This window comes from Antedon bifida, chromosome 2 (genome assembly GCF_963402885.1).
Source record: "Antedon bifida chromosome 2, ecAntBifi1.1, whole genome shotgun sequence".
NCBI classification, from domain to species: Eukaryota; Metazoa; Echinodermata; class Crinoidea; order Comatulida; family Antedonidae; genus Antedon; species Antedon bifida.
This window is the reverse complement of record NC_136227.1, coordinates 9,671,610-9,792,887: the sequence shown is the minus strand read 5'-3', so window position 1 is coordinate 9,792,887 and position 121,278 is coordinate 9,671,610. Positions and strand designations below refer to the sequence as shown.

The 121,278-nt window shown below is 33.5% G+C and overlaps 5 protein-coding genes and 1 pseudogene across 6 annotated transcripts; 4 read left to right on the top strand and 2 right to left on the bottom strand.

The window, feature by feature from the left end:
• Nucleotides 1-7,770: 7,770 nt before the first annotated feature.
• On the top strand, nucleotides 7,771-19,155 carry LOC144836244 (uncharacterized). Of its 2 annotated transcripts, XM_078691494.1 has the most exons (6): nucleotides 7,819-7,868; nucleotides 12,431-12,999; nucleotides 13,142-13,201; nucleotides 13,414-13,473; nucleotides 14,829-16,661; nucleotides 16,839-19,155. In XM_078691494.1, exons 2-6 carry the CDS (start codon nucleotides 12,447-12,449, stop codon nucleotides 17,732-17,734), a joined length of 3,402 nt encoding a protein of 1,133 aa, XP_078547620.1. In that variant the 5' UTR covers nucleotides 7,819-7,868; nucleotides 12,431-12,446; the 3' UTR covers nucleotides 17,735-19,155. The 2 variants fall into 2 exon arrangements, with proteins under 2 accessions (XP_078547621.1, XP_078547620.1); XM_078691495.1 differs by lacking the exons at nucleotides 12,431-12,999; nucleotides 13,142-13,201; nucleotides 13,414-13,473 and having other exon boundaries at nucleotides 7,771-7,868.
• Nucleotides 19,156-21,864: 2,709 nt separating this feature from the next.
• LOC144835258 (histone lysine acetyltransferase CREBBP-like) lies at nucleotides 21,865-25,827 on the top strand. Its single transcript, XM_078690321.1, has 5 exons — nucleotides 21,865-21,905; nucleotides 22,766-23,153; nucleotides 23,342-23,455; nucleotides 25,461-25,514; nucleotides 25,740-25,827. Coding segments are annotated over exons 2-5 (555 nt in total). The 5' UTR covers nucleotides 21,865-21,905; nucleotides 22,766-22,768; the 3' UTR covers nucleotides 25,742-25,827.
• On the top strand, nucleotides 25,769-27,482 carry LOC144835257 (uncharacterized). The gene is made up of 2 exons (XM_078690320.1): nucleotides 25,769-25,854; nucleotides 26,027-27,482. The coding sequence occupies exons 1-2, from the start codon at nucleotides 25,852-25,854 to the stop codon at nucleotides 26,711-26,713; spliced, it is 690 nt and encodes a 229-aa protein (XP_078546446.1). The 5' UTR covers nucleotides 25,769-25,851; the 3' UTR covers nucleotides 26,714-27,482.
• A 3,562-nt stretch (nucleotides 27,483-31,044) lies between these two features.
• LOC144836245 (uncharacterized) lies at nucleotides 31,045-81,546 on the top strand. The gene is made up of 23 exons (XM_078691496.1): nucleotides 31,045-31,534; nucleotides 33,664-33,721; nucleotides 33,955-34,184; nucleotides 37,710-37,794; nucleotides 38,270-38,387; nucleotides 41,920-42,094; nucleotides 42,519-42,681; nucleotides 43,352-43,458; nucleotides 64,194-64,406; nucleotides 70,403-70,554; nucleotides 71,354-71,443; nucleotides 74,439-74,615; nucleotides 75,291-75,536; nucleotides 76,532-76,720; nucleotides 76,956-77,120; nucleotides 77,232-77,334; nucleotides 78,265-78,470; nucleotides 78,644-78,742; nucleotides 78,908-79,121; nucleotides 79,433-79,507; nucleotides 79,678-79,728; nucleotides 80,457-80,981; nucleotides 81,289-81,546. Exons 3-23 carry the CDS (start codon nucleotides 34,046-34,048, stop codon nucleotides 81,300-81,302), a joined length of 3,306 nt encoding a protein of 1,101 aa, XP_078547622.1. The 5' UTR covers nucleotides 31,045-31,534; nucleotides 33,664-33,721; nucleotides 33,955-34,045; the 3' UTR covers nucleotides 81,303-81,546.
• Nucleotides 47,319-48,822, bottom strand: LOC144858720 (uncharacterized; annotated as a pseudogene).
• Nucleotides 81,547-113,505: 31,959 nt separating the features above from the next.
• Nucleotides 113,506-117,725, bottom strand: LOC144836246 (patched domain-containing protein 3-like). The gene is made up of 3 exons (XM_078691498.1): nucleotides 117,568-117,725; nucleotides 116,320-117,303; nucleotides 113,506-115,838 (listed from the first exon to the last, which is right to left on the bottom strand). Exons 1-3 carry the CDS (start codon nucleotides 117,608-117,610, stop codon nucleotides 115,180-115,182), a joined length of 1,686 nt encoding a protein of 561 aa, XP_078547624.1. The 5' UTR covers nucleotides 117,611-117,725; the 3' UTR covers nucleotides 113,506-115,179.
• Between the last annotated feature and the right edge of the window lie 3,553 nt (nucleotides 117,726-121,278).

Sequence of the window (121,278 nt, the reverse complement as noted above, 5' to 3'; positions counted from 1 at the left end):
TGTAGTTTAATTTATTAATTAGATGTTTGCCCTACTCTGACGTAATTTGTGTACTTTATACCAAGTACATTTGAGAATACTTGCGAACAAATTCGCAAGTAGTTCTCGGGTGGGACTCGAACCCACGACCTCCAGATCACTAGCCTGGCGTTCATACCTCTAGACCACCGAGCTTGCGCAGATTCGAGCCCAAGTAAGCAGCGGGTACTGCACCAACAGGATTGTAATTATAGTTTTGCGTCAGGGAGTAAAAAGTATAAAGTACACAAATTACGTCAGAGTAGGGCAAAACATGTAATTACTCAACTCCCTGACGCAGAACTATAATTACAATCCTGTTGGTGCAGTACCCGCTGCTTACTTGGGCTCGAATCTAACCACTAGCCACCAGCGCAAGCTCGGTGGTCTAGAGGTATGAACGCCAGGCTAGTGATCTGGAGGTCGTGGGTTCGAGGCCCACCCGAGAACTACTTGCGAATTTGTTCGCAAGTATTCTCAAATGTACTTAGTATAAAGTACACAAATTACGTCAGAGTAGGGCAAAACATCTAATTACTCAACTCCCTGACGCAAAACTATAATTACAATCTAGTTTAATTTAATTATACTATATATTTAAACATCTCAGCCTATTTATAAAACATAGATATTGTTAGCATTAAAGAAGCAAGTGTGTAAATTCCTTATGTAGATTCTTACACAACATAAGCAATATTCTATTTAACATTGAATGTGAAATGTATAACACAAAGAAAAAAATAATTATAAGAAAATTGGAAAGATAAGAAAAGGTATTAGTATAGAAAATATAATGGAGTATGGAAAATATAAATGAACTATGAAAATGTTGAAGTTACAAAATTAAAAATTGTAATATTACTGAAGAACTCTTTTTTATTAAAAGTTAGAATTGACACAGAAAACAATAGAAAAAAACATTAAACGAGATAACAATTATACATAATATAAATATGTTATGGTTATGATATTATTATTTTATGACATCAAATATTGAATAAAAGTGGTGTTCACAAAAGAAAAACAAGTATTCTTCTACTCTTAATATTAATTTGAACAGTGATTAGCACGTAAATAATTTAATTAGAATAAAATGGTGGAAATAGATTATTTGTAACAATCTATTTTAACACAAACATTGTAAAGTGTCACCAGCCCAGGTGAGCAGTCGTGTACCTTACACTTCATCTATAATACTTTTGTGTGTCTTCAATTTCGAAAGTAATTGGAGCCTAAAGAAATAATTATACAAAATAATGTTTTTATTTTAAGTAGACTTAAGGGGCATTCCCACCTGTTCCGTTTCGCGGAACAGAAGACGGCGCCGTTCATTTCAACGCGCCCGTTTACCGTTCCGTGAAAAACATTCACACCTGTTCCGTCACGTATTCTGTGACCTCGCATCATGACAACGGTTTATTTTCCTTCGACATATAAACACGGGCTATGATTGGTCAAAAGTAGACCGTGTTTCGTTACGTTCCGTCTCGATCAGGGAAGAGTTAAATTTAACTCTTCCCTGGTCTCGATCAAGTCAAGAGCGATCGATCCGTTTCGCTGTTTTTCCATCGGCCGTTCATTTGTCACGGAACGGACTTGGTGTGAACGCTTCTATTTTTTTAACGCTTTTCGATTACTTAACAAAACGGCGCCGTCTTCCAGGTGGGAATGCCCCTTTAGGCTACATTTTGGATATATTCTGTGTTAAATACGAACGCAGTACGAAAAACATTTTACGCCATAGCAACGTTAATAAGTAGTATACCATTGCAGTTTCCAATGGAAGACATCAGATAAAACTTTATTCATACCTTATGAAATTTTTAATTCTAATCAACGACTATAAGAATAAAAATGTCTCCACTTCAGTAATTAGCACCAAAGAAGTGCGCCGAATTAGATGAATTGTAAATAGGTCTAAAATGCGGAATAACGAAATACAACCACCGATATTCTGTAAGGTCCCATAATACGCGCTGTAGTGTGTATTTTAATTACGTACGATTTAAAATATGAACAAAAACGGAATAAGGAAAGTACTAAATTAGCCTACATATACATAGTTATTACATACCGTATACAGCACAATCAATTTCGCAATAGAACAAGAAATGATAACCAGGATGTTCCAACCATGCATGTACGTACGATTTAAAACATGAACAATTGAAATGTATGTCGTATGTTCTAGCAAACTTTATGCCGTATAAGGTACAGTAAATTTCTAAATAGAACAAGAAATGAACAAGTACGTTCCAACTATGCATGATGCTATAGTTTTAGAATAAAGACATAACTGTTTATATCAGCATAAATAGAGGTTGTTAACACATTAACATTAACACTACCGTAAAACCTAAAAGTGCCCTGTCTTGAAAAGACACCTCCCTCATGAAACCCCGCCCCAACCAAACTTCTTAGTTTGCAAAAGTAACATCAAAATTAAACCTTGGCTTAAGTTTAACATACTGAAAAATGAGAGCGTATCATTTTTAAGTTTTAATAATTAAATTACTCATGAGTATAATTATATAAAAACAAATTTAAACTAGATTAAGAACCTAAACTTGTTTACCAACACAAAACTGGATACATTATGTTCCTATTTATTTTAAACAGTTAGCAATTATTATGTAATTATTTATTTTGTTTGTGTTTTTTTTATATTGCTCTACATTTACATGTCATTGTAGGCCCTAATGTGTATATAATTTTTCTGGTAAACTAATAAACTTGTACTTGAAACTTATTCAAATATAATCGTCCACCTACATTGCCTTCAAGCGATTATATAGAAACATGAGAAATAATTAGGCTAAAAATAAAACTTCAACACAACACAACCATTTTTAATTTATTTCTTGAGTAGGCCTACCAAGTAAATGTCTGAGTATATCTTAAATGAAACATGCAAAGCCTTGTCTGAATGACATATCCACGGCGGCGCTCTCCACTGAGTGAATATCGTGAGTATAAAACATACACTTTCTGCGTCGAACTGACGTGTCATAATAATGATATTGACTTGTTATTAGCTATTTTCCATGATAGTCTGTGAAATTGTATGTTCTGAAGATCCCCGGATGCGTGATAAGGGGACGACTCTGTTAGAACGCCAAATGGCCCAAAACTAGCGAGTGAGTGAGTTAGGTACGAGTGACTGAAATCCCGATAACACGGGTAGAAAAAACAACCTATGAATTAATCATAGTGTTATAACCAAAAAAATGGTTTTGAAAAATGAAATAAACATTCGAGTTTGTGAATTAATTAGAACAAGAATCCCACGTAAGGCAGGGGCGGATCCAGGATTTTGTGAAAGGGGGGGGGGGGGGGCGCAACTGTAGAGAGTCCGCACCAACTCAGCCCCACCATTTTGAAAATGTAACACCTCTAGATGGTCGGAAATGGCACTCTCACGTTAAATAAATGTATTAAAAATTGATATTTTAAATATGGAAACTGAGGTACTAGCCTATTAAAGGAGGACATTTTCCCTATAGGCCTATTTTGAGTAAAAGCGTCACAACAGGGCGTTTCGCGCAAGTCAGCGTTTGCACGTACATGGCGGAAAAAGGTGCCTGTCCAGGGCCGTCGACGGGACCTGTTATTAAATGACGCCCCAGATGGCCGGTAAAATGGTACTCTGAGTCTCGCACATAAAATTCATGATAAATGGCACCTCTAATTTGCAGGAAAAGACACTCTCATATGTAGCATGCTGCCAATGAGCAAAACGATCATACTTTTTCCACCAATAAACACACGTGACTAATTACAGGACGATATAACATTTTGTTGCCGATTTCATTCACTCAGTATTTAGTTTTGTTCAAGTTCAATGCGAACGTACATCTAGGGGAAGCCCCGAAAAAAGCGCAAATGTAATGCTTATTATAGCTCAATATTTATTTACATCAATTTGTTGATGAAATTAAAAATATAAATATAAATAGGTATTGATACAGTGGGTGGCATAGGAAAAAAATCGGTTGCTAATGTATACTACCACACTACACAGTTACCACAGTTAGTGTACTATATTATTATGAACATTATTATCCTCTATAATGATGATCTCCACGCCGTGCCAATTTTGACGTATATACACTTTTATTTATGCTTGCTGACTGCCAGCGATCTAAACAATGGGTAGGCCTACGCGGTTGTATGGCGGTGTCCTTTGTACGAATCGTTCGTGCCCCGAGTATGGGTACGATACACGCGTCAATATCATGTTACATCCAGGGACCAAAATGCGTTTCAGGTGAAAATAGGCTATTCATTTCGCAACTCTTAGAAATTTCCAGACAGCAACGGCAATGGTGACCTCTAATAAAAAGTACATTAGCACGGCGCTGAATGTGTTTTAACCAAAAGTGAAAGTACTTTACTCTTTTTTACGCGTTTTCCCCATTTTTTCCCCCTCATGGTAGGATAATTTTTTTTTCTCCAGATTTATAGGGGGAGGGTACTGTAAGGTAGAGATTGCAGCTTGAGAGATAGGCATTCCGATTGTAAAGTACGCGTCAATAAGCTTATCGTTACAAGAGTGGGATGGGGACACTGTGTATACGTACGACATATGAGCTGTAAAATCAACACTAAATCCTATACACAAAATGATATTAATCATTGTAACGGTATCAAGACGAACTCCTCAAAATGCCATAAGTCCTAATACCCCAAGCTCTATGGAAGCTATTGACAAAACCACCCAGATGGAGCAGATTGGTTTTGGAACAAACAAAATAGAAACAATCATCATGGCGACTCTAAGGCAATTACAAGATTGGTAAGAGTGGCCGGAAAAATACTTTTGTACTGGTCATATAATATAAAATATGTACTAAACGCAAAAGCTTCAAACTCAAAAATCTGAAACAAGGCAATCTGTGGATTGACCCCAAACAAATTGCAATAGTTTCAAAACTTATTTTCAGTAAGTAAATAAGTAAACAGTGTAGTACATATATTTATTTATTGATAAGTATTGTTCAATATCTCCAGAATTGATATAAGGTGCCCATTCTGAGATAGCAATGACGTACTGTATAATGTTTATTAGTACAATAATATGATATGTTGAAGTTTATTGGCAGTAAGGTGAGTTGCTAATAATAGGCCTAAGTAAGTTATATCTGGTTGCAGGAGGAATCGAAGAGGAATCTTGTCAGTCGATTCTTGTAATGATGTAGACTGTATTTATTGGGGATTTTGTCTGGAAGATGTTCGTGAGCTCAAGTATTATGCGTATGAAACGTCATATGTGCCAAAATATTTATAATTTTGCTAATATGAATTCGCAATACCATCTATAACCAAGGCAGTTGTATATTGCCTTTCTAAAACCTAAATGAGGCTGTTAGTTATATAAGTATGCGTGAAATGTGTCATTATAAAATACGCCTAGACGTGTTTCCATTCTTCATTGCTGGTATAGTTGTGTGTTACGCACAAAGCCATGTATTCGTTAAAATAAATTACGTAACGAATGGATGCAACTTTTTGTCGTTACTTTTTACTTCTGTTGTCGACTGAAGACTGAAAACTGCAAAATATGTCGATTTTTTTAGCGTATCTAATTTTTACACACATTCTTATCCCGTTATTTCCACATTTTCTGTTCATTCCTCTCGAACTGGTGAGCATTTTGTAAGACTGCCTTAAAGTATATGTATAGGCTATGTCTTGTCATATCAGTGAGTGCTGGTACTGTACAGTACATTGGATACATTTACAGAAATTTACAATTAACGCTAGTAAAGTCACATGCCTATTTATTTTATCTTTTTCTATAATTATTATGTTGTCATTCATAGTAGCACTATTAAGTGTACAGAAAAATAACAGGTTTTATTAAATCATGTCCACACTATATAAGGCGCTATAATAGTTTGGATAACACAAACAACCGTAGAGGGCGCTATCAAAATATAAATATATTGGCATTTATAATAGTAAACACACACGTACACGGGTAGGCCCTATGTCAGACGTTCCGAGTATTAAAACATTTTAGGAATCGGGATATTTTTGTTGTATCGGGAGAAATTGCATTTTAGCGGAAGAGTGAGTGATGACGACACACAATTATCGGGAGTTGGGCAGTTTGAGAGGAATAATTTTTATAATTTGTTTATGTCAATGATCTTTTTGTAGTTCTAAACATTCATTTCCATTTACTTTATATAGTACTATTCACTAAAACACCTTAAAACACAATCATTGTTAAGTCAGTATGATGAGTCCTAAAATATTGTAACTCACTCGCGGATTGATATTAACCAAAATTATTACTTGAACAATTTATCACTCGAGTATTTGATATGACCTATATACTTTATTTTATCAATTTCTTTACTGAGTATCGCCTTTTGTACTTTTCATTGTCAATGTGCAATCTCTGTGAAGTTATACTACCACGTACAACAATTAATATACTGCTCGCTTAATGGTGGCCTTTTTTCTCTATGAAGATCACCAAGTATGTATATATGGTTTTAAGAATGTTAACATTTACGTATTAATATATTATGTGTTATTAAGTATAAATAATAATAATGGATTGTATTAGTTTTACCAAATGTTGTGCTTGTGTATTGGATATAATAAATATAAAAACAACTTACAGTAATAAATCAAAACGTATACATGCTGTACCGTATAGATTTAAGATTCAAGGAATGTTATTGGTCCACTTTAAAATGGAAAATTTATTTTGCTTGAAATGAGATGTTGATCCGATACTCACGATACATTATTAATCTTTTAATTATTGAACAAAATAATTATTCGAGATTACACATACTTGTTTTACATTGTGGTCCTTTCTTAAATACAACAAGGCCATATACATGGCTGAAGTCGCAAATTTGAGTTAGTGTTTACCGAGAGACCTACCGACAGACAGACCGACCAACCGACCGACATAGTAAGCGATTTCCAAAAAAAAAAATGGAAAACGTTTGTGGAAAGAACTGTATGCTTGGCATAATAAAAAATACTATTTATAAGCCTATGATTAAAAAATGTATATGCTGCCTGTGACATCAGTGAGTGCTGGTCAACGATTAGCGATAGGCATGTTTATTATCTCTTTTTTGTGGCACTTTCTATAATTTATTCGTTCATCATTCATAGTAGCACTGTAAATGATCGCACAACTTAGCAAAATATCGGTAGGTTTTATGAAATCATGTCCAAAATATAGAGAGCGCTATAATAAAATGAATTGATTGAATAATTTAAAATACATAAAGGCTGCAGAGGACGTTATTAAAATCAAAGGATAGGAGGTCTATTGGTATTTATAATAGTGAATATCTCAGACGTGCCAACTGTCAGAGATGAATCCGGATAATTTCTTCCGCCATTACTAGGGATAGTTGGGAAGTCATTCATATGCCAATGATCTTTATGTAATTTGTAACAATGATTACCGTTTACATACAATCACTAAACCTAAAAATACATTGCCTTATTATTAAGCAGGATTATGACGTATATTTTACCTCACTCGCGGACTGATATTAACCAAAATTATTCCTTGAATAATATATGAATCAGTTATTGACATTACGACTTGCACTTTATTGTCATAAATTCCATACCGAGTAATCGCCTTTTGTGCTTTTCATATATTTGTGAAGTTAACCTACTATACTGTATGTATAGCATCATATCGGTTCGTCAAATGGCGACATGTATTCTTTACAAAAGGTCTGTGTGGTTTTAAAATGTTAAAAATGACGTATCACCTTCACCATAATACACAAGTTACCAGTATATCACTAAGTATAAAAATAGTGTGGATTATTTGGACTGTATGTTGGTCTTTACCGTTGTAGGTAAGTACATGCTCAATCTTTCTATGGAGAAACGACATAATGCATAATGTAAGCTTACAGGGCTAAATATTGGTTATGTCCAAAATATAGAGAGTGCATAATTGTTGTTTAAATTGTGCCTCTGCGAAAATGGCACAATCAGCACTGTAGTCTTGTTACACAGTATCAAAACAATATAGGCTATATTAGTACTGATAACTTAACGACGACTTGAATTAAATAATTATATATAAATAATAATAAAACTACTAGAGTACGAATCAGAAGCCTCTTGTCATTGTTCCCATGACTGTTGAAAACGTGCCTAGTAGTAGAAAATATAAGTATTGTAAAGGGATATTTGTATTGGGAGGAGGGTGTGGGTTCGGACACTAAGTATTTGGGTCACTGTATTTGGGTAATCCCCCACCTCCCCCTCCCCATGGTAAGCCTGACGCGAAGCAAATTTTGTAAATGGTACTCTCGCACATAGAAAATACATGATAAATGGCACCTCTAATTGGCCAGAAAAGACACTCTCATGCAGCATGCTAAACGATCGTATCGTACTTTTTCCTCCTCCTCACACACGTGGTGGAATATTTAAAGGACTCTAACATTTTGTTGCCGTCTGTTAGATGCGCGTGCCCTGTGCGGAACCGCCAATTATTTGATCCTTCACTTGGTATTGATAGTTTGTTTTGCGTTCAAGTTCACTTCGAACGTATACCTCTCAGGAAGCGCCGAATAAAGCACACTTTGTGTTAGAAGGCAAATGCAATGCTTATTAATTCTATCTATATTTATTTACATCAATTTGCATCCGAATCGTAACCCCTCCACCACTCTGGCTACGGACCTGTTTATCTAAAAAAAGAGAGAATTTGCATTTCGGGAGAGGCAGAGATGACACAATATCGGGGACTTTCCGCCATTACCGGGAGGGTCATGACGTCTGAGCTGGAATCATTATCATAATTATGCCATATCAATAATTATAAACATTTATTCCCATCACTAACCAGACCAAAAATACTTTATTATTCATTAGCCAGTAGATTATGATGATGATTGATACCATGATTATTACCGTTAGGCTTACGTAAATAATTTACCACTAGTTTTTGATATATGCTTTATTGTTATAAATTCCATACTGAGTATCGCCTTTTGTGCTTTCCATTGTCAATGTGCAATCTCTGTTAAGTTATACTACCACGTACAACAATGAATATACAGTACGGTTTGTGTAATGTCAATATTTTTTCTTTATGAAAATCACCAGGTATTATAATGTATATTTGGTTTTTAAAATGTTAAAATTTATGTAATAATATATCATCTGTTATTAAGTATAAATAATTAAATAATAGATAGTTTTACCAAATGTTGTGCTTGTGTATTGGATATAATAAATATTAGAACAACTTACAGTAATTAAATAAAAGTTTATACCTGCTGTACCGTATAGATTTAAGATTTAAGAAATGTTATTGGTTCACTTCAATAGAAATTTGTTTTGCTTGAAATGAGATGTTGATCCGAATACTCCAGATACATTTATTTATTGAATATATATTGAACAACATTATTTATTCAGGATTACACAAACCTGTTTTACATTGTGGTCCTATCTAAAATACAAACAAATGAAAAAGTTTTGAAAAGAAATGTATTCATTGCGCTGCTACCACCGTAACGTCTAAGAACAAAGAAACAACTACACAGCAAGTGGAAGGAAACACAAAAGGGAACTAAATCCAAGAGCATGTGAATCCTCTTACCAATTAGGCCTAGCACATAAAGATAAAAAATATAGCATATAACTATGAGGACTAACATGGTGTTCGGAATGACCACGTTAGGGGTTATGATTCATCTTATATAACAATTACAATAGAAAATTGAAATCCAAACTATTTAATGAGTAACTTGATATTAATGCTTTAAGTTCGTAAGCCACCTTATAAGGAATCTTACATTTGCAGTCGATTCTTGAAGGAGGAACTGCATGTAATGACGCTGTTTATTTATTCAGATGTGTGAATGCGCGAAATACGTAACATCATAAAATACGCTGGACATGTTCCCATTATTCTTTAGTACAAGTGGTAGATCGGTGATATATTACGCACATAGACCATCGTTGTTGCAAATAATGTACAAATGAATTCAACCTGCATTGGGTACTTTTTACTTCTGTTGTCGACTGAAGACAGAACTGCACAAGTACTAGTTTTTTTCTAGCGTCTCTAAACAGAGTATTTTACTTCTGTAAAGTCATGTATAGGCCGTTATACTGATACTGTACAGTACATGGAATAAATACAATTTATTTGCAATAGTTTATGATTACCTTTCTGTAGGTGCTTTATTTTGTCATTCACAGTAACACTATAATATATAATTTTTATATGCCAATGCCGTTTATGTAATTTGTAAAACTGTACTCACCATCTACATAAAAATTAGTAAACCTAATAATAATTATTATCAAGCCAGTATGATGAGTCATATAAATAGTTACCTCACTCGCGGATTGATATTAACCACAATTATTACTTGAATAATATATCAGTTGTTGATATAAGACTTGTACTTTAGTGCAATCTCTGTGAAGTTAGCATACTACAACTGTACGTGCAGCAATTCATATCGTTTTGTCTAATGGCGGAAAGGTTTTTGTGGTTTTAAAATGTTAAAAATGACGTAATCACCTGAACCATAATACATAACTTACCGATATATTAATATTAAGTATAAAAATAGTAAAAACTAGATTTAATTCGTCACTATGACGAATTATAGGTTATATGCATTGATTAAAATAAAGATAATTGATTTGTAAAAGATATATTGATTGATTGATTTTCTCAGAATCTTTAATTATTTATAATATATGCTAGGATCTTACTAACGCAAATACAATAGCCGGTATCGCAATCCGATCAAAGATCCCTCTGCGTATAATGTCATAAACCACATTTGTTACATAATAATAAAGACATAAGTTTTTTAATCTGTTATAATACTGCACGTTTTAAATTGTTTGCAATATTGTTGTTTTAATCTACCAACCAAAGTGAATTTCCATTTTTATGGACAAATAAAATTTCTTGAATCTTGAATCTTGACATAAGTTTCTTTTTATCTAGATTTCATTATAAATCATGTGTATAATCTATACACTAAGAAATAAAATTGAACAAACAATACAAATAATAAAAAAAAATCTTATTTCGTTTCGTTACCCAAAGTGAGGCTCGATCTCGGTACCTTGAATGCTATAGACACGAGCACAGACCACCGAGCCATACGCAACTTACTAAAACATGTAGAATGATTCCTCCGTGTATTTACTATTCAGTAGCCACTTTGGTGCAGATAGATTATTACATACCGCAATGAATTATAATGTATTACTATGATGACATATTTAAAAATTTAAAAAAAATGATGCACTGTCAAACTATATACTTTTAACTTTAATATATGAAATTCTTAAGAAAGAAAGTTAATGTTAAGTTTGTTATTTCGGCCTAAGAAAATGTCAAAATTTGTTTGATTGTCGAAATTAATTTTTTTTAATTCAATATGCAATTAATGATGACTTAATCAACTTTTGTTCTCTTAATTTGATAATAAATCATACATATGATACATACACTTCAAGAAAATGAAATAAAAAATAGGTGTTCCCCAGCATTCTGACGATATATATTAATTTTAAAATTTAGCATATTTTCACTATTTTGTTAACTTATACGTGCGTAGCCTGTCACTTTTGACGTGCTTGTATAACGCAATTTCGAGTTGAAAAGTGAATCAAATATGATGATATTATTAAAGAAAGATTGTAAAACAGAAATCGGGCAAAAAGAGTGCGCATTAACGTTTAACGCGCAGTGCGCGTGCAAAATTCTGCGCACTCGTGGCAATTTTTTAAACGCTTAAAATTGCCTGAAACGTACTCTAATTTCATCGAAAATAAATTTTGACAATTTTAAAACTTTTAAGCGCGCGTACGCATGCGTTATATATGCGCTACGCACGTAATTATATTGCCATATGATGAAATATGACCTGAAATTTATGAGTACCAAATTTTGTTTAAAAGTGATTCATGCTTGTGAAGATATGATTACAAACGTGATTTCATTAAATCGCGCGTAGACGGCGTAATTTATGATTGCGCACCGTGAAAACATGACCACATCGATTCCTGGCCATAAGGAATATACTCTGAAAAATTGACTTAGCTAGATGAAACTGATGCCAAGATAATTCACGGACAAAATAGTGCTAAGGAAAGAATAAATAAATAAATAAATAAAGATCCTGACAGAATCAAGAGGTTATATGCATATCATGCATATAACCTAATTATTTGGCCTGTATGTTGGCCTTAGGCCTTAGTAGGTATAAGCCTACATGCTCACTCTTTCTGGACTATTTAATCTAGCTATAGTAGTTTTATAATTAGTGATATCATTGGTTGTGTTCATTCTCTTCCATACAATTTTTGCTACGAATCTATATTGATTATTTATTATATTCAACTTCGATTTTTAATTGTTTTTCAGAAAAAAGAGTTCTTAAATGGCAGCGTCTGAAACTAATCCAAAATTCACAAAATTGAAGTCTGATCTCAGTAGATACTTTGTAGGTCAAAGGTTGCTTTGGTTAAAATTCCTCTTATTCGAACATTTACCTATAGGAGACCTTACAGAACCAAATGCCATTGGAAATGATCTATTTAATAATCTCGAAGACACTGGTATTATCACTTCTAAAAATGTTAATCTGTTATTAGAAATATCCAAAATATCTAAACTAAAGAAAGCTGAAGATCTTGTAGTCCGGTACATTAGGGATAATAATACTGAAAATGCTGATGAAGAAATAATAATATCATCACAGAGAAAACAAATGTTTAAAGATTTGCGAAATGTTGAACCTGAAGCGTTGAAGAGGGTTATCGCTCATTATAATCTGGCAATGTACAATTACAGCAACATTTGGGATGTAACATTCAGATTGGAGACTGACCAACGTGTATCGAAAGAACAAGACAAGAAAGATGTGTTTGATGATCTACTTCGACAAATTGTACATCATAGAAATGTACCACACCTCAAGGGAAGTCACGAAGGTATAAAACTTCAAACAATCACAACTAACAGTTAGTTACAATAAATGTATTATTACATAAGATTGTTTTTTTTTCTTACGCCATTTTTACTGGATTGATGTATTAAATTACAATTTATTTTGGGATATTAACATTTTTATAGGACGTAGCAAGTATGAACATATTGATGGTAATGCGTCAGGCTCTACTAAACGACCACAAGGTAAATATGAATATTGATATTTATGAATGTTATTAACCATTTAGCAGTTATTAATTTCCAGCGTTTATCAGAAGACTGAACTAAAAAAGGTGTATTTTACGACCATTTACTACAGGCAATTTTACTTATTTTTAATAAAGTTTCCAATTAATTGTTTGTTACTTCTGTAAACATTCACAAATATTATTAAAGTTTTGTTTTGGGTTTTTTAGGAATTAACGAGGGTGATGATGACAAATGTGGAGCATCTAGTTCCAAACTTCGACCAGAAGGTAAAGAACAAAAAAAAAAACACTACTAATCAGTAATAGTCTGAATAATAAATATAATTGGGCATAATCTAAGTCTATATATTAGTATTTTAATTCCCATATGATCTCACAGAAACCTATTGACTGCCTAAATAGAATCAAAACAATCCTAAAAAGCATTTTTACCAGGTTTAACCTAGAATATTTCGGTAGAACTGTATAACTATTAAAACGTATTAAACATTAAAATATATACAGTATATTTATTTCTATAGGATCTTATAGAAGCCTAACCGATCATATAGGACATTTTTTACCAGGGCTAAAAACCTAAAGACGTATTCAATCTACATTCCTATTTGTTGTACCCTCAACAGAAATACTGTGATACAACGTTGGAATTTAACTATAATAATTCTCTACTCTCATTACAACTCTAACTTGATGTATTTTGTTCTATACACATTTGTAACACCTCAAGATGATAACCATAGTATGTATACTTCTTATGACCCCTTTGACTTAAATGTTGATGCTTGTAGTCAAATGCCGGCAAAAACGGCAACCTCTTGTATTGGTTACATTTGGATTCTGTATTAGTTTTCTATAGATCTCGCATTTTGACACAAAAGTCATTTTAATGTACAGTAACTTGCCCAAAACTAATTTAGTTTTAACAATCACAGCTTTCGTTTCATTTTGTCTATTTCTCGTGGACTGCAAAACTTTAAAGATGTATTGTCCCTTGAAACACAAAAAATGAAGGTCAAAATATTCTAAATTTAAATTGGCCATATCAAAGTAATATTAAAGTCATTCACTTTAAGTCGAAAATTCGAGCCAAACATAACAAGTTTACGTAATTAACAGGTAAATTAATTTGATTACATTTCGTCTGGAAAATCGTCGCGAGCGAAAGTAAACACAGATTTTAAACCATGAGTATGCATTATGCATGATGCTAATTAGGATTGTTTACAACTCGTCAGAGTTGAGAAGGTGTTTTCACACAGATCGCGAGGAAGTTTTATGATTATGCATACAGAGTAGCCAAACAAGCGCGTTGCATTGTGAGATATGTTTCGATCGAAAATTTTGAACAAAAACACGTCTGTATTTCAGTTAAATGATTTTTTTTCGACTAATTTTTAGTGAAAGGTAAACTATTGTGATACTTCAAAATGACCCACTTTTTTTCGAAATCTTTTTTTTTTTAATTAGTCAAGGGACAATACATCTTTAATTTTAAGCAAAAAAACATACCTTTGTATGTTTATGGCGTAAACGCAATTATTCATAATGTTTTTTTAAAAATTAGTATTTATTTCTTTTATTGTCTCATGTATTTCATTTACTTTTTCTTTTCTCGTATACAGAAAAAATAGAAGTATATCTACTAAGTAAACAAGAGACATTTCTGCAAAATGCCAAGACTTTTACACCAGCAACATTGAATAAACTGTACCAAGTCGATATTTCTGAACTATTCACAGAGTTGGACCTACTCAAAGGAAATACAAAAACGAAAGAGAATCAGCCAACAACATTAAAAGATGTATTGGGTTTCATCAAATCCACACCTGCGTGCAAAGTCCTTATAGATGGTGAAGGTGGTATAGGTAAAACTACACTATTAAGGTACATAGCATACAATGCAGGTACAGATAAATCATTTGATGTATTTGAAGGTAAAATTGTATTTCTGTTGAATATACGAGATTTAGAGAAAGATCAAACAATATTAGATCTCATTGTAAAGCAACTCGATATGGAAGAATTTGAATTAAAAACAAAGATTGCAAAAGGTTCTTCATTCATCAAAGAATTCATTACAAACCATGATAATAAAATTGTTTTGTTATTAGATGGATTAGATGAATTAAGATGTGAGAATAAAGATTTCATTCGTCTTTTCAGAAAAGAAAAATTAAAAAATAGTGTAGTGATACTGACCTCGCGAACAGAAAACATAGATTCATTCATAAATGCATGTAATGTGCACGTAAGAGTAAAAGGATTCAAAGAAAGGAACATTGGAAAGTATATTGACAATTACTTTATGCACTTCGAAAAAAGTGACCTGGGAAAATCTCTTAGAAAAAAGCTTGGCATTATTGAATATGATAGTAATTATATGTTGTATAATCACTATTGGCGTACGTCGTATTATGAACATAAATATTTGCTTTCAATGTGCAGAAATCCAATGTTACTTCTAACAATTTGTGTTATGTGGGAGGACAACCAAAATCTTCCTCTCGATAAATCTGATCTTTTTAAAGAACTGTTTCGAAGTATTTTAAATCAGTTCATTAAAAAACAACAACAACACAATTTTATTTCAAAATTTGATGATGCTCCAGAGGAGTATGTAAATGCTATGATTTGTTTAGGAAAATGCATGTATTGTAGCTTAACAAGAAATCAACTTTCGATAAACAAAAACAACCTTACAGGTGACAAAAGCACTGTTGATATTGCTCTAAAACTTGGGTTTGTTTATGAAGATGCACCAATTTCAAAGTCTTGCTTTGAAGAGAATTATATGCCTCCACACAAATTGATAGTTGAGTCATTGGTGGGATTTTATTTATACAAACTGTGTGAGAGTGAAGGTATGGAAAACATATGCACTCACGTAAATCCATTACTTGTGTCATTGGATGAAAAAGAATGGAAAGAAATACGAGAAAGTGAGTATTTCAAAATAACAAGGGAGTTTGCCATTGGGTTCCTTGGAGCTGATGCTGGTGAATTCCTAAAACATTGGATTACAAATGATTTGGCAGCATATCGATCTATTGATAATTACTTACAATTGGTGAAACAACATCATATGGATAAAGTTGAAAAAACATTGATTAATCACATATCGAATACAACTTTAGCAATAAAAGAACATTTGGAAGAAATTTCAAATACATTAAGAATGTTCATTCAGCATGTAAGCAGAGATGACAAAGTTGATAACCATTTTATAAATATTTTGAAGAAATTTCAAAAAATAAATGTTCCTAATATTTATTTTCGGAGTTTTTTAAATACAATATCATCTGATTGTAGAGGAAAGGTTCTTATACACATGCTATGTATTTCAACGTACGCTAAAATGAACGATGGACTTGACTTGCATGATTGTAATCTATCAGGTGCTGTGATGAATGCTATGAGTAGAGAGTGTTCTAATAATGGAGTTCAGTTGAAAGTACGTCACTTCAATATCAGTGGTAATAATATAAGTGGCATTGATGGTGCATCACTGTGTTATCTATCGAGTATGATGAATAGGCTGGATACACTTGACATGCATGAATGCAATCTATCAGGTGATGCGATGAATGTTATGTGTAGAGAGTGTTCTAATAATAGAGTTCAGTTGAGATTAGATCACCTCAATATCAGTGGTAATAATCTTAGTGATATTGATGGTGCATCACTGTGTTATCTATTGAGTGTGATGAATGTGCCGGGTACACTTGACATGCATGATAGTAATCTCTCAGGTGCTGTAATGAATGATATGAGTAGAGAGTGTTCTAATAATGGAGTTCAGTTGAATGTACGTCACTTCAATATCAGTGGGAATGATCTTAGTGACATTAATGGTGCATCACTGTGTTCTCTATTGAGTATGATTGGTCATGGTTATGGGCTTACACTTGACATGCATGATTGTAATCTATCAGGTTCTGTGATAATTGCTATGAGTCGAGAGTGTTCTGATAAAGGAATTCAGTTGAAATTAAATCACTTCAATGCCAGTGGTAATAATCTTAGTGACATTGATGGTGCATCACTGTGTTATCTATTGTTGAGTATGATGACTTTCCTGCAAACACTTTACATGCACGATTGTAATCTATCAGGTGCTGTAATGAATGCTGTGAGTAGAGAGTGTTCTGATAATGGAGTTCAGTTGAAATTATATCACTTCAATATCAGTGGTAATAATCTTAGTGACATTGATGGTGCATCACTGTGTTATCTATTGAGTATGATGACTTGGCCGGGTACACTTGACATGCATGATTGTAATTTATCAGGTGCTGTAATGGCTGCTATGATTAGAGAGTGTTCTGATAATGGAGTTGAGTTTAAATTTAATGACTTCAATATCAACGGTAATAATCTCAGTGATATTGATGATAATTTACTGCGTTCTTTTTTAGATATGTTACCTAAACTTAAGATGCTTAAAATGCATGACTGCTATTTATCAGATGGTGTAATGAGTGAAATAATGAGAGACTGTTCAAGTAGAGGAGTAAAGACAAAGATGTAAATAACATTGACTGTAATCTACTGAGTCAATTCATTATTCCTCTCCAACTCAAGCTTTCTGCCATCTCAAGCGTTCGACACATACTGTAACAATATTAGCGACAAGTACTAATATAATTAAAACAAAGAAAGAAACCTTAAATTAGGCCTAAAAATGGAGTTCGTCTTAGTCGGTCTAGTTGAATAAGTCCCCAAGTGAAATGACTGTCTCAGTAACAGATTGTTTCTTCCATTTCAGTAGTAGAATTATAGACCCACATAGATTAACAATTCCTATATGCAGATGATTATTCCCAACTATTTTGTCGACTTTTTTGTCTTGATACATATTTTAGTTTATCAGGGCTTTGTGTCTCACTACCATTTAATTTTAAAAGCAACTTCCCTTACGGTACACTTTAAGCAAAATTTACTGACTTTACTATATATTATAAGACTTCCAAATGTGTGAAATGAATACAACTCATAATGTTATAACATAGTAGTCGGACTAAATAATGCAAAAAACTAATGAGATGGAACAGTTCTATTTTATTGTCCTAAAATAAAAGACTATAAAAATTATGATGTTAATTAATAAGCAATTAATAAGTATTGTTTACTATTGCTAATAATTATAACTATTTTTTATTACAACGTGTTCAAAATGGATTTCAGAAAAACTTTTTCTTTGAACAAGAAAAGTGTCTACTAAATGGTGTATTAAGTAGGGCCTACTGTAAGTGTGATTTGACATTTAATATTTTGTTGAAATATTGTACAAAGTGTTAAAAGTTAGAAATGAATTAACCGCTTTCATTGCATATTATCGCATTAACAATATTATTTACTCGTTTTCATAGAAATTAGTAGTAGTACACAATAGTATTGAAGACATTGTGCATTTACACTTGGATTAGAACACTGACAGTATTAGACTAATATTAATATTTGAACAGAAGAACTTTCACAGTAGTAAAGAAAAAACCCGTTAATTTAACATATGTAAAGTAATTGATTACAATATTAATCTGAAATACCAGTAGTAATCTAATAGTCTATAATGATTTACAATGAACTTTCAGAGTAGTAACGTAGTTCTGTAATGGTATTTGACATAAATAAACCGTTAGTTTAACCTGTTAATTATTAACTTCAGTAGTATACTAGTAAACTATTATTAGTTTGAAAGATTGGTTTTAACTAAGATGCAACGACATATTCAAAGTATTGACGTAACGTACCGTAAGAACATTATAACATTGCGTGTCACAAGTGGCAACCGATGACGTAAGCACGATGCGTAAACACGTTTTCACGTTCGTCATAACAGTTATTATGATTAAATTTCTCGTAAGAGGGGGGATGCGAAATTGATAGAATAGTATTTTCTTATCTTGCGTCGTTGCGTTGTTTCTAGTGGGAACCAAGCCTGAGGAAATATACCTATTTGTTAATAATCAATTGAATTGAACTGATGTAGAATTACACCATTGTAGATAAGTGTTCGTTTACATAATTTTGCTTCGTTTTAGGACTTTGTTCTATTTTCTTCTAGTTCTGAATAAATGAAATGAACAAAAGTTATGCTGACTGTTAATTGTATTTATTTCAAAGATTTGTGTAATTAAATTTGTATTTTGGTGTCCCATTAAATATAGTGACTTTAATGAGAATGGACGGTATGTTTTTCGATCTGGTGACTCAAAATGCAACACTATTAAACCTTGATTGTTGGATTATTATTTTTTTTCTACAGTAATTCAATTTTAAACATTTTCAATCTTCCCTCGTCACAATTGTTGGTTAAAATATGCAAATTATTTGAAATGCGTCTCGTAAAAACTGTAACGGACCGAAAGTTTTATGTCCAATTTCTGTCTTTTCACGAATCTTTAACATCCTTATCTTGCCTTATCTTCAAAGTGGAAACGTTGTATGGGGAATTATGTGTTGCTACCTCTCCTGTGGTGGACACTTTAATGTGCGCAGATGACACGTGATTATAAACTGTCGTCAGGATAACGCAAAGGGGATTTCCCCTTGTCACGCATGAGAATGTCTTTTATCGAAGGTGATGACCGGCTACGGGCGACTCATTGCTATTATTATGTATGTAAATAATTACATGTTGCAAAACGTAACAAGTTCATATATAGTTGTAAATGGCAAGACTGTTTTGACTTGTGATAATTTGTAAAATCATAAGGACAATTATCTCCTCCAGGTAAATTCATGTGACCTACTTTAAATATCTTGAAGTATTGATGAAAACTATGAAAAAGTACTACATTTTGCAATTCTTACAAAATAAAATAAATACAAACTCTTTGATATGTTGTTGTATTCCATATAGCTCTGCCTGAATTCCTTGACTATTTGAAATTATAATTTAGACTCGCGCTCGGTCTGGCCCAGAAAATAAAAACAAATAATAAGCCAATTTCCATTAAAGATATATTGTCCCCCTGTTTTGTTGAATATTTAAAATAGTTATTGTGAAAAAAAATGCAATTTAAAGCAAAAAAAAAACTGTCAATGACAATGGGGATAATTACTCTTAACCGGGGTTGTTTTTATTTAGCTCTTTAATATACTCAATAGGCCTATAAAAAGTGAAATAATTATAATAATGATTATAATTAAACAAATTAATTATAGAAATATATTCATATTTTTACTCAACATCAACTTACCCAATTCATGGAATTAGTGTCTAGCAAAGAACTTATAACACAAGAATCTCCTGTTCTTCAATTTGCATTCAAAACACAGTATCGGAAGTACAGGGTTAAAAGGTCAAACTGGGCGACGCCATTTCACAGCATGGAGAAGCGCCCCCTCCAAACTAGGAAGTCAATTACTCTACCCCCATAGAGTATTAGCAGATCCCCTCTATGGTTTTGACTTTCTAATTTGATGCGGGCGCCCTACTCCTCAGTCAATTACTCGACCCCCCTAGAGTATTAGCAGATCCCCTCTATGATTTTGACTTTCTAATTTGATGCGGGCGCCCTACTCCATGGCTCACAATGGCGCCACCCATAGCTCTATTCTATCCCACAATGCCTTTCGAAATTGTTACGCGCTTCGGACGAACAGGAGATTCTTGTGTTATAAGTTCTTTGGTGTCTAGTTAGACTTGCCCCAAGTCTGTATTTATTGTCTTTTTTTTTTATTTATTTGTTTTCATTTCGACCGCGATTTTTGTCTGAAAATACAGACTTGTGAAACACGTATAGAAATCGATTTGCAGACCGCAAACATCCGATAAGAATGACGTAGGTTATCATACCGTATTTGGCTATATGGGGCGGGCGGTATGTAAATATGGATTTCGAATCAACCAATGATCATTTTGTTTCAAAATGAAAAAGATCCGAGTACGTACAGTGCTGAATGTACGATCGAGACTGAACAACTGTTGAAATATAAAATCGTGTTGCCAAGTTGTTTTGTTTATTAATTGTTTAGTCCTGGCCTAGGCCTCCTTCGTAGGGCTACTCAACTTGTACGTATGACCTGCCAAATAAAACGCCAATAAGGTACATACCACCACCGACGGGCACACAACAGGGCTACACCACCACACAGAACAGGACAGGGTCTGGGTGGGAATTAAATAAATGATCCATTCAACGTTTGATTTGGCGGAGAAGCTAGCCTATCATATCAAGACGAGTTTTCATGTTCTTGGGAAAAATCTCATCAAATGTTTACTACTTACTAGGCATATAAAATCATTTCTAGCCTTCAAAAACTTTCATCAATGTACTCAAGTACACATTGTCTAAACGTAACATAGCGCATGCGCATCGTCTTAGATGTCGAGTCTTTGAAATTCTGAAATATGAATATTAAAACAACGTACGAGTGAGTAGCCAATGGCATGCGGCTGAAACTAGTCAACTGGATAATTTATGCACCAAGAATTCTTGGTGTCAAACCACGTGACTTATGCGTGTTTCCCCAGACGGAGTATCCAAACTCAAGTAATACACGTATGAAACGCCATATGTGCAAAAATATTTATATTTTTACAAAACTCCGTCTGGAGCCCAGACTAGTGTCTAGTAAGTGGAAATGACTGATAACATCGCGGGACCGAATGTAAAATACGAATCAATTATGATGACGTAATCTAGACTGTGTGGTGTTTGTGTGTGTGTGCGTTTATCAAAACAAAGTGATTTGTAAGTAAAATAACATTATTTAAAGAATTAAAAAATGACACTTTTAAAGATTTCGGAAGGTCAAAAGCACCGTAATTGATATTAATAATTCCAAAAGTAGGCCCAGCTTACCTAGGCTAGTTACGTTACGGTTTACCTAGCCCTAGCTAGGCTCTAGAGTCTTACTCTTAATTATTATCGTAGTTTAGGAGGTAGGTGGAGGACTGGATCCCGCTAAAATAACAATTCTTCCTAGCCTAGGTAGCCTAGCTAGTGCACTATCCACCTATCCATTCCGACCTTGCTGCATTGCATAAATGAACAGTCATGTTCGTCATATTCAAGCAAATGTAAATCCAAAGATCTTAAAACCGGCTTAATTTCACCTTTCTGGGCTAGTAAAGCTGAGGGTCCGGCCAGCTTTACTAGCATTATTTTGAGTACTGTATAGAATCTCGATTACAACATACTGTAATATATTCTTTCAAAAAAAATGTAACAGTTCATTGTCTTCCACAAATGATCAATTGCCTTTAAACAATAATAAATTTCATGTAAATTGTAATTTGTATGTTCATTGTTTTTGCAGTGACTCTCCACCATATCAGATTACTTGTCAAGAAAATCATTTGCTGAAATATAATCTTGTATGACTTGCAGTTAACAATACAACTGACTGATTTAAGGAATGAATGATAAATTGTTCAGATTATTTAAAAAAAAATTATACAATTATCATTGACTTATCCTTTACATACGTAATATAAAGTTGTCATTCCTATGTATTAAATACTAATAAAACTAATAAAATATAGAACTAAACAGTTGATTTGATTTTTCTTTTATCTTCTTATCTTATTTATGTGTATTATGTTTTTCAGAATATGTCTCAGACTCAACAAGCTGCAATAGGCACAAATGCAACTCAAGCTCGGCAAGCTACAATGAACCCATATGCAACTCAAACTCGGCAAGCTGCAGTGAACCCAAATGCAACTCAAACTCAGCAAGCTGAAATAGGCACTAATTCAACTCAAGCTCAGCATGCTGCAATAGGCACAAAATCAACTCAAGTTCCAAGAACTGATGATCCTGAAAAAAGAAGATTTATGCAGCAGCAACTAGTGCTCCTTCTACATGCACAAAAGTGTCAGCAGAGGGAGAGTCAGGCTAATGGTGAACTAAAACAATGCTCACTTCAACAATGTCGGACCATGAAAAATGTACTCAATCACATGACACACTGTCAAGCTGGCAAGAACTGCACAGGTAAATATTATATAGGCCAAATGTCATCCTTCATGAATCACATTGGATGGACTCGAAAACCTTTAAACTTATCATGTAAATTGTTCTGGCAAAATCACTAGTCTATTGGCACTAAGTAAACAAACCAATGACCCTCTTTTGCAAAAACCGAGAATAGTTCTTGATAATCTGGTGTTACCTTCTTGTAGTGCCTAACTTCGCATCATCTCGTCAAATAATCTCACATTGGAAGAATTGTACTCGTAATGACTGTCCTTATTGTTTCCCTCTCAAAAATGCTTCAGACAGATCAAGAACTAAAGGTAAGTAAGGGCCTGTTCACACTTTACATTTTAAAAATGTCATGGTTGCATGTTGCTTTCCCTGGGTATAAAATTTAAATACCCAAGTAGCTAAATTTTTCAATTACAGTACATCATAACCCACAATATCATTAACTACAAGATAAGTTCACCTTAGTCCCAAAAGCAATTTAGGTTTGTTTAATTGAGTTTAAAGTCCGAACATATGTTTATGTTTTATACTCTTTCACAAATTCATACATCAATATTTATACTGCAAGTCCTAGTATAAGAACATGTGGCGCAGCATGTTAGAGGTTGTACTTTTTATCATGGCATCGAAAGTTTGAGTTCGCATTGCTTGTGTCCCTAGGCAAGACTCAATAATTGTCTCTCGTCACCAAGGTGTACAAATGGGTACCTGATCTAGCTGATTAATTAGCTGTATAATTATGGGAAAGGTCCATACATGTTTGATTCAATTACCGGGGTAATAATGTGAAGCTCTATGCGCTATGTAAACTTGACATGTTTTTCTACAGTATAGTATTACATTACATTAAACTGCACTTACCATATTTAGCTCATTTTTATATTGACAATTGGATGCCTCTTGTTTCTTTTTACATTTTCCTATTTAAAATGGTATATGCTTGAGAACGTATAATAATAATATAATACATCATTTTTTGAAGACTTACAGCTTTAGTTTGCAAAATTGTCTTAGCTCAACCCCAACTATAGAGCTGGTCGTAGGTACTTATAAATTCCATTTCATATTTCGAAGTACAATAAGAGCATTTTCCGAGGACCTAACTACTCTAAAATTTGTTTCGAAGTATGATAAGTCCACTTTTCAGGACATTCCAACTATAATTTTCTAAATTTTTTTAGCTCCATCCCAACCACGGTGGTCTGGTTCTGTAGATGTAAATGAATGTATTAAATTGCAATTTTCTGGAACCTAGAAGCTCTATTTTCCAACATTTTCTTACAGATCAGCCCAAGGCGTCCATTTACAATTTTTGCACCCCCAAACACAACCAACCATACTTCTCTGCGATTAACAATGTACCTCTTGGCCCGTGGGTATACGTTCACGTTCGCGTATATTTTCTATGCTATAATTTACCCGATAAATATAGGCCTACTTTGAACTTTTAAAGGTCACTTCATTTTTAAAATTGAAAGTGAATTTACACACAGTCATTGCATGCATCGGACCTTATGCAATGTGTTTTGCACGCAGTATTTTATTTATGTATTATAGAAAAATTGAAAAAGTGGTTAACATAAATCTGATTAAAATGGCCTCAAATTACGCTAGAACGCGTCGCTTCCAGGGCGAAGTGATTCTCACTTCGCTCGACAAATTTGTTGTCAGCCAATGAGTTTTTTGGTTGAATTTCACCATTTATTTTGTCATATTATATGAGAAAACATTTTTTTTTTGGCGAATGTGATTAAGTTTATGAAAACTACAAAATAACCTAATCAAAGTCTGATTGAATCAATTTTCATTTTTCATGTTTTTTTTATTCTGCAGATTTTTCTTTAAACTCACATGGAAGAAACATTCCTTGAACAAACAAATCTATAACTTAAGCATCAAGCTTGCAATTTGATTGTAATGTTGTCCGCTTACCCTGTTGTAGTTAGTTAAAAGTTGAATGTTAAACATCACAGTCATGTTAAAGTCAATGATATACAAATAATGAATGAATTATTAATAATGAATATTTGAAAAAATGGTACACATTCATTATTTGTAACACACTCACTTAACGTACGAGGCCATGGGTCTAAATCATTCAAGAAGTCCGCAGTCTAATTAAACAAAATACTACACTACAGGTTGATTTTTGAACGTGCAGTCATCAACCTGCTCACTGTGTAACATAACAAGAATATATTAAATATCATGTGACCTACAATCCTCTATCAAATGACAAGAATAATCATATAAATGTCCTCTTTTATGATATAGATATTGTAGTAATAATATTTAAATACTTTTGTTTTACAGACAATCTCTCAATAGATGAATCAATTGTTGAAAATTCACAGCCATGGCATAGTTGTAGGTTTTATACCAAATCATTTTCATAATTATAAGACATTCACTATACACTTTTAACAATAACATGTAATAACATAAAAGAGGATTAATGCTTCCAAACCATTTTTTAAAATAATACAATTCAAGAAACACAAATTGGGGACAGGAAATAATGAACAGATCATTATAGAAATACAGAACTGTACCAAACAAAGCTCATAAATTGTCTCTCTTTTTGCTTTACAGAATTCAACCCATATTTCCAAATCCTGATCCAGTAACTGTTACTAGGCATATAGCAAAGTTAGTAGCTTATGCACACAAGTTGAAGAGATATATATACGAGGCAGCTACCAGTATGGTGAGAGTTTTGGGTTTTCCTAATAGACCGTTTAGAATTTGATGGATTTTAGTAAATGATTAAATAAAAGTCATACTGTCAAACAAACAAATATCAAACTGAAACTGGAATATTGCACTGATGATATGTATTACATTCATTATTTGTATATAATTTTTTATTTTTTTTGCAGGAAGAGTATTTTTCTTTTCTTGCTGCAAATGGTGTGACCGGCTCATCTCAATGTAATGCTTCTAAAATGTATCAGAATGCCATTGTAGAAGAACTCCAGAAACAAATGTACAAACTTACAATAGCTGAGAATAATGATGTGAGAAAAGATCTTGAAACAGAGGCAATGCAAACTGATGATGATGAAGCGAGAGGAGAAAACGTGGCATCACAGTCAAAAGCAAGCGCATCAACAGACATGTTGCATTTGGAATGTAAACATTTATCACAGTCAACTGCAAATGCAGCAGAAGCAAGCGCATCAAGAGACATGTTGGATCTGGAATGTAAACATTTATCACAGTCAACAGAAAATGCAGCAGAAGCAAGTGCATCAAGAGACATGTTGGATCTGGAATGTAAACATTCAACACAGTCAACAGAAAATGCAGCAGAAGCAAGCGCATCAACAGACATGTTGGATCTGGAATGTAAACATTCATCACAGTCAACAGAAAATGCAGCAGAAGCAAGTGCATCAACAGACATGTTGGATCTGGAATGTAAACACTCATCACAGTCAACAGAAAATGCAGCAGAAGCAAGCGCATCAACAGACATGTTGGATCTGGAATGTAAACATTCATCAGTCAACAGAAAATGCAGCAGAAGCAAATGCATCAACAGACATGTTGGATCTGGAATGTAAACATTATCAGTCATGTTAAAGTTAAATTTGTATAAAAAAAATACATATTTGTACAGAAATTACAATTAATGTTAATGTCAAAATATTTAATTTTAAACAGAATGCTGTGCACCAGATTTAAAAGAACAGTCATAATTGTAACGATGAATGTAATTTCTCCATTCAACAAACACATTCAACAAATATTCATTTTCACCTACTGTAATACATTTAATTTAAACAAAAAAAACATAAAATTCTAATCATAATTTGCCAGTTTCTTTAAATAACTGTATTTTGATTTATAATATTTTGTTTTATATGCTGTTTTAGTATTTATTTCAGGTAATAGTAAAAAATATAAACTTCTTTTTAGGAAATATGGGAAGTAATTATGATGATTGAGCTTCAGGCTCCAAAACTCAACCAGATAAAGGTAAATAATAAAAGAAAGATGAATTAATCTAACTAATAATTTACATTTATTATAATGTCTAATTCAAGCGTTTTATTATATTTTTGTAAATTATAATAAATGCTATGATCAGAGAGTATTCAAAAGGAGAGTTACAGATACAGATCTTTTATTGTCATACAAACAAAAATAGTACAGTATGCAATTTGTCTTCTTGTTGCGAAAAAGAATACACTTAATAAATAGAAAAAAAGTTACAACACAATATATTATAAATCAAAATACAGTTAAAGAAACAGGCAAATTAGGATTAGAATTTGATGTTTTTTTTTGTTTAAATAAAATGTATTACAGTAGGTTTGGTAATAATTTTAGTGAAATTATTGGTACACAATACACACTTTGATTCGAAATTCAAATATTGCAATATTTTATATGTTTCATAGTATTTTATAAGTATTTTAAATATTTTTCCTATAAGTATGTTATCTTGCCAAGTAAGACAATTTTTGAAAATTGACAAATAAAGTATATTAATGTATATCTCTATGTCTATAGGTAAATTGTATTACCTAATATTCCTCAGATATCTCTATGTTTATAGGTAAATCGTATACCTAATATCCCTCAGATATCTAATCATAATTCAAAGGGTACCCGAGTAAAATTTGACAAAATGAAAATTGAATTCTAATCGTCAGTGACAATTTAAAAAAACACACATTTTCCCCTATAAGTATGTTCACCAGATGATCAGTTATTTTAAAGTGCTTATATCATTGTAAATGTGATATATAAATGTTAATCAGATAAGAATAATAGAAAATTTGTGATTAAATTGTATTAAAGATATTATATGCTGTATTGTATTTATAATGTATATTAAGTGCACCGATTATATTATATTGAAATATTGTTGAATTTATGTTCTGTATTGAAAATATAAACTGTACAATAAGTAAACAGTAGTACATGTTGTATATATATTTATTTATTGATAAGTATTGTTCAATATCTCCAGAATTAATATAAGGTGCCAGAATTCTGAGATAGTAAATGTACTGTATAATACTTATAGTACAACAAATATTATATGTTGAAGTTTATGGGCAGTAAGGTGCATTGTTAATATAGGCCTAAGTAAGTTATATCTGGTTGCAGGAGGAATCGGAGAGGAATCTTCGCAGTCGATTCTTGTAATGACGTAGACTGTATTTAAAATTGGGGTTTTTCATGTTAGAAGTCCACCCGTCGGCGTGCGATTATCTGGAAAATAATTGTGAGCTAAAGTAAAATGCGTATGAAACGTTATATATGCCAAAATATTAATATTTTTCTAATATGAATTCGAAATACGATCTATAACCAAGGCAGTTGTTATATTGCCTTTCTAGAACCTAATTGACGCTGTTTTTTGTATGCGCGAAATGTGTAACATTATAAATACGCTAGACGTGTTCCCATTCTTAAATGGTGTTAATCGATGTGTTTTACGCACAAAAGCCATTTATTTGTTGTTGAAAATAAATTACGAATTAATGAAACTTTTTGTCGTTACTTTTTACTTCTGTTATCGACTAAAGACTGCATAATTATAAATATAATATTGACTTTTTTGAGCGTCTCTAAAATTTTACGCGACATTTCTATCATATTATTTCTATGTTTTCTGTTCATTCCTTTTGAACTGGTCTAAGTATATGTATGTCATGTCATATCAGTGAGTGCTGGTACTGTACAGTACATTGAATACATTTACAATATAAACTATAAAAACGCATACAATCATGGAGGGCGCTATTAAAAATTTAAAGGTATTGGCATTTATAATGGCAAACATACATAGGTATGTCAGAGGTACCAAGTAGTAAAAATGTTAAGTATCGGGATATTTGTTTCTAAAGAAATTGCATTTTAGCGGGAGAGTGAGAGATCTGAGAATTATTTTTCATAATGTGTATATGCCAATGACCTTTATGTAATTCTAATTTCCATTTACTTTACATAGTACTAATTACTACAACACCTAAAAACAAAAATTATAAGTCCTTAATAATGTTTTACCTCGCTCGCGGATTGATATTACCCGAAATTATTAGTTAAATAAGTTATCACTCGAGTACTGTATTTGATACGAAGTGCTTTATTGTTACAAATTCCATACTGAGTATCGCCTTTTGTGCTTCTCATTGTCAATGTGCAATATCCGTGAAGTTAGCCTACGTACCTGTACCAGGAAGTTGTAAAATAATTTCCCTGCCTGTGCGTACAGTTAATCATATCGTTTCATCTAATGGCGACATGTTTTATTTATGAACATCACCAGGTATGTACTGTATATGTTTTTAAAATGTTACAATTAAACGTAATAATAATCATTTGTTATTAAGTTTATATAATTACATTAATTAATTGTATTATTTTCACCGAATTTTGTTGGGAAAAACTATAAATTGGCATTTAATTGTAGTTAAATTACATGCCGCCCAGTCCGTTTCCTTCCGTTTGCATGACTCGCACTTTTTTCATTTGACAAGTACTAAGCATCACTGTTACATGATTGTGTTATGTTTTAATTGTGATAACATATACATAGGCATATATACTGTTTGTTCATTAACTAAATGATCTCAGTTATGATAATCAGCTATTTGTGTTTCATAAAACATCTTTCCTTACCTTAGTCGCGGATTGATATTAAACAAAGGTAATAATATTTGAATAACCACTCAGCAGTATTTGTTAATGTTGAATCAACCATACATTCAATACAATTCAATGGGACATATTCTTTATAGAGATCTCTAGAAATATTAAAATTGACGTAATTATTCTCTCTTTAATAAACAAATTATAATACTTTAATATAAATAAATAATAATTTTAATAATTATTGTCGAATGAATAATTGTCCTTTATTTACCGCTGTATTTTGCCTTCCGTGGTAATGGGCTACATGCTAACGCTTCTCACATTAACTATTACATTTTTTAAATATTATTAATTGAAATTAAATATTTATAGCTATATCATATCGTCTGCTTGTCAATATGGTTTAAAATGTAATCCTCTTGATGTAACATTGTATAATTAATGTAAAGTTAACATGAAACATTCTGTATTGTGAGAGATTAAACAAATACGCTTGCCATAAAATATATAGTGAGGAACCTAATGTAATTCCGTGAGATTTTAATGCTCAAGTTGAGTTCTTGAAATCCTTAGGACTAGTAGAATGCATTGCAACTGGGGACAATTTTTCCCGACCCTATGAAAATGGTTCAAGAAAAACAAGCATTAGGAAATAAAATGGAAAGGTACAAAAGTTTAAGCATCAACCACTCTCACTCCTTGACTCTCTTAACGGAAACGAGGATGCTGACACAATAAATGCATGGTATTGATTGATTAATATTTATAAAATATATAAAAACTAAATATGTGAATTAACAATTAGATATTCAAATGATAATAATATGTATAAACCCATTGTTTAATGCCTACCCCGATACATGCTCAAATAGATAAATGCTTATCACATCACGGTTTGTTTGTTTGTTTGTTTTATCTTTATACTGGGTGACCTCTTCAGTCAAAGACTGATCTCCCAGAGGGCCCAGTTGGTGATCAGTGGCTGTGATGTACTAATACACCGGGGTAACCCCCTACTCGTCTCGAAAGATGTACTAGGTTCTTTAAAGTGCACACGAGCAAGTTGTGTACACTGGACCTACGGTTTATAGTCCTTATCCGAGAAGACTCGTTCTACCACCAGAACCATGGAGTGAGTGAGCCTCGAAGGTTCTCCCACTTTTGGGCCGAAACGTCCCACTTTGTGGGCCGAAACGTCTCACTTTAGACCAAATTCATATTCATTTTTTTTGGTATTTATCCAGTTTTTAAAGGTGTTTAACAATCCGTATTTATTGATATTGACAATCTTGATATAATATATATAATATATTACTAAAAAAACGTAATTTTATATTCAATTTATTACTTCGAAAACTTTGTTTATTTCGTGCATTCGCCAAGCGGCCAACAGAGGGCGTAACTTGTTTACATCGTTCGCGTGACTAAAAAATGATCATTTTCGACAATGTTTTCAAAATGTTTGCTTTATTGCATCTTTATCCCTAGTAGTACTATCCCATAGTCTCTGAAAATAAAGTTTGGGGAAAAAAGCTTATTTTATGCTTATAAATGCATATCAAAGCCGATAAATTTAAGTGTGCCGAATCGTCTCAGGGCCGAATAGTCCCGGGCCGAATCGTCCCAGGGCCGAATCGTCCCGGGCCGAATCGTCTCAGGGCCGAATCGTCCCGTTACCAGCCTCGAACCCCTGCCGATGTTATGGCTACGTGATTACGGTTCCACTGTCTTAACCGCTCGGCCACTCACTCACGTCGGTCCGTCGGCAAAACAAGGTAGGTGCCGGGAAAAAAATAAAGTTAGGCAAATAAGAATAAAATATTATTATTATATTGAGTGTTTGTTTATTTACATATCATTCCATTCAGATCAACTATTTTTTATTTTCATTACATCACCAAACACGTAAAAATGTGGTTAAGATATCTTATCATCTACTAGAACGTAGGCTACGGCCGTAGGCACTAGGCCTAGGTCTAGATTGTTTACTCAAAAGTCTTCGAACGGTCCGCCGGTGACTTTTTTACCCTATTCAACCTTGTTTTTGTAGTTGAGCCTCTCATGACCTGGGGTTTGTTTGTCTTCCTACGATATTATAGTTCCACATGCCATGTGCTTTTTTCTCTAAGATATATTTATTATAAGTGCCAAAAAAACGCGCTTTTTTCCTCGATATGAGACCTTTATTATTCAACTTGTTTACAGAATATGCACATGTACCATAAAAAATGTCCATGTATTTCATTTTTGAAACAAAATTGTGAGTATTCCGTGAGGCTCAACTACAAAACCACCATTTTGTGATATGATGTCGTCGTAAGCCAATCAAAGCTGAGCTTTCTGGCTGATTTGATTTGATTAGTGGATGCGAATCACCCGCAGCGGAATGTTTTCTCTCGCGTGTGTACTAAACGGATTATGACCAAAGCCAAAGCCAATGATATGTAAATAAACAAACATAAGCCAATCCATTACAATGCATTTGTATGAAACGCCAAAGCGTCATTGTGTATAATGTGGGTCTGTAGTCACTCTCTGATCGTTATGCACTTGTCAATTGTATGACCCACTATACGACCCCCGGGAGAGGTGCGTCATTTGTCCGATGTGCGTCATACCTTTGAATACCATGACACACCCGTGCGTCAAAAATGTGACTTACCTTTAGGTGACCATGACGCACCCATTTTGACGCACTGTGACCATGTTGTTTATGATATGGTGGGTGGTAAAGTGACGGACATTGACACACCTTGTTCATTGATGTGACGTACCATCTAGGTTTTTTGACGCACCCCTGCGTCAGTAATTATATGTAAATGACGCACCCATGACGCACCTCTCCCGGGGGTCGTATAGTGGGTCATACAATTGACAAGTGCATTACTACACAAATTTAGAGCAATGAATTTGTCCGAATTCCGTTAAGTAAACAACTTTATATATTTTATAAACATTTAATAACATGTTATATTGATATTTCCAATGATGATATATAAAATAAATTACTAAAAAACGTAATTATATCTTAATTATTTTAACCAAAAATGGCGTAGGGGCCTAGTTAATTGTCGACTGTAGGCCGCAAATTGTTTTATTTGTATGTACAGGTAATGACACTAATTTTGTCGGCAAATTGGCAATTCCCGGCCCCCCCTTCCCCCCCCCCCCCTCCCCTAAAAATCATGGATACGCCACTGATAAGAACAACATAGATGTAATTATTGGTATGGATAACCTTCTAAATCCTAAGTAATGGGTATTTAGATCATGAGGGGTCCTCGAACAATAACGCATTTGACAAAAAAGTTAAATTTGTAGTTATTGTAACTATTCTAGGCTAGCCTAGGCCTAGCTAGGCTCTAAAGTCTTACTCTTAATTCTTATCGTAGGTTAGGCCTAAACCTAGGCCTTGTAGGTAGGGGGACTGGATCCCGCTAAAATAACAATTCTACCTAGCCTAGGCACTACTATGTATGCAACTATTCATTCCGACCTTTTGCATTGCATAAAATTTAAATGGACAGTCATATGGTTCGATCATATTCATGCAAATGTAAATCCAAAGATCTTAAAACCGGCTTAATATCACCTTTCTGGGTAAATAACATTATAATAATGGTGTGCCAATTTCGCGTAATGGTATTAAAATCATTTTTTTCAATTTTGCACATCTGTAAAAGTGACACACCTTACTAGCATTTTATTTATAGTCAATAACACATTTTGAGTAGTACTGTATATAGAATCTCGAATACAACATACTACTGTAATATACTGTATTCTTTCAAAAAATAATAAAAGTTCATGGTATTGTCCTCAACAAATGATCGATTTGATGTATTGCCTTTAAAAAATAATAAATTTAATGTAATTGTAATGTGTATGTTCATTGTTTTTGCAGTGACTACCACCATACCAGGATTACTTGTCAAGAAAATCATTTGCTGAAATATAACCTTGTATGACTTGCAGTTAACAATCCAATGACTGATTTAAGGAATGAATGATAGATTGTTCAGATTATTTAAAAAAAAAATTATACAATTATCATTGACTTATCCTTTACATACGTAATATAAAGTTGTCATTCATATGTATTAATACTAATAAAACTAATAAAATATAGAACTGGACAGTTGATTTGATTTTTCTTTTATCTTCTTATCTTATTTATGTGTATTATGTTTTTCAGAATATGTCTCAACAAGCTGCAATAGGCACAAATGCAACTCAAGCTCAGCAAGCTACAATGAACCTATGCAACTCAAGCTCGGCAAGCTACAATGAACCCATATGCAACTCAAACTCAGCAAGCTGCGAACCCAAATGCAACTGAAGCTCAGCATGCTGCAATAGGCACAAATGCAACTCAAGCTCGGCAAGCTACAATGAACCCATATGCAACTCAATCTCGGCACCCAGGTAAGAATTTGATCTCATAGTGATCTCATGTTGATCTCAACATTGATGTCAGCCTCTGAGATATTTGAGAGATCACTTATGATATCATATTGAAATCACAAATAGATACCAGAGTGATATCAGCAATTGATATCATAGAATGATCTCATGGCGATCTCAACATTGATGTCATTGTCAGCCTCTGAGATATTTGAGAGATCACTTATGATATCATATTGAAATCACAAATAGATACCAGAGTGATATCAGCAATTGATATCATAGAATGATCTCATGGCGATCTCAACATTGATGTCAGCCTCTGAGATATTTGAGAGATCACTTATGATATCATATTGAAATCACAAATAGATACCAGAGTGATATCAGCAATTGATTTCATAGAATGATCTCATGGCGATCTCAACATCGATGTCGGCCTCTGAGATATTTAAGAGATCAATTATGATATCATATTGAAATCACAAATAGTGATATCAGCAATTGATATCATAGAATGAGATCATGGTGAGATCGCCATGAAGATAATAATGAGATCATGGTGAGATCGCCATGAGATAATAATGAGATCATAGTGAGATTGTCATGAGATACTAATGAGATCATGGTAAGATCACCATGAGATCCTGGTGAGATCACCATGAGATAATGCTAATAAATATATCATAGAATGAGATCACGGTGAGATCGCCATGAGATAATTATAGTAAATAATCATAGGAGATCATGGTGAGATCGCTGTGAGCTTAACAATAATAAATATACCATTGAAATATCCTTGATTTAGTGCCTATTCTTGCGGACTAGATGTTACACTCTCAATAACATGATCCTCTCTATACCGCGAGAGTCATAAATAAACCAAATACAAGTAATGTTAATAGGCAAGTAACGTTTATTATTACAAGCTATTTTAAAATCTTGATTAAAACAAAAAAAAGTAAGCAAAGTGTCTATTAAAATTAAAAAGGAAGCTGAAAAAAGTTGTTATTCTATGTTAGTTTGTTGGTATATTTTATCGGATCTACGGCACGTGGTTAAAGCTGAGTTATAATGATGTATAAAAAATAGTAGTTCTATGTGTGTCTTGGAGTTCGTGGGGCTGCTTTTCTTTTAATTCTGCTTGCAGCATTTGAAAGAAAAACCTCCATCTGTTTTCCGGCTTCCATTTTTACTGTTGTATTGATGTACTCCTTTTCCCTCTTCACTTTTATGTTGTCATCCTTGTGGAAGTGTTTCACTGTAGCTGCAACAGCAAAATAAATAATATTATTATATTTCATTTTATTAAAAAATCAATGTTATTGCACTACCCATTTTGAGAAATATGTGCCATGCCCCTTTCAAAAGCAAATCTAATTCGCCAAGATCCGGGCCACTCACAGGACTAAGCATTTCTAGCTTTAATAGTGTACAGTACTGTACACTTATATCTTGTACGCCCTCTATATCAATCGGGTACGTGAACATCTCAGTGACGGGGCTTCTCACATTTTTCAACATCTGCAGAATCTGAAGGCCCTCGCTAATGCGGAATGCTTCACTCTTTTGGATTCTGCAGATTCTCCTTTAAACTCAAGGTAGCCCTCCACATCACGTGGAAGAAACCTACCTTGAACAAACAAATCTATAACTTAGGCGTCACGCTTGAAATTTGATTGTTATGTTGTCCGCTTACCTCGTTCTTCTCATCTTAATTATTGCCTCATTTAATCACAATTGTGTGATAGGTATATAAGTACTCTAGGCGTTGATTTCAGTTCTGATGATGAGAATAGTATTCTCAAAACATCACGATATTTTAAGGCAGTTTGCCTATTCATTAAATGCCTAGAACCTAGTCCACCAAAGTTGACATTGACTTCGCATGTGAACCAAAATCCTCCAATATTGAATGAAATTAAATCGAAACTAAGATTGACAAATACAGGTGAAGTTGAATAAAAAGATATTTAGTAGTTTGTTCAAAAGTTACCACTAAAATATCCAATGATTACAATATTTAGACTTGTTGATATATTTTTTCCTACTGTAACATCAATTTTAATTGCAAGGTTGTTTTTACAAATGACCGTAGTGTGAGTGAACCAGATGGATCTGATAGACACATTCAAACTTTTGTTTATTATTTAGTTAGTCTTTACATACTAATGGCCAATTTACACAGACGAGTGGTAACGTAAGTAGAAAACAGACAATATAGGATCTATGTTATGACCAATACACAATACATGGAGCGAACGGTCAACACGGATAGATACAGATTCTATGTAGAACAAGCTACGCAGTTTTCTGCTTACCGTTACCGTTCTTCTGTGTAAATTGGCCTTTGTATTGTGCTTTTGTTACGTGCTACTGTATGAACAATTTATATTATGGCTATAAGTAAATCTTGGTTACAAAACAATGCAAGGACATATAAAGCACAACTCAAGTAATTTTACCAATCAGGACGTGATGGATCATTCAAACTGTCGCTTGTGATTGGTCAACTCACTTGCGTTGCGTCCAAATGAGAGACAAGCTTATAATACTAAACCTTTTTCTCTTCCACAGCATTGTCCTATATCAGTACTTATTGTCAATGTACCCCTATTTATTGTCTTCTTACAATAAGTTCAAGATGATTAAAGTAGTTTTAACATTTGATGAAGTTTTATAAAAAAAAAATGTCCTTATTTGGAATATCACTTTTGTCTTGACCTAATTATTTAACTCTACTCTAGTCTACAACCAATATAATATAAAGCCTGTTCACCTAAAACTTAGAAATACTTTAGAAATAATATATAAAATATTCAATTCAATTTTATTTTCATAAGATACATCATTATGTAATAACATGGGAGTTTTTATTTTTTAAAGTAGAATGCACTTATGCTGGAGAACCTTAAATTAAGCCCTATAGTTAGTTCCACCAGAAAAATTAATTCAAAAAGTATATATAATAATAAATGTTTCAAAAGTAGTCAATAAATAAATTAACAAATAAAAAATAAAATATGAGTAAATAAATAAATAACGAGAATAAAGAAAAAAATTAAGGTAAAGCACAAGAAGATACAGGACAAAAACATGTGACAAAACGAGGACAGAAAGGAACGAAGACGCAGGACAAAAGTTAAAAAAACTGAGTTAGAAGGGAGCGACTGAATTCTTAGGGGAGATCGATTGAATAGTTTGATACCAATGATGATTTGTATAGCTAAACTTAAAGGAATCGAAAGAGGGGTTACTTAGGGAGGTGTGAAGAGAGTTCCATAAAATGGGGCCAGTGTATTTAATTCAGTTTCTTGCTGTGAAATGGTTATTGATAGGGATATATTTGATAGATTTGCAAGTGTTATAATTGTGAACTTCATTGTTTTTTGTAAAGAATCAATTAAATGGAAGGAAGTTTCCGATTACTGAATTTGTGCATGAACAAAGCAGTCTGTAATTTATTTATGTAGAAGATGTTAAGAGTTTTTACTTTTTTACTACTATTAATATGGTTAGAATCTTTCGATCTTTTAATGGGTTTAGTGCATCTTGCATCAATTGCAAGCAAGTCGCAGCCATGGCACAGTCAGGTCACGCAGGATCTACGTAATCATCTCGTTTATAAATTGTAAGTTTTATACCAAATCATCTTCATACTAATTAAAAGACTTTTATTATTAACTTTAACAAATGTAATAAAAAAAAAAACAGTTTCGATATTTCTGAATTTTTTTGACAAACAAATGATTTAAAAATTTAAAAAATATGAAACATGAATTGGTTGCAGGAAATAATGAATCTCAAAGACTGAACAATATCTTGAAATAATAAACTACTGTATATCAGTAAGAAGGTCTGATCATGATATCTTGAGCTTCTACCAATTTTCAGTCTCCTGAGCAATTGCTAATGTTGTATAATGTTGTTTAAAAATGTTCATCTGTTTGTTTTTTTTCAATAAACTGACAATTCTTTTTTCAAAACCAACAATTAGCAAAACTGTCCGATCAGGACAGCGAATCTTTCAAGGTTAGTTTATCACTAAATTTTGGTTTTTGAAAAAGAATTGTCAATTTGTTATACAATATAATTTTTTTTAACAGAGTTCAAGCAATCTACCCGTTTCCTGATGCAGCTGCTGTTAAAGATAGGCGAATGGCAGATTTAGTAGCCTATGTACGCAAGGTGGAGAACGATATGTATCAGGCGGCTAGTAGTAGGGTAAGATTCTCTGAGTGGTGGGTCCAGGATGTTAAAATTAGGGCCTAAATATATTACAATTAAGTTTTAAACCTAAACCTAATGGTCTATCTTTTGTATTGTAATTGTCAAGGTTTAGGCAGTGCATCATCCAGCTGGGCCCATTTCGCTTGTGAAATAGTAGTAATAGTAGTAATGATTAAATTGAACTGATAAATTGTGATAAACATTACTTTACTTCATTATTTAAACATTTTTGAATGGAACTGTAATAAGATAAGATAAGATAAGATAAGATAAGATAACTTTTATTGATCCTCAAAAAGGAAATTCATTGCTCGTCATATTAACAAAGAAAACACTATAAAAACAAATATAGCATAAAACCATTCATATAAAAACATCTAAAAATTTACAATATAAAATTATCTTCTTGACTTCCTGTTGTACTGGATGATACCGGAGGGAATAAAGGATTTAGCAAATCGATTTGTTTTCACACCGAGGAGCCTCAATCTACCACTTGGATTAAGTTGGTCTATTATCACTTTGTGGAGAGGATGAGAGGCATCCAACTCAATGCGTTCGAAATCTTTCTGGAGGTGTTCTAGGTGCACATCGGTAAAGGAAGGCAGTTCCAGACCAATCATTTTACCAGCCCGACGGATGAAAGTTTCAAGGCGTCCTTTATTCCCTCCGGTAACATTACCAGCCCAACAGGAGAGGCAATACGTCCAAACACTACATATAACGGATCTATAGAACGAAAGTAACATCAAATCACAGGAGTTAAATTTATATAAAGTTCTCATACAATACATTCTGGGACTTAATTTTTTGCTGATGAAGTCTATATGGTCTCCCCAACTCAGTTTATCATTGAAAACAATTCCTAGATACTTGTACTGGTCAACAATTTCAATTTCTTTACCTTTGATAGTGATTGGTTGAAAATTAAATTTATGTTTAGTCCTAAAATCAATGATCATCTCCTTTGTTTTTGATGCATTTATTTGGAGATAATTATCGTCACAAAATTTAACAAATCTTTGTATTTCGCTACGATAATTTTCATCATTGTTTGAAACTATGAGACCAATAGTACTAGTGTCATCAGCGAATTTAACAACGGGGCAGAGCTCATCATTTAAAGATCTGTAATCCGCCGTATACAAGGAATATAATTTAGGTGCGTTGACAGTACCCTGAGGAACACCGGTGTCAGAGGTTACGATTTCTGACTTAACACCATTAATATTAACAAATTGTTTTCTATCACAAATGAAATTTAAAACTAAACGAACAATCGGACGGGGAAACTCCATATTCAACATTTTGTCTGCTAAGATATGGGGTTGTATGGTATTAAACGCAGATTGAAAATCAAAATACATAATACGTGCCGAGTGGCCTTTCTTTACATTATCTAGATGTGAATACAATTTATGTAATTTAAAATAAATCGCATCACTGGTACTACGGAGTGATCGGTAAGCAAATTGCAACGGGTCTAACACTTTTTCAGCATAAGGTTGCATAATTTTTAAAATAATACGTTCCAATATTTTCATCGCGACAGACGTGAGTGCAACGGGTCTCAAATCATTCATGCTGTTAATCTTAGGTTTCTTAGGTACCGGTATTATGCATGAAAGTTTCCAAATATCCGGGAACGCATGATAAGAAAGACACATATTGAAAATAAATGTAAATATACCATCAAGGTGAGGAGAGCAGACCTTAAGTACTCGTGGTGGGATTCTATCCGGCCCAGCAGCCTTCGATGAATTGAGTTTCATGAATTCGTTATGTACATCAGAAATGCTTATACTAAATTTGGGATCATCTTCAGTCACCCGACACAAGCTAAATAGAGCCTCTCTTTCTTTTTTAAAATCATGAACATTAAAACGGTTATAAAATTCATTTAACTCATTAACATATTGCACAGTAACATTCGGAATCGAGGTGGGTGTATTACCACCGTTTGTGTAACCACTCATAAGTTTCATTCCCTGCCAAACTTGTTTCATATTATTAGACCTGAAGTTATGTTCAACTTTTTTCCTATAAATGTTCTTCTGTTTCATTATTTCAGATTTAATCTCTCTAGTCAATATTTTCATACGATTAGAGTCGCCCATCTTAAAGGCTTTACGTTTCTCACACAACAGTAATTTAACGCCTTTCGTGATCCATGGCTTGTTGTTAGGGTAGATTTTCACTTTTTTAACTGGAACGCATTTATCAATACAAAAGTTTATGTACGAGCTCACTGCATAAGTAATACTGTTCAAATCTTCATCCTCCGTAAAAATATCCCAATCGGTAGATTCAAATTCCGCTATCAGGGCTTCCTCGGCTTCAGGAGACCATTTACGTACATTAATAATTTTTGGTTGGCATGTCTTATTTAACGGGCGATATTTAGGACTGAGTAAAATCAAATTATGATCAGATTTGCCCAAGTTCGGTAGTGGGGTCGAAATATAGGCATCCTTCACACTAGAGTAGCATAAATCAAGAATCGCGTTGTCCCTCGTTTTACATGTAACATGCTGATAATAAGTGGCCGTTGTTTTCTTGAGCTTGCATCTGTTGAAATCGCCATTGATAATTACAAGCGCCTCAGGGTGACTACACTCAATACCTTCGATAATTTCTGCGATCTCATTTATAGCAGGCTTTTCAAGCTTTTTGTTAGGTATGTATACCATAACATTGATAACATGCGAGAACTCTCTCGGAAGATAGTAGGGGCGAATACCAACAACCAGCACTTCCGAGTGTGGCGAACATTTATGAAGCTTAAGCGTAGAGTTATTTGGATGACAGTATTTCTCATTAATGTAGAGGCAAAGACCACCACCGCCATCTTTGTTCGCTTCGGCTGTACGATCCCCACGAACAGATTTAAAGCCAACTACTTGAATATGTTGATCGCTATGCTTATCGCTCAGGTGGGTTTCCGTGAATGCAAGTAAGCTGGCATTCCTAAAATCGCTGAAGTGTTCGACGTTTGCTCTGAGTAAATCGACTTTGTTATTCAAAGATCTTACATTTCCAAATATTAAAGATGGTATAAAAGGCTTACATTTCCTTCGTTGTAGTCGCTTTCTGACCCCACCAGCCTTGCCCCTTTTCCGAAGCCTGCGACGTTGTATCTCAGATGGTAATTCAACGTGTGCCGGTAGCGGTGAGGTCGACCTCTCGCCCATGGAATGCAAATCAGATGACGTGTACACAATTCCACCGCCCGGCTTACTCAATCCACACAGTAAGAACAGCCAAAATATCAGCAAAAAATACAGAAATTTCAAAACTTTCACATACAACATAATGTATAAATCAAATGACTTCTTCCACAATACAATACAGTCCAAATATACGAAAATAACGTCAAAAAATGAGTAACAATAGTGAGACAATGAGACGAGCTGTGTCGCCGTGTTGCACAGCGCCAACCTAAAAAAAAAAAAAACAATTTTAGAAGAATATTAGAAATCTGATGGAATCACATTATTTATTGCTTAAGATGTTTTATTTTTTACAGGAAGAGTATTATCATCTTCTCTCTGAGAAAATCTATAAAATACAAAAGGAATTAGAGAGTAAACGACAGAAACGGATACAGAGCCAGAGTGCGACCGAGTCATCTCAACCTACACCATCTCAGGTGCCTTCCATGCAAGCTACAATGCTGTCTTTCTCAAGCACGGTTCTAAACAGTGAGTGTCTAGAAAATCATTTTGCATCTGAGAGAATAACACCTATAATAAATATTGTTTCTTTCAGTATTCAATAAAACATATGACAAGGTTGTATTCATTGAATGAATACAATATTTTAAAATCGGTTCTGGTTCATTAAATTGAACAGTCAACTTGTAAAATAGCCAAAACATATTATCAGCTACTATTTATTTATTTATTTATCTTTGTTTTACGGGGCTATCTGCTCTATCAGCTTTACTACATTATTACAGATGATTTCATTAAACATCAAATTACATTCAAATTCATAAAATTTTAAATACCTAAGTTTTTTAACCCATAAAATACCCCATCTATAATTGGTCAGCCTGTTGCTGTGTCCTGTTCTTAACATTCAATTATTAAACATCAGTTTTATATACTAATTATTGTTTTCTAGACTTAACTCCAGCAGAAATACTGGCTCGAGGACCTGAAGCAGTTAAAGCATTCAATGAAGCTCTGAAAAATGGGAAAACTGAAGTTAAACAGGGGAGAACTATTTTTGTAGGTCTTGAGAGAGTTGGAAAAACCTCTACGATCAATTCCTTATTAGGAAAAGGGTAAGCAAACCTATTATTAGTGAAAACACACAGACAATACAAAAGTAATTTTTTCTTCATTCTGTCACCACTCTCGCAGCATTAATATTATTGGTTATCCGCACTTGGCGTGTTATTGTCAGGATCCCAAAATTCTTCAAATTTGTATTAATGTAATTATTTAGATAATTTTCTTCTAAAATTGTTATTTTTACATGTCGCTTTGATGATGTCATCGTGTTAAAAAATTGGATTAAATCACGGGTCTCGTAATTTCATCTATGCTACACTGTATATAACATATGCAGTGTATTCCGTAAATACTGTAATATGCTGTATGATACAAAATATGTACAACTTAGCACTGTAAACATATTTAATTCATGTCATAGGATGGCATAATAATTGTCGATGTTTATATAGTTTAACGTATGTGCATTTTGCATTTCTGCGGATAACTCGTCAAAGTGACGAGTTCAAATCTAGTTATTGTTGTTGTTGTTGTTATCATCACCAACTAAATTTATTTATTATGAAAAATGTTTTTTGTTTGTTTGTATAAAAAAAACCACAAAAAGCCTTCAGTGAAGTATAAATAAGTATGAATTTTACAATTTAATTAGATTTTAATTGTGAAATTCTGATTATGCATTGTAACATTATAGTTTAAATTGAAATATATTTTCAATAGTTTTTGTTCAAAGCAAGACATAACAGATGCTATATCAACAACAAGGGTTTGCAGTACTCAAGAAGATGCTGATGAAACAAAATGGAAAGAACAATCACTAGAGACATGTAAGTATCAACGGCGCAGATCCGTTTTGTAATTGAAATACTTGGGGCCAGGGGGCTCTTTTTAATTTATAGGCCGTTTCAATCAATTTCTTAGCAAATTTACCCCCGGGAAGAATACAATTATTTTGGGTTACTCACTTTTTAGACACTGGTCCTGAGGCGCCACTGGTGGTAAGTATACAAAACAGACAAAAGCCAAAGTCTGCTCACAAGTTTTCAGCCTATCCTGGATCATGATGATTTGAATTACTTTTTTCAGAGTTTGTCATAGTCAAACATATTGGCTAACTGATCAAACATATTGGCTAACTGATGCCATGGTTTATAAGTTTAAGTAAAATGATCTTTATAGCACTACTACATTAAATCTAATTAACATGATATTTTAAAGATGTATTGACCCCCAAAACATTAAAAATAAAGATGAAAAAAATCTAATTTTTAATAGAGCATTTTGTAGTTACATCACTTTCGCCAAAAAAAAAATCCGAAAAAAATAATAAAGAATAAAAACAAATTAAAACTAGATTTGAACTCGTCACTTTGACGAGTTAGGCTATCGCCCAACGCATCGTAACACGCACATGTTATTTATTATGCTTAGTCTACAATAGGCTGCACTACAACGATTGTAACGAACAGCTGGAATACATCAAAATCGTTCAATAAGTGTCAACAGTTGACGGTATTAGCATTGTAAACGGTTTAGTTGACGGTTATGTTTTATTTTACAGCACTCACATTTATTAAATTGTTTGAAAATGATGACCTTTTCAAATAAAAAAAAAAATTCATAAGTCTAAAGAGGAATTGTTTTAGTAATAGAATATTGAAAATTGAAAGAAAATTGATAACGTTTACGCGGTATGCGCTCTATTGAATGTGACGAACTGTGTCGAAAGAGATAAAATCCCTATATTTTACATTTGTGTGGCCATACAATGACGTCACAACAGCCCAGAGGTAAAAATTTTGCATGAATTCATATCTACAACATATCTGCTTACATATTAAGTTAAAACTAGACATGGAACTCGTCACTTGAGGACGAGTTTGGTTATCCGCCGCAACAAAACGTATCTTGCGCATTCAAGTACTTTTCATTTATGACTTTTCCAAAAAGTATCCTATTCAAAATTAAAACTGCCCTTTCGGTGTAATAACCAAATAAATCCTTTTATTTAATTGTTTTCGCCTGATGGGATTCGATCCCGGTACCTCTGATACCAAAGTCGGTTGCACTACACATCGAGCCATATGAGCACCTGCTGAAGAAAATCCGAAGAACAATTACTCGTTCATTCGGCATGTCGTGAACCCCTCGATGCAAGTTGATTATTACCTATCAAACTAAATCATAATTTTTACTATGATGAAATCTTCACACATTTTAAACAGTAACATATTATGACTTTCAAGTTTTATATATTAAAATGTGAAGAAAAAAGATAAACGTTATGTTTATTGTTTTGCTCTTTGAAAATGTTAGTTATATTTAATATGCACATAATGTAGCCATCAAACACGTTTTAGCATTCAAGACTATAATAAATCAGACCTATGATTCATACACTGCAAGAAAAAAAATTAAAAAATGGGGGTAACCTTGCATTCTGATGAACTGTATCGTTTTTAAAAGTAGACATATTTTGCAACATTTTCACAATTATTAGACATTTTACGTGTGCAACCAGTCATGTTTAACGTGCTCGTGGAACGCCATTTCCAGTTGAATAGTGAATAAAATAACGCAAAATTGTTAACTGAAGTTTGAAAAACACAATCTATGCAAAATAAAGGCTCATACGCGTTCCCTGCGCCGTGCGCGCGTGAAAATGCATCTGGTGGGAATTTTTTAAACGCTTAAAATGACCTGAAACGTGCGCTAATTTAATCAGAAAATGATTTGAAGCATTTTAAAATTTCAAACGCCGTTTACGCGCACACTTTCTAATGTTACAAAATTTTGTAGCGATAAAACAGTTTACAATTGATGTGAAGCAACCGTGGCTGAAAATTTCGTTACAAAATAATTATTTGTTTCGAAGTTATGATCAATGTAAGAATTTCAGAAATTCGCGCGTAACTTACGCTACGTGGCTCTGACAGCGTCCAAAAGCTTCGCAGTACAACTTCAGTTAAATGTCTAAATGTTTACAAAGTTACAACATGTTATGTTAACACGTGGTAGAGAAAAGCTGAACACAACAAGTGGCGGAAATATGGAAGAATAATAAAAAAAAGAAACACTACAATTCCAAGGGCTTATCCGCTTGAGGCGGATAACCAAGAAGAAGAATATGATTTCGTACAATCACAAGGAGTTATCCAGCAACTTCGTTGCGGATAACCAAAAATTGGGGGTCAAATCTGAAAGAAATATATCATAAAACTATGAAAAAAAATAATCAAGCGCAAAAACGGGCTTTCTAGGCTGCATATGAGCGAAGTGCGCAAAAGCGCGCGCGCAACGCAAATTTTTTTGAAAAATGTGAAATGCTTAAAATGTCCTGAAACGTGTAGAAAGTTGATTAGAAATTGATTTTGAGCATTTTTAACTTTCAAAGCGCGCGTACGCGCGATTTGACCAATGTTCAAAATTTTGCTGATGATACAGGAAGATGACCTTTGACATGAAGCATACGTGTGTCAAGTGGTATTTAAAAATAGCTATTGGTTTTCAATTTATAGTCAATCTAAGAATTTCAGAAAATCGCGCGTAGTTACGCTACGCGACCATATTTTCATTAAACCAAAGTTTGTTGCACAACTACATATATACGTGCATCTGCTGGCCAAGTTAGAACATAACAGCTATTGCCGATTTAGAGATCTGTTGCGCACAAAAAATGAGCAGAAAAATTGAAATCTTTGACAATAAAATAGGCTATCGCTCTACAGAGAGCGATAGCCTAAAAATAAATCAAATTGTTCATCAGCTCAGAAATTCCTAAATAGATGTTAGCTAAACAACTCATAATTATGCATGATATGTTAATGAGCATCCAAACAGAGATCCGATCTGTTATCTTCGCCACACAAACAAGCATGTGCGACGAACAGAAAAAAGTGCTGGGGTTTCCCTGATCGTATGATGTAAAAAGCTCTGCCGTTAATTTGCTGGTAAGTAGAATTTTATTTTAGATGAATGACATATCCTCCTATAATAGTTATATATATATATCGCAAACTAGACATTTTTGGATTTAGTTATAGGTTTAGCTATTGTAACGGATTCTTCACTTGTTGTAGGTTGTTCGTCTGTCGGTCAGGCCGTCAGAGTCGCTATACGGAACGAGGAAAACAAAACTACATCCACACATAAATTGGAGTCTTTCATTTATTTCTTCAAACCTTACACCGTACCGATCTCCCAACTATCTTCTACTAACCTTAAAAACACGTCTACCTCACTTGTTGAAACCCGAGCTAAAACTAACTACATTGGGCGAATCATGGCCATCACATGGCCGTTCCCCATCTATTTCCACCAGCCAATCAGCTTCCATACAGAAGTAGGCCTGGCTCAAAATGGGGTGGCACCACACCTAATTCGTTACACTGCCCCCCTCTCAGACGTATCGGTCCCTCGAAACTCCAATTTCCATAAGAAAACTCCATATAAATATTTTTTTTTTTTAAACAACTTTTACAAAAATACAACATAAGTGGTATAAAAGTTAACAAACTAAAATCAGATCATTCATACATCTTATCATTTTTAGAGTCATTATTTATCATAGAGTTCAATCAGTAGTAGTCATTCATTGTGTAATCCCGAGAGTTCAATCAACAAACATCATAATATCAATCTCATAAATAATCAGAGTTAAATTACTGCCTCATAACTTAAATAATCATCATTCTTCAAGGGTGTATACTCGGGTCGTGATTACTTCTCTCCACTTCTCTCCCTTCCTATACTGGATCTCTTGAACAGTCTCGCGGACACTCCGCACCTTCCCTTTCAAAATCTCAGTTAAATTAACTAGTGTGCGGGCGGTCCCCATAGGCTCCTCCACTGCCTCGGCCTCACTTCCACTATCCTCCTCACGACAACACACCGCATCATCCGCCCCCAACAACCTTAACAGATTCCGGTGCTTCCCGGACGGGACCAGAATCGGCGCCTCCTCTGCTTTCGCCTCGGGTCTAAAGAGAGAATCAGATCCGGGTGTTGTGATGAGGGCATCTCCAGGCACCTCCGGTTCCTTCATCGGTTCACTGGCCACGTCGCCCTTTCGGAAAACTCGCTCCGGCGTCCTCCTCTGGCGGTGGAACCTATCGAAGTGTCGGCGACGTGCGTCGGTGGAAGAAAACTTTGCAGTGCAATGTCGGCATCGAAACTCGTCTCGGTGTTCCTTTTCCTTATGTCGTCTCAAGGTCCGGCCATCAATAAAACGAGCTAAGCAACGCTCACAACTAAATTTCTGGACATGCTTCATCTAAAAGTTAAACAAAAAGAAAAAATATATATAACTAACTGAACATAAGGCATAACTTCTCTATACGTCATACCAAGCCGGTCGCCTCCGGGCCCTGGGAAATCTCCCGGTTCGTTGTGCTTCGGGTGATGGTTCCACGACGACTGGTGGTTCCATCACAGATAATGTAATTTGGTCTTCTGTCTCCTCCAGTGGCTCCATAGCTTGCAGAGTGCTTGGAGCTTCAGCCTCCTCCATTGGCCCCACGTCGTCCATCTGTGGTTCCTCGGTCCTCACAGGTGGTTGCGTCCAGCCCTCCATGGGTCTCCCTTCGTAAACCTTCAGTCGGTCCACGTGGACCACTTTACACTTCTTTCGGGGTCCCTCCTGTATCCGAAATGTTACCTCCGACAATTTCTTCAGCACCATATAGGGTCCTTGCCACCGGCACTGTAGTTTTGGCGATTTGCCCACGGTTTTAGCGGAGTTGTATAGCCATACAAATTGCCCTTCGGAAAGGTTGTGCTTGCTTGCCTTTTGGTCATGAGTTCTCTTCTGTCTCCTAGCACTCTGTCTAAGTCCAACTCGCGCCCGTTCGTGGGCTGCACGAAGTTTTGTGCGCAGTTTCTCGACGTAGTCAGTCTTTAGGTCAATATCCGTCGCTCCATCAGTGGGTAGCATCAGGTCCAGAGGAATCGTCACTTCTCGCCCTAACACCATCATATTCTGTGTTTCTCCAGTAGATTCCTGAGGAGTGCATCTGTAGGCAAACGTTGCAAATGGTACATGCTCATCCCAGTCTCTCTGATTTCGATGCGGATCCAGCATAATTGCCAACATGTGGACAAGAGTCCGTCCGGTTGAACCGTTCAACCATCCCATCGGACTTCGGGTTGTACGGTGTGGTTCGAGTCTTGTCAATTCCCAGAAGTTCGCACATCTTGGCGATTAAATCAGATTCGAAATTTCTTCCTTGATCGGTATGCACTTGCCGTGGGACCCCGTACCTCAGAACAAAGTTCTCTACAAGACAGCAAGCAACGGTCTCTGCCCTTTCATTTGGTATGGGGTACGCTTCCATCCATTTGGAAAAATAATCACCAACGACGAGTATGTACTTATTGCCTCGATCGGTCTCGGGGAAAGGTCCGGTGATGTCCATCGCAATCCTTTCCATCGGGCTACCAACAGCCTGTTGTTGGAGGGGTGCTCGTTTCTTCTTTGGCGGTGATTTCCTACGGGCACACGCGTCGCACTGTCGAATCCAGGTTCTGATCCAGCTGCGCATTTCCGGCCAGAAATATCGTCTCATCACTTTCGCAGTAGTTTTTGCAACCCCCAGGTGCCCGCTAGTTTGGCCCCCATGCAGTTCCGCCAGTGCTGCCTCTCTCATTTCGACTGGAAGAACCAACTTCCAGTTTATAGCACTTCCGTCATCGGACTCCCATCTCCGGTACAGAACTCTGTCCCGCAACTCCAGTAAGTCCCATAACTGCCAGTATGTTTTGTCAGTCCGGCTCAATCCCGCCATCTCTTCCCACGTTGGCCGGGGTCTACCTTGTTCCTTGGTTTCCATGACCCATTGCATGTGTGTGTCCTCCAACTGCGCTCTACGAACGTCTTCGAGGTTGGTTCTTGGTTGTAACTGTACTAGTCGCACAGAGGCATTCGGTTTTAAGGTACACATCGTCGGATCCGTCTCGGTTTCTATGGGTGTCCATGCATCCATCTTCTTCTGTAGTCTGTCCGCCGCTTTGCCACATTGACCACACGGTTTCCTTGATAGCCCGTCGGCGTTTCCATGTTTTAGTCCGGGTCGGTGAATCACTTCAAAATCATATTCCCCTATCGCTTGTAGCCATCTGGCAAGTTGTCCTTCCGGCTCCTTGAAATTTGTTAGCCAGCGCAATGACGCGTGGTCCGTCCGAATTAGAATGTGACGTCCATAGAGATACTGACGATGATGCTTTAAGTACACTACCACGGCCAGCAGCTCTCGTCTAGTAGCACAGTAATTTCGTTCAGATTTACTTAGCGTACGGCTTGCATAACTGATGACCCTTTCTTCCTGTCCCTGGATTTGCGATAGCACCCCACCAATTCCAACATCGCTCGCATCAGTGTCCAATATGAACTGTCCCTCGGCTAACGGGTAAGCTAACACGGGTGATCGCATCAATCGTTCTTTCAATTCCACAAAAGCTCCCTCACAATCTGCATCCCATGAGAAACGTCTGGCCTTCTCTGTCAGTCTATACAACGGTACAGCTATTGAAGCAAATCCGTTGATAAAACGCCTATAGTAGGAGGCTAGCCCCAAAAAACTGCGGACGTCTCTGACGGTGGTTGGTGTCGGCCATTCCTTCACGGCTTCGATCTTGGCCGGGTCAGTCTTCACGCCTGCATGAGAGACTCGATGCCCCAGATACGACACCTCCTGTTTGAACAGGGTACATTTCTTCGGTTTTAATTTCAGACCCGCCCCTCGCAATCGGTTAAGGACTTCCCTGAGGCGATTGATCGCTTCCTCCACAGTCCTTCCGTATACAATTACGTCGTCTAGGTACACCAGTAGTATGTCCCATTGCAACCCGGACAACACGCGTTCCATTAGCCTTTCGAAAGTCGAAGGGGCGTTGCACAGTCCGAACGGCATCACCTTCCAGGAATACAGTCCTCCTCGCACCACAAACGCAGATTTAGCCTTAGCGTCCTCGTCCAATTCCACCTGCCAATACCCTGAAGCGAGGTCTAAAGTGGAGAACCACCGGGATCCAGACAGTGCATCAAGTGAGTCGTTTATCCTAGGTATGGGATAGGCATCCTTTATGGTAACTGAATTTAGGCGTCTGTAATCCACGCAGAAGCATTTGAGGCCCACGGACCCTCCGAAGGTTCTATTAAACCCTTGTCCAATAGGCCCTGTACCTGGCGATTTATCTCGTCACTGGCTCTCATCGATTGGCGCCGGGGCGGTTCCTTCACTGGCCGTGCATCTCCAACATTTATGTGGTGTTTTACCTCGCCCGTCCTTCCCAAGTCAAAGTCTCCCTTCGAGAACACATCTTGGAATTCTGTCAACAGTGACGCGACCGGTCCGTGGTATTGCCCGTCGATGGCCGTTACACTTCGTTTCAATAAATCCTCCAAGTGCTCAGGTACTCTTCTGCCAGAAACTGGCGTCGTCGGGTTATGTTCTGTTTCGATTTGTTCTTCTGATATAGGCGTTAATTTCCCAACCGTTGTTCCGCCTCGAAGGACTCGCCGTTCTTTCCCCGGGTTAAAGACACGTAACGGTAGTTTCCCGTCCTCCACCTTCACCAGTGTTCATGCTAGAATCAAGCCATTTTTCGCCATTCCCTCCTCTTGGTTAGGCTCCACCATTCCTACCACCGGGTGGCTCGTCAGCAACCTGGCGAAGCCGGTTACTAGGTGTTCGTGGCCTGGTAGGATCACGGTTGTGTCTTCGATCGTTATGCTAGAATTGAATTTGTTACCTCCCGGCCCAGTCAATAATTACTTCGCCGCCAATTTTTATTTGTAATTTCCCTAGATCCAATAATGATCCCGTTGATGTGAGTACGTCCATCCCGAGTAATCCGTTAACCTTCAGGTTCGCAAACGTCACCCTGACGGATTGAAATGTTGGGCCGACTTTTAGTCCGACGTACGCACATCCGATGGTCTCCAGTGAAGTTCCATCTGCTTGTTGGAGGTTCCTCCTGGCCTTCTCCAGTCCTGGTCGCCTTTCTCTTGGTATTTCGTAGTAAATATTAGAGGACATGACAGTGTCGGAAGCTCCCGTATCAACGAGTAGGGTAGTTTTGATTCCGTTGACCTCGGCTGGTGCGTAAAGTCCTTCCATGGGGGTGTACTCCGAACGTGTCCTCTTTTCTGGCACGTCTATGGTTTCGCCGTCGGTGTTTCTCCGCTTCTTTGTATCTGTTTGGAGGTTGGGTCCTCGGTCTCTCCCAGCCTTCCCTTGACCCCTGGAGTTGGCTGTCCGTCGTTTCCCGATTGGCGCTGGAGAGCCTCAGGACACATCCGTGCAATGTGCCCTTCCTGGTGGCAATTGTAGCACTGTATCGTCTTTCTTCGCTGCCGCATATTTCTATCCTCTCGAGGTCGGTTTTCCACTGCCGGCGACGGCGTCCAATTCGACCGCTGGTTCGCCTCCATTCGTTCCATCCAGCTGGTTATTCTCCTCTCGAAAACCGCCTGCCTCGACTCTTCCTCGGGTATAATTGGCCTAACGTATTTCGCAGGCTGTCTCAGGGGGCGTTCCTCTTCCAATTTCACGAAACTCTCAGTGGCTAACGCCGCTCGTATAGCTTCGTCTAGGGTGGAAGGTGTTGCTCGGAAGATTCCTTCCCTTATTTCAGGTCTTCCCACTGCCTCCATGTAGTGTCCTTTAGCTAGGCGTTCCACCCCGGCCTCGTCAAATTCAGGATATGCCAGGTATGCCAGTTCTCGAACAGCCTGCCCCAGTTCTTGTAGACTCTCTTTTGGTCCTTGCCTTCTCAGTCGTAACGACATCAGGTGATTTTCGGCTTTCCGTCCCGGTCCGAACCTCTGTTCCAGAGCATCCAGCAATTCTTTGTAAGTTGTCTCCCGTCCTTGGCTAGCCCCGAGGACCTTTAGAGCCTGCCCCTTCAGACTTGCTTTTAAGAATGCTCCAGCCTGTTTATCGTCCCAGGAATTCGCAGCTTTACACGCCTCAAAGTGTTTTGCGTAATCCCTCCAGGGTGTCTTCCCTTCGTATCTGTCTGGAGTTATGATTGGTTTTTGGAAGTCTCTTCCGAATTTCTTAGTGAACGCCTCATGTCCGACTATCCTCGGCTCTCTAATTAAGGGCCATGGCGTTGATGGAGCTGACATCGACTGTGTAGTCCCTTTATTCTCCGTAGAGTGTACCCTTGGTGGCCCGAAAGAAAGTAAGCTGCTCGGAGCCCCACTCGCCCCTTCCGGTTCTGCTGGAGTCCTCAGAAAGCTGCTAAAGTCAGGCACTGGTCTGGGGACTGGCTCAGTCACTTCAGTCTTATTCACATTGGCAGAATTTATCTCCTCCTCCAGTCGGTGTACCTCTTGGCTCCAGTATTCCAGCGAATCTACATCCGCCGACGGTGGTTCAACATCGAGGAAGTTTGCCATCTTATATCTCTATAATTGTTCCTAGCGAGAATAGAATACTCGCAACTTCAGATGATAATAATTCCTGCGAGGGTAGAATACTCGCACTTCAAACGATAATAATTCCTAGCGAGAATAGAATACTCGCACTTCAAACGATAATAATTCCTAGCGAGAATAGAATACTCGCACTTCAAACGATAATAATTCCTAGCGAGAATAGAACACTCGCACTTCAAACGATAATAATTCCTAGCGAGAACAGAACACTCGCACTTCAAACGATAATAATTCCTAGCGAGAATAGAATACTCGCACTTCAAACGATAATAATTCCTAGCGAGAATAGAATACTCGTACTTCAAACGATAATAATTCCTAGCGAGAATAGAACACTCGCACTTCAAACGTAGGCCTCCCGTAACAACTTCCGTAGCAAAGCAATCCCACTTCTGCCACCAATGTAACGGATTCTTCACTTGTTGTAGGTTGTTCGTCTGTCGGTCAGGCCGTCAGAGTCGCTATACGGAACGAGGAAAATAAAACTACATCCACACATAAATTGGAGTCTTTCATTTATTTCTTCAAACCTTACACCGTACCGATCTCCCAACTATCTTCTACTAACCTTAAAAACACGTCTACCTCACTTGTTGAAACCCGAGCTAAAACTACTTACATTGGGCGAATCATGGCCATCACATGGCCGTTCCCCATCTATTTCCACCAGCCAATCAGCTTCCATACAGAAGTAGGCCTGGTCGATTATCAAAATGGGGTGGCACCACACCTAATTCGTTACACTATCTAAGGCTAAGCCTAGCTAGAGCCAGGTCTAGTTAGTAGTTTACTACTGTGTAGTGTAGTATTCCTGTAGGCAGGCAGACTTGAGATAGGTCAAAAAAGTAGACGAGCTAGGCTCTATATATTGTACTCACCTAACTAGGCCATCACTCCACAACTAGCTACAGGAAATAGGCCTACTATGTTGCTGTACCATTGATATACATTTGGAGCTAGAATTAATTTTAAATTCTAAAAAAAGACTGATGATGAAAAGCAAACATTTGGAAAATGATCAGGATACAGTCAAAGAAGTTGACGATAGTGTAACACTCTGACCATCAGGTCAACCACCCTTTTTCACTATTTCTCCCTACTCCAACTATAATTTAACATTCCTAGTGGTTCCTTCTTGTCCCTAGCTACTCTTTATTCACTTTTTCACTTTCCTATAACCCACATCCTTAATCAATCATTGTTTCCTCATTATCAAGGAATGTTCCCTCTTCTAAATAGTCCCCTCCCAGTATATAATTAATTAGGACCATTACTTAAATATGCATGTACTGCTAAGAAGAGAGAGAGATAAAAACGTTTTAATAATTGAGAAGAAAACGTATGTGATGATATAGCCAGAACAGACTGCATTACATTGGATATTGAAATAAAACTGTGTCTGGACCATAACCATATATACTGTTTGTACATTAGTGGCGGTGTGTGACATCCTGCTGCTGATACTATATATAGTAACGGATACACTAAAACACCACCGTTACAATAGAATAGATTGTTGTTGATAGCAACCAAAACACTAGTATAGACTAGACCTTGAGGGAGGGGATGCACCAATATTAATAATATTGATACTAATAATAAGGAATGACTATTTTGGATACAACCATTTCAGGAATTCCTTACTGTACATTAGTACCCCAAATTGAAAACTTCAGATTCATGTACAGAAATAAAAATTATATGTACAGTATCTATGTATAAATTTAAAATGGTTAATTCTGACATAGGCGAGCAGAATAGAAAAACTTCGGTATAAATCTCCGACTTGAATACCTACCTTATCTATCTTAGATGTACCGCGAAACGTAGATTTGATAACATTAGTTTTCAGTAATACGCTATTGTTCTATATTTCTATCTTAGGAAGATATTATAAATGGTTTTATAACAACATTTTTTGATTTCCTCAGTATATTTTCAATCAATTTCAATTGTACGCAGGTCGAAGTAATTTCCGGGTTCATGATAAGTTCACATGTTCACCTTGCATCTTCCTGGTTTTAACTAAGTTGGCCGTTAGTGACTATATAGCCATTTTAGTTTTTTGTTTATTTTCGGATCGGACCGCGCGTGTGAAGGTTCGGTAGTTAAAAAATAAAAACTATACTGCAAATTAATAAAGATCAAATTAAATATACGCCATAAAGCATCGGAATATATTGTGGGGAATAGTATTATAAAATTACATAGGGAGATCTGATGATAAGACATTTTGTTTAAAATCGAGTGAAATCCCGATAGCCGAGTTTTATTAAGTAAGCTGGCAGGAATAACCGTAGGCTATCTGTGTCCCGTTAGGACCGGGATGTCTGCCCATGTAGCAAGCCGTCTAAAACGTCTTCTTGCCGCGGAAGTTAGTTTCAAAAGATGTTTAAATTAAATAATGTATTAATTATTAGGATGACATTTTTTTTAATAAACGCCTCCCCAATAAAACATCACTTTGAATATTAATTGCACCCCACCACCCTCCCCCACCCAAACCCAACTATCTACTAAACGCCCAACCACAATTATACACACAATATTGTATTATATTTATAGTGACACAATGATACTAGTTGTAGTAGAATTCATCGTACTGTTATCTACAATTTACCAAGCATTTGACATTTATTTTAATAAACGCTTCCCCAATAAAACATCACTTTCAATAATAATCGCTTTTTTACATTAAATGTAGTTTGTGACCGTAAATTAGATGTAACAAACGTAGGGAATAGGACTTTAACTTTTCTATTTAATTTTTAAATTTATAGACTAATGAAGACTGGAGGTTACACCCATACTGCATAAAGGAAACTGGCGGTAGACTCGGTAGTGGAACACAAGAAAAATTAAATATTGGATGACTATCAGCATTTGGCAAATATATTGGCTGTTGTTTGTTTTCATAATAAAAGCATATTTTCCAAACATACAGTAGCAACAGCATTAAATAAATAAAAAAAAATACTACTACAAGAGATAAAATCTTCATAATTTTAATGTGTGAAGATACAATACAGTACAGTACAAAATGAGTTAATTTCTTGAGTATATTCCATTGAATTTCTGCATTATTGATTGTTAAAACTCTTTGACAATTTATCTTCAACTATTAATTGATGTGTTGATTGTGGCATTACAGCAAAGCGTGTCTTCTAGGATTGTTCATCCATTTTAAAGTGTCATAGTAAGAAATGTTCAAATAAATATTGTGAACGTTGCTGCCACATTTTTTGTTGATTTCTTCACCATTTTCCACTACTTGCTCATATTGTTCCAGCATTCAATTAGTATGTTAATACCTATTAAAAGAAAGACATTTTTTATTAAAATATCTACATAAAAAGTTTAATTGTGTGAATGTTGGTTTGAACGTTATTGCTTTGGAAGCATTTTTCAACATATCGGTACAAGTACTGTAAAGTACACATTCACAAATATATTTAACTTAGATTATTTGGTCATTTTCTCTACTACAATAATTACATTAATTAGATGTACAGTATATTTACAATTTTCACAAATTTATATTAGCATTAAAAGCTAATTCATCATGAAGGAAAAACCAAGCACCATAATCTCTCCTGGCCCTGGTGGTGATATGAATAATGGTGATTTGAAGGACTATTATAGTTTTATACTAAAAATAAGAAAGAAGAGTTGGTGTCAAAATCACTCTACTAAAACCTTATTCTTTACTACAGTACATGCTCTAAATAATCACAGATAAATTGAAAGAAATGTTTTTTTAAATGTTGTAGGCCTAATCCTATTTAAAGCTAGGTTGGCAATAACTATTATTAAGGCTTAAGCTGTATTCCATTAGTATAGCTAGGCCCCATCTCAAAGTCGCCCTGACACAGTCGCCCCATCCGCTCCGCTGTGGTCGCACTACACAACGCCCCATCTCAAGAAGGGGAATTAACCCCGCCGATGATATCGGTCGCGTTCGAAATCGGTCGCGTTTAATTTTGGTCGCAATGAAATGATGTTACTTTGGTCGATGAATATTTATTATTAATGATTAAATTGTTTGTCTAGGTAGAAAGATGTGTGGCTTGAAAAATGACAATCTGTAAACATAGTTTAAGATTATAATATTATTCGGCATAATGTCATTTAACAGTACATAATTATTTAAATGTGAAATATTTTATATGCAACAAATTACGTAAAACAATTTATTAATAAACATTTAGTTTTACTATTAGTATTACAATGAACATTTGATTATATAAGCCCGGAAAGGCAACCCCATCATTATCTATTATAAAATTGTATCATATTCCAAATATTTAAAAATCAGAACAGTGCATTAACATTATGAACACTGTGCTTCACTGGTGCCAAATTGGGTCCACTTGAGCACATAGTGGAGACCCACTTGATAGTTTGATTTAGTTCGCTTTTGGGAAACCTGTCTCTCTCTTTTGTTTGTTATTTTTTGTTATGTGAGACGAAATAAATGAAATGAAATGAAATGAAAAAATATAAGAAAAGATATTAAATTTCAGTGACTTATTTCTATTAATTTTTATATCACTGTGCTCAACTGGTGACAAATTGAGTTCATTTGAGCACAGTGTATTAACATACAAAAAGGTATTAAAATACAGTAACTTATTTCTATTTTATATCACTGTGCTCCACTGGCGCCAAATTGGGTTCGCTTGAGCACAGTGTATTAATATATGAAAAGATATAAAAATTAGTGACTTTCTATTTTATATCACTGTGCTCAACTGGCACCAAATTGGGTTCACTTGATATCAGTGTATTAACATACAAAAAGATATTAAAATGCAGGGACTTATTTCTATTTTATATCACTGCGCTCCACCGGCACCAGATTAGGTCAAATTGAGCACAGTGTATTAACATACGAAAATATATTTAAACTAGAATTTAATTCGTCACTTTGACGAATTATAGGTGATCATTTTTATCATTTTACTGAAATTAATTTTTTTTAAACATGCACATACGTTAACATACGATCGGAAAATGTTGATGTATGCCATCCTATTATATGCTTATAGTGCTGAGTTGTGCCTATATGCCATATGCAATATGTACAGTATATACTGTATATCTATATACAGTGTAGCATAGGTGAAATTACGGGACACACATGTTCTAATTTTTTGGCATGATGACGTTATCAAACTAAACTTTAAGATGACAATTTCGAAAGATAATTAATTGAGCAAAAAAATATAAGATTTGGAAAAAAATTTGGCACGTAGAAGCGCTGTGCGCGCTCTTTGAATTGTGTATAACTTTGACGAAAAATATGAAAAAACTACTTTTTCACTTCAACTGGCCATATGTTAACGTCACAACATCCGATAGGCTTAATTTTTATATGAATTAATATCTACATTTCATCAGCTTTCATAATAAATTATAATCATCAAGGTAACCTTCAATTCTGAAGAGCTGTAAGATATTCAAATTTACTGCGAAGGCGAAATTCGAGCACACATAACCAAGATGCGCTCTGTTGAATGTGATAATCTACACAAAAAGATAACAAATCCTAATTTTTAAATTCAAGTGGCCATTTGATGACGTCAAAACATTTTGTACGTAAAATGTGTACATGAATTCATATCTACAACTCAATGGCTTTCAGAATAAGTTAAAAAAATCGGGGGTCATCTTGCATTCTGAAGAATTATTTTCATTTTAAAAAAGACCTATTTTTCACCATTTTCAGAACTTCTGTAAAATTAATGTGCGCATTTTGTCATTTTTAACGTGCTCGTATAGCGTTATTTTAAGTCGGAACTGACTCAAATTTGGTGAATGTACTAAGGATGGTGAGTAGAATGAGATTTGTAAAAAAAATTCATGTTTTTTACGCTTTTTAAGTATCGCGCGCGCAAAAACGCATTTTTGCGCAGTAATTTTTTGAAACACGCAAATGGCCTAATTCATGCTCTAAATTGATCAAAACTTAATTTTGAGCGTTTTAAATTTTTAACGCGCGATATCACGCGCATGAACCTACGTGCGCGTGCGTTTTTATTTGCTAATATTTTTACCCTTGATCTGAAGTTTACGTGTAGTGAATTTCATTAATATGTGATAATGAATTATGGAGATATGATTGATAATGTGATTTCGCAAAATGGCGTATAAATGTCGTCACGGATGAGTGATCACGCTGGAAAGCTTATTAGGATTAAGTTATATTATTTGAAAGATATTCTGAAATTTTTGTAATCATTGACATTAAACTTTTTGAGATAATTGTTACACAAAATAGTGTACAGAAACAATAAAAAGAAAAAAAAAAATAACTAGAATTTAATTCGTCACTTTGACGAATTATAGGTGATCATTTTTATCATTTTAATGAAATTAATTTTTTTTTTTACATGCACGTACGTTAACATATGATCAGAAAATGTTGATGTATGCCATCCTATTATACGCTTATAACGTTGAGTTGAGCCTATTATATGCCATATACATTATGTACAGTATATAATGTATATCTATATACAGTGTAGCATAGGTGAAATTACGGGACACACATCATGTTTTAATTTTTTGGTATGATGGAATTATCAAAATAAACTCGAAGATGACAATTTCGAAAGATAATGAATTGAGCAAATAAATATAAGAATTGGAAGAGAATTTGGCACGTAGAAGCGCTGTGCGCGCTCTTTGAAATTTGTATAACTTTGACGAAAAAGATGAAAAAACTACTTTTAAACTTCAACTGGCCATATGTTAACGTCACAACATCCTATAGGCTTATTTTTTATATGAATTCATATCTACATTTCATCAGCTTTCATAATAAATTATAATTATCAAGGTAACCTTTAATTCTGAAGAGCTGTAAGATATTCAAATTTACGGCGAAGGTGAAATTACACAACCTACGTTATTCAAGTTTTACGCGTGATGACGTCATCAAAATAAAAATAGTGGCAGGTCATGAGAAAGTCAATTAATTGAGCAATCACATACTAAAATTTGAGCGAAAATCAGGCACAAATTATTAGAGATGCGTTCTATTGAATGTGATAAAATATGACAAAAGAGAAAAAAAACTTAATTTTAAATTCAAGTGGCCATTTGATGACGTCACAACATTTTGTACGTCAAATGTGCACATGAATTCATATCTACAACTCAATGGCTTCCCGAATAAGTTAAAAAAATTGGGGGTCATCTTGCATCCTGAAGAGTTATTTTCATTTTAAAAATGCCTTATTTTTCACCATTTTCAGCACTTTGATGCAATTAATTTGCGCATTTTGTCATTTTTAATGTGCTCGTATAGCGTTATCTTAAGTCGGAATGGACTCAAAATCGGTGAATGTACTAAGAATTGTGAGTAGATTGTGATTTATACATCAAATTTTATTTTTTACGCTTTCTAAGAATCGCGTGCGCAAAAACGCGTTTTTGTGCAGTAATTTTTTGAAACGCGCAAATGGCCTAATTCATGCTCTAAATTGATCAAAACTTAATTTTGAGCGTTCTAAATTTTTAACGCGCGATTTCACGTACATGACCTTGAAACGCGCAACTTTTTATTTGCTAATATTTTTACCTTTGACCTGAAGTTTACGTGTAGTGAATTTCATTAATATGTGATAATGAATTATGGAGATATGATTGATAATGTGATTTCGCAAAATGGCGTATAAATGTCGTCACGGATGAGTGATCACGCTGGAAAGCTTATTAGGATTAAGTTATATTATTTGAAAGATATTCTGAAATTTTGGTAATCATTGACATTAAAATTTTTGAGATAATTGTTACACAAAATAGTGTACAGAAACAATAAAAAGAAAAAAAATAAAGATTTCATACAATAACAATAGGTGATCATTTAGCATTCTAAATGATCACCTAATAATAATAAAGATTTTATACAATAACAATAGGTGATCATTTTATTCTAAATGATCACCTAACTAGAATTTAATTCGTCACTTTGACGAATTATAGGTGATCATTTTTATCATTTTACTGAAATTAATTTTTTTAAAACATGCACGTACGTTAACATACGATCGGAAAATGTTGATGTATGCCATCCTATTACATGCTTATAGTGCTGAGTTGTGCCTATATGCCACAATATGTACAGTATATACTGTATATCTATATACAGTGTAGCATAGGTGAAATTACGGGACACACATGTTCTAATTTTTTGGCATGATGACGTTATCAAACTAAACTTTAAGATGACAATTTCGAAAGATAATTAATTGAGCAAAAAAATATAAGATTTGGAAAAAAATTTGGCACGTAGAAGCGCTGTGCGCGCTCTTTGAAATGTGTGTAACTTTGACGAAAAATATGAAAAAACTACTTTTTCACTTCAACTGGCCATATGTTAACGTCACAACATCCGATAGGCTTAATTTTTATATGAATTAATATCTACATTTCATCAGCTTTCATAATAAATTATAATCATCAAGGTAACCTTCAATTCTGAAGAGCTGTAAGATATTCAAATTTACTGCGAAGGTGAAATTACACGGCCTACGTTATTCAAGTTTTTACGCGTGATGACGTCAATAAAATGAAAATAGTGTCAACTCATGATAAAAATAATTAATTAAGCAAGCACATACTGAAATTTGTGCGAAATTCGAGCACACATAACCAAGATGCGCTCTATTGAATGTGATAAAATATGACGAAAGAGAAAAAAAACTTACTTTTAAATTCAAGTGGCCATTTGATGACGTCACAACATTTTGTACGTGAAATGTGTACATGAATTCATATCTACAACTCAATGGCTTCCAGAAAAAGTTAAAAAAATTGGGGGTCATCGTGCATTCTGAAGTATTATTTTCATTTTTAAAATGCCTTATTTTTCACCATTTTCAGCACTTTTATGCAATTAATGTGCGCATTTTGTCATTTTTAACCTCCTCGTATAGCGTTATTTTAAGTCGGAACGGACTCAAATTTGGTCAATGTACTAAGGATGGTTAGTAGAATGCGATTTGTACAAAAAATTCGTATTTTTTACGCTTTTTAAGTACAGCGCGCGCAAAAACGTGTTTTTGCGCAGTAATTTTTTAAAACGTGCAAATGGCCTAAATCATGCTTTAAATTGATCAAAACTTAATTTCAAGCTTTTTAAATTTTTAACGCGTGATTTCACGCGCATGACCTTGAAACGCGCAAGTTTTTATTAGCTAATATTTTTACCCTTGACCTGAAGTTTACGTGTAGTGAATTTCATTATTATGTGATGATTAATTATGGAGATATAATTGATAATGTGATTTCACAAAATGGCGTATAAATGACGTCACGGTTGAGTGATCACGCTGAAAAGCTTATTAGGATTAAGTTACAGTATTTGAAAGATATTGTGAAATTTTTGTGATCATTGACATTTAACTTTTTGAGATATTTGTTACACAAAATAGTGTACAGAAAGAAGAATAAAGATTTCATACAATAACAATAGGTGATCATTTTATTCTAAATGATCACCTAATAATAAAGATTTTATACAATAACAATAGGTGATCATTTTATTCTAAATGATCACCTAATTAGTGACTTATTTCTATTTTATATCACTGTGCTCCACCGGTGCTAAATTTGAGCCACTAGACCAGTTACAGTAGTACTATTTCTATTTCGGAAGTAAATAAGGCATAAATGGCTCCATTGTCAGAATGACGCTCTGAATATACCTCTATTATCACATCATATTTTTGTTTTGATGATGGAGAGGTCACATCATTTCATAGTAACATTTATTTCCTTCATAATATACAAATTATAAATAATACAATACAAAATTCATAACGAAAAGTAAGGTAGTTAAAACAATATAGTTTTTTTTTTTTTTAAATGAATGAAACAATATTATGAAGGAGGCACAATTTCGGAAAGCAAAAGCTTGTGTTGAAAGGGCCTGAACAAAAACAAAAAATAATTAAAATCAAAATAGTAAATAATACTTAATAGTAAATGGTATATAGGAATAGAGTAATTGCCATAACAGAATATGAAAACAATAAAAACTGAAACCTAGAATATAACTAATTATTAAATTACTTTTGTGTTAAATATTGTTTAGTGTTAAAGATGAAGATGTTTGTTTGCAGAAGTTGTAATTTTGTTAGGAAGTGAGTTCCATATCTTGGGTCCAGTAAATCTAATATTGTGTTGAAAAGAAGTCTTTTTGTGTTTAGGAATATGAAGGTTATTGAGGATTCTTGTAGAATAGCCGTGAAATTCATAATTGGGTGAAAACATATCGCGTAAATGAAATGGAAGAAGAGCATTTTGGCTTTTGTAAATAAACATTGTTGAAAAATATTAATATCAGTCAATTTTAATAATTTAAGAGAATGAAATCAAGGATCTGTACTAGTTCTAGGTGAAACATTCGAAATTATTCGTATGATTTTCTTTTGTATTATTTGAAGTTTATTTAAATTGGATGGGAATGTGTTACACCAAACGATATTGCAATATAAAAGATATGGCAAAACAAGGGAGCAGTAGAGTGTTCGGAGAATATGATGTGGAAGAAAAGATTCCGGTCTACAAATTATACCAATATTTTTTGAGATTTTGTTTTCTGTCTCAATAATATGGGGTTTCCATGTCATGTCTTGGCACAAGAATCATACAATATGCATAATTCATAAGCTAATTTAGGGCAAGGATTAAATCTTATAAATCTTTAATATCTTTTCGGAAGCCAGTTGGTTGCCAGCCAATCGACTTCTGGTTGATTATTTTTTATTTTAAATTACGATTTTCTCAGGTAAATATTTTTTTTTTCATCCAGATTTGGTCAAAGTGAATAACTTTCATGAAACATTAAAATGGCCTATTCAATACATTTTTTTTCAACACAATTTTTTGCAGGGGGACAATACATAGAAAAATACAAGTTTATTGAAATATTTATTTTTTGTTAACTTTATTATTATAGTCTAGTCTACTGCTATTTTATTAGTCTTAAAGATTATTAGCTATTTTGTTAAGCTCAATAAGAATTGCAATATTTACAAAAATATGACAATAATAATAAAGACATAAGACACAAAAAATGTCAGTAATTCTTACATTTTATTTTGTTCAAAGCTAAAGCTTCTGAAATTTTTGAGAATGCAGTCATAGAAGAAATGATGAAACTTGCAGAGATTAATGAAGTGATAAAAGAACTTAACAAAACGTCAACAGAAGGTGTTTCTGATTTCGAGAATGATGTGAAAGGAGAAAACGTGACATCACAGTCAACAGAAAATGCAGCAAAAGCAAGCACATCAACAGACATGTTGGATCTGGAAGTTGAGGGTAAGCATTCATCACATGTATCATTAGCATTTATTTGCATCAATGTATTGAATCATAACATAATGACGTGGACCAGAGTTTAATTCTATCTTTAACAAATGTAATATCTAACAACATCCACACATGTAATTTTAAATATTTCAATAACAAAACAAGTCAAATTTTAATTTCGGGGGCATTCCACAGTATTTTTTTGTTACGGACGGGACATTTTTGAGAATATAACTAGACATATCTTAGAAATAAAAAAGAATACAAAATTCAAAGTAGAATAAATGTATACATATATGGCCAATGTTTATTATGAAAGTCAAAAAAAGAAAAAAGACTGTACAAAAAAATTTTTATTATGAAAATTGTATGCGTCGCGGATGGGACGGCAAATGGACATGACTTTTGAGAAGGTTTACGTATTGTAATATTTCTCCTCATTTAAAAGAGATTTTAAAATTTGTTTTGTATTATTATGTTGCCAGATAGTTGTTTTAGATAACTGAATGTTAATTATAAAAATTGAACTGAAAATTTATTAATAAATATGATTTATATGTCGTTACGGACGGGACATTTCTAACGTCGCGGACAGGACAACTTTGTCCATGTTAAAAAATTGTATAATTTTGCTATTAAAAAAATTTAAAAATAAGTTTTTTACATCAATGTAATCTTTTATTTACAAATCAAAATATAATTCAACCTTTGAAACACTGTTTAAAAGTTTATGTCAAGTGAAAATATTAAAATTCATAAATATGAAATATTATTTATAAAATTAATTATTCGAAGAGTTATAACGAGAAGCAATATTGTAAAATGTTATCAAAATATTTATTTACACTAATATAAAAGTTATGCTTGGCATATTAAACAAGACTTCAAGATATTAACACATTTAAGGCGAATCTTTAAAAATTGGCGTTGGCGTTTGATGTCTGAATTTGTTAGGGGATCCAAGTTGCATCTGAAATTTCCTTCTATCCTTGCTTGGATTTAATAACTGTAGGCCTATACTTCTATTAAAATTCAATCTTAATTATTTAGTATCTGATTTATTTATAAAAGGTTCTTGGTTGCAAATTCACCAAAGAATGAAATCTACAAAGCGATGACCGCACCCAATACTCCCATTCATACTGGTCATGTTGTTTTGGATTTAGGTATTGTTCTTTTGTGGATTGTTATTTTAAATACAGACCACAATGTTTTGTGATTAATAAACAGTTAACACCTTTGTACAGTACTTTTCAGCCTACAGTACAAAAACACTTTTTAATTCTTACAATATTGTCATCACATCCATAAAAAAAATGTCCCATCCGTAACATTCAATAAATTTTGATGGTAATGTTTTTTTAATAAAAAAATACAAGTTTTAAAAAACTTGTTTAAATCTATTGCAATTTAATATCCTTAGGAGTTGAAAATTAAGATTTAAAATTAGGAATTAAATAACAATTTTAAAGCCATTACTTCAATAAACACAAGTGAGGAAAAAACCCCAATCGAAATGTCTCAGAAGTAACAATTATGAATTTTGAAATGCAAGTATGAAATTAATAAACAATTTTAATAAAATACTTTATTATGAATAATTGGAGCTTACTTTTAAAAAAAGTAACTGCAGTATATTTATGGGCAACAATGTTAACAAGATGCATGGTTTTATTATGAAATAAAAAGGATTTAAATGATATGTGCCGTCCTTAACAAAAATTTCTGTCCCGTGCCACCGAAAAATGTCATCCATATATTTTTGAATATGATATTTTCACCAAAAGTTTCAAAATATTTGTTTATAATGTATTGCATATAGTTTTAAAAGGAGAAAACAAAATATTAAATTGTGGTATCAGTACTTTTAACTGAAATGTAAAAAACACCATAAAAATACTATTAAAATTTTGCGGATGGGACAATTATGAATTTTGAAATGTACATATGAAATTTAATAAACAAAATATGTGTTATAAAATGCTTGAATATGTACAATAGGGACATAGAGTAACTATATCTGGCAAAAAAAATATTTAAAAGATGCATGGTTTGTGAAATAATTAGGATTTAAATGATACGTCCCGTCCGTAACAAAAATGTCCCGTCCGTAACAATATATTTTTGAAATATGATATTTTCATCAAAATCTAAAATTTTCAAAAAATTTGTTCATAATATAATGAGATATAGTCCTCAGGAGGAGAAAATGAAATATCAAGATTTTTGCATCATTACTTTTAAAATAAATGTAAAAAAACCGCCTAAAACGTCGCGGACGGGACATTTATGAATTTAAAAGGGATGTATGAAATTAATAATCAACAAAATTTAAATTAAATACTTGATTATGTATTATTGAGACATAAATTAACTATATCTGTTGAAAAAACAATATTAAGATGCATAGTTTATGAAATAAATAGGATTAAAAATGTCCCGTCCGTAACGCCAAATATGACTTTTTCATATTTAATATTCAATAACTTAAAAAATCAATATCAGAAAAATAAAAAAAATGTTATTTAATAAACTTCAACATGTCTACTTTGAGAAATGGCCAAAAGTTACATCAAAATCAGTAAATGAAATTTTTAAACCCACGGACCAAATACTGTGGAATGCCCCTTCGACATTATTATTTAATCATTTTTCTCCCCAATGTGTTTTATAGATTATTGTCCCCCTAAAGAATTTTTTGTTTCACATTTTTTGTTGAATATGCCATTTTAATGTCACGTATTAAATAGTGTACCAGAGCAAAATGTAATTTAAAGCAAAAAAATGCTTAAATTGTCTGTCAGACATTAATTTTTGGTTAAAATGAACCGTTTGTTTTGTTTTTATAGAAGTGAATAACTTTAGGGGCATGTCAAAATTATATTACTCCGTGTAATGCAGTAAACACAAAGTTTACAGCGGGTAAAGCACTAACACTCCTAACAGATGTTAGTTTATGCATAATCTTGTGGATTTCAGTAATTGCGTTAGTAAATTGATTATTCATGAGTAGTACAGCAAAAACAGGAGATAGGGTGTGTGTGTCGTCAAATGGAATTGCTTTTAACTATTGTGCGGCTCGCATGAACGCACGTGATAATTTCATACAAGCAGAGAGGGTAAATTCTTACCAGAAGGTACATGTGCATCAAATGGAATGTTCCCAATAATCGTCTGTTCAGCGGCGAAACTCGCATGATGAACACACGTGGTAATTTCTTACCAGAGGGGTGCGTGTACATCACATTACATGTACAGCCCCATTAGAGAATGTTTTCATTTTTAAATGTCACTTAACCTCCTACTGTGACATGTGTTTATATGAAGTCTAACTTTGATAGGCAGGTTGCTAAACCTTTTGATCATCACCACTTCTGCTAGTTTTTGCCTGACCATTGACCTTGTATACTGAAGAATGTACTTGTTCTTTTTAGCAGTAATCAATCAATTACAAGAGAGCTAATACAATCACAGGGGTATAATAGGATTCAGGTCATTAATCACCTGCTTAGTTGATTTATCTGATTTTTGACCAAAAAGTTCTAATGGGGATGTACACCTAATGCAAATGGAATTTCCACTACGGTCGTTCATTCATGCAACAAACACGCATAGTGAACACACGTGATAATTTCTTACCAGAGGGGGTACGTGTACATCAAATGGAATTTCCACAACAGTTGTTCGTTCGGGCAACAAACTCGCATGATTAAAGACCCCTTCCCTACAATTTGTGACGTTTTGTAAAAATAATACATATATATTACTTAATTAAACCAGGTCATTCCTTGTCTTAAATCTACGTTAATTGTAAATTATGATAAAAAGTGTGAAACAAAACAAAGTAGCTTGCAGCGAATGACCTCTGTGGACGGTCTTTAGGCCTAGCCTAGCTAGGCTTAGTTTTGTAGGCCTAGCTGGTAAACATCCTAGCCTGACGTTGTATAGTTAGTTAGGGCTTGCCCTTGTTAGCAAATTTTTCTCAAATCTAGGAAAAAATTGCTTACCAATAGCTTTTTTTCGCCAAAGTGTTCAGAAACATGTCTACTAACATCTATCAATTAGTTCCAACTCAACTCCTCAAAATGGCCGCCTATAACACCAAATTTTCTTGTATCTTAGTAACTAATGAAGGTAGAGACTTATATTTGGTCTCAAAATGTTCTTAATATAGATATTTATATTTACTCTAATGGAATATTTTTTCCAAAAATGACCGGAAATATTGTTTTATGACCAATTGCCCCTTGACCTGACCTTATCAGTATCTCAGTAACTACTGGTCATAGATACCTCAAACTGGTCTCAATTTATTTAGAATTTACATGTTTATATTTACCTTAATAGAACTTATTTTACAAAACTAACCAAAAATACCATTATTTACCTATGACCCAATCTAGGGTTAATTCAGGTAACTATTGGTCGCATACACTTTAAATCGGTCTTAACTTCATCAGAACATCCATATTTGTATTTAATCTAATAGAACATTTTCCCCAAAGTTAAAAGGAAATATAATTTCTGACAACTTGACTTTTGACCTGAACTTATCAATACCTTATTTAAAAAGCTATTGGTTATAATACGGTATTATGGTCAAAATATGTTCGGCAAATGCCTACTTAAAAGAGTGTATGGAGATATTTCATCGCTACAAGTACTGTTACTTGAAGGTAAAGAATGGACTTGGAATGAACCAGGATACTGATATCCTAGATGATGATGATCAAGAAATACCAAAATACATTATACCGCTTTTTGTTGCTGAAAAAAAAACTTCGGGCTCCAAAATGGGAATTCCCCTGAATTGAAAACAGCTGAAACACACTTAACGTATAATGTATTACAAAATGTTCAAACACGCCCCCTTATTAAAACTGCAAAATGGCTTATTTAAAGTCTGATTTTATTCCTATTTATTTTTGGGGGACAATACATCTTTCAGTTCATAACTATACAGTCCGTATGTTATTCATAGTCATAGATTCTGTGAGTCTATGAGCAATGTCTTGCTTTACAATGTATCTGATATCATGTTCATTGGTGTCATAAAATCATTGATTTTTATTTCAGAGAGATTTTCGTGTCCTTTATTTAGTATTATCTATTTATTGTATAGCCTATGTAAATACTTGAACGTGACTACCACTCTGAGGATAGCATTTGTTATAATTATAATTTTTGACTGTGTAATTTTGATGTAGCAACTCGCGTTTGGCGACAAATAAAAAAATCCAACATACTTGGGTTCAAACTTCAACTCGCAAAGACACAACTAAAATGCCCAAAATAAATATTTAAACTAAACTATTTAAACTTAACTATTTTATGCATACTGTACACGCGGCGCCCTCATTTTGGATCTATAGATGAGACAAAAGACTATTTGTGATCCGGTGATTTGGCTCGAAAAAGACAAAGTTAGTAATTACAGTAATTTTCCTACCTAATACTTTTACTGTAAAGTGTATAATTTGTGTTAGAAATTCTGTACAAGGCCTAAATGAATATTTTAATGCCAAAAGTATCAATATTAGTAATTATCTTCATAAAGGATTCTGTAAAATGTGAACTAGGTAGGCTTATTTACTTATTGTAGGCTGTCCCAGTAGATATTCTACTGATATTGGGCAAATAAGATTTTACATCCCCTTGGGAAATTTTTTTGTTTTCTCAAGAAAAATATCATTCCCAAGGGGATGTCAAATCTTTTATACTGTATAATCTTTTTATCTGTATAATATGTATATACTTGAATGTGGTTGGTTGAAAGTACTGTAATTGTAATGTCGACAGTGCATGCTATTTTCAACATATCTTCAATGTTAATTGAATTCACTTTCCTGTCCCCACCTCCTTTAGTTTTACTATGAAAGAAGAATTACATAACATTTGTAATTTGTTTCTATATATTTATAAAGTAAATTTTTAATCTATTACATAACATTTTGATTTGACATTTTGGTTTTTTTAATTCAAATTTATTTTAAATTGCAATATAGAGATACTGCAAACAGAGATTCCTCCGAACATCCAAAAGAAATTAGAGATTATGTTTCATAGAGAAGGAAATGAGATTCAAGCATCTAGCAACAAATTTGTTATGACCATCTGGGACTTTGGAGGACAACCAATTTATCATGTGATACAGCGGGTAAAGTTGTGTGTTCATTTAGTATATGCTGCAATTTAATATCCACAAAAAATAATAAACCTCAAATCTCATTTGTAAGGTGTTCCATGTATGATTTACATTTGATTTTAATCTTAAATTTAGGTTTAAAATCAATTATAGGGAAGAATTCTACCAGTTACAGTTCATTCCTATTAATTTTAATAATGTAGACTTTATTAGTAGGCCCATGATAAAACTAAAGTTAATAGAAACGAATATTTTAACCACAATGGGCTCCTATGATACCAAATATTAAGGCACACGACAGCAGTCTTTGAATATTTTAGTGTGAGTGAGTGTGATCAAATTGGCACATGTAAGAAATAAGAACGGCTAAGGAGAATAAAAAATACCACTTAAAATGATGAATTTGTCACCATAAACCAGCTAAAATGTTTAGTTTATTGTACAAAATGATGGCGACAGAAGTTTATACATTACACTGTACCTATTTTTTTATATTATGCTCTAAAACACCGCTTTTAAGCTGCTCTTCTGCATCTCGCTTAAGCCTGTAGGCTGTCCAAAAGACGGTTGGATGACTTGAGTTAGTTCTGCAGTCTATGGTCTGATTTGGTTTAATATTTGTAAAAAGAAAAACATTTTGGGACACATGGCGTGTGAAAAAAGCATAAACCCCTGTTGGAGTGCCCATGAAAAGAATAAAGAACCAACAACTACTTATAGAGACATTGAAACTGCCTACTACTGTATTCATTAGAAGAAAATTAATTGTATTTTCTTGAGAATGATTCTTCAGTTTGTGTTTATCTTGTAGATCTTCATGGTATCATTTGCTGTTATTTGTGTTGTATTCAATCTCTGTGATGATCTTGATGCTCCAGCTAAAGTTCTGAATCCAACAACTGTAAGCAGTAATAATATTATTTTGTATTATTTTTTTCATACTTCTGTATAAATATATAGTTGATTTAGAAAATTGAAATGATTTATAAATTATATATCATGCAAAAAAAAGTTATCCAACCTTGATTGTTTTGTGCTGATACCCACAGCATTGTCATGTTTTCAGTTATTTGCCTTTGGATTTATTTTAAAAAGATATTAATCTAATCCACTGGACTTAGTTGTTAGAAAACAGCAATGTTTCACAATCTTTCCAAGTCGTTATCACAGTAAGCTAAATGATGGAATGTCAGTAACGGGGTCGAGGAGCTGTTAGTAAAGTGTCTAGGAATTTTGTTGATAGCTGAATTGAAAGTTCTGGATAAATTATGACGTAGGCCTCCCCTTCTGTTCAGGGATGGTGCGTCGGTTCACCACAATGGGAGATACTGGCTACCCTAAACCACATCCATGTTGTTGCCTATAGAATTTCATATTGCAAACAAAGTATAGGTGGTGTTAAGACAAAGTTCAAACAACAAACATACCTGATCTGGATTTAACTTGATTCTTTCTTTCAAGTATAATCCTTGGCCAAAAATTCTCTTGAAACATTCGTCTTGAGATGGAACACATGTGAATATAGTGCTGATTATTCACACTTAACATCAACCACACTTTTAACAATTCATGAGGATGTTGTCATGAACCCAGATGGTTTGTGAAAAAAGGCAGTATATGTCAAATGTGAAGCACGGTCCCTGAATCAATCAATCAATCAATCAATCAAAGTAACATTTATTTCTCTTATGAAGTTCATAATAACAAATAATAATTTGATTAAAATAAGATAGGCAAAATTCCAAAAAAGCAAAGCTTGTATGAGGCAGCCCATAAAACTAAAAATGAAAACATGACTAAACAAGAACCGGGAACAGGACAAAAACTGTAATGAAAGCTTATAGTTTCAGAGTACCGAAAAAAGCTAAATTTGAAAAAAGTACAAAAAGTAAATAATAATTACACATAACTTGATAAGAGTTGTCGTTGCAATTTAAAAGAAAAACTCTTCATTGATAAAGCACTTTTGATGGGAACAGGTACATTATCCCATAGTTTTGGACCAGTGAACTGAATGCTATGTTTGAAAGAAGAAGTTTTGTAAAAATGAATACGTATTTGATTTGCGCTCCGAGTTCTGTAATTATAAAAATTAAGATTGAAACTAATTAAATCATCAAACTAAGATGGAAGGAGCGAGTTTAACCATGAATAAAGGAAAACACATTGTTGAAGATCGTTTATATCCTGGATTTTAAGCAGACCAAATGAAGAAAATGAAGGATTGGAATTGGGATAAGGGAGGAGCATTTGCTATGTATCTTACAGTTTTCGTTTGGATCAATAACAGTTTGTTTAAGTTGGATGGGTATGTATTAGCCCAACTAATATTACAGTGAGGTAAGGGAGGATTAATGAACAGTAAAGAATGCGGAGTATGTTTTGAGGGATGAGAGATGATAACCTATATATGATACCAGAACTTTTGGATATTTTTTTTTCGACTTCAGTAATCTGATGTTTCCAATTTAGTTTTCTGTCCAGATAAACACTAACAAATTTAGTTTCTGAACAATAGGTATTAATAGGTACTGGTATTTAGTGGTATTTGTGAATTTTTGAACACCATACAACAACACTTCTTTAAATTAACAGAAAGTTTGTTTGCAGAAAAGTATGTTAACATTTTGGGTAGATTTTCAGTTGATTTTTTAAAAAGGGAATCTACATTTTTATCAGTGTAAATTAAGGTTGTGTCATCAGCATACAACAGAAACGAAAACATATTTACTCTTGTAGCTAGATCAACTTTTGCATGCACTTTGAGGTCCAGAGAATTTGATTCAGAAATTGGTTTAGGGTGGTCAAACAATCATTTTTGTCTTGGTTACACATTTTGAAAATGTGACAAATGGTCAAAAGGTCAGGGTGTATTAGGTTAAAGACTAAACACTAATGTGTCCTTAAATCTCAACAACCACTTGTCACAGGGAGGTAATTTTGGTTTTAAATTGATCAGAAGGTATACCTTTTATATTCAGTCTAATGGGACATTTTAGTCAAAAATGAGCGGAAATGCTATTTCTGATCTTTGACCCACAACACAGGGCATGTATGTATCTCCGTAATTACTGATCTTCATATCTCTGTAAGTACTGGTCGTAGAAACTTAAATTTGGTATCAAATTCTTAGAAATACATATATTTACATTCATTCTAACAGAAAATTTGATGAAAAGATGACCAGAAATACTATTACTAATGTTTCAAACGAAAAACATATCTCTACACAACTTATCCTTAGACAGTAATGTTATGCAATAACTGATGCTTTAATAGTTTCATTATAGGAATGTTTTATGCGTCGTGCAATGGTACAAATCATTTTATAGTTTTACGAGTGAGATAATTTCATCTTTCAACTCATGAAATTATTTGTAAGAGTAATATCACTTTTTCCTGTTTGTACCATTACATGAATATAAAACATTCATTATTTGTTTATTATAACACACCTATATTTAACAGACTATGACTATGACTATGCCAAAGGCCTAAAACATTAGAAAAGGCAACGCTCCAATTTTGGACACAGTGTTAGACCACTACTACAGGTTGGTTTTCAAATGCGATCAGTCTACAGCCTAGCATTGTGTCGCACGTTCCGGTTGCTCAATTAAGAAAGCATGAACTGCATATAACGAAATTGCACTTGTATCATATACTAAAATTAAATCTACTCAGATGTGGTACAATAATATATAGTAATTAATTGCCAAAATTAACGAAGAAAGAAAGAAGATCATGAACTGACCAAACATATTACAGTACATAAATATTAAACATCTTACATTGCATTAGGATAAATAAAAATAATCAATCAATAGATTGAGAATTGTTTATAATTTTAGTCAGATCAATTAATAATTGTCAATGATTATGTGTATTTTATATAGAAACAACTGTATGAACATCGAATGACAAATCTTGACTTCATTCTTTACTGGATTCGTTCTATATACACAAATAGTAGACCTGATGGAAAGATAATTGATGGACAGCTTTCTCCTCCTGTCTTACTGATAGGTACACATTTAAATGGCCTAGGAAACGAAGCAGAAAGGCAACAAAGGGTAAATTAAAAGCTCCAACAATGTTGAAACATATATTTCGTAATGTAACAGAAAAATCTGTAAAACTGGTTTATCCTGATACAACCTTAAATGTTGTTTTGGTATTTATTAAATACTTAGAGATTTCTTAAAACAACGTTATTGTAAATGTTTACTAAACTTTGTTTATATCTTGAGATTATAGAAAGTTAGATTGCATTCATACTAGCAGACCAGGAAGATCTTGCCCAAATAGCATTATTGCACTTGTGCCTTGGTAGAACAACATATCAACTCGATCCTACATGAATATTAGCAGACCAAACCAAGCAAAAGCATTCATTCTATGGTTCAAACGACTATTTACACTTATAGTCCGCCCAATATCAAAGGCGTAAATGGGATTTAGGCCAACCCATCTTCATTATTATGAGTTCCCACAATCATCATGTTGATTATCAAGGAACTACCAGTGTGGTGGCAGTCTTAACCTCTGGTTTTGGGTTATTTATTTTATTTTTTTTTCCATGCTTTTTAATTTTTTTTAAGGGGTAACTTGAGTTGGCGGAGTTGTCGGAGTTGTCATGCCTGAATTTATATGCACTGTCTAAACCTCTGCCCCTGTTAACAAAGGTTAAGCATACATGGACACACTTACAAATTAGATTCTAAAATGGAACCTTCATTTTACTCCAGGTTGCAAAAATAAAGGAAAAGATTCGGCAAGCCCTGAAAGACAAACCGTATGAGGCTATGGTGTGTTCAACTATATTTACCATTGAAAACAGTCTGGAAGTTGACGAAAAAAGCAGTGCTTCTGTCATTATAAAAGAGATACAGAAATTGGCCAACGAAATGGTTCAAATTTTGCCAATAAGCTGGTTGCGATTCCACGAGAAAATTCAAAGCTTGAAAAAAGATATCTATCTACCAACTTCTAAGGTAGGCACATATTAAAGTAGACACATAATTCCATTACCCTTTTTAAAGTTTCAAATGTTTTATTTTTGTACCATCTATATTCTCCAATGACCATTTTATGAAATTAAGATTGTCTTTAAATAAAGGCCTGCTCTCTAGGCTTATTGGATAAAAAAAATGCTCGATACGTTAAAGTAGAACAAAAATATATATTTTGAGTTGAGAAGAAAAAATGGAACTACACGTTTGTCTTTATAAGCTTGTTGTCAAGAGTTGTGTGGCTCGGTCATCAGGAGACTTGATGAAAAAAAAGGCCTGTAGTTTAAATACTCCAACAACCTTTCATTTTTTTCTCGTCTGTTTTTAACTTCTTGCTATGGCCTTGTACATTGTGAATCATTTGGTGGGGCCTGTGGCAACGTGAATTTTCTTAATGACACCCCTATGTGGTCGGAAATGATACTATCACAAATAACATTCATAAAAAATGTCAACACTTGCTGGTTATGGCACTGACGTTACTTATTAGTTTACTAATTAAATGATCATACAGTTGTTACACAGGTGGTAAGTTTTGGATGGTCAGTTGCTACGTAATAATAGGTTTTTTTTCTGTGTCAGCTTGTGGACACAAGTTTGTCAATTGTTGATGGGTGACAGGTGATAAATAGTTTTTTTTAAGGAAGATGTTGCATCGTTTCTTGCGCTTCTGTAGACTTTAGTAGAAAATAAGATTACCTTTTGAGTGCAATGTTTTGTATTTTTTATATAAGATATTTTATGTTAATTTCAATTTATTTATATAATGCATTGCAACAATAAAGTTCAAGATGCGGCATGAGATGGAGTAATCCCAAGGAGAAAATTACTGACAACTGACAATGCTGTAGTATCACTGGTTGATCTTAATGAAAATAAAAATCAGAAGTAAAACAGCCAGAAAAAAAGTGCCAATCTTTCAGAATCTTTATACTTTTTTTCAAACGCCAATACGGTTTTCAATAACTTTTTTCTAGGTCTTTGATTTATTAAATGACTGTGAAGTAAAAGAAGATCAACAAGTTCTGCTTGAGTATTTACATGACATCGGCGAGATTCTCTACTTCCCAGATGACGAGGCACTAAAATACATAATAGTTATAGATCTGATGAAACTAGTTGACATTTTCAAAACAGTGATCACTGTCATAGACCCAGAGGAAATGGTTAGTAGAGTAAATGTTCTATATAAACATCATTTTGAACACTAATAATGGCCCGCTGTTCAAATCAACAAATTTAGTTTTTATTGCGTTATAGTATTTAAATAAACATGGTAGATAGATAGAAAACAAACAAGAATCTCATTATCAATTATATACAAACAGTACAAACAAAATTAATTGCTCATAAATTACTTGTCCATTAATTGAAATTAATTTTTTTCTTGTAATATAACAGAAGCCAATTATGAAGAGGGCTTGGAGAAGACTGGATACTGGTATTCTAGAAGTTGGTTTGTTGAAACATCTATGGAAAGAGTTCTGTGATTCTGATGAGACCTTTAACTTCTTTACATCTCTCATGCAAAACTTTGGTCTGATGTGTGAACAGAAAAGTACAAAGGTATTAATTTAATATGAATATAATATGATAAACCCATGAATGATTTGAAACTGATATTTCTTTATACTATCTTAATTTCAAAATTTACACAATATTCTTTTTATTTTATAGAATGATGGACAAATTTTCTATGTTCTCTCGCGTCTGAAACCATGCATCTCACCACCACCTGAGTTTGATGAAAAGCGTGCAATTACTCTCTTTCATGATTTTGGTAGTTTTTTTTTAATTTTTCTTTTTGTACAAGCATCTCACTATTCATTCATAATTTAATATATTGCGTGCGTACAATTGAGGGACTATACTGTAGTGAAATACCATGAAATGAAGTGGTCTATTGGTTAGGACATCTGCATATCAAGCAGAAGGTTCCGGGTTCGAGTCTCGGTTGGGGTGACTTTTTCTCATTCTCACAGATTTCCCCATCTTAATTAATTAATTAATTAAAATTTCAGTATATCACCAGGCGGTTTAGAATTGATGTTCTATGCCTGATGTGTTTATATATATATAAATATATATAAATGTAAACAATTCATTTACTTAATCAATGTTTAGTACTACACCACCTAAATACTGTAGTAGATTTTCTAAATGTGTTTTTTAATTTACTTTATATTCATAAAAAGTCAATAGATTGAACCATGTGCCACATTTTAATACAGTAAATACAAATAAGCAAAATGAAAAAAAGATTGTCAATATAAAATTAATTTAATATATGGCAAGCACTCATTGTACATTTTTAAAACAACAAATTTTGTTGTTTTATGATTTAGGTATATACAAAGTCATAACATTACAAGCTACTGATTATAAAAAAATAAAATTTCTAGTAGATTTTCTAGGATATAAATACTTGTTGCCGTAGTGGTACTTTAAAACATCATAAACCCAATTTATTCAAAATAGGTTATCATTTCTTATTCTCTATTCCCTTAATTTAATTTGAAACTGACAGCGTCTTAAAATCTTCAAACAGTTAAAATACAACTTTTTATATTCTTTTAATTTTTCACAAAAAAGGTCTGTATTCACATGCACGTTTGACCACCCTAGTTGTTTTGAAATATTTATTATTATATCAGTTATTATTTCCATGATAATGTAAAATGTAATACCTTTGCTAAATCATTTGTTACAGCTATTAAACAGAGAGAAGGAAGGGTTGATCGTGGTAGCTATCTTCCAGATGATCTCTTTCAGCGTGCTGCAACTAAATTCATCGAGAAATTCCAAATGAAAGATGTTGAACCTAAATTATCGTATCAGCATGTAGAATTAAATATTGATGCCAATCATCTAGTCATTCTATATGTGGCTACCATAAACTGTCGCCGTATGTTAGAGGTATAATTGTTTATATTTTAAAGCTTTAATTTAAAACATTGATATACCATCATCATCAGATTTTAAACTTTATTCACTTCTACAAATTATTGTACATTTAAAGTACAACAATTTTATAGAAATGAATTTCAGATATATTTTTTAAACTACCAGTCATTTTATAAATATTTCAGACAACAATAGTCAGAACAAAACTCATCAATACCTGTAGTACTTCATGGCACCAATGCACAGAAGATGACATTAAGCCACAGCCTGAAGTATGCAAGAAGGTAAAGCTAAGATGTACAAATAATATTCAAACAACATAACTATAACTGTTGGTTCTTTAGGGTAAATTGGTGTTTTAGGGTTTGATTATTCCACTTACTGACTGAAACATGATAATTCTACTAATTTTGATATGTTTATTTACTTATGTACACATATTTTTCTAGGTTCTTTGTTTCCTTGAAAAAGAACTGAAAATGTTCGGTCAGAAGGATACACGTGGTCTTGACATGAAGATGCACATCCGTTGTACATGTTGTTCAAACAATGAACATGCTCATATGCATGCTATTCACAAGTTTGATACTGATGAGTTACCTTGTGGGAGAAACAAAATGGATGTGAAACATTACCATAAATTGTTTGGCCAAGAAAAAACAAGTAAATATATTTATACAATATGTTTTTGTATCATGACAAGGTATGATGAGAGTGAAGATAAATGTAGAAAATACAGCAACTTAATGAATATAGAGTTTCAATAAAAGCTTAAAGAAATGAGCGTTTGAATTGATTGAACTGTAGATATGAGAATGATTCAGTTGTTAGATATGCAAATGTGTGCAAATAAAAGAAAAGAAAAAGTTGTATTCTTACATGTGCCGAAATATCAATGCTGTGGCAATATTCAAGTTCTTCAGTCAGTTTCTGAGTGCTTTCATTAAATTGTTGAAAACAATTCTTTATTACAGCATCTGCTTTAAAAGGAACCCGTAAAAGAAAGAAGGCAGCAACTGCAGACATGTCCAATGAAGAAGAGAATTCAGGTTGAAAATATTAAATTGCACTTATTACTACCAACTTTTTAATGTAACTGCTATTATGATTTAATCAAAAGCATTTTAAAATGTATCGACTATAATGCATACAAAAATGTAGACAAGATACAATACAACTGCATGTGCATTAACTTTTGTAGTCTTTTTAATGCTTGTAGGGTACTCTTGTGACGGCCGAAAAACTACTTCAAAACAGAAGAGAAAAAGAGGTATACAATAATGTTTCAGTAAACTTAAAAGCATATGATAGATAATAAGTTGAAACTGAATACATGATATCAATAAACATAAAAAGAGCGTTCTAGATGAATTGAAACGTAGATATGAGTTAAAATAGAATCTCAGAATTTCACATTTAATGAATCTCAAGATTCTGTTGTTCAACTTGGGTTTAGGTTCAAGATTAATGTAAAGTAGTCTTGAAAACATTATTTTGATGGCATTCTGAAACTTCAGACCAGTACTACTTACAATTAAGGTTGCACAAATTCAAAACAAACACAGAATTCTAACAAATGAATGTTTTTTCATTTTTATATTTATGGTATCTACATAAATATTCATTGTGACTGCTAGTAATTGTTCATTTATTTGGTTTTCAGGCAGTGAATTTACAAGTTTTAATCAAATTACGATAATCAAACTTAAAAAATTCTCCAAATATAAATTGTGTTTGTAAATAACATTTTATGAATTGTAGAATTTAAATGTATAATAATTCAACCGCAGTAATATAAAAAAAAACGGTTAAACCAGCCAAATGAAAAACTTAATTTTTGCAACTTGTATAGTTAGGTTCTGTAAAAGTAAAACCAGAATATTAGGATTTGAAATTTTGATAACCATCTCTATTATTTTGGCCTGTTACCTAAATTGTGAATATCATAATCTTATTTTGTAACTTTTTTTCTTTATATTTCTGTTTTCTATTTTGTAGGAATTTCAGATATTAAATTTGTCCAAATTAAAGTAAGATTTGCACAATTGTGTGATGATCGTCATTTACTCAATATGCTGAAAATATTGTACAAAGATCTCCTGCCAACTGGTCAGTTGGATGAAGCATCTAGCACACTAAACCTGCTCAATCTGTTAACGGACAGAGAGCATCTGACAAAGGAAGACTACACTTTGCTCTATGAAACCATAAAAGCAACAGAACTATTCGGATTGGCAACAACAATTCAAGAGGAAATTGGAGCATTCTCAAACGTTAGGGCTATTAGCTTTTCAAAATTGGCTTCTCACAGACGGATGTTGGTCAAATTTGGTTACAAGCTGACCGAGAAAGATGTGAAATCAATGAAGAGTTTTCTTAATGTGGCCACGGTTTATGAAGATAAATGGCATTTTATCATGGACCTTGAGACAAGAGGTGTAATCTGTGAGCAAGATATGCAACCATTTATTGATAATTTGAAGGTACTAAAACTTACAGGACCTATGACAGTTATATTAGAAGGTAATATATTATGTACTATTTTCATTAAAAAATGTTGGTGAAACAGAAATTACACATTCTTCTTGACAATTTGTTATGCTCAACAATATACAAAAGTCAAGTATGTGCAATTGTTTCATTTCTGTGTGGAGCCTCTTTTTCAATTTTTTTTTGTCTCTTTTTATAATTTTACAATTTTTCAACAACCATTTGAAATATCTCTTATAGCTGATACAAGAAGGTTTGTTTGTTTACATTATTCTTTAACATCAAATTCAGCGAATTGAACATTTTTTAATCATAAATCATGTCTTTATTTTCTGAACAGGTTGCACCAAATGAATAGACTCAGGACAAATAGTGATTTTTAACCTAAATGAAGACAGATAAGCACATGTGTGGACGATGAGATGAACTTCAACAATAAATCTGGGTTAATATGACAAAAAAAGAATCCATGAGAACAAGTCTGTGTTCATAGATTTGAAATAGATGTTAAGAGGGGGTCAATTTAGAAGTGGATTTGGATCAACCATTGATGTATAAGGGATATTTAAAATAATGTTGTAAGTGCTGAAAGGGTGCTAAGGTGTCGGGTGGGTGGGGCAGGGTAGGATGTTGCTTAACATGAGATTGTTTGAGTAAGTTGTTTTTATAAGGAACAAGAGGGACCAAAGGAAAGCTGGCTTAAAAAATATGTATGGGGTTATTTTATAACTGGAGGGTGCTGCAACTGGAACGTTGGTATGATTCTAAGGAAAGCTGGCTTGAAAAATGTGTAAGGAGAGCTGTGTAAATATTTGGTATGCAGTCATTTATAAGAAAGTGGGGAGGTGGACTGAACCGTCAGTGTGAACTGTTTTATATGATGAGCTGGGGTTACAATTATATATTTAACGTAAGCTCACTGAAATATAATATAATAGGTGCAGCTGACCCAATGATATGGGCTTATTTTATAATAAATGGGAGAGGGTGAACCATCAGCATGGATTTTTTTTATAAAAAGAGTTGATGCAAACGTCGGTATTATGTTATTTTACAAGTGGAACTCACTGAATCATTGATTTTTTTACTAAGGCAAAATGACTTAGCAAATAGTACGATTCTAAAATTGCTTAATGTATAGATAATAGTTTTTATATTTTTATAGTTCATAATTTTGTATTATTGTATAGATAATAAAGTGTACAATATATTTTATTTGTACAATTTGTTATGTATGTAATTTAGTAGTTTCCAAGACTGAATGATTTTACGTCTTTTAAGTCTTTAAAAATATACGCTTCAGCTGCTCTGCTTAGTTCCATAATGAGGGTTTTTCTGTGATTCCTACTGTAATCCTTGCAATTTCTTTACTTTTTCTAAATATGTGTGTGTTTTTATTTTAATTTATTTGTCGTTGTCGGTTATGTAAGATCTCGGCTTATTCTAGTGGGAAGTGTTTCTCTCTTTTTTTTTAATTTGTTGTAATCTTTGTCCATAAAATAGAAATCTAGATGCCAGATTTAATCTGTCCAAGAGAAAAAGTAAATTAAATGAAATCTGATGAGGATAAAGCAATAGTAACTTTGGGATACAAGAGAAACAAGTTTGTTAACATACTTGGAGAGACCGCAAAGACTATAGACAAGACTAAAAAAAACGACCAAAGGCGATTATGACAACAATGAGTCAATACAATTACTGTACAATCCGTTCTTGCAGAAGAATTGAAAGAGGCTTTAAGACAAATAAAATAAAACAAAGTTCCAGGTATAATTATAACAATCTCTCAGAGAGAAGAGGCAATATCATATAGCTCATAACACTATACAACAAAACAAAGAAATGGAAATTAGTATACAAGTAGGCCTATACTTTAGATCTACAAAAAACATATTTGCTCATGACATTTTCTGAGCTGCTCTTCTTTTTTTAATCCCTTCTAATCCCTGTGTCATTTGGATCTTGCTAGAATGTTTAATCTAGAATTGTTGATTACTATACATCAGATTCAATCTGAGCAGTTGTTAATCGTTTCTAATCCCTTCTAATCCAGTTAATTTAAATCTCGTTTTTAGTCCTAGAAAATCATCATTAACATCCTAATTTGGTCTACTATCATTTCTTAATCAACATTGTTGATTACTTACATCAGATTCAAGCTACACACTTTTCTCATGTAGATATCATTATTCTCCTCTAATGTGATCTGAATGTAAGTTTGTATCTGGATTTAAATATAAGCCTCTAAGAAACCAACCAGGAGTAGTAATGGTCAGATGTGCCATGGTCAATTTCATTCAATTTTAATCTGTTTTACCAAACAGAATCAGGTATAGGATCCTATGATACAGACCTATCATAATAGGTACTAACACAAATTGGGATATAACCCTTGAGTGTAAGCCTACTCTGTGGTATAAGGCCATTTTTGCAAACTTGTTATCATGTGTTGCATGTGCAAATAAAGAGACCAATTTGGAAATAGTGTGACCCACAACATTTGATACCTTTTAGCCCAACCCCATTCGTTATTCCATTTTATTTTTTGAATATTTTTGTTTTTTAGTTATGTATTTTATACTTCCTTCGTTCATTATCTGTCGTTCTTTTCATTCCATTACCCAGAGAAGAGTGAATATAGAGAATCAGCAATCGTCTTTAGGGATGATGGCATTATTGGCATCAACCATTGGTCAAGATGCATATTGACATGGTAATACTTGGGTCATAGAGTTACATATGTAAAATCAGAGATTGTTTTATGTTTTTACTTGTGCCAACAAGGACTTACAGGTATTAGGCATACCAAAACGATACATTTTGACGAAGTCGCATACAAACAAGACCATAAAATGGCTGCAGTCGCGTGCTCAAATTTGAGTTAGTGTTTACCGACCGACCGACCTTCCAACCAACCGACCGACATAGTGAGCAGTAGAATCGCGTTGCACGCGACTAGTATTTACCGACCAAGCGACAAACCGACCGACATAGTGAACTGTAGTAAAAATATGACATTTGGAGCTACGCATTGAAAATATGGGGTCACTCCGTACTACTGTGTGCACAACAAGTTACATAAATAATATATAATAAGTTTCGACAAAGCAATACACAACAAATTGTGTAAAAGCTATATGCATTCACACATTTGCGTTAGAAATATCATTGACAAATTTCCATAAGAGCTATGCATTGAAAAAATGTTGTTGGGAGCTACATATTGTCAAAGTTGCTTCAGAGCTACGCATTGAAAAAAGTTGCTACAAAGCTACGCATTGACAAATTTGCATAAGAGTTTTATGCATTGACAAATGGGGACAAATGCACCCACAGAATATGTGAATAATGTGTGACAAAAGTACTGTAAAAAATAAAACATACAATGAGCGAACAGCTCGCGTAACCCATATCATGTTTGGAACACGAGTCAATAGTAGTAATCTTCATGGGTATAGGCCTATGATCTGAACTTTTTCCACATAAATTAAATCTGCCATCTGCTTGTTAGTATTGTTTTCAGACCTGGTAGTGTTAAGAGATAGGACAGAATTTTCAAAAGCCCGCGAGCAGTCTTAAAGTAACAAGTAAATTGAAATTGCATTTTTTCAAGAACTACTTGCTACAAAAAACTTCAATTTTGTACAAGAGGCAAGAGGCATACTTTGTGATTTGTAAACTTAATGTAATTTAATGTACAGGTTTTTTGATACGAATAGTTTTAACAAACCTATTTCATTTCAAATTCACCCGTTTGTTTTTGGCGTTCCTGTTCTATTGTTAGTCAACTGGAACTATTGTTAGTTGCGGAGAAATCGTATGTAGGAGGCGGAGGTATCCACTCTCGGATTTGTTTTCTAGTATTTCCTTGTGTACAAGAAAGATAAAACAAAAACATAGTTATCATGGTTGGAAATCTCAAGATACGGATATAATTGTGAACTTTGCAAGACAGAATGTTCATGCTTAAAAAGATCAGGATGCTTGCGGCGTTATTTTGTTATGTTTGTAATCATTTTGCCATCATAAATAAACCAATGTAGTATTTAAATTCAGGAGATGCATTGTGTTATTGGTTAAAACATTACAGGGCGGGAATGATTCAAAATGAAAAAAATATATATTTTATTTTGACATGCACCCACATTTTGCCTATGTTTATTATTTTAATGACCTCATCAAATTCATATTGTTTTTTTAAAGTTGATGGTGTATAAATCTGTTTTAGAGTGCTGATACTTAATATTAGAGTTGAATTTAGTTTAGTTTAGTTTAAATTTAAAGGATAGGTTTAGGCGGTGTTGAATCAATAATTGAAGCCACGACACATTTTCACTAAATTGTACATTAATATCGTTCAATTGCTTACATTTCCTAATGAAAAAAAAAAAAATGTCACAGCAATATCTATTAATTTATTGTACGGTTCACTTTCAATATTAAATACGAACTGTCCTATGTTCTTTATGATGTTTGGTTATCTGTAATTGAAATGAATCAATCATTACCCAACAAACGTCTAAAATATACCAATTGTGTGACGACATAAACTACTACTCGACCAGCCATTATGAACAGTTCCAGGCATTAACAATTGTAATATACACCTTACTTCATATTAAACAATGTTGATTTAAATATAAATAGTCAGCCAATCCGCAATACACTATACTAAACTAAAATCACACGACTTTTGCTGTATACTCATAAAATTCCATAATAACGATTCATTGTCAATTTTAGAATTTCCGTGACGTTGTAGTTACTAGTTTGTAGTTCCTTCTTCACAGAAATCAGTAAGTTTAATGGCGAAATTATTTATAGGTTTTCCAGGATAACGGTACCGTGTAAGTAAAGTTTAATAAAGTTTATGTAATTATCGTCACAATATTGATATTTAGGTCAAATATACCGTTGTAGAAGAACAGTTTGGAATAGATTATATTAGCCTTAAATTTACGGCTCTATTTTCTCATTCTTCATTACTTTACCATAGCAATTGTATATTCTGGTTCTATAATCTCTTTGCTGTTCTTCCTTAACACAATTAGGCATAGACATTAATTCTAAACCACCCGGGTATATACTGAAATGTTTCAATAAACATACAACGTACATTTCTACCCTAACAGCATTTTTCAAAATGTTCTATTATTTAAAAGTCGAAGATAGTCAGGTCTCGGGTCCATCCTATTGTCCAGTACCGCTATGTATGGATGATTAGGAGGGAACACGAACGCTAGTACCGTTTTATTCGGCAAACACCTCAAGAGGTCGCAATCTTTAAATACAGTTGTTTATTAATTAAAGTTGGTTATTATAATCGGTAGCTAATATTAGTATAAAACTGAATGTGTACATTCGTGGTATATGCCTACGAATGAATGTAATTACCATTAATGAACATTGGCGTTTGAGTCCAAGTTTGGTGATTAATAAACGTTTATTTATTTATCAATGATAATGGTTGTATCAGAAAACCATTTTTGGTACATATATTCTTATATAAATGTGAAAAATCTACATAAATGTTTGATAATTACTAATAGCTTATTTTTAATTGGTGATACATAGAAATAATAATTTAACTCTTTTTCTTTTTACATGTCAAAAGTTAAGGTCGGTATTATTGATATTGCATTTCCCAACATAGAAATGCATACAGTTTCCCACCTCACATAGAATCTGATAGGAAGTTGCTAGTCTTTGTTTTCTATTTCATGTCACAACCTTTAGAAATTGTTTGTAATGTATTTGTCAGCGTTAACGCTACCAAACAATACATATAAAATTATAAATAAGAAAGAAATGTCCTTTTATAGTCAAAAACTTCGTGTGCTATACACAATGTATTGTCAATGTGCAATGTCTGTGAAGTTATAGGGTTAGTTTATTCGTTATCTATAAGAAGATCACCAGATATTTATTCCTTAAAAGTATCAACATATCGTCATTGTTACAATAATCATTGTCTTTTATTCGCTATTAATATAATAATAAAGGATGATTTGTGTTTGTGCTGACTATAATTGTAGATATAATTAAGTTTGTAGGCCCATCTCTGTAAATGCAAAGATATTCTTGCTTTATTTTCCCGTCGGCTGCTTCGTATACTTCCGGAAGTGGCAAGCTGTAACTGTACCTATCTAAAAGTAGTATTATTATTACAGCAAAAAAATTATTATATCATTACGCCGACGAAACATCAATTTGGTAGTTTACTTCCCAACAACTGTAAATTAGGGTAACATAGCTGATTAATAAAACATACTGTAATGTTGTATTTCCTTTTCATATCGTATTTTCTTAGTCATCAGAAATATTATGAAAATATACAGCTTATACTAGTGATCTTTTTACTTGTAATTTTGAATATATATATATATATATATATGTTTTGAATTTTCATTCAGATTAGGCCTACTTCTCGATCAGCCACATCTGTTTACAGCCACTATGACTACAAACCTTTTCTTTCTTTCGTTCTTGCCAAATAATTCTTTCTCTCTTTCTTGTCGAATATATCTTTCTTTTCTTCTTGCCGAAAAATAAAATACTGGTGTAATGCAATTGATTGTTAACACTAAATTAGGCATATGATTAATTGTAGACAATGTTTTATTGCAGGAAACAGAAAGCACTTAAATGGCAACGTCTGAAACTAATCCAGAGTTCGCCAAATTGAAGTCTGATCTCAGTAGACACTTTGACGGTGAAAGGTTGCTTTGGTTGAAGTTCTGCCTATTTGAGCTTTTACCTATAGGGGACCTTACAGAAGCAAATGTCATTGGAAATGACCTATTTAATAAACTAGAAGACACTGGTTTTATCGCACCTAATAATGTTAATCTTTTGTTAGAGATTTCAAAATTATCTAAACTAAAGAAACCTGAAGATCTTCCAGTACATTAGGAATAATAATGCTGAAAATACAGAAGGAGAAAAGATATCAACACGTCGAAAACAAATATTTACAGATTTACGAAATGTTGGACCAGACGCCTTTAATAGGGTCATTGCTTACTATAATCTAGCAAGATATAAGTACACTAACATTTGGGAAGTGGTATTCAGATTGGAGGAGGACCAACGTTTATCAAATGAACCAGACAAGAAAGATGTATTGTTAGATCTTCTTCATATATGAATGAACCACCTTGTAGCGGTATGCATGATATTTTTTTTTCTCTTTTGTGGCGTGAACCACCACCTTTATTCTTTCATATCATAATTAAATACATTACAAATAAATCAGTAATATCTGTCTTCATATGTTCTTTTTTTAATTATATTGTTTTCCGTTAATATTCTACATTTTTCTTTATATTTTTCTGCTCAAAAAAAAAAAATAAAATATCAGTAATTTTTGTAAATTTTAGTTTTTCACATATTGTTTCCAATATTATCCTCCTGTTTTCATGGGTTTCTTATATTTATTCACATTGTACACAGACACCCACAAATACATTATATATATACATATACGTACCGTATTGTTTCATACTCTGTTAATTCATACCCATTTATATACATCTTATAGACATTATATACAAAGATATAAAACAACGTTTTAAAAAAAAATACATCATTCAAGATATATATAATTTTCATAAAAAATTAATTAGGTACCGGTAACTCTTTTAACATTATATGAGCGTTAGTTTGTTCAGATCCTTAACAATATACTTAAATACAATCCAAGAGTTTTTACACACTGGTTTGTTTAATTCAGTTAAAATCTTAATGTTATATATTGAGAAGACAGCAATTGAATATAAGTCATTTTTGTATGCACAATCAGACCCTAAAAGAAGTTCTCTAAAAGAGCTTCTGCCATTGTCAATATTTTTAAAAATGTTATCTATATTTTTCCATAAAGTTTTATTTCGTATGCATTCAAAAAACATGTGTTTTTCGTCTTCAATTACCCCACCTAAGTCACATACATTATTCATTTTCACATTCCACTTATGAAGCCTTTGATTAGTCGGAACAATTTTGTTCAACAGCTTGTAATTTAGTTGTGCATATTTTTTGTTTTTTTCATTTTTCACTTTTTTTATCCAAACGTCACTCCAATTTATTTTTGAGTGTTAAAGGCCATATTCCATTTGCCCATTACATGCGGATAAATAAATTTTTCTTTAATAAAGTACGAATATATAAGTTTTGTTTCCAGCATATAGGCGTCATTAGTTATGATGCACTCATCTTTAATATTTGTAGGCACGTTCTTGTTGTAATTTTTTTAATTTTTTTTTGCATGATATTGTTTAATGCATATTCTGATTTTATTTACATTGGCTATGTCTAAATTAATGTATTTTCTAAGATAAAAGGAAGAGAGGAATTTGAAAAGAGATATATTTTTTTTTAACTATTCGTATCAAAAAACCTGTACATTAAATCAAATTATGTTTTTAAATTACAAATCACCAATTAAAACTCTTGCCGCTTTGAAAAAAATAAGTTTATGGACAACAAGTAGTTCTCGAGGAAATGCAATTTCAGTTGTTATTTTAAGACTGCTTGCCGGCTTTTGAAAAATGGTCTCCTATATTTTAACACCAGCAGTTCTGAAAATAATAATAATTTTTGTTATTTGTGAAGTTATTAATAAACCGATTTACTTGAATTTCAATAGGCATGGTCTGTAAGTATATACAGTACCTGTCTATACCTGTCTAAAATTTCTAAAGCTGTCTTGTATTATAATGTATCATTGTTTGATTGCGTCTGTAAGTTAATTCCTATTTTTTAAACATTTATATTTAAGTACTTAATTTACAGTACTGTATCCAATTTGCTTTTTTTTCTAGGCAACAAAAAGGAAGAAGATGATGGGGCATTTTGTCTTAGCAATAGTTCAAATAATAAACATGGGCTGATCCAAGATGTTAAGAAAAAGAGGGTTTCTATAATTTTTTCACCTTTCAAAAAGTTCCGTCAGAGTAAGAGTAGAAAACCCCCATCTTATGATAAAGGTAAGAAAAGAACAATTTTATGATAATAAAATAATCTGAATGCTAATAATTTTAAATTTATTAGTCAATCATCATATTCAAGAATTCAGTAACTTTGAAATAATAATTGTTATCTGTTAAAAGGTTTTGTCTTCAACAACAAAAAAATGGCCAATATTCCAATTGCACAAAAAACGTTCTTTCTTTGATAATAACTCTAACTTAGATATAATTTGTTTTCTTTACCAAAAATCCAGTCAGGCCAACATCAACTCCTGTTGACGACAACCAGAGTATGTATATACAGTTTATTCATATGATTACAATCTTTCAGGCTGCCTAAGACACACACAACACAAAAAAAGTAATTGGGAAAACATACTTGGGTTGTGTTTCGATATACAGTTCATTTATATGGTTAGCTGTATTGCAAATAAAAAGTTAGATTCAATAATTTTGACAATTTATATTAGAAATTATGACCTTCTCGCGGCAATGAATTTAGTTTTTAACTATGCCTTTATTATCTTGATTACTGACTATTTTAAGGAGAGTAATATGTGTATGGTATCGCCATAAATGAATGCTGAAAAAAAAAGACGAAATTCACTGCAATGTTATCAATAGTCGTTTGTGCGATCTCTGATATCGGGAAAAAGATCAGGTTATCTCCGATGCTATCTGTAGAGGTTTCTACATGAATGAACTGAATTGTATGTTGTGACATCATCACCTAGCTACAAATTCACATGATCAACCAAGTCTTGTGCGTGCCATTACATAAGTAATAAACTTGGTTTACACATGTTTGTAAAGTATGTCTAATATATACCCTTCACACATTGAACACCGAAAATAAACGCCAGAGAAACACACAAGTTTCTCCGGAGCACTAGTTCACATCAACTAGAGACTCCTGAGAGATTCAAATCTCATCAATCCACCGGAGTTTTGCAATTAAACAAGGCCATATATATGGCTGCAGTCGCGTGCTCAAGTTAGTGTTTACCGACCATCAACCGACCAACCGACCAACATAGTAAGCTGTAGAGACTAAATATAACTTATATAGTGCTTATTATGTCCCTGAATAGATGAATAAAAGCAATTAAATAAATATTCGGCTACTTAGGGGACCCTTTTAACCCTAAACAACACTGGTACCGTTCACATTTCGTTCCCGGTGTCTTCTTGGTGCAGATCGGAATGCATTCGGGTGTTCACACAGGTGTTTTGAACTACCGATACGTTTGATTTTTTAATTGACACTACGTTTAGTTTGCGCGCCGGTGTGCAAACTCCAAAGTTTTGCTGGGCGATTAAAAAAGTGGTACTGTGGTATGATTTCAACAAAATGTATTCTTTACTTTTTTCATATGTTTGGTTGTTTTCTTCTGTTTTAATTGTTAATTATTATTAATTATAGAAAAGATAGAAGTTTATCTAATCGGTAGACAAGAGACATTCCTTAAAAATGCTAAAAGTTTTACACCAGCAACACTGAATACAAGATACGAAGTCGACATTTCTGAACTATTCACAGAGTTGGACCTATTTAAAGAAAACGGAAGGATAAATGAGAGTCAGCCAACAACGCTAAAAGATATATTAGCGATTATCAAATCAAAACCTGCTTGTAAAGACCTTATAGATGGTGAAGGTGGTATAGGTAAAACGACACTATTAAGGTACATAGCATACAATACAGCCACCGATAAATCGTTCGATGTATTTAAAGGTAAAATTGTCTTTATGTTCAATGTAAGAGATTTAGAGAAGGGTCAAACAATTTTAGAGCTCACTGTAAATCAGCTTGACATGAAACATTTTAGGTTGAAGACAAAACTTGGAGAAGATCCAACAATAATAGAAGAATTCATAATAAATCATGATGATAAAATTGTGTTTTTGTTAGACGGACTAGATGAATTAAGATTTAAGAACAAAAGTCTGATTGAACTGTTCAGAAATGAACAATTAAAGAATAGTATAGCAATAATAACATCGCGAACAGAGAATATAGATGAATTCAGAAATGCATGTGATGTACACGTAAGAGTGAATGGATTTAAGAAGATGAACATAGGAAAGTATATTGACAAACACTTCGAGTATTTTGGAAAACCTGACTTAGGAGAATCACTTAAATTCAAGCTAGGTATTAGATATTATGATAGTGATTATATTGATAATTTGTCACATCAAGAAATACATTCAATGTGCAAAAATCCAATGTTACTTCTCACAATTTGTATTATGTGGGAAGATAAACAAAAACTTCCTAACGATACATCTAATCTTTTTAAAGAAATCTTTCGAACTGTTTTGAATCAGAACATTGGAAAAAAACAAAACAAATGTCTTTCTAAATTTGAGGAAGCTCCGGTAGAGTACGTAAATGCTATGATTTTATTGGGGAAATGCATGTATGATGGCCTAAAAATAAATCAACTTTCAATTAACAAAAAACAATTGAAAGCTGACAAACAAATCGTTAATGTCTTTAAAACTCGGTTTCGTTTATGAAGATAAACCAATTTCAAAATCTAGTTTCGATCAGTATTACATAGCCCCACATAGGTTGATATTTGAGTCATTGGTAGGATTTTATTTATACAAACTGTGTGACAGTGAAAGTAGAAACAAGGAATGTACAGTTGATGAAAACCAACTACTTGCACCATTGGACGAAACAGAATGGAAAGAAATAAGAGAAAATGAGAATTTTAAAATGGCAAGGGAGTTTGCAATTGGGTTCCTTAAGGCTGATGCTGGTAATTTCCTGAAGCATTGGTTTACAAATGAATTATCAGCATACCGATCTTTGAATAGTAACTTGGAAATTGTTAAACAGTACCATAGAGATACTGTGGAAACTACATTGATTAATCACATGTTTAATACAACTTTAGAAATAAAACAACATTTGGAAGATGTTTCAAATTCATTGAAAATGTTTATTCAGCATGTTACACGAGATGACAACATTTATGGACATTTTATACATCTTTTAAGGAAATTTCAAACCATTTCTTATTCGAGAAATGATTTTCGCACATTTTATAATACAATATCATCCGATTGTAAGGGAAAGGTTCTTGCACACATTGTATGTATTTCAACTTGGTATAGCCCAGGCAAGCTTAAATATAATGACCTTGACATGCATGATTTTAATCTATCAGGTGTTGTAATGAATGCTATGATGACAGAGTGTTGTAAAAGAGGTGGCCATTTGAGAATAAAACACCTAAATATCAGTTGTAATAATGTTGGTGACATTAATGGTATTTTACTGGGATCTCTATTAAGTATGATTACTTTGCTGCATATTGATATGCATGATTGTAATTTATCAGGTGGTGTAATGAATGCTATGATAAGAGAGTGTGATAAAAGAAAGGTTGAGCTGACATTAAGTGATTTCAATATCAGTGGTAATAATCTTAGTGATATTGATGGTACTTTACTGGGTTCTTTATTGAGTAGGATTACTTTGCTGCATACACTTGACATGCATGATTGTAATCTATCTGGTAGCGTAATGAATGCCTTTATCAGAGAGTGTTCTTATAGAAGGATTGAGCTAAGATTAAATACACTTAATATCAGTGGTAATACCCTTAGTGATACTGATGGTACGTTACTGGGTTCTTTGTTGAGCATGATTAAAGAATCATATTATCATGCAGGTGAGCTTAAACTTGACATGCATGATTGTGATTTATCAGGTGGTGTAATAAATGCTATGATTAGAGAGTGTTCTATTAGAGGAGTTGAGTATATAATAACTAACTTCAACATCAGCAGTAATAATCTTAGTGACATGGATGTTATTTTACTGTTTCCTTTATTGAATATGATTAAGGAATCATATAATTATACAGGTGAGCGTACACTTGATATGCATGATTGTAATTTGTCAGATGGTGTAATGAATGCTATGTTTAACGAGTGTTCTAATAGAGGAGTTAAGTTGAAGTTAACTCAACCTTAATAGCGTCTAATTTAAAATTAGGCCTGCCAACATGAAACTAATATGTATATTATTTTTAGACCAAATCGGAATGTGTGGAGACTAGGCTATCACCTACCCAGACACATCAGGTACGAGATGTTCCGGCCAATGTGTTTAGGATATTTAAACGGCCCACTTTTAAGCGCGGGTTGTTGCAGTATCAAATTTTACTTATAAAAAGTTTGAAGAAAACAATTATGTATTATATGAGGATATTATTTATTATTATTTTTGTTAAATGTTGAGAAATTGAAGATAAAAATCCTTTGTTTTTTATTGTAAATTTCTGGGGGAAAATTCTCTGTAGTTTAATTTATTAATTAGATGTTTGCCCTACTCTGACGTAATTTGTGTACTTTATACCAAGTACATTTGAGAATACTTGCGAACAAATTCGCAAGTAGTTCTCGGGTGGGACTCGAACCCACGACCTCCAGATCACTAGCCTGGCGTTCATACCTCTAGACCACACATAATTCTGATAAATTCATGTGAAGTGCTTAAAATCAGCAAATATAACACATGTTAATACTATAACAAATGCTTGTGATGTTAATAAATTACAAAGTTAGGGATCATAAGTAGAATTCTTTTACATTTCTATACAATGTTGTTATTATACAACATATAAATGTAAATTTTTCGAACAATTTCAAAAAAAAAACCCCTTTTACGGCCAGTAGTTTTTGAGATTATAAGAATGTGTACTACCAGTACAGGTCAAAGGTCAATAAGAACATTTTGGGTCATTTTCGTGAAAAAGTTCTTATTAGACTGAATAGAAACATATACCTTCCGATTAATTTGAGCCGTATTTAAAGTTTGTCCAACTGTTAGTTACGGAGTTATATGATATGTAGGTCAAAGGTCAAAAAAGCCTAAAATCATACTTCTGGTCATTTTTTGACAAACTTTTCCATTAGAACGAATATAAATATGCATCTCCCAAATAATTTGACACTAAAATTATTTCATTTAATCTAAGCGTTGCAAAGATATGACCATTTTGTTTTCAATGGGTCAAAACGTTCAAATTGAGGTCAGAGGTCAAAGATGAATTTTAGAAATTTGACAACATGGGTTTTTATAACCAGCATGATTCAAATATTCATAAAACACAATGTTTACACTTTCCCCATGATCTGCACACGAAGGCACTTTTTTTGACATAGGGATCTGGGGCCGGATTTATCAAACTTGCTTAGCAAAAAAATCGTCTTAACTTTGCCTTAAATCCTTGATTTTGCCTTAGTCAGATTTATCAATATATCTAAGCAAAAAAATTTGCTTAATTTTGTCTTAAATCTAAGACGAACAACACCCTGCCTTAAGATGAAAAATTTCGTCTTATCTCATTTCTGCAACAGAAACATTCTTTTTTGACAACGCGAGCGCGCTAGGCCGGAACATTGAACATTCGGAAAGGCAACGCTAGTGCGTTTTCCCCTGTACTACGGACGCTAAAATAATGATATCGATCTTCATAAAGATGGCCTAGAAATTGGACGAGCAAAACTAATATTTTCGGGATAGGTACGATCCAATTGACTAACTTTTAGAAAACTGTATCGGCTGCCAATGATCGCTGTCATTGATAAAAATAAATAAATGTTGATTTGATTTAAGTTTAGAGCGAATGATTTTCGTATGTATTTCCGACTGTTGTGCTCTTTCTCTATTTCAAGTAATAAAAACAATAGTAGCCAGAATGCGCCCTCTCTTGTTGGGAGTGAAAATACTGAGATAAAATGTTATAGCGCCGCCATCGCTAAGAGAAAAAAGCTAATACGCATGCGTAAGCAAGAATTTTTCGTCTTAAGACATAATTTGCTGCCCTCTAGAGTTTAATTTTGCGCATGCGCCAAGTAATATTTGCCTAAGACAATTTTTATGCTAAGACATTGCTAAGACGGTTTAATAAATAAGCTTAAGCTATTTGCTTAAGCACTTCTTAAATATTTCACCTTAAGCAAAAATATAAGCAAATATTGATAAATGCCAACCCTGGACTATTTGCCTCTAAAGCTGGCTCCATCGCAGAAATTCCTGATTCAAACCAATCAGGGGTTTTCCTCTCTTTCACGCCGAAGATGTCTTTGGCGGAGGTATAGATGGCATCACGAATATGAGCCCATCTCATTTCAGAGTTGGCTTTTGGACAGTCTTTCAGCTTTTCATCGATGGTTTGGGCAAAACGAGCGCACAGGTCTGGCAGATTGGTCTTAGCTGTGTTGATGCGTGGGCATCCTATGTGCCTGGAGCGATGAATTTGCTTTGGTCTGAGACACACTGTGCTGCGCACCATAGAGTGATCAGTATCGCAGTCTGCACTATGGTAACTGCGAGTGATGTTTACGTAATTTAAGTAAGATCTTCGAGTGATGACGAGATCGAGTTGATGCCAGTGGTGAGATCTTGGATGTCGCCAGGACACTTTGTGCTGAGGCTTGGTGGAGAAGAATGTGTTGGTAATGCAGAGGTCATGATAACTGCAGAGCTCCAGAAGCCTCTGGCCATTCTCATTTAGTCTTCCTACACCAAAATGTCCAATGCTCCTGGGCCAGGAATAATGGTCAGATCCCACACGGGCGTTGAAGTCACCAAGCAAATACAGATGTTCTGTGTCTGAGATTCCTCTGATGGCAGAGTCCAGCTCTTCATAAAACTCATCTTTAGACTCGGGTGTTGAGCAAAGAGTTGGTGCATAGATGCTCAAGATGTTTACTGTGCCCGAAGATGTTGATAGGCGGAGTGAGAGGATTCGGGCGGTGCCCTTGGATGGTGGTTCGACTGATGCCACAAGAGAGTTTTTAACAGCGAACCCCAGGTTCCAACCCTGCCAAAAGAACGTGTAGTCCCTTTCTCTTATACTGCCATCCGAGGGGAGTCTTGTCTCCTGTAATGCAGCGATATCGATGTTGAGCCTCTTGAGCTCACGGTTGATGATAGCTGTCTTTCTTGAGTCGTTGGTCGTTCGTGGGTCGTTTGAAAAGCCAGGACACATGGTCCTGACATTCCAGCTTGCAAATCGCAAGGTAGTATTCTTTAGTCTTTTCTTTAATCTTGCAGTAGTTACAGTCCGCTTGTCGGAAGAATCCTAAGCTCCAAGCACCCATTGAAGCAGGCAGACTGTGGCGGGTCAGCATCTTACTGGCCGAGGGCTGCTCCCACCGTCGGAGACAACCCGTAGCGCCTTGACCTACGCCAATTGGTCTTGGCTTATCACTCGTAAACTGCTGTCTCCCGTGTTGATTTTAGCCGTTTTTTACAACAGCACTGAAGTGACCTCTCCAGGGCGCACGCCTGGGCGAAGAAAAATATGGGGACCCTGCGATGCCCAGTCAGCAGAATCCTCCTCTCGGCCTTTACCGATAAAGTCCATAGGAGAGCAGAGCAATACGTATGGTACCAGTTTGGCTGCAGAAGCTGCCGGAAGGAGATCGAGTCAATGTTCCAAACCGCCTTAGGGGCTTCACTCCGGATTTGTCCTTGAGGTTTACTCCTGAAGCCTTTTCCAGGATGGATATAGCCGCAAGGCAGCGGAGGTTTAAAATCAGAGTTTTTCTTCTCCTAGGTGAACTGCCTGTCACGGCTGATGAACTCCACCTGTCCAAGTAAAGTAAGCTTCTGGTTTTGAGGCGCCAGTGGCTCGCCTTCGTCCCTTCTCCTGTCAGTAGGAAGCAGGTTTCGCCAGGCTTAAAGAAAGAACTAAGCCATTCGTGCAGGCCAGGAGTTGGACTTTTAGTTATCAGAGGCTATTTGAGACGCACGCCGTATGGGAGCAATTTTTTAGGTAAAGGGAGTGACAACCGGGGGTACTGTAAATACGTATTAACCATTTTTGGTGGCCATTTGAATTTACTGTGAGTGTGGGTACAGTTAGATATTTAAACACATGTACAAATAAACGTATTACTGTGAGTGTAAGTAGGCCCTACTGTTATATATAAACGCACAATATACAAATAAACTTTATTACTGACAGTTGCTTCTCAGCGTTTGTATGAATCAAACGTTGTGGTGTATCATTATATGTACTATGCTATTTCAATCGACTATGACAGTGACAGTTTTAACAAAGTATTAAATCGTGGTAGTGGTATATTATTTATAGGCCTATAAAACATGAAAAACATTACGTTACTGAGTAGATAAAGAATATATTTAAAAATTGTTCTTCTTTGTACCCATATCCTCTTCCCCATCCCTTAACCCTAATGTTACACACAAAACACAAATTGGGTTTGTTTAAATGAGTCCAAATACAAAATTTGGACTCATTTTGTGACAAGTTTCTCTTTCAGAAGTAATTCCCAGGGTGCTAATTTTAGTTGAATACATAAATCATGGTGTCTATTTATTTGTTTTTTGTAAACGACAATAACTATTATAGTCCTGCAGTACGTACATTTAAAAAAAAAATTACGCTGAAATTACTGTGTATTCGAGAACCATCTGTGGGCACGACCTAGATGGTACGCGAGCGAAAAATTTACCATAATTTACAATTACGCTAGTAAACTCACAGGCCTATTATTTTCTCTTTGGCCGCTTTCTATAATTATAATTAGCACTTAAATGTACAGAAAAATAACATTTAGGAGGTTTTGTTAAATCATTTCCACATATAGAGGGCGCTATAATAGTTTGAAAAACACATACAACCATGGAGGGCGCTATTAAAAAATATAAAGGTATTGGTAGGCTATTTATAATAGCAAACATAGACAGGTATGTCAGACGTACCGAGTAGTAAACAATGTTAAGGGCCTATCGGGATATTTGTTGGATTGGTAGAAATTGCATTTTAGCGGGAGAGTGAGAGATCTGATAATTAATTTCCATAATGTGTATGCCAATGACCTTTATGTAATTCTAAACATTGATTTCCATTTACTTTACATAGTAATAAATAATAATAATAACTTTATTGTTTCTCTTTTATAACAGAGGCACAATTCTCAAGAGATGTGCAACAAAAAAAAACACAAAAAAAATAAATATGGACTTATCTTACTACACAATCAAATACAAACATTATAAATTATTACATTAAAAAGTATATACACATTAGGTTATAAAAATACATTCAATACATTTGAGCGAAAAGTAAAAGATTATGTTATGGACGGATATTATAAATTTCGTTGCGTTCTTTCCATGCAGTTGTTAAAAATAATTTACAATATTTGTCAAAGATGTTACTTGCAATACATAGTTAATATTGTTTATACATTGGATTTGATATTCTTCATGAATTTCTAGGTCGTCAAAAAAAAGGTGATATTTAAGTTCAGGTGAGCTTGACGTGAATAAGTCCCATATTTTATGCAAATCATTGTTGTATAGATCTTCTTTAAGTTGTTTAAATATTGAGTTTCTAATATTAATTAATCTAGTACAATTGAATACAAATGATAAATTGTTTCTTTTTCACCACAATTACATAACAAACATGATCCTAGATTTTGTGGTGACCAAGCTTCCTTTCTTCCTTCGAGTGGTAATGAGTTAGAACGAGCTTTGAATTTTAGACCTACTAATTACTACAACACCTAAAAACAAAAAATATTGTTAAGTCAGTATGATGAGTCCTAAATAATGTTTTACCGATCGCTCGCGGATTGATATTACCCCAAATTATTAGTTCAATAATTTATCACTCGAGTATTTGATATGACTTGTGCTTTATTGTTATAAATTCCATTCTGAGTATCGCCTTTTGTGCTTCTCATTGTTGATATGCAATATCCGTGAAGTTCAGGCGACTCCGCACAGTAGTACTAGTTCATATACAGCAGCCTACGGTTCGTCTAATGGCGACATGTTTTATGAAGATCATCAGGTAAATATGTAGTATATGTTTTTAAAATGTTAAAATTGACGTATATCATGTGTTGTTAAGTATAAATAATTCAATTATACTAGTAAATTGTATTATTTTTTCCGAATTTTGTTGGGAAAAACTATAAACTGGCATTTAATTTACCGTTGTAAATAGTTAAATTATACGCCACCCAGTCAGTTTCCTTACACCATTTTGCATAACTCGCACTTTTTTCATTTGACAAGTACTATACTAAGCATTACTGTTACATGACTGTGTTATGAATTTTATTGTGATAATGTATACAGTAGGCCTATATACTGTTTTTTTACATTAAATATATGATCTCAGTTATGATAATCAGCTATTTGTGTTTCATAAAACCTTTTTACTTCCTAAGACACGGATTGATATTAAACAAAGGTAATAATAATTATCTGAATAATCACTCAGCAGTATAATTGTTGTTGAATCAATCATACAGTCAATACAATTCAATGACTGATGGGACATTTTCTTTATAGAGATCTACTGAAATGTTTAAATTGACGTAATCTTAACAAACAAATTATAATACGTTATATGAATAAAAATAATAATTTCAATTGTTGTGATTGAAAATGTTCATCTGGTTTGTAGTAATAAGTTATTAGAAATGTTCTTTTCAATTATTGTTGACTGAATGTTGTTGGAATTAAAAATACTATAAATTGTCCTTTATTTACCGCTGTATTTGCCCTTCGTGGTAATAAATATACATGCTCACTCTTCTCACTTTAACTATTCAGTATTAATTTATTTATTTTTTACTTTTAAAGGGGTGATTATTTCCGCAGGTTTGTTCTTCGTGTTTTTGTTCTTACAGTAATTAAAATCAATTTATTTCGGGCTCTAACTATAACACAATAAAGTTATAAAATATACAATCAATAGTAAGTCACGTGCCTACTTTTTATTTCCTCTGGGTGCGTTTTATTTTGTTGTCATTCTTAGTAGCCCCTGTAAAATAAATACTTTATCATTTTCATATTTTTCATGCTAATGACCCTTATGCAATTTGATTCCCATTTACATACTAATACTTTACCTAAATACCTACATTTCTTGGCAGTATGACTCCTAAAAATAATTTTACCTCAGTCGCGGCGGATTGATATTAACCAAAATTATATTACTTTAATAATTTATCACTCGGGTGATATACGAGACTTGTGCTTTATTGTTATAATTTCCATACTGAGTATCATATTTGTACTTTTCATTGTTGATGTGCAATCTCCGTGAAGTTCAACCTACTACGCTATATAGCCAATGCAAATAGCCTACGGTTTTTGTAATGGCGACATGTTGTCTTTGAAGATCACCAGGTAGGCCTATGTATGGTTTTAAAATGTTAAAATTCACGTATGTGCACCGTCATCATGATAACTATACCGATATTTTATCGGGTTAGATCCATCTCTATATTACTAAGTATGAATAATTAAATAATATGTATCATTTGGATCGAATGTTGTTTGGGAAACTACATTTTGCTGCTATTGTTGAATTGTAGTGCTATTTTATCATCAGTAATCGGTATTAACTAAGTATAAAAATGTGGATAGATTAAAAACACAATAGTCTACGTCGACAAATTAGTATTGTAAGGGATAATTATTTTGGTGATATACATCGTTTAATAGTGTACTTCTTGTGACACGTTTAACATGTAGACCTACCGGTATCACTTGTCGTCCCCTATTAAAACCAGTGTAGGGATACCATTGGCATGAGATTGTTATAGTACAAGTTAGTATACTTGCTTTGTTTTAGAGTTTTCTTTCACAATAACGTTCCAATGTTTGGGAGCGTTAATGGTATAAACGTAGGCCTACACAACAAGCCTATTGGATTTCAGAAAATCGATATAATGACGTCACAAATGCTTATTAAAATCTTGAGGTATCTTTATTGTTAAAATGTTCCGAAATAATAAATAGCCCGCTCTCTTGAGAATTTTGCTTTTAGTTTCTCTGAGCGCATAATTTATTAAAATATTCACTGCAATTTAAATGACATAATTTGCATATAATTGGATATTAATATTTTGAATAAGCGGCAAGTAGGCTTAAATGTTATAGAAATTAGACGTGTCAATTTTGTAACCATGTCACCTATTTTGTCTGGATGTATATTCTTACTGTCCAATTAAGTTTTTTTATGGATAATTAAAAAACAAACGATGGAAGAACAAATAATTATTATTAATGATGTATTCATTTAGCTCTGTGTGCCTATAGTACTGTTATTGAATGACATTATTATTCGTTTGTTGGTCTACCTACAGTATATGCATAAATATTCATTTTAAATTAAAATGTTTAAATAATTCAATTTTTAAGTTGACTGTAAAGAGTGCGAAGCATTCTGATTGGCGGGAAGAGTGAGCATGTAACTGAATTACAAATACAGTGGCAAATAAAGGACATTTTTATATATTTTTTCAATAACATTAAGTCAACAATAATCTAAATTATTAGTTATTAACATAAAGTAATTTTAGTTGTTTCTCATTCATTCTTTCATAATTAACATTTATTTCTTTCTCTTTCTATGTAAACAAAATAACAGTTTAAATATAAATAATTAAGAGGCAAAACCCAGGAAGTAATAATATTTGAAGGTGTCCCTCCCAAAAAAACTATGATGATTACGTTAATTGTAACATTTTAAAATCATACATATCTGGTGATTTTCAGAAAGAAAACATGTCGCATCAGTCATTGCGTTGTATTGAATGTATGGTTGATTATTGATCCAACATTAACGAATACTGCTGAGTGATAATATTATCAATACTTTTGTTTAATATCAATCTGCGAGTGAGGTAGTAAAACACAATAGATGATTATCAAAATGGCTGATATCGCGTAAATAATTAGAATAAATATAAAATCAAAGTTTACAAATTAGCCAGATGTACTATATATATTTTCAATACAAAATCATTGAAAACCAAAAATAGCGATGCCACGAACGTACAGTTAAGCTATCTGAATCAAGGATAGGATAGGACATAAGTACATAATACAGTACATGCAACATCTGCGAAATAACTATCGGAGCTAATATATGCCTAAAACATTCAATTACAGACATACAGGCCAAAATAAATAAATAAAAATTATGAAATAATATAAATGTAACACGATGCATTGAAACACTGTAATAATACATCAGTGCGTTGTTAACATGGTTAAAAATGTAATCATCTTGATAAGGTTATAGTTTATAAGTAATGTAATAGTTTGCTTGCCATTACCATTGAAAGCGAGTGGTGGCACATATTACAAGAGCGTAGGCTGGTTTGAAATTATTAAAAGATGCACATCTTAGGGAGGCGGGGTTAGATATATAGTACTGTATAAACAAGTTAAAAGTTGCCAAAGTTTCAGAAAGTTCACATTTAATAACCAAAAATAATTCATTTGTATTTTACTTTTATCTTTGTACCAAACTAAACATGATGAGGATAATGTATAATGATTCACAATGCAATGATTATTTTAATGTTATGTTTTGCAGGAAACAGACTAAAGTGCTTCAATGGCAGGGTCTGAAACTAATCCAGAGTTCACCAAATTGAAGTCTGATCTCAGTAGATGCTACGACGGCAACAGGTTGCGATTGTTAAAATTCTGTTTATTCGAGCATTTACCTTTAGGGGTTCTCACAAATCAAAATTTTATTGGAAATGATTTTTTCAATGAGCTACATAATATTGGTACAATTACGCCTAATAATGTTAATCTTTTATTAGAGATTACCACATTATCTGAATTTAAAGAAGCAGAAGATCTTGTACTTCAGTATATTAAACACAATAATGTAAAATCTACTGAGAACGACAAGATCTCACAAAACAGAAAACAGATGTTTAAAGATTTGAAAAATGTTGATTCGGTCAAATTAAATATTCTTATTGCTCACTATGATTTGAGAAGGTATGAGTACACCAACATTTGGGATGTAGTTTTGTGTTTGGAGGGAGACCAACGTTTATCGACAGAACCAGGCAAAGTTGAGTTTTACGGCGTTCTTCGACAAACTGTAAAAAGAAAACAAGGTATTTAAATTCGAACCACTAAACTTGTCATATTTTGATATTAGTTATGTATATTATATGTAATTGTAATCTTCAAACTAACGGTTTAATAATGTGAAAAAGAATGAATAATTAAGATAGATATATTTTTGTATTTTAAATATTGTTAAAAACTTTACTATTTATTTAATAACTGTCCCTATTTTTTTGTAGGAGGTAGCGAAGATGAATGTAACGATGGTGAAACATCAGTTTCCAAAAGACGACTAGAAGGTAAACAATAAAAAGGAAGTTGAATAAATATAAATAAATAATACATTTTTCATTTGTCATATCAAGTAGTCAAGAACAATACATTAAAAACATTATTAACCAGTATCTCTTAAACTGTTTTATTTTAATTATATATTTACACATAAAATAAATAATTCAACATTGAATTACTCTTTAATCTTATTCTTAACTCAATTTTTCCTGTACAGATATTGATGCTAGACCAACCACATTTCCTGATGACGAAAATCAGAGTATGTAAACTGTTTATTGTCACTATTTGCGTTAGCCTTGCCTTTTAAAATGGTAATGTTGGTCTACAAATTGCATGAAAGAAAGGTTTTAAAGCTTTTAAGCAAACATGATTGTGATGTTAACAGGCCATGAGTTCAGGATTAACTAAAAACTAAATTTAAATTGTCTCTGTCTGAATGGCGATCTTCCCACTGCAATAAAGATAATCTTTAAAAATTATTAATTCCAGATTAATATTCTTTTGTTTATGTGTTATAGTTTCAATACAGTACAATAGACATACAGAACACATCAGTATTGTTTATTATTTTTAATTTAAATTTTATTTTAAATAGAAAAGATAGAATCATATCTGCTTGATAAACAAATGACTGTCTGCAGCAACGCCAGGAGCTTTACACCAGCAACTTTGAATACGAGATACCAAGTTAACATTGCTGAATTATTCACTGAGTTGGAGCTACACAAAAGAAATGAGAATAGGAATGAGAGTCAGTCAACGACATTACCAGATGTGTTAGCTACCATCAAATCCACACCTTCGTGCAAAGTCCTAATAGATGGTGAAGGTGGTATAGGTAAAACTACACTATTAAGGTACATAGCTTATAAAGCAGCCACAGATAAATCATTTGATACATTTGAAGGTAAAATCGTCTTTTTGTTGAATGTAAGAGATTTAGAGGAAGGAAAGGGAATCTTAGATCTCATTGTAAAGCAGCTCGATATGGAGGACTTTACGTTGGCAACGGATCTTGAGGAAGATCCCAAAATAATAAAAAAATTCATATCAAACTACGATCATAAAATGGTGTTGTTGTTTGATGGCTTAGATGAATTAAAATTTAAAGATAACAAATTGATTCAGCTTTTCAGAAAAGAAAAATTAAAAAACAGCGTGGTGTTACTAACATCACGTACAGAAAACATAGATACATTTGTAAATGTCTGTGATCTACATGTAAAAGTGAAAGGATTTAGCCAAAAGAGCATTGCAACGTATATTGACAAGTACTTTGTGTCAATTGACAAATCTTGTTTGGGAAAATCACTTAAAGACGAGCTCCGGATAGAACATGATAATTATAATATCATGTCTCTTAATTTTCCACATCACGAAATACGTTCAATGTGCAAAAATCCCATGTTACTTCTGTCAATTTGTATTATGTGGGAAGAAAATCAAATTCTTCCTCATGATAAATCTGATCTTTTTAAAGAATTATTTCGAACTATTTTGAATCAGTACATTGGAAAACAACAGTGCACTTGTATTTCTAAATTTGATGATGCTCCAGTGGAGTATGTAAATGCAATGATTTTGCTAGGCAAATGTATGTATCAAAGCTTTAAAGAAAATCAACTTTCAATAGAGAAAAGAAATGTGTCTGGTAACCAATATATAGTTGATATGGCCCTGAAACTTGGATTTGTTTATGAAGATACACCGATTTCAAAATCCAGCTTTGAAAAAATATACATGCCTCCACACAAGTTAATAGTTGAATCATTGGTGGGATTTTATTTGTATAAACTTTGTAAATGTGAAGGTTTATCAAATCAATGCCCAGTTGATATAAATCATCTACTTCCACCATTGGATGAAAACGAATGGAAACACATACGAGAAAGTGAGAATTTCAAAATGACAAGAGAGTTTGCAATTGGGTTCCTTGGAGCTGATGCTGGTAAATTCTTAAAGCATTGGGTTACTAATGATTTATTGGCTTATAGATCTATTGATAGTTATTGGGTATTTGTTAAACAATACCACAGGGATACTGTGGAAAAAACATTGATTAATCATATGTACAATACAACTTCAGAAATAAAACAACATTTGAAAGATATTTCAAATTCATTAAGAATGTTTATCCAGCATGTAAGACGAAATAAAATTAATGGACATTTTTTAGATATTTTGATACAATTTCGTGGCATACGTTATCCTATAGATTGTTTGCGGAGTTTTTGTAATGCAATATCTTGTGATTGTAAAGGAAGGGTTATTGCTCACATTATATGTCTTTCAACTTGGTATGTAAAAGACCGGTGTAATATGTTAAGGGATAATTCAAGTGACATTGACATGCATGATTGTAATTTATCAGGTGGTGTAATGAATGCTATGTTTAGAGAGTGTTCTAATAAAGGAGGAGATTTGGTTACCCGTAACCTCAATATCAGTAGTAATAATCTTACTGACATTGATGGTGCTTTATTGGGTTCTTTTTTGACTATGTTAAAGCCAGCATATTTTGTAGGAGCGGGTCTTAACCTTGACCTGCATGATTGTAATTTATCAGGTGGTGTACTAAATGCTATGATAAGAGAGTGTTTTAATAAAAGTGTTAAGTTGAGATTAAATCACCTCAATATCAGTGGTAATAATCTCACCGACGTTGATGGTACATTACTTGGCTTTTTATTAAGTAAAGTTATACGTTCAGTTTATGAATTTCATCAAACACTTGATATGAATAATTGCAATCTATCAGGTGGTGTAATGAATGCTATGATCAGAGAGTATTCTAATAGAGGAGCTAAGTTGACATTAAATGACCTCAATATAAGTGGAAATAATTTCAGTTACATTGATGGTACTTTACTAGGTTCTTTATTGTGTAGGATTACGTTGTTTGATTCACTTGACATGCATGATTGTAATCTATCGGGTGGTGCAATGAATGCTATGATTAGAGAGTGTTATAATAAAGAAGTTTGGTGGTTGAAGTTAGTTGACCTCAATATCAGTGGTAATAATCTTAGTGACATTGATGGTACTTTACTGTTATTTTTTTTCACACGTTTGCTAAAAAAACTTGACATGCATGATTGTAATCTATCAGGTGGTGTAATAAATGCTATGATCATAGAATGGCTTAATAGAGGACATTATTTTGAAATAGACAACCTCAATATCAGTGGTAATAATCTAAGTGATATTGATGGTACTTTACTAGGACGTTTTATAATGGTTATGATTGAGAACACATATGGAGAAGATCTTACACTTGACATGAATAATTGTAATCTATCAGGTGATGTGATAAATCCTATGATCAGACAGTGTTCTATTTTGAATGATAAAAAGTTGCTATCAATAACCATCCTAAATATCAGTGGTAATAATCTCAGTGAAATTGATGGTACGTTACTGGGTTGTTTAGTAAATATGATTATGGAACGCGATACTGAGGGTGCACGTCTGCTCTTGTCTGATTGTAATCTGTCAGATGATGTAATAAGTGATATGATGAATGAGTGTCGTGAAAATCATATTATATGTTTATAGAATTATAAATCCAAAGGCAAATTAGTGGGTATCAGTGGCTGGATCTCAATGGAGATACAAAAAAAGCGAAAAGCTAAATCAAAACGATAAAGTAAAACAGCCAGAAAAGTTAGCAGAGCTTTCGGGCAACACTAGCCCTTCACCAGTTTTATAGAATTATATATATTAGAATAATATTTTTCATTTTAGAAAAAGATAAAACTTGTAAGTTTCTTTTATTGAACTAATTAATTCGAAATGGAAAAACGATATTGTTGAAATAGTATAGCGGGCGCATTATCTAAAATTGACCTTAAATAAGTATAGTTATCTCATGGGAGACTTTAACATTGATCTCCTAAATATAATAACCACATTTGATATATGTAAATTATCTAAATACTTTAATGTCAAATTTATTTTCCCACTATCCCTAAGCCAACCAGAATAATAAATAGCACCGCGGCTACTCTCATCGAACACTTTTATTAAAATCCACAATCTGTAAAATTAGGGCCTTTATCTGGCCTGGTATCCTTAATTCTGACATCTCTGATCTTTTTTTGTATGTATGGCCTCTTGCCCATTTTACAAATTATATATTTATGCCATGCATGATTGCTATTTATCAGATGGTGTAATTAGTGAAATAATAAGAGACTGTTCGAATAAAGGAGTAGGCCTACATTTGTTGGCATAAATACACACAATACCACTAGCAAATATGACTGACCTTTACTGTAATCTACTGGATTAATTGATTAATCCTCTCTGCCACACACATTATAATTGGTGAGGGGTTTGACACACTGTAACAATAATGGCGGCAAGAACCAATTTAAACAAGTAAATTAAGCTTACGAAACGAAGTCGCTCAATTAGCTTCTATTTCCGTAGCAGTAGCCTATTATAGACCAACGTAGATAACATTTTTTATTGGCAATAATATTACAATGTGTAGGTCTACTGCAGGTCTTATTTGATTTTTGACAGAATAATACAATGTGTATTGAAATAAATCAAGTTAAGAATTATAGAAAGAATGGACTGTTGCATAGCAATTTGTCAATGTGTAACAATTCAATATTAAACTCATTTGCTTAGATATATCAGCATACCTTTACTTGACGTTTACTGGGATTCACAAACTGACATAGTAATATATTAGAACAATTACTCGTTTAATTAGAACAATTAGGGCCTACATTATGATGGTACTTTATTTGTTTTAAGATTGTAGAATAGTATTTAGCTTTAATGAAAATATGTATTTGCAATGTTTTTTGAAATAATAAACATATATCATATACATAAATTACACCCACTGGCATTGTAATGTTTTGAATTCACGTACATATTATTTTGTTAAATTTAATGATTTGTTTTAATTTGTTATTGTTTGAATAAACGAAACGAAACAAACAGTTATGCCTACGTTTTGTTTTATTTTTTGTCGAGATTGATGTATCTATATTAATGTATTCATGTTTAATGATACATTTGATATCCTTCTTGAACGCGAACAAACACTTTTTCACTTGCACGATCGCGACGTATTGAAATGTGAGCCCTCATTTAACCATCGATAGATTTATGTCCAATTTCTGTATGGCACTCTTTTTGTTTTTATTGTATGTTACCGTTGCAGGTATGTCATTTATGCATACCACATGCAAATGACAATTAATATTGTTAAAGAAAAGACGCAGTTCTTTCATTGCAATACAATAAATGTAAGTAAATGATTGATTTAATATTATAATTGCGGTACGGTAGAGGCCACGTGTAAAGCGCCTTATGCGTTAAATATGCCATACAATCGAAGACAATAATTATAGAAACCCAGATGTCTGTAAGAAGTTCATGGTTACTAGTTCCTAGTTCCTTATTCAATTTCAATTAAAGGGACAGTCGCAAATATTTAAAAAAAACAGATTTTAATACGTAATAATTGTCGAATTGATTTTTTATTTCACCAACATGTTAGCCTTGAGCTCCTCTACTTTTTCCGGTCAAAGTTCAATAACAGTTTATGCATTTACGCCCTCTACGGCGAATAAGTAACTAGCTTTTAGGAACGTTATAACACTTGACCTACTTAATATTTTCAAAATATTTTGTATGGATCTATGACCCTTGACCTACTTTACCATTTGCCACCATAGTTCCGCGAACTTTTTTTTTACCTACGCCCTCTACGGGGAATAAGTAACTGGCTTTTACGAACGTTATAACACTTGACCTACCTATTTTTTTTCACAATATTTTGGTATGAATCGATGACCCTTTACCTACTTTACCATTTGTCACCCTAGTTCCGCGAACTTCATTGCGTCTAGTCTACACCCTCTACTGCGAATAAGTAACTGGCTTTACGATCGTTATAACACTTGACCTTCTTAATTTTTAAAAAATATTTTGGTATGGATCGATGACCCTTAACCTACTTTACCATTTGCCACCCCAGTTCCGCGAACTTTTTTGCATCTACGCCCTCTACGGCGAATAAGTAACTGGCTGTTACGAACTTTATAACACGACCTAGTTAATTTTTAGTCGCGTGGACGCGACTCTATAGTTCACTATGTCGGTCGGTCTGTCTGTCGGTCCGGTATCACTATGCGTTTTATCGCTTTTCTGTACTGTTTTGATGTACAGAAAAGTTTTAAAGTACATTACTTTTTGAAAGTTCATTTTTTTCTGAGAGCACGCGACTTTCCAATATTTTAGTATGAATCGATCACCCTTAACCTACTTTACCATTTGCCACCACAGTTCCGCGAACTTTTTTGCACCTACGGCGAATAATTAACTGGCAAATATGGCGTCCAATTTGGCGGAAAAACTCTTTTTTTTTTTTTAAGTGCATTTTTTGACCATACAATGTACAATCGACATTTTTAACGTTAAGTTAGATCAGGTAGGTATCCAAGGCAGAGATTTGTACCGAAGTTTTTCGTAGGCCTATAAAATGGATTTCAGAAAAAAACTTTTTCTTTGGACAAGAAAAGTGTCGCACCAAATATGATATTTTTTATGTCTGATTTGACCTTTAATATTTTGTACAATTATCGCATTAATAATATTGTTTACTCGTTTTCATAGAAATAGTACACAAATAGTATTGAAGATATTGATGTTTACTTGGATTAGAACACTAACAGTATTAGACTTATATTAATGTTTGAACAGAAAAACTTTCAGAATATTAAATTTTGTTTTGTAATAATTAACCCGTTGGTTTAACATGTTAAGTAATGGATTATAATATTAATCTGGAATACTAAACTATTAGTCTATGAATGATTTACAATGAACTTTCAGAGAGTAGTAAAGTAACACTGTAATGGTATTTAAAATATAAACCGTTAGTTTAACCTGTCAATTATTAATTTCAGTAGTATAGTAGTAAACTATTAGTTTGAAAGCTTGGTTTTAACTAAGACGCAACAACATTGATTCAAAGCATTGACGTAATAATAATAATAATAATGAACATTATAACATTGTGTGTGGCAACCGATAACGTAAACACGATGCTGTAAACGTTGTATGTTCGTCACAACATGGAGAATGGTCACAATAACAACAGTTATGATTCAATTTCTCGAAATATAGGGGGGATGCGAAATTGATGAAATAGTTTTTTTTATCTTACGTCGTTGTGTTGCTTCTAGTGGGAACCAAGCTTAAGGAAATATAAATATACCTATTTTTAAATAATTTAAATTGAACTGATGTAGAATTACACCATATTGTAGATTAGTGTTCGTTTACATTATTTTGCTTCGTTTTATGACTTTGTTTTATTTTTCTTCTATAGTTCTGAACTAATGAAATGGACAAAAGTTATACTGACTGTTATTTGTATTTATTTCAAAGATTTGTGTAATTAAATGTATTTGTATTTAGTGTCCCAATAATATATTGACTTTAATAATGAGAATGGTAATTTCTTCGATTTGGCGACTCCTAATGCAACATTGTTAAACCTTGGTTGTTGGGTTATTATTGTTTATTTACAGTAATTCAATTTTAAACATTTTACATCTTCCCTCTTCACAATTGTATGTTAAAATATGCAAATTATTTGAGATGCGTCTCGTAAAAACTGTAACGAACCGAAAGTTTTATGTCCAATTTCTGTCTTTTCACGAATCTATAACGTCCTTATCTTGCCACATCCTATCTTCAATATGGAAACGTTGTATGGGGAATTAATGTGTTGCTACCTCTCCTGTGGTGGACACATTGATGTGCGCAGATGACACGTGATTTTAAACCGTCGTCAGGATAAAACAAAGGGAATTTCCCCCTTACCACTCATGAGAATTTCTTTCATGGAAGGTGCTGACCGGCTGTGGGCGACTCATATTATATTGCTGTTATTATGTATGTAAATGTATATATCTTATTTAAATTTGTTTATGCCTTCCTTGTCTGGTCTGTGTGTAAATCTAATGATACCCCGTCAAGCACGTACCCGCTTCTTGGTACCTATTGTAACTGTGAATTGTATCAAAGAAATGCTAAAATTATTATTATTATGGGCAAAATAGAACATGATGAACCGATATGTTATTCTTTATACTAACATTTGTTCAGGTTTTCTTTGAGACAACACATTACCGCGATTTTGACATAGATAATTAAAGTGTTGGTTTGATCGTGACAGTTGTAATAAACGGAAAGATGCGTACAGTATCCATAGTTGTAAATGTCAAAAAGATCAAACAAAGAGATATTATGTATTTCTTTTATTTAGGAAACGTGATAATTTGTAAAACCATGGAGGACTTATCTCCTCCATGGTAAAATCATGTAGGCCTCTCTACGTTATATATCTTAAATATTGACGACAACTATGCAAAGGGATATATTCCACCGTTATTGTTGCTATGATAAATATGTAAAGATAATAGTTAAACATGAATGCCAAAATAACAAAATATTAGTGACAACAAAATAATGCTTGATGTAGACGCGACTGATGATGCATGATCGTGTTTATCACTACTAACTCGCTTACACTTTATTGTCTTCCAAGTGGTGTCCGTTGTCTGTAAAAGATTATATTATTTTACTAGAATTTACGAAATTACAGAATTCGTTTCTAAAACAATCCCCTTTGTTAGTCTGCAAAACCAAACTGTGGCAAAATTAATTGCAGAAAAAAAAAAATCCCGGCTCGAAAATAAGCCGACCCGAGTCCTAAAAACAAGCTCATGGGCTTTCTTTCAAAGTTTTACGGTTTTATCAGAGTTATTCTTTTTTGAACAAATTGTTTACAGATAACAATTGTAAAAGTTGACAACAATTAGTAGGTGTCTACATTATGAAAAAAATGTCTCTCTTCCACTGCTTGAAACCAATCGTTACCAAATCTAACCTTCTTTCTGTTCAATCATCTTGATATTACATTATATTATTTCAACACAACAATTTTCATTTTTATGTAGTATATATAATCGAAGTTTTAACAAATCCCTGTAATAATATTCATACATGGTTTATTTCAATAGGTTCAGTATTTAGGAGGCGTATATAATAATTTACATTCTTTCCCATGAATTCATCACTCAATATATCAATAACAGTACGGTAGGCCACGATAGACACATTACACTGTGATTTACTTGTGTGACGTCATTTTACCTGTTGCGTTGGAATGTATGACGACATTTGTAATTGCATTTCACAAGTCAAGTGCGTTCCAATCAATACTGATTACGAATTACGGTTAATTCAAGTTTCTATTATAGTAACAATGCTTTTGTACTGAAACAAGCCCATCCCTCCATGCTATAAAGACATAACTGTTTATATCAGCATAAATAAAGGTTGTTAATGCATGATCCGACACTGTCTTCTACCGTAAAACCTAAAAAAACCCTGTCTTGAAAAGACACCTCCCCCATCAAACCCCGCCCCAACCAAACTTCTTAGTTTGCAAAAGTAACATCGAAATTAAAATTTGGCTTAAGTTTAACATAATGAAAAATGAGAGCGTATCATTTTTTAAAGATTTATTAATTAAATTACTCATGAGTATAATTAAATAAAAACACATTTAAAAAGTAGATTAAAGAATCTAAACTGAATACATTATGTGTACATGTATTCGGTGTAATGTGTACATTATTAAACAGTTAGCAATTATTTAATTATTTATTCTTTTATTTTCTCATTAAGATGTCATTGTAATTTGTATATAATTTTTCTGGTTAACAAATAAACTTGTACTTGAAACTTATTCAAATATAATCGTCCACCTACATTGCCTTCAAGCGATTATATAGAAACATGAGAAATAATTAAAAATAAAACTTCAACACAACACAACCATATTAAATTTATTTCTTGAGTACCAAGTAAATGTCTGAGTATATCTCAATCGACACTTGCAACGCATAGTCTGAATGACATATCCACGGCGGCGGCGCTCTCCACTGAGTGAATATCGTGAGTATAAAACATACACTTTCTGCGTAGTACTGACGTGTCATATTAACTTGTTAGTTACATATTGACTTCTTTTTCCATGATAGTCTGTGAAATTGTATGGTCTAGAGATCCACGCATGCGTGATAAGGGGAAGACTCTGTTAGAACGCCAAATGGCCCAAAACCAGCGAGTAAGTGAGTTAGGTACGAGTGACTGAAATCCCGATAACAACACGGGTAGAAAAAACAACCCATGAATTAATCATATTGTTATAACCAAAAAGATGGTTTTGAAAAATGATATAAACATTCGCGTTTGTGAATTAACTAGAACAAGAACCCCAAGTAAGGTAGAGATTGCAGCTTGAGAGATGGGCATTCCGATTGTATAGTACGCGTCAATAAGCTTATCGTTACGAGATAGGAATGGGGACACTGTGTATACGTACGACATATGAGCTGTAAAATCAACACTAAATCCTATACACAAAATTATATTGATCATTGTGACGGTATCAAGACGAACTCCCCAAAATGTCATAAGTCCTAATACCCCAAGCTCTATGGAAGCTATTGACAAAACCACCCAGATGGAGCAGATTGGTTTTGGGACAAACAAAATAGAAACAATCATCATGGCGACTAAGTCAAACAAGATTGGAAAGAGTGGCCGGAAAAATACGTTTGTACTGGTCATATAATATAAAGTATGTACTAAACGCAAAAGCTTCAAACTCAAAATCTGAAACAATTTCTCAAAAAATCTCCATTAATTCTACTTCTTCTGAAGTGTCAATAATTCCAACATGCTGTCTTTTCGAACCAACTAAAAACCGTGAGCTTATTATACGTGTTCTGTCTTCGTTAAATACTAAATCAAGTTCGAAATGTTTAAATTGATTTTCAACAAGAAATTGATTTTGAAGTACGTTTAGAAAAATAGTGCCGTTAGTAGGTGCTTGTCCAGTAATGGAAAGATATTTTTTAAACGATCGAATCCAGGAATCTCTAAAGTATTCTGATTTTAACCCATATTTACTAGTTTCTAAATCGTTATGCAATTCCATGATGTAATTTATTACGTCAGGGTTCTAATACTCAATTTCCTCTGTGAAAACGATTTGTATTAAGGGACCATACGTCTGAAAAGAATGTTGCTCTATATCTTGAAATGGAATAACATACGAATCTTTTAAAACAATATCTCGAAAATCTAACCCTTGTTTTAGTTGGGTGACACCCCACGTTGAAAAGCCTATGTACATGGCATACGCAAGAAGTGTAGCGATTTTCATCCAAGATTTTCCCATTAGAGGCCCAAAGTAATCCCTAAAGAACACCATAATAATGTGAGATGAATCGGAGCTTGTTGTATTAAAAGTACCTCCAGCACATAGTATTCTGTAACAGGAAGAAGGAGCTACATCAACGGAAACTACTTTTTTACAAGTTATACAATGTCTATTACTAGCTTCTCTTCGTCCTGTTATCACCATACACGAAAGAAAGAATGTTAACACGTAGACGTATACAAATAAAATGGAAACGGCATTGTAGATACAGAAAAAAGAAACTCCTGGAAATACGCTGGTACAGCCAACAGCAAATGCAATGAAGTCTGTAAGTGAGGTGATAGTAATGGACAACGCTGCTTCTGATAACGTTTCTGATAAACGATCTTCAACCGACGAACGTACATTTGTTTTCCGCCAAGAGGCAATCAATATATACATATCATCTATACCAATACCTGAAATAGATAAAATAGCCTGCTAGTTTGAAGAACTGTTTGATTCACTCAAACTGATGTGATCATTCGGTTATCATTTAAGTGATTTAATCTTACAGGAGTCTGGTAGCCGACCCGGGTCTCTCGTGGAAAGGAACTTGCTACCCTACCACATTACTGCCGAGGCTTAGTACAATGAGCTCCTGACATCTCATTCCCCTACGAATACTGGACTCACCTTACTTACTTAATCTTGCTCAACTTGGGTTATCGTGTAGTATAATACCCTACACTTTGTCAGAGCGTATACGTACATAATGGGTTTGCGCACAACCATTGATTATTTAAACACATACAAACATAACAGGAACTACTGTATGTAGCACATGAAACATGTTTCGGTTCAACATATCTGCTCATACAAGACAAATCCTACTAGTACAATACAGGCCTACAACTATTTCACTATGCGTGTTTGAAAGGAGGAATAAAAATGACTTACTCATAATAATAATTGGGGTTAATGCACATATGGCAGTAAATGTCACTTCAAAGTATAACAGAAGTCCATTTGCAGCAAGTCCTCCAAGAACAGCGGATATAACACCAAGTAATGTTAAAATGGGTTTATTTACTACCCAGTCCATAGTTGCTGAAGATATCAATGAAAATGACACAATGAGCAAGAAGGCGATTGGTATTAATGGTATTATGCTGAAGGTAGCGATCAGAGACTCGTCGGAAAGAGCTGTTGACGTGTCACGTGAGATACGTATCACTTCCGAATCAAATCCTTCCATTGCTTTTAGAAACTTTTCTTCCCAAAGTTCGGAGATTTCAGATACTTTAAGATAATAAGAAAGTCTTATATACTTGGCTGATTTCACGATATCAGTTTCGTTAACGAACGTCACATCTCCTAATTCGGTTGCAATTCCAAACACCTTCCCTGTCGGATGAATAGTAAACGGATAGTTGATGGTAACGAATGGTACTTTTGTAGCGTCGTAGTCGTAGACCTCTAATATTGAGTTTGTTGCGCAATCACCCATCCACGAAAGACACATATTACGGAATGTATTTTCTAACCCATTATTCACCACAGAGATATCTAGTATTGTTTCATGAACTCGAATCACTTCCATAAATTCCTCAATTTGTAAAATATTCTGTTGTTGACTACCACTAATTATAACGCGTCCAAATGAAATGGCCGCCGACAATCGATTGACAAGCATCCCATTATCATTTATGTTAAAGACATCATCAATGTAATCTCTATTTGTTTTAGATTCGGCGTTTTTAGGTGTGCTCAGATACTCTATATCAGTAAATAATGTTATTTTTTGAAAGCCAGATCCAAGACAAAAACTGATGATGACCGGAACAAAAATGAAGGGTAGTGGATGACGACAAACTACCCTGGCGTATTTTCCATAAATATTGCTCAACGGCCGACTAATACAATCCAGATTAACTTCCATTTCTGTTGAAAAACAAATAAATTCACTAATTATGATACTAAACTTTCAACTCTGTTTGCCTAATTATGCTTTTAATGTATTCAAATCCAACAAGTTGCATATAACTTAAATTACACTCAGACACAATAAATACATATTCAATATTTAGTTTCAGTAGTAACTTTGAGTCTGTGTAAATAATATTTACACCTTACTCAAGTTCGGTTAGACCAGGTAGAGGAAAATGAAGTAAATCGTCGTCTTTCATCAAAAATATGTAAACCTACTTTTCTGTACTTGTAACACTTCAATCGGCATATTTTTGAACATAAATCATAAGTTTATCGGATTTCAGAAATCACCTAAACTAATTCCTGCACAAAATGCAGACACGACCATCTTTATAGTGAACAAAAACACTTTTGCGACGAACGTACCAAGATAATTGGTATATTGTCGCAAAAGTTTGTCATGTCATCATGATCGTTTGTTTCCTAAACACAGTAAGGAAATAGAAATGTTGGCAGGTCTATTATATTGTATGAACAGAAATAAATAGAGCATGTTTATTGGAAAAATTGTATTATGTATCATGAATGAACTTCAGTCTGGTAAACGTAAATGTAAATCCCCTAATTTTACGAGAGTAGTAATAAAACACATTGTTGATCTTAGATCCATCAATTGTATTGAATTTGCAGAATTGTCGAAATTACCATCTCTCACACCAAGGAGTTTTTCAGAATTTAACAAAATAAAAAAGCCCTAAACAACTGTACTGTATATTTCTATCCCAATAGAAAGTAAATAGTATGCATATACAAAACAATATTGTCTATCTATTTATACATTTTACTACCAGCCATATTAATTCATTTCATTCAATCTGTTATTTCGGAATAGAAAGTAAAATTACATATAAATTAATAAAGATAAATAAGACTACGAATTACTACTACTCATCTCAGGGTGGCATCTTTGCCTTACATAAGACGTTCTCTATAATCGTTGAGACTAAAACAGTTTTCACTTGAATTGAGTCTACACATCATATTGAATATTGATAATATTCTATAGGTAATGCAATGTTTAATAAGGAGAAGAATGTATGGCCAACACATGATCTAGAACAAGGTAACCAACATGCCAAACGTTTGTTCGTTGAGTACGCCGCCGTCCGTAGACCGATCCGAATGAAACTATAGGCTAAAGCTATACTACTATGATGATGAATAAGATAGGCGTTAACCATGAATGTCAAAATACTGGGGCGGATCTAGGATTTTGATAAAGAGGGGCCGATATGGGAAAATAATCGTCCGGGGGCATGCTCCCCCAGAAACAAAATTTTTTTTCTAGACGCCCGGAAATAGCATCTGAGGCGTTTTGGCCAGTCGATTCTTGTCATATAATTATCTGAATAATATTATAGGCTAGTGGGTTTTATTTATACGGAACTGTTTTTGTTTGCGCCAAAAGACTATTTATAAAGCCTGTTTTCCCGTCGCGAATTTTTACATATTTTTTACGCGATCGTTAATGGTTTCTTGGTTCTTTCGACGTTGCTGAGACACATGGACGTGAAGTTTTTTTGTTACAAAAAACATCGTCGCATTGTAAAACATCAAGAATTGTACGTATTTTTTCACCAACTATCTGATGTCGTAATTTATGAACTATTTGATTGGTCAGTCAGTTTTACCGATCATAACGTAGTTCAACTTTAAAACAATGATTTTAACCGCCCCTGAAATAACAAAATATTAGTCACAACAAATACTTGATGCAGACTGATGAACTTCGCGTGTCTGATCATGTTTATCATTATTTAGTTGTTTAATGTCTTCCAAATGGTGTCCATTTTCTGAAACATCATATTATTACTAGAATTTACGAATTACAGAATCCCAAAAACTACAGTAAAAACTATAAGCTCGGCTCGAAAATAAGCCCATAGGTTTTCTTTCAAGGTTTTACGGTTTAATTTATCAGTTATTCTTTTTTGAACAAATTGTTTACTGATAACGAGGATTATAAAAGTTGATGAAAATTATTAGTAGGCCTAGGACTACATTATGAAAATATCTCTTTCTCTCTCTTTCCACTGCTTGAAACCAACCGTTTCAAAATCTAAAATTCTTTCTGTTCATCTTTATATTATATTATTTCAACAAACAAATTTTCATTTTTATGTATTATTCATACAAGGTCCTATTATAAATATTATTTCAATTTAAGCTTAATAGGTTCAGTATTTAGGCATGTAATAATTCACATTCTTTCTCATGAATTCATCACTCAATTTATCAATATACAGTAAATATACAATTAGATGCCTTTGTGCCAAGACGTGCTCTCCCATACAAGTAGGAACTTAATTATGTATAATTAGGAATAGTAGTGATACAAGGTTATTTTTAATTATATTTTTTTACAAGGTTATTTATATCCTCTGTATACCAGTCGCCACACCTAATTTAAATATCAAAAATAGACAACCATCTGTATGGTTTGTTAAGAACCGAGAAGTAAATGTGTATTCGTACATTAGTTTACAGCCTTTGTGAGTAAACATACTTATTTATTAGAAACAGATTATAATAAACTATAGAAATATGTTATTATAGTAACATTTAATCATTATTGAATGGAATAATATGTGATCTTATAGGCCTGACAAGTTGGTAGATAATGCTCCGAGGGAGTTATATAGTGTGTATACAGCTTGTGAATGATGGTAGACGTAACGTTGCCGGTCGTTGTATTACGTTACCTAGTCACGTTTGTGGATGAGCATTTTTTTTGTTTCACGCATAACCAAATCGATTTTCGGATTTCTCTCTGGGGGAAGGCTATGGTGTATCGTATCTGTCTTGCGCGGGCCTCAGAAGGCAGACAGCAGACTTATTTTAGTTCAAAGTTTTAAAAGAAACAAAATAAATTGTTTAAAAAATTGCTAATCAAAAATGTTTAGATATTGCTTGGTGAAAATATGTTCAGTATATGGAATGATTGCGGAAACATCGGGTAGGTTATGTGTCAATAACGCGATGTGAAAATGTCGACATCCCGAATAAAATATTGATCGGCAAACACTTTATAAAGAATGATAAGAAAAACTCAATTTTAATTTTTTTTTATATATATTTTATATCACTTTTTATATGATTGTAATGTGGCAATGGAAGTCAAATTTGCTTACTGTATAAATAAAATGTACTGTATCTTGTTATCATATCATACTGTTTGCCAACCAAATGTCAATCTTTATATTATTCCTAGTTCCTAGAGCATTCACTGACTGTAGCCACTCATTAGCTGTACAAACAGCATTCATTAGGGATTGGCTTTTAACTTCCGAGACCAATGAACCAATAACATAATAATACTGTCGTTGGAAAACATATCGTTATGAACTGAATAAACACAGAGGAACTGACAAATATTAAAGATGTATTGTCTCCCAATGCAACAACATTAAAAATAAAGATTTAAAAAAAATAATTTGAATAGGCTAACAAAATAATGTTGTCTCCTATAAACGGTTAAATTGAACCAAAAACCAAATAATGGTGTTGCCAACCAATCGGCATACTTTTGAACATAAATCATAAATTTCATCGGATTTCAGAAATCACATAAACAAATTCCTGCACAAAATGCAGACACGACCATCTTATTGTGAACAAACAACATTTTTGCGACGAACGTACCAAGATAATTGGTATATTGTCGCAAAAGTTTGTCATGTCATCATGATCGTTTGTTTCCTAAACACAGTAAGGAAATAGAAATGTTGGCAGGTCTATTATATTGTATGAACAGAAATAAATAGAGAATGTTTATTGGAAAAATGTATTATGTATCATGAATGAACTTCAGTCTGGTAAACGTAAATGTAAATCCCTTAATTTTACGAGAGTAGTGATAAAACACATTGTTGATCTTGGATACATCAATTGTATTGAATTTGCAGAATTGTCGACATTACCATCTCT

Bases quoted from the DNA above. Each gene is read 5' to 3' on its own strand.
- LOC144836246 (XM_078691498.1), bottom strand. From the start codon at position 117,610: ATGTTCAAAAATATGCCGATTGAAGTGTTACAAGTACAGAAAA. The intron at 117,304-117,567 runs GTAGGTTTACAT...GTTTTTCAACAG, and splicing joins AGTGTTACAAGTACAGAAAA to AAATGGAAGTTAATCTGGAT. The intron at 115,839-116,319 runs GTAAGTCATTTT...TATCTATTTCAG, and splicing joins AACCCCAATTATTATTATGA to GTATTGGTATAGATGATATG.
- LOC144836244 (XM_078691494.1), top strand. From the start codon at position 12,447: ATGGCAGCGTCTGAAACTAATCCAAAATTCACAAAATTGAAGTCTGAT. The intron at 13,000-13,141 runs GTATAAAACTTC...ACATTTTTATAG, and splicing joins CCTCAAGGGAAGTCACGAAG to GACGTAGCAAGTATGAACAT. The intron at 13,474-14,828 runs GTAAAGAACAAA...TCTCGTATACAG, and splicing joins TTCCAAACTTCGACCAGAAG to AAAAAATAGAAGTATATCTA.
- LOC144835258 (XM_078690321.1), top strand. From the start codon at position 22,769: ATGTCTCAGACTCAACAAGCTGCAATAGGCACAAATGCAACTCAAGCT. The intron at 23,154-23,341 runs GTAAATATTATA...ACCTTCTTGTAG, and splicing joins AGCTGGCAAGAACTGCACAG to TGCCTAACTTCGCATCATCT. The intron at 23,456-25,460 runs GTAAGTAAGGGC...TTTGTTTTACAG, and splicing joins AGACAGATCAAGAACTAAAG to ACAATCTCTCAATAGATGAA.
- LOC144836245 (XM_078691496.1), top strand. From the start codon at position 34,046: ATGAACCCATATGCAACTCAAACTCAGCAAGCTGCGAACCCAAATGCA. The intron at 77,335-78,264 runs GTAGTTTTTTTT...CATTTGTTACAG, and splicing joins TACTCTCTTTCATGATTTTG to CTATTAAACAGAGAGAAGGA. The intron at 79,508-79,677 runs GTTGAAAATATT...TAATGCTTGTAG, and splicing joins CAATGAAGAAGAGAATTCAG to GGTACTCTTGTGACGGCCGA.